General features: G+C 42.4%; 1 protein-coding gene across 2 annotated transcripts; it reads left to right on the top strand.

Annotated features, from left to right (window-relative positions):
- Positions 1-61,158: 61,158 nt before the first annotated feature.
- CYYR1 (cysteine and tyrosine rich 1) lies at positions 61,159-119,703 on the top strand. 2 transcript variants are annotated; one of them, XM_074860889.1, is made up of 4 exons: positions 61,159-61,365; positions 63,547-63,649; positions 115,478-115,635; positions 118,679-119,703. In XM_074860889.1, exons 1-4 carry the CDS (start codon positions 61,290-61,292, stop codon positions 118,810-118,812), a joined length of 471 nt encoding a protein of 156 aa, XP_074716990.1. In that variant the 5' UTR covers positions 61,159-61,289; the 3' UTR covers positions 118,813-119,703. The 2 variants fall into 2 exon arrangements, with proteins under 2 accessions (XP_074716990.1, XP_074716989.1); XM_074860888.1 differs by having other exon boundaries at positions 61,189-61,365; positions 63,544-63,649.
- Positions 119,704-144,179: the final 24,476 nt, after the last annotated feature.

The raw sequence follows: 144,179 nt of genomic DNA, 5'->3' as shown, positions 1-144,179 counted from the left end.
CAGCGTCCCCTGCCGGGCCGGCGGCGCGCTGCGGTGGCGAGCACGCGGGTGGACCGGCGGAGGGCGCGCGGCGGCCGGCGGCCGCGGGGTGGCAGGCAGCGCGCGCCTGCTGCGGCCGCCGCGCGGCCGGCCCTCAGCCCCCGGCCCTCAACCTCCGACCCTCAACCCTCGGCCCTCAGCCCCCGGCCCTCAACCCCCGACCCTCAACCCTCGGCCCTCAGCCCCCGGCCCTCAACCCCCGACCCTCAACCCTCGGCCCTCAGCCCCCGGCCCTCAACCCCCGACCCTCAACCCTCGGCCCTCAGCCCCCGGCCCTCAGCCCCCGGCCCTCAACCCTCAGCCCTCAGCCCCCGGCCCTCAACCCCCGGCCCTCAGCCTCCCGGCCCTGCTGCAGCCGGGGGTGGGGGGGACGACCCCATCCTCATTTCATATCAAAATTCCCGCGTGAAGTGTAAACCGTCTTTAACGTGCCAGACGCGATCTGCATTTCAAAAGCCTTCGGAATAAAGGGCTACAAGAGATTTTCAGTTCAGCTGATGTAGAAAATAGTGATAAACATTCCATACACTGAGCAAATTTAAGTGCACGTTTGCAAAGGGTAAATAAATTAATTTGGGCTTTTGAAACGTTTAATTTACTTGATGGGAAGGCAATCCATTCATATATTTTTCAGCAAATTTTTTCCCACAATGCAAAAATCTCTGATTTAGTGGCTGGTATTGCTACGTCTTTGGGCATGATAACAAAATCCATTTTTATATTACTACATGCCTAAATAGAAATGAGTTAAATCAGTTTTATTGGTAGCTGCCTGATGTGAACGCACCCCCAACATTGCTGGAGCAAATCTGGGGCCGGCACTGGAGGTCCAGGCTGCCTGGTGGGAGATGGGGGTGCGGCCAGCCATACCTGCCGGTGCAGCAGCAGGCGTCCCAGTACAGCCCCGCTCCCAAGCCGGGCGGCTGTCGTGGATCTGCCCACTTTGCGGGGCTCTGTATCCCCCTGGGAGATGTAGGCCCTTTTCTGTCAGAGAAGCAGATCTTGGGCCACCTGGCAGAGGCAGCCCAGCCGCTGCCCCACCGGGTGCGCAGAGGAGGAAGCCCATGGCTACCCGCAGGAAGCTCTGGCCCAAAATCCCTGGGTCTGGAGAGATTTGCCCTTGATCTCTGCAGGGTCCCGATTTCAGCTTGCAGTGCTGTGGAGAAGCTGTACAGAGCAACCCTTTTCCATGTCCATTAGTCCCTCAATCCCTCAGCTTGCTCTTGGCCCTGGGGTTGATGGCTGCCGCTCACAACTGCCTGCCCAGATGGCCAACCCTTTCCCTCCACAGCACACCTGAGCAGGGCGTAAGGGCCAAAGGGATGGGAAGCTCACTTTTTACCCCACCAGGGATACAGGTCAGCGACCTGGCATGTGACAGGGCCAGGCGGCAGCTGACCACCCCGCTGGCTTCTCAGGGACATGTGCCCAGCTCATTGTGCAAGCACTAAACTAAGAGGGATGTGTCTGGTGTCTGGGAGCAGCAGAGTCATGGAGAGATGCCTGGTTTGCTTCCCAGCACCCTCTTTCCCTTTGGCCTTCCTTCTCTAGTGCCACCAAGTGACAAATAGTTGCCCTTTGGGACAGAGGCTGCCTGTCTCTGCAGCAGCCAGGCACGTTCAACACTGCACTTGCATCAACAGGGACCCACCAGGCTACAGCTTCAAAGAACTGGTTCAAGGAAAATGTTTAAAATAGAATAATAAAGCTAAATGTTGAGGTATATTGATTTAAGATAGATTCAGAGATACACATTTTTAATACCAATGAGGACTTCCATGATTAAATAACATGGCCTCCAGTTTAACACGGCCACTGAATTCCCCTAAATTAATTTGTGATTCAAGTTCAAAATGAGGTATAATGAGCTATAAAAGTGCATAATTAGATGGTCCATTTCATCTTAGAGAAGCTGGTCATATCAGCCTCTTTAGCCCAGCTGAGTGAATTGGCTAATTAAGTATAATAGCTGATCAGCAGGCATGGACTTTTGGGGGTTTAGTTTACTTACTCTGTAGGGTCATGCATAGTAAAAACTTAGCTATTCTATACTCTTTTCAGTAATTTTCTCTTAGAAACACTAAATGTACTACTGCTGGGGAAAAGAGAGGTTTTTTAAAAAAAAATAAAACATTTAGCTGCAGCCTTCTGGGAGATCCAGAAGGTGCATGTGAACTTTGAAGAAGCTCCTATCTTAAGTGCTGTGACTGCACTCTGTAATGTGGAGGCTTAGGAAAGCGTTTAGGGAAAAGGCCCTTCAAAGCTGAGACAACTTTTTTCCCTTTCAGTCTTGGGGAAGATTATAGGATTATTTATTTTTTTTGTGCATCTGTGTCATGGTTTGACCCCAGCTGATAACTAAGCCCCACACAGCTGCTCGCTCACTCCCTCCCAGTGGTATGGGGTACTGAATCAGAAGCGTAAAAGTGAGAAAAGTCATAAGTTGAGATAAAGACAGTTTAACAGGTAAAGCAGAAGTTGCACGCACAAGCAAAGCAAAATAAGGAATTCATTCACCACCTCCCATCGGCAGACGTGTTCAGCCGTCTCCAGGAAAGCAGGGCTCCGTCATGTGTAACGGGTACTTGCAAAGACAAAACACTGTAACTCCGAATGTCGTTTCGCCCCCCCCCCCCCCCCGCCTTTCTTCTTCTTCCCCCCAGCTTTACATGCTGAGCATGACACCATATGATATGGGATATCTCTTCGGTCAGTTGGGGTCAGCTGTCCCGGCTGTGCCCCCTCCCAGCTTCTTGTGCACCTCCAGCCTCCTCGCTGGTGGGGTGGGGTGAGAAGCAGAAAAGGCCTTGGCTCTGTGCAAGCGCTGCTCAGCAGTAACTAAAACATCCCTGTGCTACCAATACTGTTCTCAGCACAAATCCAAAACAAATTATGAAGAAAATTATCCCACCTAAGACCAACACAATCTGTACTGCAAAATAATCCATGGGGGCATGGTCTACGGTAGTTATGGTTATGTGAAAAGTTATGCCTTTCTGCCAGTTTGTATACACTTTCCCAAGCTCACAATTCAGGAATAGCATACAGAAAGAGACAGTTCCTTTAAGATTTTCCCATGGGGAAATTAAATCCTAAACCCTTCTGTTCTTTCCTATTCCAATATTTTATCTATATTTTCTGATCTAGTGAAAGATGTCCCTGCCCGTGCAGAGGGTTTGGACTAGATGATCTTCAAAGGTCCCTTCCAACCCAAACTACTCTATGATTCTATGATCTATTTTTTCTTTTTTTTCTTAACTACCACTTTTGAAAATATACTTTTCCTGCTCTTTTAGACTTGATAGCCATTTGTGCTAAGCCCTTACCTTGTGTGAGCATTCTTCATTGTGTATAGGCCAAAGAAGTAACCAGATGTTTGATAGCCATTCTGTGCACTTGTTAGCAGTTCAACATTACCCTTCCAACAGGTGATAGACATCTGTGACATGGTGGTTAGCTTCCAGACATAGTTCTTGGCCATCTTAAGTGCCACTGCATTTTTTTTAACTGAAGTAAACAAGAAATTTTGTATATTGAGACCACTTCTTTATTCTAAAAAGCCTGCAGAACAGCAGTAATGCTTTTTATTCTTCAGTCATCTCATCCTCTGTCTGTCCCTAGCTAACGTACGAGCTGGCTTTTGAACTATCTGTTATTATCGGGAGCAAACTGAGCTGAGTTTAAATATATATATATATATATCATTGTGTACCAAATTTCTTTTGTCCCCATCTCCCAAAAAGTATTTCATGGACACTTCAAATATTTCAGAATACAAAGGTGGAAAGTAATAATTTATAATTTGCTTTGACAAACTGAAAATGAAATATTTTGACTGTTCAGTTGGAAACAATATTTGGTAAACTAACCTCAGAATGTTTTATTTTCACCTTCCCACCCTTGCTCACTGGCTGGTAAGGCTGCCCACCAGTCATTCCCCACCTTTCTTCCCCAGCATCCATTCTTGTCTGAAGTTGTTCCTACAACTTCCCTGGAGTTTTAGGAAATATGACCGAGTGATAGATGAAGCCTCCTCTCCTGCTGGAGTGGTGATTTCTTCCATACAAAGACATTCAGGAGTAATTTAACATCGGACTAAACAACTAATCCATGAAACTCCTATTCATCAATCTACATAAGGGCTGTCAGGACCATCACCATGAAGGTGCTATCAGTGTTGACACAAGGGAAACTGTGAACTCCTTGCTGCAATACTAACTTTGTTGGCAGAGCTGGGTGTCCCTGGTATATACTCAGCAGCGGCAGTGTTCAGAGGACTAATGTATTCTTTCTGCAGTGCTACAGAAATCTTCAGAAAAAAAGTTAGCAATAGGGAGGTTGGCAATGAAACACCTGAAAGAGTTAATGGTCTATTGGGAGGCACCTTTCCCCTGTCTACCTCTCTTCACTGCCAAGAGCTCTAGTGTTGATTGTCAGTTACAAGAAAATGGTGTAATGAATTTAAGTATATTAATAATTTTCTAAATATCCATCTCCAAGCTTACTACATAGGATATGTGCCTACAGAAATAAACTGTGTAATAACTCTCATGGGACTATACTGACAGTCAGATAGTGAAGATTTGGAAGTATGAAGCTACTTCCTTATCATTCAATCAAGAAAGTTTGGTGCTTGTTGTGTACTCTCAAATGCTGGGTCCAGTCTATACTGAGATGACTCTGGTAATGTGCCTGCCTCTTCGTTTTTGGGAAACAACTCTACAGTTCAGTAAGATGTTTTAAGTTTTCTTACAATAATTGCTTTCCTCTTCTTGGCACTCCAGTTGTTTACATCAGCAGAGTTGAGAGAAGTCCTTCCGAATGTTTTTATAACTTGGCAAGTGCAAAGAGGCAGCTTTGCTCCAAATTGTGAGAAGTAAATTCATTGCTTAACTACAATCATTTGCCCAAGGAAGAAATTGGCAGTCTGAAACGATCAGGTCACATCTAGTCCCATTTAATAATTCAGAGGGTTGCTTATATGACTGACTTTTAAACAAGTAGACATATAAGACTTCCAGTATAAAGTTCTGATGGATGAGAACAGGTAATTTTAAACATAATGAGACAGATGCTAAAGATAAAGATACTTTTAAGAGATAATTTAATAGGGCTGTGGAGGAGAGAAAGTTAAAACTAATTAATTAGATTTGACTAATATTGAAAATGAACGTAAGGATATTTTCCACAGCTGTTTGTTAGTAAAATGGCAGATTAACTTGTTCAAAAGGCAAAGTTTAGGGAGAGAAAGAAATTGGAAAAAGCGGCATATACTTCTGGGGGTAAATTTTCAAAGACAGCTGTTTCTCATGGAAAATCCTACAAAACTCCCTTGTTCATTTCTGAAAATCTTCCTTTCTCATGGTTTCAGATGAAAATTGACTTTGCTGTCTTGAAGCTTACACACACAAAATGATCCTTGTGTTACAGGAAGGTTATTTTTATAAGCTGAACTGCTCGCTCATATTCGGCTGATCACAGGAGATGCTGTGCCGAGCCCCGCGGCCTCTCTTGCAGAATGTCTAATACCTACAACTGCTTTCTTCTGACAGAGAAAAGCACAGTGGGAACTGTGGATTTAGTGCTCACTGAGACTAATGAACACCCTCCCACTGATACCTGGATGAGGCCCTAAATTCATTCAATGCAATAAAAATGAACCCACATTAGTAGGTAGATATGGTAAATTTCGTACCATATCAGTGGAGATAAACAACATGAAGTCTCTTTAATTTCATCAGCTTTCCTTCCTGAAGAGTATACATTTTCCAGCTTCATTGCAGCAAGGCAGATCTGGTATATTCAGTGTATTACACACACCAGTGGATCCGTGTATTTGAGCATTAAGGCCACAATATTCAAACTCGGCTGAATGCGGTGAAACAGGATACCATCCCTCTCCTCAGAACGAGACCTGTTGCTGCAGTGATCAATGGAGCATTAAATATCACCTCTTACTACAGTGAATGCCAAATAAATACCATGAGTCCAGTCCAACCTCAAATGGTAAATATTGACCACTGAATGGCTTCAAATGAAATGACTGCTCTGAGAGGCTGTTTTAATTATGGGATCTCTGTCAGTGGTCAGAGGAAACAGTATGATGGGTAAATCGGAGATGAGCAGAGTAGAGAGAAGAGCTTTGCTGAGCACTGAGCCTGGGTACAGCAGTGCATATGTGTGCAGCGTGTGTCTGGGCTGTGTGCCCAGCGTGGGCATGGCTCAGAACAGAGTCAGGGATGTTGCAGGCAGATTTCACACTTGCCTTCCACGCCTAATCTGTGGTTGTGGTGGGGGTGCCCCACATTTCAGTTCATTGAGCCAAGTAGGAAATTACTTGAAGGCTCCAATGTTTGTAAATGTTTGCCTTTCCTTCTGGGGTGGGTTAACTACAGAGACTATAGCCCAATGGTCTTGTGTGAGCAGTGGCAAAGTATGCCTGCCTGCCTCGGCCATGTTAGCATTTCTGTACAGGCAGTCTGCATGACACAGCTTTATCCCATCTCTCTCTCTCCTGCCTTGTGAGCCAAAGAGAGATCTGCATTCAAGCTGGCAGAGCTCTGTTTTCAGGGTTTCTATTGCTACAGTTTCTCTCTTAAAAGGTCTTTCCTGAAATTATTGTCATTTCATTTGGAAATCATTAGACTGATATTATTAACAAGTACTAACTTATGTTTGGATTTGGATATTGACTGCATTAAACGTTAGCATTTAACATTCTGTTGATCATTTCTGAAGATGCAGCTATGCATTACAGCTGTTTCTTTAAAAGAGTGTTTCTTTGTAGTCACCTCATACACAGATTTAATAGTAAATTATACCCTAAAAGTAAGTGCACATGGCAGTTTGCTAATACTAATTATTGGTATATAGCAAAGACTTTTATTACATTACTCATTCAAAAATCTTCTTACAGTTACAAAATGGATCTTTCATAAAATGTGAAGACACTCTTCCCCCCTACTGAAATATTGCTGAATGCTCAGTGTTACCCAGCATCGTACTCCAGTGGGAAGCTACTGGACATTTCAGAGAGATTGGAATTTGTCCAGGCTTTAGTGCTTTTGAAAAGCTTAGTCAGAAAAGACCCATGTGCTACCATTTACAGCTCATACCGTTCTAAAGTTTCGTTTTTGGAGAGGGGATGAGCTAGAATCAAGTTAGATCCACTTGGTTTTGGCACCTGACATTGTACTGAGATATTTATACACACATCATTATGTATGTATTGGTGGAGATATTTAATTTTCCATCTGCTTCACTTTATTTATATTGAATGTCATCTACACTGCTGAATTTTTTTTTTTCAATAATCTATTAATCTTAATATCAGTACAGTTCTCCTGATTGATTGGTGATATTAAACCAGATGGTCAGGGCACTAGAGCATAATCCTGGCAACCAGTGCCAGGTAAGAAGGTAGCCCTGAGCAGAGTATTGCTCCACATGTTCTCCAGAGATCCCTTCCAACCCAAATTAGTCTACATTTTTGTGATCCTCGGTTTATTTGCCCACTGAAAAGTTTTATTCTGACCTCTGATTTAGGATTTTTGTTTGTATTTAGCATTGTGATTATTAGACACTTTTTATTTCTTGCTCAGTATTGCTGATTTTATACAATTTAAGGAGCAGATAAATGACTTCTACATACAGGTAAAACTGACATCTTAAATGTAGATGTTATTAATAAGAAAATATAATTCTTGAAGTAGTTAAACTGTAGCAAAACTACTGTAGCAAAACTACAGCTGAAAAGTTCTTACTTTGGATCTTAAGTCAGAGACTTCTTTGTGTTTTGTTGAATGTTGGAAAATAAAATGTTTTTCAGCCTATAGGGAATGATTTTTACAAATCAGATGGATTATACAAGCACAATGAAAGTTCTTGTTTCTTAACAAAGAAATCTGATGCTGATATTCATTGAGACTAAAAGTATCTGAAAATTTGCCCTGGCAAACACTGGGAACGTTGTGCCAAGTTTTTCCCTCCCTCCTGCTTGGGAAGGTGAAACTACCTCAAAAAAAACCCTGAGGAACTTTTGTGCAGTTTGCTGCTACATCGCCTGAGAAGGCAGACAGCACAGAGCTAGCCTTTCTAGCTAGGAGAGAACAGCTAGAAGAAAGATATCCCAACTATTATTCATTTACTGGATCTCTGGCAGGTTTTTTCAGGGTCCTTTTCTTTCTCTACATGTTCTCCCTTCCCAGGAGTGCTGAAGGGTAGATGCATGAGTCTGAGGACCCATGAACCAGGGCAAATTGCCCAGGGAGATGGTCATTCTGAACCCATACCCATTACTTGGAGTTACCTGCCAAACCTCTGGTGAAAATGCTGACTTTAAGGCCAGGCACGCATCTATGCCTGCAGGGAGAGATGTGGCTTCCTGTCCTTGTGATCTATTTTTCCATAGTTGGTTGGTAAGCTTCAAGTGTAGAAAGGCTGCAGAGCAGAAGGGTATCTATATTGGGTTGCACATCAAGTTCACTGGTTATTTTTAGAAATTATATGGCAATTACATTGTAATTTCACTGGTGCTCCCTAGCTCTTCTTGTGATTTTTTAAATTCCATTTTCACTTTGCCTGTATTACCTGTGAGTTTATAGACTTTTATGGTATCACCCTCCAGCCATCTCTCCTCCAAGCTGCATTTCCTCTCTCCAACAATGTGAACAGTAGCACAGCAATATCCTCTGGTTTTGCTCTCCATTCTTTCCTAAAATTTTCTGACTTCGTGCTCATGTTTTGGTCAACGTGCAGTAATGAGATATACTTAGACAACCATCTGTATCATCTATAATGTCCGCATGAAATGACTCTTTCTTTCTTGAGGACCTATCACTGTATATGTGGTGTTGGAGTTATTTCATTTTACATGTACTTCACTTTATTTATATCTAATTTCATCTTCCATATTTTTAAATCACCATGTTATGAGATTCCTCTGCTGCTCCTTAACTACCTTGAAGTTGATTTTTGTATCATTAGTGAATATTACCACTTCACTATTCAATTTCGTTTGAGGTCACTTATGTCTATGTTGATCTTCACAGAGTCTCTACATTTTGCTTGCTTGCTAGGCTCTGCTGGCTACAGGGTGCCTTGTGGAGGAGACTCCGTTTAGGGTACCTGAAGAGTAAAGAAACATTTTATTAAATCCACATTGAAGAACAACTTTTCTGGCCCTTTCCTCTGTTTTACCTGAGCATCAACAAAATTAGTTTGGCAACCTCATATTTGAAGGGAAGTTAAACATTGTAATCTGCAAAAGTTCTGAGTATTTGGTAAGAGGGGAAGTACAGTGGTTGTTGTATGTTTCTGCTTGAGTGTCATTAAACACATCCCTCCCACACATCACAAGACTGCATCCCTTTATCTTCCCTGGCTGTGGACTTTGAACAGCGTCCCCTGCTACTGTCTGATCCAAGGACCTGCACCTTCCTGCCTCCCCACCTGCAGCTTCAAGCCATGATGAGTTCAACTGGTCCAGTCTCAGCTGCAGGTCCTCCCTTTGGATCTATGACAATTGGCCAGGTGGCGTAGACAGCTTCCTCAAAACAAAGCACAATAAAATCAGCACAAAGTGAAAGACCAAGCTTTTTCCTAAACCGAACTCCATAGCAACAGCTGAGGCAGGTTTGCCTTGTCCCACCTCTGCCTCCACGCTTGCCACTGTCTCCCCTGGCAAAACCTCTGCAAGCCTTCTGGATTATACCTGCAACCTCCTCTTTTCTGCAGAGCCAGTTTTTAACATATCACTTAGATCTTCTTTCTCTCAGGTAAATCAGGACTGTCACAGGGCAAGACCGAGGCCTCCTCTGTGGTTATAAACCTGGGGTGTTAGACGTAAGGGAATGCTCCTTGAGGAGTTCATTGTTTTACCTTCCCTAGGGGTGCACTTAGGAAATCCTGTACAGCCGCCCTTCATTTAACTCTATTCATTTTGGCAGAGGGTTCTGCAACACTTGACAGTGCAGTCAGACCAGACACATTATTCCTAAAAGCACCAGAGATTTATAGCACACTTTTTTAGATCACCTCAGTGCATATGGGAAATCACACTACTTAGTTTTGTAAGCGTATCTGCTGTTTGATTGACAGTACAGTGATTGACTCCACCAATTTTACTGAGTTTTATGGCTTCACTTTTTGCTTTGTTATCATACCTCTTGGATCATGTGGATATGAGAATCTCATTTATAAAAATGAAAATTTCCAAACCTTCTGAGTCTGGAAGGAAACTGGAAAGTAAGAACACATTTCAAAGTGTAAAGGGAAACAGAAAGACCAGAAAGTTACTGATATACCTAAAATAATCCTTTTCTTTTTGAAGGCAATACAGACATGTGGCCATAGGAATGTGCTCATTCATAACTCAGAATTAGGAAGACTGAAATAAGGTGTTTCTTAGAGCTGGGTGTTGGGCTTCATTTGCTTGTTCAGGAGACAAAAAGAAAGTGAGATATTTGGCAGTGCAAATCTCTAATATGGAAGGGGATTTTGTTTTGGTTATTTTTTACAGTGCATGTCAGTCTTATGCAGGCAGCCCAAGATGAATTAAACATAGGATTATTTTTTTTCCTTTAGTGACAGATGTATCTGAGGAGACTGGAAAGAGAAGTACCTCGGGAGGCTACAGAAAGAGGGCATTGCAGTGTCTATTGATTGATAACCAGTCCAGAAAGTAATTGCATTGAATGCTCGTAAACCTCCTCAAAATACCACTTGAACAGAGGAAAGAGACAATAATGATTAATATCTAGTTGTCCAGACTACTATTTCACTGTGGCTTCTTCAGTATTTTCTCGAGAGGTCTTACCTGTATTGGCTTAGGTTAAGGTATTGAAAATGTCTGAAGTAAATTGACTCTATTATTTGAAGGCTCCTTCCTATGACTTTTTTACCAGTCATTAAAGAAAAATACAGACAGAAGAGCATAAAGAAAAATACTTAGAAATACAGTTCCAGAATACAAAACTGAATCTAAATACTTGAATGAACTGAATTAGATGTTATGATCTCATTTTTTAGCCGTATGTGGATTTCTCTATAACAAATAGTCCATCAAACTATATTCAAATCCTATCCTTTTTTACAAGCACTGTAATATGGATTTTTTTCAAGTGATTGTGCTAGCACTGCAATATAATAAACTGCAGAAATATGTGCAGATTACCAAAGACTTTTCGTAACTGGGCATAAATAGAGCTTTTGGAGAAAGTCAATAGTGTCACAGCCATGTCAGAATTCACTGGTCTGTCTCTTAATTTTTATGTAAAAAAATCAGTTTTATAGACAATTAAAAAATCCTTGCAGCATACATTTGTAGTAGTATATGCACAGTGCTAGTGGCAAAAACCAGACTCTAGTCTTGCAGTAGGACAGTATCAGAAGTATTAGTTGATTTTTCAGAAGTGCCTCTGTATATCATCTCTTGATGTCTAACTCTAACATAGCCATTTATGGCATTGTACACTTTTTCCAGGGTATAGTTTTCCTGCGGGGAACTCTCTCTGGCATTATAAAGCAATGATGGATTAACCATCTTCCCTAGTGTTTCTGCAAGTAGCAGTCAATGTGGTTTCAAATACAGAGAACTGATATTATCCAACCTCCCCCTTCTTGTCAGTTCAGTGAAATTTTGTTGTTGCTTTTTTATGACAACTTGCATAATCAGGGTGAAAAGGAAAGGAATAGAGTATCTGTGTGAATGCAAAGCAGGAACATGATGTATTACGTTTTCACTGAACTCCACCTGTGAAATGATGCACAACAAAGGGGTACTCACGTTCTCATACACCATGGCTTTGGCAATTTCTTTAAATAGGGCTGTACAGACATCCTGCATTTCAGATAGCAACCAGTTACTTTCTGAAATTTGGAGGGAAGGAAGAGGCTGTTTCTCTGCCATTTCTTCCTTCTTCTTCTGCCATGTCTCTTTTCTTTTTCTTACTTTGCTATGGAAGTGAAGAGAAAGTGAGGTAGAAAGGAAAAAATAAAAATGGACCTACGCGTAGCTGGTACAAAAAAACTTGGTAATTTGTTCTGCAGGAGTATTTGCCTTCCCAAAATATTTACAACTATTAGATTTAAAAGGATTTATTTACAAAACTGTTAAAAGTTGTCACTCAGTTCTGTCTACTCTAGTATGGAGTAGTGATATGAACTTACTCCAGATGCTGACTTTTCATTCCTGAGTTTTTCTCAACACCGTCTGGGGGGTTTTGACAAACATTCTTTAACAATCCACTGCAATCAAACTCATAGATCTGTTCAGAAGAGAAGGAAGAATGAGGCTTGTATGACATTATGTTCTTACAGTCCCAGTGCCCTCCTCCCTGAGCGATTGACTTCCATTAAACAAAGAAAATAAGATTCGAATGGGTGAGGTGATGCGGAATTTCAAACAAATGATGTCCACATCTTATTACCCATTCCTCAAATTCTAGTGCCGAGACACACTGGAAATCATAAAAAGCTCTGAATGGAACTATGGACCCATTTATCAGCTCCCAGAGCTGTGTAGCAACCTTTGATCTCCATCAGCAGTGTCATTGGTGTCCATGTGGATGAGCACCATGTAATAGCAATGGACAGGCCTCAACAACATCCCAGATCAGAGCCCCCAACAGCAGCAAACCTGCCAAGACAGCAAGCCAGATCAGCAAATGAGTGCCTGTGAGTGCCTAACTAATTTTTTAATTATTACTAATTTACATGAATGAAAATGTAAAGTTTCCAAAGCTTTTAAAAAGCTGTGGAAAGAGAAAGACAGCATTTCTAGACAATTATTTGATAGGAGCCAGGAAGGAAAAGGAATCATAGAATCATAGAATGGTTTGGGTTGGAAGGGACCTTAAAGATCACCTAGTTCCAACCCCCCTGCCATGGGCAGGGACACCTTCCACTAGACCAGGTTGCTCAAAGCCCCGTCCCACCTGGCCTTGAACACTTCCAGGGAGGGGACATCCACAGCTTCTCTGGGCAACCTGTTCCAGTGTCTCACCACCCTCACAGGAAAGAATTTCTTCCTTATCTAATCAAAATCTACCCTTTTTCAGATTAAAGCTGTTACCCCTCATCCTATCACTGCACTCCCTGATAAAGAGTCTCTCCCCATCTTTCCTGTAGGCTCCCTTTAAGTACTGGAAAGTGGCTATAAGGTGTCCCTGGAACCTTCTCTTCTCCAGGCTGAACAACCCTAACTCTCTCATCCTGTCCTTATGAGAGAGGTGCTCCAGCCCCCTGATCATCTTTGTGGCCTCCTCTCGACCCACTCAAGCAGGTCCATGTCCTTCTTATTTTGGGGGCCCCAGAGCTGGACACAGTTCTCCAGGTGGGGTCTCACAAGAGCAGAGTAGAAGAGGATGATCCCCTCCCTCGACCTGCTGGCCACATTTCTCTTGATGCAGCCCAGCACACAGTCGGCTTTCTGGGCTGTGAGCACATGTTGCTGGCTAATAGCCAGTTTTCCATCCACTACTACTCCCAAGTCCTTTTCTGCAGGGCTGCTCACAGTCCACTCTTCACCCAGCCTGTGTTTGTGCATGGAATTGCCCCAACCCATGCGCAGGACCTTGCACTTGGCCTTGTTGAACTTCACCAGGTTTACATGGGCCCACCTCTCAAGCCTGTCCAGGTCCCTCTGGATGGCATCCCTTCCCTCCAGCATGTCAACCACATCACTCAGCTTGGTGTTGTTGGCAAACTTGCTGAGGGTTGACTCGATCCTACTGTCCATGTCTCCAACAAAGATGTTAAACAGCACCAGTCCCAACACCAACCCCTGAGGAACGCCACTCATCACTGTTCTCCACTTGGACATCAGGCCGTTGACCACAACTCTTTGAGTGTGACCATCGAGTCAGTTCCTTACCCACTGAGTGGTCCATCCATCAAATCCATGTCTCTCCAATTTAGAGACAAGGATGTCATGCAGGACAGTGTCAAAAGCTTTGTACAAGCCCAAGTAGATGATGACAGTTGCTCTTCCTTGTCCACCAGTGCTGTAAGCCCATTGTAGAAGGCCACCAAATTTCTGAGGCATTATTTGCCCTTAGTGAAGCTGTGTTGGCTGTCACCAATCAACTCTTTGTTTTCCATGTGCCCTAGCATAGTTTCCAGGAGGATCCACTTCATGATCTTGCCAGACATAGAGGTGAGACTCTGGCCTGTAGTTCCCTGGGTCTTCTTTATTTCTCTTTTTAAAAATGGAGGTTATGTTTCCCCTTTTCAAGTTAGTGGGAACATTGCCAGACTGCCTTGACTTCTAAAATATGATGGATAGTGGCTTAGCCACTTCATCCGCCAGTTCCCTCAGGACCCACAGATGCATCTCATCAGGCCCCATGGACTTGTGCACCTTCAGGTTCCTTAGATGGTCTTGAACCTGATCTTCTCCTGCAGTGGGCAGTTCATTCTCCCAGTCCCTGCTTTTGCCTTCTGTGACTTGGGCGGTGTGGCTGGAGTTTTGCCAGTGAAGACTGAGGCAAAAAAGTCGTTGAGTACCTCAACCTTCTCCATATCCTGGCTAACCAGGTCTCCCTTTTCCTTCCAGAGAGGGCCCACATTTTCCCTAGTCTTCCTTTTATCACAGATGTACTTGTAAAATCTTTTTTTGTTGCCCTTGATGTCCCTGACCAGTCTTAATTCTATCAGGACTTTGGCCTTCCTGACCTGATCCCTGGCTACCCAGACAGTTTCTCTGTATTCCTTCCAGGATACCTGTCCTTGCTTCCACCCTCTGTAGACTTCTTTTTGTGTTTTGAATTTGTCCAGGAGCTCCTTGTTCATCCATGCAGGCCTCCTGGTGTTTTTACCCGACTTCCTCTTTGTCAGGATGCATCACTCCTGAGCTTGGAGGTGATCCTTGAATATCAGCCAGCTTTCTTGGGCCCCTCTTCCCTCCAGGGCTTTATCCCATGTTACTCTGCCAAGCAGATCCCTGAAGAGTCCAAAGTTTGCTCTCCTGAAGTTCAGGGTAGTGAGCTTGCTGTGTGCCCTCCTCACTGCATTGGTTTCCTTATACAACAAGCACTTATTTTATTTCTAATTTTTGCTCACATTATTTTTAAGATAGCCCCAAAACTGGGACAGTTACACAAAGCAAGACTATACAAGGCCACCACAACACAGACAGAAATAGTAAGGCAGTCAGAGAAATTACTTTTTTATCTGATTATTCTTTTTTCCTCAGCTGGGTCAGGTTGTCACTATAATTCTGTTTCTCCCTTTCTCTGTCTCAGAAAGGGCTTTGCTGATCACATGTGATAGGATCATCAAACTTGTGAAACAGAATTGTGTGAACTTATGCTATCTGCTGATAAATTTTACATACACCTGAAATGCTCCTTAAACAATTTCAGAAAGTCAGTAGGCACCGGATACAGATAGGTCAAAAAATCTCTAATAAGAGCTTAATAAATCATTGTTAGCTCATAGATGAGGCTTGATGTGACAAAACTTTTCTTCTGTTCAAGTAGAATATTTCATGCTGGTCCAATAACACTTCAGTGAAAATCAGCTTTTTTGCTCCTTAGGTATTGTTCCATTCCTAAAAGCAAGGCCATGTTGAAAATGTAAATTTTTGTTTCAAGTTCTGCCATTCTGCACTCTCAAGTAGCAGAGTTCCAAGGAAGAACCATCATGTTTTACCTTACAGCCTAACTATGTGGACTTAATCAGTGCTTGAGAAAAGAGAGATTGATTTTAAATGTACAGGTAACAAGTACTTAAAAGCAGAACTGAAATCTGATTTGAAGCTTCCAATTCAGTTTCCTAAGAAAGCCAATTGGCTTGTGGGAGTTGCTGATAAAATCTGATTAGAAATACATAGGTTGGGTTTTTTTGTTCTTTATATCTCCACCTCATACTCAGAAATCTTTGTGTTCTGTCCATCTGGGCAAGATGAAATGTCTTTGTCCCATGTAAAAAATGATTAAGAGATGTTATAGAGCCTAACTTCTGTTCCTCCCACTGCCAGTCCAATAAATAGAGAAACAAAAGAGATAAAATAATCACATCAAATGCCATAAATTATAAAAAAAGGAATTTATGAAGAGAGATTGATGACCGTAATGTGAAACCATGTGCAGCTAAGGCAATTTGAAAACCCAGAACAAGCAAACAGAAAGATCAGTTTAGTGCCATTTAAAGTAAAACAACCTGGTTTCACATTGCTCAGTATGGTGCCATTTGTTTTGGATTTTGTTTTTCCAGCCTTTAAACAGCTCACGTGTTCTGTTAGAATTGTCTAGGATTCTTGTTTTACTTTTTCTTTCATCAAGAGGTTTTAATTTAGGTCATTTAGTATTGTTTGTACAGAAAAAAATACTAGGAAATAAAATGCTATGTTGCTGTAGGCTAGTGCTTGCTGTGTGATCTTTTCTGAAATTAGTACCATAGTTATTATTTGCGGTATCATGCCACATTCAAAAATGAACGTGCTTTAAGGCTTAGTTGTCTGCCTGACAGTGGCATAAGTGAGTACCAGGCACTGTGTTCTTTTATGACTTATGTGAATACAACAGAAGGGTAATGAGTATAAGCAGGGAAGAAAAGACTCAGATCTGAGGCTGCAGCATTATAGTGTTTCTTCTTTTTTCCTTTTTCTTTCAGAATCACTGTGCCAGAAGTTATAGCACCAGCAGATACTCATACAGCTATCTAGCCTATGCAAGGCCAAACTGTAGGGTAGACAAAATTTTGCATATGGTCATAATGAGAAATAAAGATTAGTTGCTTAATGCCAAGTCTGTGCAAATCTTTAACTCTTTGCTAAAGAAATAATTTGGCTCTTTAGAGATTTAGTCTGCTTATCAAGAAAGAGAAACTGATAAATAGGCATGATTATTTCATTCCCTTCACCAAAAATGACACAGAGGAAAAGCAGTGCTAAGCACCCTCCTGCTGTTCCTCTAACGTCTTCTTCGGAAGTAATTTCTTTCACTTTTCTTTCTTTCCCATACTGCCCTTCCTTACCCCTGTGCTATTACTGTTTTCTGTTGTTCTCCCTTTCTCTTACAGCAGCCACCCATGGGCTCCAATTGGTAGTAGGACCTACCGTGCTGGGCACAACACGAATACAGGTGAAGAACACTAGCAAGTTAGTCCTTGCACTGAAAAACTTCCAGTGTGTAGAACTATCTGTTCTCCACTTCTCGTCGGACTTCATTCACTTCTTTAAGAGTAAAAGTGATAGGCTGTTAACAGTGTGTGAGATGAGTTCAGCCCCATATCAGCTACAAGAGACTTTGGAAATTTCTAATATGCTGCTGGAACTTTCCTATGAACACAGGAGTAGAAGTAGGCTTTTAAAGCAGGCTTCATTTTACAGGAAATCACCATAATAATATATCATTTTCGCATCTTCTCTGTCACAACCTGGACTGGAAACCCAGAGAGTCACAATGGTTCTGTGATCCCCTTAGGTTAAATTAAGGTGAAACGACACCAAACGACCGGTTAAAATGTTTTACTTGCAGTAGAAAACAATGTAAACTTGGATAATAAGCAATGTGGTCTCTTATAAATCTATAAGAGGGGCAAGGGCGAGGGCGAGGGCAAGGGCAAGGGCAGGGGAGGAGAGGAGAGGAGAGGAGAGGAGAGGAGAGGAGAGGAGAGGAGAGGAGAGGAGAGGAGAGGAGAGGAGAGGAGAGGAGAGGAGAGGAGAGGAGAGGAGAGGAGAGGAGAGGAGAGGAGAGGAGAGGAGAGGAGAGGAGAGGAGAGGAGAGGAGAGGAGAGAAAAGAAAAGAAAAGAAAAGAAAAGAAAAGAAAAGAAAAGAAAAGAAAAGAAAAGAAAAGAAAAGAAAAGAAAAGAAAAGAAAAGAAAAGAAAAGAAAAGAAAAGAAAAGAAAAGAAAAGAAAAGAAAAGAAAAGAAAAGAAAAGAAAAGAAAAGAAAAGAAAAGAAAAGAAGAAAAGAAAAGAAAAGAAAAGAAAAGAAAAGAAAAGAAAAGAAAAGAAAAGAAAAGAAAAGAAAAGAAAAGAAAAGAAAAGAAAAGAAAAGAAAAGAAAAGAAAAGAAAAGAAAAGAAAAGAAAAGAAAAGAAAAGAAAAGAAAAGAAAAGAAAAGAAAAGAAAAGAAAAGAAAAGAAAAGAAAGAGTCAAAGAAATCCGGATCACCACCCCTGGATCCAGCATTGTCTCAGATGTGATAATCTTGGGTGGTGGGTGCACACACAGCAAAGTTTTCTGTCGCCTTTTAAGTTCATCTTATCAGCTGATTAGCATACTAGACAAAGAGAGGCAGGTATTCGGTGAACTCATTTCCATAAGAGATGGGCAAAAGGTGGAGCATGGGTTCTGCACATGCTTTGGGGGGGGCAATGGCGTACATTAACTCTTTTGTCCAATTGGGTCGGTGGTCGCAATCTCCCCCTACCATCTTTACCTTTTCCTCAGTTTTTGTTTCTTGTGCAATTACCCAGTCATTAGCTTCATCTGGTGTTGGTTGTTTATCTTTCTTACCACTCTTTTAGCTCTTCTTTGAGGCTATAGTCATAAATTAAAGTGTAGGCCTTAACCCGAACATATGGTTTTACTCAGTCTATGTCTCCCTTCAAGGCTTATCTAAGGAATTTGGTTATACAACTGCAAGGGAGCAGAGCCACATACCCTTTGATACACCCTGTGCTTCTCTAGGCAGATAATTCATTCCTTAGACTAATCACAAAGGCCACAAATTGTCCTTGAGGTTTTCTGTGTCGATGAATGTTTGAGGCATTACTTCCTTCAGTTCCTTACATTCTCTCATGCACCTTTCCTTTTCTAGGCTGTCTTCCCCCTTTTTACTTCTGTCTGATATGGCTGTAAACTTTCAAGGTATGGTTAGCATGATTGTGTAGGGGGCTGTGTGAGGTGCTTTGCTTATGTAGCATGGAACAGATACTTGGTAGTAATAAAGTTCTTGGCATCATCCATGGTCAAAAAGAGCTAGCTTGAGAATTTTCACAACCACCAAAGGAAAAAACAGTTAAAAACAGATTTTGCCACAGCATGTTCTTTAAAATTTATATTCAGAAATTGGTAAATATGTGTGGAAGGCAGGCATGACCAAAAGAATAATTTCTTCATTCTCCAACTCCACAGGCTAAAAGTCAGTCAGAGGAGAAAAACAGTCACTTCTCACAAAGGGAAGTCCACACAGGGAAAGTGTCTGTCTGTATCTTTCTGCACTCAGCCTATGATTGTCTCAGACACATAAAGCAGCACAAAGGCCTCATCGAGCCAATAGCTAAGAAAGAAAAAAAAAATCAAATTATTAAAACTACTTCTAGTTGTGCCTGATGCCCCAGCTGACAGAACAGGATTCCTATTGTGGCTGGTTCTGCACCACTATGTGGCAAAGAACCAGGACCCCCACATGTACCCACAATGACACTTTCTGACATTTGTAACGCCATTGACCTGGTGGCTGGCCATGGACAATTTCCTGGAGATGCTCTGGTCAGGTCTCTCACACAACAGGGGTATTTTGGGACCACTTTGTGCTGGCTGTGCTCAGCACAGCTGGGACACACGCCAAAGCTCCTGGATGAGATTGCCATGAGGCAGCCTCACCTTTGGCCAGGAATGGCCGGGACTCCTGTCAGGCAGGGATCACAGAAGAAGCAGATGAAAGTGTGCTTAATTAACACTACCTTTTGGTTCCCTTTTCTTATAATCAGCCCCTTGTACCTGAATGACCTTCTTGCCACAGGAGATCAGACAGACACCTTTATGCTAAGGCATCTGCCCTCCCACACAAATGCCCCCCTTGGACAGGGCTGTTAGCTTCTGCAGAGCTTCTTGCCCTCCCTCCTCAGCTGTGAGTGCATCAGAGATGTTGACTGTTTCAGATTGGCTTTTTTTCCAAATAATCAAACTAACTTTAAAGTAACTTACGCAAGAGGTCGCACAGAACCAAAGAAATTTGACCATCATAAAGATGAGACACAGCAAGTGAACAAAAGTTAAGGGGTAGGGATAGAAGAGATGACATGGTGATAATACAGATGTGTTAATCATCAAGAATAGGTATGGGCAAAAAGTGACACTCCTCCAACCTTGCCCAAGGGAAGATCTCCTTGAAGCCATGCTTTCACACTGCTGCAGGACCAGCTTGTGTCTGCTTTGCTCTAAGGTTAGAGATGTTCTGTTCCAAGCTATTAAGTAGGATCTTTTAAGATATTTTCTTGTGTTTCCTAGATAGTTATTAAAGTTCCTGTAACAGAGTTAATGAGAAAACGAGGTCATCAACTTTAATATTTGGGTACAGAATGCTGACTGTTCTCCCACCTCTCCTAATGCTGCACAGTGCAGTGGCTGGCAGAGTTTACTTTGTAGAGAGGGCTGCTTTCCAGTGATAGGAAGAGATTAGCTGATGGCAATGGTCTGGGCCCTTCTAGGATAAATGGTAGGATTAAAATAAAATATTGTGAGAGATGCATGACACAATTCTTAAAAAGTAGATATGGCCCTTAATGATTTTATCAGATTCATCAGTAATGTCACGGAGGCCAGTGACGTAAATGAAAGAAAAATATATTTGTAAATTTACATTGTAAATATTTTAGAAAAGGTATCAATGCTCAACACTGTTGTGTTACAAGGTCTGTGATAAAGTTCATAACAAACTGGAATTCACCTACAAAGTTGGCAAAGAAAGATGATTAAAAAGAGAAGAAATTTAGTCCACTTTACAACTTTCCTCAGTCCAAAACACCCTAGGATAGATTCAGTTCTTTAATTTTGGGGCAAGGGGTGTGAGAATAGGTTTGAAAACAAAAGTCATCCTAGCAGTGACTGCCTGACTGATATTCAGATTAATTTCAGTAAAGTGAGCCTGTGGGAGAAAAGATGAAGTCAGGTGTGACTGATCTGAATGTTTAGAGATAATAACTTGTCCCTAGTTAGAGGAGTGTGCTTTATCCAGTCCTGCCTACGTGATGTTTCTACATCCACCATTACAATTTATTGTTATTACTATTATGCTTTTATATGTCTGGAAACGTACATGGCACCTTACACTATAAAACCTGTAAGTTGCTGCTTCTTGCCAATTCAACTGTGAAACACAAAGAAATAATACCAGCGATATAATCTATTTATGTGGAAAAGTAAAAATCTTCATATAGAGTATTCTGCTCTGTTCCTTCAAAAGACAATGAGGATTCCTAGCAAGAGTAAGGAATTTACATTAATCAAACAGGAGAAAGAGATAATTCTGAAGATCTACTATTTTAGCAGTCTAGTTGGCTGTTTCTGAAGTGAGAGAAAAGATATTGCAAATGGAAGTAAGAATGGAGTTCATAGCTTCTGAATTGGTTAATATAGCTTTTAGATATTTTTAATGAGGTGGCATCTTTGGAGATATGGCCCCTGTCTCCCTTCCTTACCTCACATCACCCACATCCATAGGAATCGGCTTTTCCCTAACAGCTGAGGCCCTTCCTTGCATAACAGCAGTATATCCATCTGAGCGTGGTGCAGGCCTGGAGTCTTGCCCAGCAGAAGGATGTAAGGAAAAGAAGGGCCAGGAGGCATTCACTCACCACCCTCTGCTGGGAAATTCAAAATCAAATGAGGGATGCAAAACTCCTGTAGATTAACAGCGCAAAGCCAGTTACTGATGGATCACTTCAGTTTTCTTGTCTGTGGGATGCCAAACATTTTAGTGCTTATTCATTGACAAATTACTGAATGGAAGACCTGAGAAAATGCCTTTTAAAAATGGAATGGCTTTACCTGCATTCAGATGTTTGCAGACATGAATATTCTAGCAAATGGGCTTGCAAGTGGGAACAGTCACTGCAACATTACAATTATACGCAGTTATAGAAGATATCCATGAACATGATGTTTGAATTCATAAATATCATTAAAAAGTGAAAGAATTACATGTATCAAACACATAAAGAGCAAAGAGTCCCTGAGGATATGCAGCCAGTCTGGACCAAGAAGTGTATGCCTTGATCCTGCACTCAAGTCTCTGTGGCCACAAGTGTTCACCCAAGCGATTTCAGTAATGAGATCCAGCACAACGGATTGAATTTTGATTGTAAGAGAGTCACAAGAGACTGCTTATAAACTGTCTGAGGGAAAGCTGAATAATGAAGAGATTCAAGCAAATAGCATGCTGCTCTTAAGAAAATGAACCATTGCCTGGAAGGTAAGGTACCCTTGTGGCCAATGTTGCTTTCCATTGGCTCTGAAAAAAAAAAAAAAAAAAGACAGAAGGAGCTGGCCACAGATGTTAATTAGTTAAATTACTCCATGTTATTTTTACAGTACATTATGAATAGCTTTTATTATTTCACATCAGACATCAGTGTTTCTAAAACAATATGAGAGCTCTTTCCTTTATCATGTTCTTGTAAACTTCTCTATTGTCTTCCCTATTGTAACTCCAGCAAAATTGTTGTTGATTGCAGTACGAGTCTCAGTAAGATCCTCCGCATTTGGCTTTTATTACTTAGAGTTTAATCTGTGCTCTTAAAAATAAATGTGTTCGTTTGCCCTTCATGTAATTAGCCTCACAGATTGAAAGTTGTAAGTAATTTTGAACTTACCATAAGTAAATGCATTTAACAGTATGATTACCAAGCTGTTAAATCTGAAATACTAGAACCTGAAACTTTATAACATATGCATGATTCATAGCCTTGTCTACACTAGAAGAAATATGCATGTTATTTCATACCAATATGATGCCCAAAAATGCTGCAGGCTTCTGGTATCATAACTCTGTGAAAGTGTATTATCTGGCTGTCCAGTTGCAAAAATGCAACAAATTAATGCTGCATTTAATCATTTGCCATTTTATTGCTTCCTTCAACAATTAAGATGTGTCAGGGTTGGTTTTTTTTTTCGGTTAGGCATAGCCATGCATGCAAACTGATTAAGAAAACAGGGTATCATAGAAATGTATAACAAGTATATGACCCACTCTGAACTACCAATTTGGAAGTGTTTCTGGCATTCTGATATGATCACACCTGATCCATGTTTTCCAGTCCTACTCAAGAGTTCCATACACTAGGGATACATTCCCAGCCTGAAGGAAGAGAAAAAAGGCCATCTGCTAAATATAGCTGGCCCTGTCTCTCCCGCCAAATGTACTCCAGTCCTAGAGTCTCACCTGACCTGGGATGACTGATACGGCTAAAGAAAGGTCCTCACTTCTGATTCTGATTCTGCAGGAACATTGCAGCTGAACAAAGAAATCAAACTTTTTGAATATAGTTAACTTTAACAAAATGATGATTCTGGCTTCTTTGAAAATCTCCCTGTGATCCTAGGATGAAAACTGTGAAACGGCCTACAAAAAATGGCTAGAGTCCACTAACACTTCTGGCCTGTGCTCTATCCCCATGTTGTTGTTCGTTTTGAGATACTGAAAATCAAATCCTGTATACACACTAGTGTCTGATTCAATGTACAGTAAGGAAAGGATTAGTTTAATTTCTATTCAAAACCTTGACAGTGGCACTATATTTTATATTTCGTATTTCTGTATTTCATATTTCTCAGTGCACCTGATCTGGCTCTGCCCATGGAGCTGGGCATCCAGGGGAGCAAGAGGCCACGATGCCTGAAGTTACTAAATATGACCCAGTTCAAGTCTAAGCAGACATTTTTATTTGCAGCTTGGCTCAGTTAAGGTGCCACATTGTGCCTTAATTATCACTCTTTCACACCATGCTGGTACATCTGTAATATCTTTATAGCTTATATGAGCTGCTAACTGTTCTTAAAAGTAGCTGAGTTTTAAAAGACAGTATTTGCCTATGAGAAGAAATAGCCTGAAAATAATGATGAAGTAGCCTTTCAAAGTAAAGGAAGCAAACATTTTTAAATGTTTATATTATGTTATTTTAGTCACGGAGCATAAACATGCAAGCAACAAGACTGTAATGTCCCCAGTGCCCTGCTGTTTGCCCAGTTATGACAGCCACTCAGTAGGGACTGTGTGGGGTGTGTACAGTGAGGCGATTTCTCAGGAAAGATAGATTATGATGATTTTTAGGTTCATTAGGTGGCATATGCCATTATGTTCATTAGGTGGAGGAAGAAGTTAAATTGAAGAAGTCTCTGCAATGGAAGCAGTAGAACGATTCCCATAGGGTGCATTGCAATAAAGAAATGTGAGAATACTTTATTCCTGTCTGTCCTTATTTGGTTAAACTAGTTGATTTAACAGTTTATAAGTAAAGCTTGTAGGCCTGGTAGAGCTTTATACGGTCCTAATGTAGAAGAGACCATGAAGGACACTCTTTCTGACATGGCTGTTACAAAACCTTCCCAATCCCAGTCACAGAGTCTTAAAATATAACCCAAAGATCACAATAATTTCAGATGAACTGATGCCTGCAAGTGATGTCTGTTCAGTGTCAGCAACTGTCCTCAAAGATGACGCCTAGATCAATATGTCCACTGTCCCACTTGGAGCACCCACAGAAGGAGCAAGTGGCTCCTTCTGCATCAGCCTGAGATCTGCAGCCTCTGCCTTGAGGCCCAGGAAAAATGTGGTGGTGTAGGAGGTGTAGGTGGCCCCTCCTGGGCAAGCAGCACTGCTCCCTGACTACAGCAGAGTGGCATTTCCTTGTCTTTTTGATGTCACCTATTTCCTTTCAACTCCTAAAGGAGAGTTAATGGGGCATGACCACACTGGAAAAAAGTAATTCTCAAAAGTTATGCTGACAGGGGTGTTAAAAATATGATGCAAACAGGCTGAACACAGCAAAGCAAAATGAATGAGGCGGACACCTTAGTATTTTTATTTTTTAATCTAGTCGGTCCTAGATGGCTATGTTATGAACAAGCCCAAGTTTGATCCTAGGATGGGCAGACCCAGGAGCTCAGATTCATTCTCCCAAGGCACTAGTTGAAGATCACTTCCCTTTGAATGCACCCAGAGGCACGTTTTACAGGGACAAACCAGCAGGGCTCTGGCACTCTTCTCTGATGGCTGGGTTCTACATTCTTTACTTATCCCAGTAGTCCCAGTGATGGATCAGGGCTTTAAACATTTTGCTTCAGCTAAAGGTTCATTGGGCACCTAAAAGACACATCAAATGACTAATGTATGCCCTTCTCTTCATGTCTTAAGGGTAGCAGTGCATAATGTTATAAAGGGCCTCTTTGAGTGTATCTTATTAACATGGGTTTTTAATACTAAGTATAGTTTTAACTTTGATGGACTTGCACCATTAACATTTAGTGGAATTTTATAAGCACTTTATCAGCTCATATATAGGAGGGTGACAGGGCCTTTTTACACCCAGGTCGACATTTTTAACTCAGTATTTCCCATGTTTTTGTGTCACTCGCTGACCTTGTAACCACAAGTAATGTACAGAGTTCTCAGCTGTGAACAACAAACGATGTGTCAACAGTTTCAGCAGGAGAATGGCATTTCTGTTGGACAGTTTGTTTCTTTCACTCCATGAAATATAAACTGTTCAGCTTGGCAGATTTGTATTTGCAGTCACAAACAAAGGAGAAGGGAGAAAAAAAGCTCAGGCACAGTAGTAGGCAATGTGTTTGGGTTAAAAAGAAGGTGGGGAATGGCGGGAAGCTTTAGATTTCTTTCATTTTATGGCTTTTTTATTCTTTACTGCAGGGTTCAAGGCAAGCAGGGCCCATCAAAAGATGTATTTTATTTTCTTATAGTAAATTCGAACAATAAGAATCTGGAAAGTGCCACAGAGCAACATGTTACCTCAGAAAATCCTGTATTGGAAGTAGCAGCTGAAAAGAAGACTCACCTGGCAGCTGGAGTTATGAGAAGGGGACTGGGAGGATTAGTTCATTTCTAAGATGAGGCACAAAACAATTCCACCTTTTAACCTTCCTTCCCCTTCTTCTTCTTTCAGTGAAGAACAAGGAAGAAGATAGGAGGAGGCAGAGAAAGGAGATTAATAACTTTTTTTTTATTGCTCTTGGAACTAGATATAAGAGAGTTAGCACTGAAAGTATGTACTTTTTATGCTTTGTTATATTTGCTCCCTGGTTTTCAAGCAGAATGTACTGCACACAATTTCTATTATAATTCATATGACAGGAATAAATGCTGCTGTGACAAGCAATGAGAAGGCCTGTGCTGTACTGCCATTCCTTCTCTGTTCAGCTGACCCTGGCTGGACACCAGGTGCCCACCAAAGCTGCTCTATCACTCCCCTCCTCAGCTGCATAGGGGAGAGAAAATATAACAAAAGGCTCGTGGGTCCAGATAAGGACAGGGAGAGATCAATCAGCAGTTACTGTCATAGGCAAAACAGACTCGACATGGGGAAATCAGCTTAATTTATTAAAAATCAAATCAGAGCAGGGTAATGAGAAATAAAAACTGAATCTTATAAACCCTTCCCCCCACCCCTCCCTTCTTCTCAGGCTCAACTTCACTCTCGATTTCTCTACCTCCTCCCCGCCAGCAGCACAGGGGGACGGGGAATGGGGGTTGCTGTCAGTTCATCACATGTTGCTGCTCCTTCCTCCTCAGGGGAGGACTCCTCACACTCTTCCCCTGCTCCAGTGTGGGGTGCCTCCCACTGGAGACAGTCCTCCATGAACTTCTCCAATGTGAGTCCTTCCCACAGGCTGCAGCTCTTCACGAACTGCTCCAGGTGGGTCCCTGCCACGGGGTGCAGTCCTTCAGGAACAGACTGCTCCAGTGTGGGTCACCGACATGGTCACAAGTCCTGTCAGAAAACCTGCTCCAGTGTGGGCTCCTCTCTTTCCACGGAGCCACAGGTCCTGCCAGGAGCCTGCTCCAGCGTGGGCTTCCCACGGGGTCACAGCCTCTTTCGGATGCATCCACCTGCTCTGACGTGGGGTCCCCCACAGGCTGCAGGTGGGCATCTGCTCCACCGTGGACCTCCACACACAGCTGCCTCACCATGGGCTGCACCATGGGCTGCAGGGCAATCTCTGCTCTGGCACCTGGAGCACCTCCTCCCCTCCTTCCTCACTGACCTTGGTGTCTGTGGAGCTGTTTCTCTCACATATTCTCACTTCTCTTTCTGGCTGAAGTAGTGCAGTTTTCTTTTCCCCCTTCTTAAATATGTTATCCCAGAGGCACTACCACCATTGCTGATGGGCTCGGCCTTGGCCAGCAGTGGGTCCATCTTGGAGCTGGCTGGCATTGGCTCTGTCAGACATAGGGGAAGCTTCTAGCAGCTTCTCACAGAAGCCACCCCTGTAGACCCCTGCTACTAAAACCTTGTCACACAAACCCACTAAACCTTCCCATGTCCATGCTCAGTATTAGCTAGTCTTCTCTTTTCACCAAGGCCATTCTGTTCCTTAATTTGTGTGACTTTGTGAAATGTACAGATTTTTTTTTCTTAATTTTATAAATGAGAGCTTTTTTTCAGATTGATATTTGATGTCTGGACAGTGGAAACAGAAAACGAGAAGGTGAATGAAAATAATGTTATATTTACTTTATTTTTAAACTCTTACATAGTTGTGAAGGTATGTTTATGATGCCTGAATAATTGGGTTGGCAAAAGCAAGAAAACACCAATGATTCTGAATTCCAGTCTCTTGCCTCTAGCCTGACTTTCCAGGTACTCTCTACTTTCCAGGTATAATCTATATGACAAAAGATTGCAGGACTGAATTGTGACCTGACATGTGCAATACGATGTGTTATTTCAAAAAGAAATGTATGCAGGGGAATTGTGTAGGGAGCAGGATTCTCTGGAAGGCTTTTTCTCTGTCAGTCCTATATAGGGTAGTAATTAAAAGCCAGCTTGAACTACGTGGACTCTCCAGGCATGAGCCATCCTCTCCTGGCTGCCACTAAGAAAGGTGCTAGCCTTCATTTCCGGGTTACTGACCTCCTGAGAAGTGGCTAACATTGATCCATATGAATCCTAGTGCCCCATCCAGACACTGAGCCTGTGCTAGTGAATATTACATCCTCCACTTCTGGCCTCATCAGCAAGTTCTTCCTTTCTCCTCTTCTCCCCAGCCCTTCCTCAGTTTTAGTCCCAGGCTCCTTCAGTGCCTGTCCTTCCCCTCCCTTAGTTCTAACCTAGCTCCTTGTGGGTCATTAGGCAGGCAAGTGTTGCTGGGACGAGGGTGGGGATCACTGAGAGCACAGGACAAACATTTGTGTAGCCTCCAAGTTGCAGCGGGGAGTTCTGTGCAGCCCTTGAAGGAACTACACTAGGGCATAATACACTAGGGCAGGTGGAATGAACAAAGATTTCAACTGCCAGATGCTCTGATGAGCAATATGAACTGAAGTTTCCAAATCCACATAATTTCACCAAATTTGGGTAAGACTTTGCAGGGGACAACCCACAGTGTATGAATCCTTCTTGCCACATTTGAGCTTGTAGCTCTAAAAATAATGGAACTGTCAGATGTAGCATTCTATAGGAAATTTTTAGTATAAACCAGGCAACATCTTTGTTCTTATCTCCTTAGAAATAACTAAGTGATTCTAAATGATGAGGTGTAGGGGACAGGTAGACAGCACAGCATGTTTCAGCCCAGGAGGTTTAAATATGCCAATACTGTGATGCAATATTACCTTATACTTAAAAATCTATGTACCTCCAACAGCTGGACCACTGAATTCAAGTTCTTTACTTAATTACAAACTTCATCTACAGAGTCTTTCTGCAGATAAGAAGTATTAATGCTTAGGAAGCTGATCCAATCCCTTGGTGTTCCCTGGGGTGGGATCCATCTGTTCAACTGTCTAGGAGTTAGGCATTGAATCTCAGTTAGTCAAAAGAGAAAAAGGGAGACAGGCATCCTCTAGCAGTATGTTACGTCTCTGCAGCCAGCATCTCAGTCACATGGAGTAAATCATCCTTGATTGCTGCCTGTCTCTATCAACTGACCACAGCAGGAATTTAGGCAGTGGGTACAGTTAGACATCAAATGTGTAAGTATCTGAAGTGAGGTAAGGTAAATCCTGGCAGAGGAAGCTTTTTATTAACAAATGGGAGTTGGAACTGGCACTATAATACATTCTGGCTTTTCATCCAAGCTTATAACACTTCGAATCTCAGTCTCATAACTAACCACAGTAAAACCCAAAGCAGATTTTTAGAGGAGAGTGGAGGAGGCAGCCTTTCTGTACCAGAAGAAGCCTGATAACATCTTTTGTAATGATAAACCCAAGCCAAGATCTGTATCAGTCTTGACGGTTTGGCAGGGGAAAGTGTGGAGAAGATGTAGAGGCCTGTTTTTCACTCTTCCACTGAAGAAGCTAGTGTGGCTGAACCAATAGGAGGTGGTTACAGCTTTCTCCTGGTACAGGGCCAAAGCAAATTACCTTTTCCCAAGCAAGTGAGAAAGCAAGAAAAGAAGTTTAAGATTAGCTCCAAGAAGGTAGTCACCACCCTTCCCACACAATTGTCACTGTGGAAAAAATGCTGGTCTGTAGGACTCCAGGGTTCAGGCACAATCAAGATGCTAAGATGAAAAAGACCCAGTAGGTTGGCACATATTCTGGATGAACAATAATACCCTATTTCTCAAAAGAGTAATTTTTTTATTTTGGGTTTTGATCTATTTTTGAAGTTCAAGGCATTAGGAAAGAACATTAATTGAGTCCAGAATACTTAATCTCTGCAGGAGGGTATATGAGTCATGTTTCTTTCCAGCTAAGAGAAGCCCAGTCTCACTATGACCAAAGATCAAGTAGTCTCAAATGTAGTGCAGGGAATATCATCTTATTCCAAGCTTTTTGAAGAGGTTAGATTAAAATTGTTTTAATATGCAATATTTTTTGAGTATTTGAACACTCCCAAAGACTATGAGGGATATTCTTGCCTTCTAGTTTTCTTTATTCAGATTTCAAAAGAGATTGAACTGTAAGCGTAATGGATCTATCAAGGTTTGTGTTTGACCCTTCAAAAAAATTCAGCCTCGCATTTACCCCTTCTATAGTAATGAGCAGTGAGTGACTCAGCTAACATTTAGCAGAACAATTCTTTCCTTTAGATTTATTATAATTTGAGAATTACAGGTCATCAGCCATTGACTGTTCATGTGCGACAGGCTGAATGTCTTGCTGATGTTTAGTGGCAGACAGTATCTTCAAATAGTAAAACATGATGACATCAACATTACTGTGATACAGTTGACTGAGCTGAGTACTTGAGCATTGCAAGCTAGAATCAAGGACACAGAGTTTTCACTGGAACAAGGTCCATTATCACTAATAATCTTTCCTAGAGGTTTAAGTGTTATAAACTGTTTCATACGGATGTTATAAACTGTTTCCTAGGGTTTAGATCAGAAAGATCCGGTATTACCACCCTGAGATATTTTTTTTTTAAGGTGAGAAGCTAAGATCAGCGCTTTGGATATATTCTCTGCTGTGCCTCATATATACGTGGCTACTAAGCCAGTATAAATGATGACCTTGCTGCAGTAGTGATACTAAAGGTAGAGGGACTGGCTGGATTACAGGAGCTGTACACTATCCTCCACTGCCCCTGGGGATTATCGCTAAAGGAATATAATACTGGCCATGCCCTGGGAGTACAACAGAGAGGAGGCTCCTCATAGCTCTAATGATTTTTCTCCTGTTCTCTTGAGGACCTCTGAGGAATACATTGAAAAGGAGAGGGCTGTTGTCCTTCCCGAGAATCTCCTATGCATTCAAGCAGAGCATTTGAATTCTTGGCTGAGAAGGAAAGAAACGGTATTTAGTAGTAGTTAGTTCTTTTCCTTTGTATGTGCATCACTGACTGGGTATAAGTAGGTTATATTTTATTTGGGTTTTTTTAATATACATATTAAATTCTTCTAAATTCCCAAATTCTACTTTATTTTGTAGGCCAAACTGGTTCATCTTTTCCCTGCTGTGTTATTGCAGACCATGTCTGAATGGATTCTTCTGAATTTTGAACATCATTACATTTAACATGTATGAACTTAACACTTGATCATTTATTTTACCATTTGCAAGGAAATACAGTTTTGAATGCAAGTGGTGTGACTCCCCCTGCATTTTTCAATGGAAGAGTATCCTACATTCACAGCATTAATGCAGTAATATTACAGGTAGTTTCCAGTAACGTAGGTCAGGTTCTGGCAGCAGTCAATCATGGTAGCATAGAGGTCCATGAGTTTCAGTTTGGTTGTTTCTGGTTTAAAAATAGCTAGTGCATCTCAACATTGCGCTGCAACTTGATGTATCGATACTTCCTTTGACATCTGAACTCCTTGCTAGACTTCTGTATCTCAAAATCAGATACAGTAAGTCTATGTTTCTTTATATCTTTCAGAATTTAGTCCTAATCTATAAAATCAAGAAAAGGTTTCCATCTTAATACAAGATATAGGATGTGTTAATAAAGCAGTTAATAGGATTCTTTGTTATACAAGTTGGAATAGAGTTTTGGTTGTTTGGTGGGGGTTTTGCTTCTCAATTGAATTTTAGAAGTTGTGGGGTAAGAAACTGTATTTTTTAATAGGTTGGTTTTAAATGAAGAATTACAGGGAAAAAAAGTGCTAAAAATAATTAATCTAGAATTATATGTTTTACATATAATTCCTGGAGCTTCAGAACTGAAACCAAGAGCAGTGAGTCCAGACAAGACAATTTAATATAATGAATTCAAAATACCGTTATTTTCTCTCCAGATTACAGCTCTATACTTCAGCAGATTAATAGGAAATATATAACTGAAACTAATCTCAAACTATTAAAAATGGATTATGAACTTTTCTATCCATTAAACTGTAAGGTTTCACATTGTAATCTGACTTGCATTTTGGTGAAAGCCTGAAATCTTTTGCAATTTGCTAGACATCAAGGGATTTGTGACAATAAGTATGAAAGTAATCTTTTGGACTCTTCATCTCCCTTCTTATGACAAAAAATTTATTATGTTTTGATTTATAGTCCATGAGAGAACTTGATCATCCAAATGTATAGTCATTTTTTTCTTGTTTTCAACTAGTCAAGGAGCATTAATCAAAACTATTGAGAATCTCTTAACCTGCAGCAGCGACAAGCGCTCTATTCACAGCAGTCAGTGAACATCAGCAGATTTCCCCATGACAGCATACGTATGGGTGTTTTGGTAGGACTGAGGCTTGCATGGTTCTAATTCTGTGAAATCTGCCATTCTAGGTATGGAAAAAATTTGAAACGTATTCTGAACTTTCAACTCAACACATGGAAAAATAATAGGGCAGGAGAGAACATAAGCTTCCCTTCTTTCCTATTGAAATTTTTTTAGCCCCAGTGTTGTGGAGTATGTTTGTGAGGCACTGAGTCTAATTATGAACAGAAAGCCAGAACAGGTGATTTTTGTACAAAACACCTATCAGGACTTAATGTGGGGTGATGTTCACTTAGATTGCTTTTCGCACCAAAGTTTGAAAGAGTGCTGAGCAAACAATTCCATTTTAGAGAGCATGTTGAGAAAACAAGGTTGGAAGTTACAAACCCTGGGTTCTGTTTCTAGATCTGTTATTGATTTTACTTATTATCTCAGTCATGTAATACTTGGTGCTTCCATATACTTACTTGAGATATTAATGCATAACTCAGGTAGTATAATGCATAACTCAGGTTAGAGTACTTTTGAGATCCCTGCCTAGAAGGTGCTGAAAAACTTGTAGCTATTGTTAAGGCCCATTGGCCTACTCCTGCTTGTGGTCTAAAAATCTGTTGTTATGGTGGAGGAACATAATAATTCTTTTGAATCTGTAGGGATGTATTAACCATTGTGTAGCTGCTGTTTCAGTCTCTGAGTAACGAACGAGAAAAAGGAGTAAAAGCATCTATACTATTTTCTACCTGTGGTCCATACACTACTGTCCATGTGCTCAGATTCAAAGGCAAACAAGCCTCTCTGGCCTCCTAGGGAGGAGTTATTTGGATTCAAAATACTAGACTAGTATTTGGTTTCCACCAGCGCAGCCCATCTGGCAGCTTCTCGCATGTGCATTTCAATATTTTCTCCTTGTTTATGTTTCCTGTGAAAAACTCTTTCAGAATTATTGTGTGCCTGCTACGTCACTACCTATGAAGTCTAATGTAAAGTGACAAGAGCCATATAAAAGACAAGTTAACACAGTGACTTCTGATGTTCACTTTCAATACCCAGAATAAAACCTAACTTAAGACTGGAAAAAAACCCCAAAATATTTTAAAATTATTCAAAAAAATCATAATTTAATATTGCAATTCGATATTATGGTGGTGCTTAGGATAAAACATGTTCTGCATGTTGGTCATTTGCAATACATCAGTGGCTCCTGGTACCATGCACTAGCTTGCAAATTGAAAATTCTGTCTAAATAAAGACCATAGCTATATACAGAATAAACGAACAAACAGGTTTACACATTTGTCCACAAAGTTTCTGATAAGATTGTTGTGAGATTTCTTTTGGTTTTCTCTTTTGCTCACAAGGCAGACTGACTGTCCTTACGCCAACTGCCCCAAAGTCAACTTGTGCCTCCATCCCCCTTGTTCAAACATAACTTCTTCCCATTGGCAATTTAACATCAGCTTCCCTTTTGTACCTGAATAGCCCTGCATGCTTGTGTTTCTTCTCTCTTTTCCTTCAGATCTTCTTCCATCCTTGGTCATCCTTGTTGATGTTCTTCCTAACAGCCTTTTGTAGGCATAATAGTCTGATTCCTTATTATAACTATGGGAATTTATTTAATGGCTTCATAATTTTTTCTTTAATCAGTGAGGAATCGATTCCTTGTTTCCTGAAACACAGTGTGTTAGGAAGAGAATAAGAAACTTACCAATGTGGAGTGGAAAAGTTGCTATCTATTTCCTCCCTGGAACCACCCCAAAAGATGGGGGGGTGATGAAGACTGGCAGTATGTGGGTGTTTCTTCTCTAACAGAAGGAATCGACCATGGGGAAAAGAGCACCATGCTGAGCTCTCAAAATAATAGGGCAGCATATGTGTTTGTAATGTGGAAGCTCTGTTAGGTGTTTCCCTCTCTGAAGCAGCATGTTCCATGCCAAGCACACAATGAGTAAACAAACAAAGTGTGAGTGTGATTCCACACTAAAATCATGCAATGTTCCCACAAGTTAATTTCTTTAGGTTGTAGGACAAACCTGTATAGAGAAATGCACTCAGTGTAGCAAATGTTCTCCTTCCATTTACATGTTTAGACTTTGCTTAATGATATTCTTGATTATAACATTTGTGGTTGCTTTTCTCACTCAGACTGTGTTTGTATGCTCCACTGTGTTTTTCATCCAGCTGAAGCTATGCATCATTGACCGCAAGTTTGCTATTAGGTCTTCTACTACATGGATGCTTGTCACTTCATTAACAAACCCACTGTAGTATCAGCTTCCTGACAATACTCTGCCCACACAAAGTCTTTCCTTTAAACCATTATACACTTACTTGATTCATGGAAAGATTAATACATGAAGTAAGAAATTGCTGAGCTATTGAAATGTGCCCTATGAAAACCTTTTCCTTCTCTCCAAGAACTATAAATTTGTGGGGAAAGAAGTTATTCCAAAAAGGGGTTAGACCTCATGAAGATTAATATTCTAATAAGAGGCTGCTGTCTATATAATCACAACTGTTCTGCAGGAGATTTTCCTTTCTTTATGTGTCTCTGCCTTAATGTCAAATAATTTTATTGAGAAATACTTTTCATTGTTGGTTTTGGTTGGGGAAAATGGGATCCCTCTCTCATTGCTGTGCAGCAGCAATTCCAGGCTCCACTCCGCTGTCACCATACATGTGCATGAGCACACACATCTCAATGATGAAGCACAAACATATGTTTACATGTTTCATAGCTGAAACATTAGATTTCTCCTAACATATGTCATGTTTGCATGATCTATCCACGCTTATTCTGGATAGACACTGAAAAGCAGCCTTGTTGGAGTTTCCTTAGACAATTTGAAGACTTAGAGAGATTACTTCTTTTTCCATATTTGTGATTTTAAGAGTTTAGTGGCAATGAAAAATTTTTGCAAATCTTCCTTAACTTTGAAATCTGAGACTCTGACCAAAACTTGCTTTTAATACAGAAGTTTTATTCAGAAAGTTGACCCTGGGCAAGCGTTGGAATAGGCTACCCAGGGAGGTGGTGGAGTCCCCATCCCTGGAGGTATTTAAGAGTCGGGTTGGCATAGTGCTTAGGGATATGGTGTAGTTGGGAACTGTCAGTGTTAGGCTAATGGTTGGACTGGATGATCTTCAAGGTCTTTTCCAACCTAGACGATTCTGTGATTCTGTGATTCTGACTCTGCCTGGGGACCAACATACTGGGAATGGCAGAGGCTCCCCTGGGATGGCAGGACCCATCCCACCACCCCGGCCAGGAGCAGGGCAGACAGGGGTCGTGGAGCAGTCCCAGCCCTGGGCATTGGGCACCTCTCCCTGGCGATGGGATGAGGCTGGGCCAAGGCGTGGACCTGTGGGTGGGCCTGTCTTGGGAGACCCATGGTAGGGCAGAGCAGGGCTGTGGGGAGCTGGAGACCAGCTCTGCTGCCACATCACTGGGGCAGGGACTGACCGCACTTGGAGGGCTGAGATGGGGTCCTGGGCCCTGGGCAAGTGGTGGAGCCACAGGGGGGCCAGGCAGGGACAGTCAAGACCATTAGTGCTGTCAGGGCCCAGACATAAACTTGGTGACCACCAACATGGCTTATCCAATACCTCTTCTGGATTTGAGTTGGAGTGGTTTTAAATGGCAGAATTGTGAGTGGGATGGCTAATGGCTTCTGCCTGCAGCAGTCAAGATTTTGAATCATTAGGTAAACTAGTCCAAAAGACTCTTGTAACCAACCTATTTTAAATGAACAGACATGATCACGGCAATCCCAGTTGCTTCTAAGCTTTCATCAGAAGGAGCAGTCTCTTTCTAATCATTGCAGTATGACTCAGTTTTCTGCATTTCATGTCCTTTGGAATCGTTTCGAAGAGATACTCTCACTAAAAATAGAATTACGGGGCTTTTCAGTGTTGTTATTCTCACGATTCTCCTTTGACACATGCTGATACTGTATTTGATATGACAACAGCTTTGTGATAAAAGAACTTAATATTAGCCCTAAAATTGCATTTCTTCAGCATGTATCACACAGCTCAGGCACCACACTAAAGACGTAGTGGGCAGACCTCTCAGCTGGAGGAAATTGTCATAGCTCCTCTGAATGGCAATTAACTCAAACTGAAAACTCAATTCTCAAGTTTTAGAAAAAGTGGGGAAAAAAAATCCATCAGCTCTCTTCCCCTGTAGGAACACACTAATGTCCTGTTCAAGTCTGCTGGTACCTACTTATGGCCTTTTATGAATACGCTGCCTGTCCATCTTAGTATTAAAGAAAGGTGCTGAAATGTTTTCAGACCTATTTGGAGCCAGATGTTACAAATAAGATATCTTTGATGCATTTCCTTAATTTGGCTGTTGGTACTACAACCAGAGTTCTCTCTGCTTATCACTCTACCAACAAGAGAGAGGCAATATTTGTATCTTACTTGCACAGGTGGGAAACCAAGGTACAGGAAGGTTCAGCAAGGTCTCCAAAGCCTCCGGAACTGGGGAAAACCAGATAGGAGATCCAAATCTGCATCCAAGACTAGTGTTTCAAGCACCCAGAGGCAAGAGAACAGCATGTTGTTACAGTAAGAACTGTGGTTTCTTCTTCCCAACCCCCTTTTTCACTATTATGGGAGAATCAAGTGAGGTAAATGATTAGGATGGCTTCTGAATTATGCCAGGGCACTGAGCAGCTGTAATAAAACAAAACAGAAACTTTGTGGTCAGGTAGCCTAATTTAGATAGATACAGGGATTTGTGTCTGGCTGTCCTGTGCTGTCAGCATGAGGGAAAGCTTTCATATATCCTAGTCTGTGACCCATAAAATACAAAAAGATAATGCGCTAGAAAAGGATAACAGCATGCTGTCAGAATTGAACTGGCTGTTAAAAGTAATTTTGAAATAAGCATTGTACAATCTTTGTGATTAATAGAAATAAGGGGAGAAGAGAGCTTAAAAAAGACTTCTCTGGGAACATTAGAAATCCAACTCTAATCCTTTTGGGCTCTGTGGATGGCTTGAAACAGCCAAAAGTGTACTTAGCAGTGTGTGTTTTCACTGGTTAAGCCAATCAAATAAACGATACTGAAACTCAATTAGCAACATTATTCTGTTATTGCTTTGTCATTGTCAGTGCTTTGCACAACCCAGTGGCTGCACAAAAAAAAATTCTTCCTTGACTCTTGGAATAAGGTCTTCCCATGCCACAGGGACTTGACTCTGCTATTTGTCGGATCCAGCACTCTCCTTCAACCTCAGCATCACAGACTGCACAACTGGATCAAGCAATGGGATCAGTTACACATATTTCTGAAAACCCCTGTAATGAAAACAATCCTGTTTATTTCAGTGAGAGTATTTACCAGAGCAGGGAGCTGAAGAACCCTGTTGGGGCAGACACCTTTCTCAACATACTTCTAAGTCATTTACTCTGTGAACAGTCCATTTTGTTCTATTAAAATGACAACTTACTTCCTAGAAAATAAAAAGATCTGATTGCCACAGAAAGAAGCAGTTAACAGGGAAATTCATGGTGAGAAAAGCAAACATCAGGAGCAAACTAATCTAATTTTTCATTGTGGAAGGTCTTCATTTTAAAACCATAAAACACGGTGCATAGCTTTGGGAAAACATAAGATCCATATTGCATTTGTGTCTGCCTATCAGCATGGTTAGCTATTAGAAACTGATTTCATCATTATATTTTTTTCTCCTAAATGTTTCTGCCACGTTGAGTGCTTTACTCCTGTCTTTTGAAAATATTTCGATGCTGTAAAAGAAATCAAGCAGCATTAGGAAATAAGCACTCTTACTGATTTTAAAGCACATGGTGTATAAGCTTCAGCAGATCATTTCGGAAGTGTTCCTCAGTTATTTAAATTCAGGGCGGGGGCAGGGACAGAAAAAATTAGAGGGAAGCTTGATGGTTTCTTGAGAGTTGACCTATCAAGAAGGAAAAAATGTTATATTATACCTGTGGTAATACTGGTCATTTCTACTTGTTGTTGGACAGGTAATGGATTATTACTGTCATATACTTTCCATATGCATTCATATACTTCTACTATTTAGAACTGGATCCTGACACTTTTTCTTGCACTGAGTGTGCTCTTAATCTGTGAAGTCCCCATGAATTCAAATAAATGCTTGAGGAATAACATCTGAGTGTGACTGAAGGTAGAAGAATTGGGATTATACTTTTTGAAAAGAAAAACCAAAATATGCCAGATATTTCAGATAACTACCCCATGCTTGGGAGCTTGTTACAGGTATATACCAGAAAGTGATACTGGACAAAATATGCATACAAATTCTTCAGTAGGAACACCGTCTTTAACCCATATCAGAAAAATCTGGTATATCTATTGTGTCTCTTTGCAGTTGTGACATAGCACACCAGCCTACACATACCCATTTCTTAAAAAAACTTTTTAGGACATCATAAATATTGTTAATAAACGGAACATATGGAAATAATGTATTTAGGCTTGTGCAGTTTGCCTGAGTGGACACTATTCTGTATTTTGGTCAAAAAATCAGATGATTCAAAATCAACCTGGTATTCACTAAAGGATCTAAACTGATTTAAGGGACATTCTCTCAAAATATAATTGTAAAAAAGGACAAGTCATGGGGTTGCTGGCTCTTTCTGAAGACCTCTCTATAGCTGGTCTTGGTTTTGTGCTAACATTTGAAGTGTGACCTGTGAGGGTCTATAAAATCCTTGCTGACAAAAGTTTGCAGTGAACACGAGTGTTAGGACAGAAGCCAACAGTGGAAAGGATGAAGTCGCTGATTCAGAGTCATCCAGGTAAGCAGGAAGCAAGCTAGAAAACCACCTTCCTCTCAATATGGCATAGTGCAGCCACACATCTGGGAGTGGGGACTGGAGGTCACACTCCAGTAGGAGGCCATGGTGGCAGATGGGCAGCTGAACGTGCAATCACACGCCCTATGTAGCCAATGCAGTCTTTGACTGTATCATTGGGGGTAGAGAGGAGTAGGAGATACACCTGATTTTTGGAGATTTGCTTTAATGCCCAGTTTTGGTATCACTTATATCTGCAATCTGAGGTGCTTCTTCCTGATTAGAAATAAAAAAGCCAGGCTTTACAATCAGAGAGCCAAATACCTTGGGTATTTTTTAGCTTTAAAAAAGAAAAAGCAATGGGTAACTTAAATACCCTCAGTCAATTCCTGCATGGGGAAGGGGGATGCAGGGCTGCCAGGGCAGTGCGGTGCCCTCCTTCTCCAGACAGGTCCTGTCTTAGAGGCTCCACTGCGACAATCCCAGCCCAGCTGGGACACCAGTGTCCCCAAGGACAGAACTGACAAATGTTGACTGCACACAAAGGTGGATATTTTCCACTGTGGGGCATTTGTAATGCCTAGCAACGTTCCCGACTTTCTTTCCCTATGTGCCAACAATAGGGAATTTTGCAGGAGAACCTTGCTCAGGATCAGACTGATAGCAGAGTGGAGTTAGGTGTCACGCATAACATGAATCTCATAAGGAACAAAACTGTGCTTCAGGCAAGCCATGGTCTTCCTGCAGTCCCATCTGATACTGACTTCTCACAGCAGCCTGTATGGCAGTTCTGGTTTCTTGGTCACTGCTCACTAAATAAAATTTGGCTGCTGACATGGACTTCCTTTTAAAGTGCAGTAGTGTTACCTAGGCATTTGTGGTGTAATTGCCAACAGGCTAGTTGGGGCACTGGCACAGTAATATGACTTCTATGCAGCAATGGTAGGCACAAACTCTTGTTTCTCCTTTCCATTCAACTTCTGTGAGCCAGAAATAACACAGAATGAATTATATCACATAATAATCCCTGTGCCCCAAATTGAGCTCACCACCTGCAATATTTGGACAACAAATGCTGTTAATAACCTTTCTGTCTAAACATATGACAAGAAGATCTGCTTCTATTGACAACATTTTTCTGTAAGTGAAAATGAAATCTTAAAACTGTTGTCAGTAAAATACCCTCAGATAGGAAAGTCTGTCCTATCTCTTATTCCATATGGGTCATTGTAACTCGTCTCACTAGAGGTACCAGGCACTCTGTGCCTGGCTCTGGTTGTTTACTGGATCATTTTGTCATCACTTTTAAGAGAATTCTGCATATTAAGACAGATGGACCCTTATAAATTAACCGAAAGGTGAAATGAAAATACAAGATATGTACATTTTCTATGATAGCTGGTTTGCAAGAAGGTGTGGACAGGTTCCAGAAATTTGAATCTGAAGTTTTATGTTTCTTAATGGCTACACCAGAAGAGCATCAAGAGCAGAGACAAGCTGTATGTCTGGTGTCAAATTATGGTTACCTCAACAACATTCCAGTCACAGACACAGTCAAGGATGCAGACACACGCCTCCTCTCCCTCTCTCTCTGTCTTTCTCTTGCTTACGACCAAATGTTTCCACGGAGAATGTAGCTATAAGATCAGGGTCAGACACACTTAATGCAGCCCTGTGTGGAGAGGTCTGACAGCTCCCATCTCCTAGAAAGGTCTGTTGCCAGCCTTTCTGGGCTCTTCCCTTTCCACTGATGCAGCTGACATAGGGTCACACTCAGGTGGCATGAGGCACCCCTCTGGGGCCATCTGGCTCACAAGAACTGCTATGAAGACAAGAAGCAGTGTGCCAGCCACATCATCTGTGGGCACTACTATACTCATAACATCAAAGCAGGTTTTCAGTTAAGTAAGGTGCTCTATAAGGTATGGAACAAAGGATAACTCCTTCCGTCTTAACAGACAGGATGAACAAGAAGTTGAAAGGAGGAGGATGAGAACAGACTCACTGATGGACAGGGAACTCCAGCCCAGCATCCTCAAGGTCTTTGGGCACTTCTGTTCACTGGATGTCAGGTCCTTGAAAACCCTTTGAGTACATGAAGCTTGTGAGGGAGCCAGAAATTAAGACCACATGTGTTTTCCAGTCCAGGCCCTACTCAAATGGCTTCTGGTTAAGGGCCAACTGTTGCAGGGAGCAGAAGCGGTATGTCCTCTGAAAGTATGTTTTTACCAATAGCCTGTTGATTGTGCCCTGCCCACTGCAGTGCTGCGGCTTGGTCTGCCCTCTCTTACCTGTATGCTAGAAGTGATGCTGTTCCTGAAGTCTGTTTTCTTTTAAGTCTCCTTGACAGCTTCATTGTAGATGTAAAACTGGACCATGTGTTGAAGGGAAGGCTGAGGTTTGGTTACCTCAATTAGTCTCACAAAAATAAAGTTACAGAGACGGAGTTGCATGGCTTTTATCAGTAGCTATTTCTCCCATATTTCCACTTCAAAACTAGCAGAGAGGATGGAAGTATACAGGTGAAAAAGAAATCTTGTGACTGCTGGAAGCTCTACTGAATATCAGATGGAAAATCAAAGAGTTTGAAAGGTGATGTTTTCTATGTTTTTTACAGTTGTCCTTAAATTGTCTGATTTGTACCTTAGTTTATGTCTCCATGAGGAAAAAAAGACCATTAAGTAAGTTCAGCACTAGAGATTACCTTTCAGCATCTGAGTTAACATAAATTGAGAACATATATTGCTTTCTACTGACAGCATATCCTGGAATATATAAAACCAGAAATAACATGGGTTTTTTGGTTGGGAGACAGTCTAATGGTTATTTATTTCAAATTCTTAAGTGAAACACTAAGAGTGTAGAAATTTTAACAGAACTTTGCTGATTTATACAGACCATGAGGTGCTGAAATTAAGTAGGTGTTAACAAAAGCAAAACAAAAATTACTTTTAAACAATTGTATTGAAACCCTATTTCATTGTAATAGCTCATTTTCTTGTCTCTTGTGCAGTCATGGTTTCATTAGTTCTGCAGTGAATCATCCAGTACAGGCAGGATCTGAATCCTTTATGATAGACAGGATGGAAGGAAAAAACTAAGTAGCCTTAAGATATAAGGCACCCTAACTTTGGTCCAGCCTTAGAGAGCATCCCAAATATAAATAAAGAATTATACAGAATTCTTTCCTCTGACGTAAAGCAAGAGAATCTTTCCTCTGACTTAAACCCAACACCCTTTTTTTCATCCAATATCTCTTAAATATGCAGCAGTTTGGGGTTTTTTTGGTTTTTTTCCAAAGCATTACATTCTCAATGCAACTTGTTGCTTTTGGTGATAATCTCCAAACACCACCACATTTACTTCTGTCGTGTCAGGTAAAGGAAATTTTCCAGGTCAGATTTTTGTATGTTGGGTGACTACTAAGCCATCAATGAATTAATTGAACAGACATTTCCATATCATATACGACAAGTTATTACTGATATTACAAGGAAGAGAAGTGTTGAAGGGGAGCTGCCATTTTGTGATTCATCATGTTTCCAGCTTTCATCCTGCTTTGTATGCATCCTACTGCAAGTAGCTGCTATTGTGTTGTTACTGATGCATTTTTCACACAGTCTGTAATCTCAGTCTTTGCTTGCAGCAGCGAACATTGTATTTCTATATTTTCTGCATTGTTTCAGAGGTCAGGCAACTGCAGATTTACATGCCTTGCTCTGTTTCACAAAGCATGCATATTCACTAGAAAAAAAAAAGTCGACAAAAAAGAAGAGACTGTCTTGTAACTCTCATGCAGATAAAAGGAGCTGAATTCTTCTACATTAATTACACCAGTATTCAAGGATGAGAAGTCTCCATGGCAACCTTATTGTCATATGGCAAGCACAAAGCTCCAAGTATCCTATGAAACTACTGTTTACCTTTTTAAAATACTGAAGGACAGGGGAAAAGGCATATTAAAGTGTGCTTCAGTAAACATCAATACATAGCTGTGTCCATAAATAACCAGAACAAATCTGAGGTCTTTACTGGTGGGATTTTTTTAATCAGTCTTTGCATGTGCAAAACTTTTATTCATGACAGTGCTGTTTAGGATCTGCATGATGACTCCAAGGTCAGCCATGTCCTTGCATGAGGAGCTTCCCCATTCTTCTCATTAACTGCATCTCAGATTATCATTGTAAGGAGAGAATAGCTGCTGTAGGACCCTATCATACACTATAGCAGGGAGTTTATCCACTGGGAAAGATAACTTACCAGATGTGAGTCAGAGCAGAAAACAAAACATGGCCACTTCCTTTCCCCAACAGCTTTTAGCAGCATCATTTTTGTTGTTTCTTCTTTTCATACAGGCAAATGAAGACCTGTAGGCCTGGTATCAGTGTAGGGCAAACTGACAGAAGCTGCACTAAACAACCAAATACACAAATGCACAGACAAATATGACTTTGGGGAAGATCACATTATTTTTTTGTAGAGACAAGTCATGCCTCACAAATCCAGATGAGTCATTTGAAGATTGAGTGGACTGAGCAAAGACAGGCATCACAGGCTTATGGTCTACTTCATCTCCAGAAGGCTTTCAGCAAGATTTCCTCCTCCTCCCCAAGCAGAAAGCTCTTCAAGAGACTCAGTTGCTACAGACTAAAAAGAGGAAGTCCTCTCATGGATTAGTCCTTTACAAAAAGGCAGGAAACAAAAGGTAGGAACAGATTACATTTTTGCAAAAGGGGAGACATTGCAGAAATTGGTGCCTGGACCTACCTATGCTGTCTAACATATCCCTAAATGATCTTAAAATGAGCTGAGAGTGCAGTGTCAGTTTGCAGATGATACTGAATTTTTTAGGGCAATGGTCAAAAGAAAAGAAAAAAGTCAATTGTGTCAGGCTGCAGAAGGTTCTTAGAAGAATGATGGGTGAATAAAACTGCATATGAATTTCAGTGTTTGTGAGGTGATTCACAAGAGGAAAAACAACCCTTGCTTTGCATATAGAATGATGGGCTCTGAACCTGCAATTACCATTCAGAAAAGAGATCTTGGAATTCTAATAAATAGTTCTGTGAAAATGTCAGCTCAAAGCTTGGCAGCGGTCAAAAAAGCAAACAGAACAGAGAACAAAAGAACAAACATCACTAAGCTTCTGTATAGATCTAGATGGTAGCTGCATCCTCAGTAGGATGCATAACCTTCATCTCCCCCCTCTCAAGAGAATACAGTACTAGTAGAAAAGGTGCAGCAGAAGGTAACACAGATGGTTAAGGTGTGGGGCTTCCATACAAGAAGAGATTAAGCAGACTAGAACCCTTCAGCCTGGAATATAAATGACCTTTATGATATCTATAAAGTTATGATAATGCAGAGGTAAATAAAGGATGATTATTCATTGCTTCTTAGTATAAGGACAAAGGGTCATCAAATGAATCACAAAAGCAACAGGCTCAAAGCAAACAAAAGGAGTCACCTTATACAATCCATAGCTCAGGTGTGGAATCCCTTATTGCTGGAGGCTGTGAGTGCCGTAAGTTTTCTCAGGGGTTCAAAAAGAAATTCAGACACATTCATACAAAAAAGATCCTTCAAGGATTATCAAACAAAACAAGTCTGAGTCTCAGACTGAAGAAGCGTTGCAGTGTGGTTTTGTCTCTTCCTTATGCTCCATCCTATGCATCCCTTCTTAGTCACCATCAGAGACATAGTACTGAACAAAGCACATTGCCACCTTGGCCCAGACCAGGCATTCTCATGTTAAACCATTATTCCACGTCATTAGAAGTGGGATAATACACACATGAAGCAAGTTTTCCTCTGTAGCATAGATCTGCGCTTCCCATACAGACAGTCAGGCAATCTCTGTCTCAGTTTTGTATATGCTTGCTCCTGAAGGATATTAGCCTTCCCTAAAGAGTCTTGATCCTTGAGCTACAAATCTAGCTTATTCTTTTCTGACCACTGAAGGATATTCCTGAGATCTTGGTGCAATTCTTGATCAAAACAAGGGAGGAACTCCTTTCAGCTTCATATTCTGAACAAGTCATTTGCAAGTGGAGAAGTCAATCCTCCATTCATTGCCTCTAACCAGCTACTGCCAGTGTTATGCATGCCATTCCATAGTAAACTCTTGGGAAAAAATAATCAAAAGCCTGCTGCAAGTATAGTCCTTGTATTACCTAAATGTATCTTAGATTTGTCACAATCTAGATTGGACTAAGACTTGGCACAATCTAGGTTGGACTAGAAGACAAATTAAAAAATCTTAACGTATGCCTTCCTGATGATGATGGAGGGCCATTTTCATCTGAGCTTCTGTGCAGGAGCTCACGCTCTTGGTCATGCAGTAGTGTAGTGTTTCATCAGAAAAATGACATCTGTCCAAGGGCATGCACTTAAATAGAGACATGTACCAAAAAGGTAGGGAGGGTGGCAAGCTGCATTCTGCAATTATGCTACAAGGATCATTTCTTCCTCTGTCTTTCCATTCAGCATCTGTATGAAGTCATGGTATGGACTCAGAGTGATAAGGTGCAAAAGACATTTGTTTCTCATCCTCATAGCCAATTTCAAGAGTATGGACTGGGTGGGTGAACTGTAAAATGGGTGAAAAGCTGACAAGAGCATTGGGCTCAAATAATAGTACTCAGCAGTTCAAAATCTAGCTAGCAGCTGATTACTGCTAGTGTTCTTCAGGGTTGAGTACTGAGCCCAACTGTTCAACATCTCCATCTGTGACCTGGGAGATGTGACACAATTCAACTTTGTTGATAAGACCAATCCAAGGGTAAGCAGTTGACAAGGTAGGGGGGAGAGCTGCATGCAGAGAGACCTCAACAGCTGGAGAAACAGGCTGAAAAAGTCCTCCTGAAGTTCAACAAAGACAAATGCAGTCTTTCAGCTGAGATTGAACAATCCTGTGAAGCAGCACAGGCTGAGAACTGACCTGTCAGGAGGCAGCTTTGTAGAGAAGGATCTGGGGGTGCTGGTGGCTGCCAGGTGAAACGTAAGCAGCAGTGCACCCTTGCAGCAATGCAGGCCCATCACATGCTGGGCCAAATTAGAAAGAGTGTAACCAGCAGATTGAAGGAAGTGATGCTTCTTCTATATGTAGCTCTTTAAGACCCCATCTGGAGGACTGGCAAGAGAAACACCAACACACTGGAGCAAGTCTGGGGACAGATCGCTAGAACACTTAAGGTGCTGGTTCACATGATGTGCAAGGAGAGGCTGAGGGAACTCGTTTTTATCAGACTGGAGAAGAGATGGCTTGAGGGTGTCCAGGGGACCAATTGCCTTCTTCAGCTATCTTCTGGGGCTTATAGGAGAGACAGGTTCAGAGTGGTTGGAGGTACACATCAAAGGGACAAGGAGGCAACATTCACAAATCACATCGAGGGAAATTCCAACCGTAAGGTAAAAAGATCACAATTATAGTGTTTACACACTGGCTCAGGTTGCCCAATGAATTGTCAGAACCTCCATCCTCCAAAATATTCAAAATGTGACTGTGTAAAGACTGACAAACCTAATCTGACTTTGAAGTTATCCCTGCTTGGAGCAGGGTGTTGAGTGAGACGTACAGTACCTAGCTGTCCTGGGATGCAGAGGGATGCTGGGCATGCCTCTAGTCTATTCAAAGAGAATTGGGTGCCCCTGTTCATGTGTTGAACACATGAAGCAGCTTATGCAGCTGCTCAGAGCATCTGGAAGAACTGTCTCCTCAAGGTCTCTCTTGATGTCTACCACACCCCACAGAACATAAATACCTCCCAGCTGGCACGCCCATGTATTCTCTGTAGCAGAATTTGTCCTTCAAGGAGGGAAACTACTATATGGCTGGTGACATTTTAAAAACGTAAGGGGAGCTTCCTTCTCCTCTGTGGCTATTTATAGTTGGAACAATATCTGGAGAGAGACTGAAAAAGTGTTACTTTAATGCTTTATTGTCTGTGAAATCTTTTTCATGTATTTATTTTTATGTAGTTATTTTAGTAGGTAAAAATACCTTATTTTGCCCTTTTTCTGGTTTTGGGTTTCTTTAATTATTATTCTTCATGTCTGGGTAGAAACCAACAATTTTTACCATTCATTCAGGAGACTAGGAAGGCTCCACCTTGGGTAAATACATATTTATTCATACTTAATAGAGCAAAATTACTCCCACCAGAGCTATTAATCTATCAGCTAATTATGTAATTAAGCTTTTTTAAAGCATATTATGTACTCAGCAGACCAGAATGACAATAAAGAAGTTACTCTAGTCTATCTGGTAAATAGGCAATTATACCTTTTATTCAAATATTTATTTATCATTTAAGAAAGTCATTCAAGTCCATTAAATTTTCTACAGACAGTACTCTTCTTCATCTTTTTATGTAACAATGCTTCATTTATTCAACTGAATTGAACATACAGTTTGAACTGTTAGTGAGGTGTGCATGAAGAAATATATGTTATCCAACATGTCATGAAAGTCTTAGTCATATAAAAAGTTGCACCTAGGGTGCATCCCATACTCTCTGTCTGTTGCTGCCTCTCTTGGGTCTTTACCAAGCTTCCCAAATCCCTACCATGAAGCATATATCAGCATTTTCAGAGTTATAAAAATCTGCCACAAAATTAATTTTCCTTAGCATGAGAATGAAATATTTTTATATGGTAATCCTGTCCTGACTAATGACAGGCTAAACATGCAATACAGCTAGTAGTAGCTCGATGTGAAAGTCTTACACTATAGGAAAAAGAACATCCCAGCTTTTCCACTGAGTTTTTCTGCTTGGTTTCAGGACCATTTCATGGAAGCTTTTATGAATTAAACTCATCCTTACTTAGCAAATACTTACATACATGTTTTTTTCATTTAAAGTGAACCAACATTAAGGATGGGTTTGAGCAGCCTGTTTAAGCAGGTTCTCAGTTTATATCAATTTTGAAAACATCAACACTGAAGAGTGATTTCTTTTAAATAATTTCTAGAGACTTCTAAAATGTTTTTATTAGACTTTTATGTGTTCTGTATGCAATTTAAAATGCCACTTAAATACTGTAATTTTCTATAAAATATGCAGGACCATCATTATAAATTGATTGGTCAATGAGCAGAGATCTGCAAAGTAAACAATCTGGTAAAAGTTACAACTTTTAGGTGTTGATCCAGCAATGTTTTTAAGTACAAGTTGAAGTTTACCAAACAGGTAGTCCCATACTAGTGGAAGTAATGAGACCATCCCTAGAAATATAAAAAATTAGGCTCTTTCATCTTTTCAGTTTTGTACAGAAGAAGAGTATGCCCAAATTGATGAATGCCCAGATTCATCATATCCTAGATACCTGTAAATGACTTACAACAATTAGACAAGTTGTTTACTGTCAGAAGAAAGAAAAGCAGTTATTTTTGAGAAACAAGGAAAATACCATTTTAGATTTTTAATATTGCCTTCTCTCAGCATAACCAACTGCATTTTTATAGGGATTTTTTAAAGGTTTTTGTGGAACACAGAATTTAGACAAGATCATTTTTGAAACTATGACGATGGTAGTGGTGTAGAATTCGTTGTAGAATTTGAGGAAGGGACTGAGCAGGAATTCCTGGGCTCAAAGTAATGCTTCTTTTTTCTTTACTCAACAGAGAGAATGGCAATAAAAAAGCAGCTCTTGTAGGAAACAGAACTTTAAAATCCAAGCCTATTAAAATCTGTAACATAACCTCTGTTCTGGAAAATGTGGATGATGCTGATTCTCTTTTTTCCTCCAAAAAACAAATGGCCTGGGATATATTCAGCTACATTCCAGCCTTCAGACGTGGATGATACCATGAACTATGCATTCACTTGCACAATATATTAGTAAAGACTTCTTTTATCCTGGTATAATAATGGAACAAACAATAAAAAGAAAAGTTTTAAAAGCTTCATTTTTACATTCTCTGTTGGCAAGCAACCAAGATATTTCTCCTCTCAATTTTGGTTATGATGTTTCTTACTATAGCACAAGTTCATCAGCAATCTCTGTATTATCAAAAAAATCCATCTTTCTTTTACTGTCCTGTTGACAATGCAAAAAGTGTTATACATTTAGATTTATTACTTACTGATTTATTATACCTGTAGAATTTGAACCATAAGACATAACTTACCTTCTATTACAGATTCTGTTGACATTTCTCAGCGTATCTCACAAAACAACAGTGAAGTAAGCACTCTGTGGGTAGCTGCTATTGTCCAATTTAATTTATGGTTTGATAAACAAGGAATACAAAGGTTAGGGAGCTCACAAAGGAATTCCGTACCGCTTCTGAGAATAGTTCTCATTTTTTGCTTTCAGCCCTCTGTTCCTGTTATTCTTTCTATTTCTCATTGTGGCTTCCAAAAAGTAATTGGGATTTGATCCTGTGGTTCAATATCTTCCCAGTTTATGAGTTTGCATTTATGCTTTCCTGAAGTTTGCACCTTCTACAAGCTTTGTGCATAAACATCACGAGCCAGATCCTTATTTGCTGTAGACTGGTGTAACTGTTCAGATTTTAGTGGCTCTATGGCATTTTACAACAGCAGATGCTCTAGTCACGAATTCCAAACATAAATGGCATGTTTCAAATATCTTTCATGAATTTAGTGGGGTTTATCATCTGAATGCTAAAGCAGGATTTACCTAATCCTCAAGAACACTGTTTTTTTATGGGTATTTTCCATTTGTTTTTTATAATCCCAGGTGCCATCATGTCCTGTAAGGATAGCTCTGTCAAACAGGAGTTAGAATATCACTGTTTCCTGAAGGGGTCACTCCTTGACTGCTTGTCATATGGACACAGATATTAATGACCAATAATATTGCCTTGAGGAAGCCAAAACAGTACTCCTTTTGAGAGTTGTGGTTATGAACACATATGTATTATACATGTCGACTGCTTTTTTAATGTTTCAGTAAAACTGCATGTGGGCAGCTGGTGTAATATATAAAATATGATAAAGACATCAGCTTTTTTTATAGGTAGAAATATTTTCTGTTCTGAATAGAGACAATATCAGTCATTGTGTGATAACTGTCTGCAAATCATAATTTTCATTGACAACCACTTTATTGTAACTAATAACATGTAAACTTAGGCACAGGCTGTGAAACATCTTTGAGATTACTTGTATTCATTGCTACTTTTTTTTAACCAGTGTTGTATTACTTGCTGAGTATACAACCAAAAGTAAGAGACCTTCGAAGATTTTCAGGAGAGGAATTAATTAAAAACGACGTTTCATAGCTTCAGTTTTCCAGCTGATTTCCCTGAAGTGACCCTCATTGGTCATCAACCAGTTACACTAATTACCTCTGATCACTGTGAACAGGTGAATTTTAAACTTGTGTTCTGTCACAGGAATGTCTGACAGGAAGAGAAATAATGAATACAGTGTAGAAGGCTGGTATCTTAGACAGACAGGGACTCCATATAGAACAAAGTGGAACAAAGAAAATGGAAAGGATATGCTCATTATATTTGTTGTGCCTTGCATAGACATCTGGCCCAATTTTGCTCTCAGAAAATCACCCAACCAGAAAAGTTTAAAAAAAAAGGAAGCAATGGTTAACTCAGAGCAGTTTCCCAGTCCTCCTCAGCAGTCAATCCTGCTGATTCCCAAGCCAGAACAAGAGAAGGGGATACCAGGAGCCAAGTGGGAGCATGGGTGCATAACAAGGTGCCTTCTTTTGGAGGAAGTTGTGGTGTAAGGTGTTTGCAGGACTGAGCTCAGTTACAGCTGTCTATATTGACATAATGTCAGTGGTTTTCACAGGAATTGCCCCGAGTTGGTAGGAGAGTCTAGACAGCTCTCCTCTAAGCGAATTACATGATTGCATTGCTGTGTTCTTAGTAAAATCTCATACCTGTCAAATTTGGCACATGGACAAGGTAGGTGCTGAAGAACTGTAGAGACACAATTTTCCAACAGAATAAATTTTTAGCCACCCAGCATCAATACATGGATATAGAGTTTCTCTATGTCCCTTCCTCCTCCATCATCCACCTTCCTGGGACCATAAATAAGTCTGCACAGCATGTTGTTTTCATGACATGGTGAGGACAAAGTTGTGCTGGAACAGTTTTCACAAGCTGACCCTTTCTGGTGTCTGAATAGCTTCAGAAAAAATGTCCCGAGGAGGGGGAGCTGAAGTACTTGATAAAACATTGCCACTACTGCATCCTATGTATGTAGATTAAGACAAGAGAGAAGAACTTGCCTTTTCCCTACCCCTTATAAAAAATAGTTACTAATTGTATATTGGGTAATCCATTGTGTGATCCATTACAACAGGATAATTCTGGATAGATGCAATTAAATCTAAATATACATGGAGATGCCTTGTCTTCTGATTAAGTTAGTAATCTCTTGGCTTAATTCCTACAATCCATTTTACCAAGTCTTTCATCATTCTGAAAAGATCATTTTTTCAGTTCCAAAACGGAATGTATATAGCTTGATTATAAGAGCCCCCCCTTATGATTATACGCCTGTGCTGTTCCAGCCCTTTGCTTTTCAGTTCCACATCTTGTGTCACCACATGACGAACTCTGCAGAATACAATTAACAGCTGTTGTGCTGCTGGCAAGGGTGACCTTGCATGCCAGTTGCCTCCAAATTCAAAAGAAAAACCTTAAAAAAATGCTAAGAGATTGAAAACCTTCCACCCCAAAAGTAAAGGCATACCATGAAAAGTGGGCAACTGCTTGGAAATGGATCACCTGAACTGTTATGATAGCTGGCCATGAAATCTCTAGAAATGTTTTCTTCTTCAAAAATTATTCCTTAAACAAAAGCCTCTGAGCCTTGATCTCTGTAGGGAAGAGCAGGACCTCCAAAGACCCGAGTGTCTGGGAAGAATAAGGAAGGTACATTTGTCAGTTCTTAGCCATGTTGCTAATGGTATTTTTTATTTGTGTTAACAGCTCCTTGATTCCAGTAAATCCTTCTTATGGAAAGAAGTCATTGTGAGATGTCTGTGGGACATTTTTCAGAAGGGTGAGCTTTAATCTTCCATTTATTAGCCCTTGGCACTTACTTCTGAATTGCTTTGCTTTTTCTCTGTCTCTAGCCTCGGGACTTGAAGACTGTCAGATCTCAGGGTTTGAGGAGGAAGCCTGTGGCCGCCTCACATAAGGGCTAGAACACAGTGCCACCATGGAAGAGGATGGGGAGAGTCTTTGTCAAACTGCAGTTTCTTCCTCTGAATCCAGTGCCTCCTATAGACATTGCCTCCTAGCCTTAGCCAGAAGCACTGGTTCTCCATGATGAGTATCTTGTGCTGCTCTTGTACTCAAAAGCCAGACAGCCAAGAACCAGACCAAACAGCTCTGGTTTTCCATGCTGTCTGCTGCCGAGGAGACTTACCACTACCCACTCTTCTGAAATCCTGCTGTTAATGTCTTGTAAGGCTTGGAAGTGAGGGTTAAGGCTTGGGATTACCCACCATCCACTCAACAGAATGACAGTAGCTAGCATTAGACTATGTCCCTTGTCCTCTTTCTGCAACATCCAACCACCCTTCAGTTATAATATGGGTGATATGTATGAATTCTGCACTGCAGCTCAGCTTCCTTCCTCCAGCTTCACTAAACTTCCAAATCACTAGGTTTTTCTGTGTGCTTGTTTATCAGAACACAGGCTCGTTTCCTATTTATATATATACATATACAGCTATATATATGTGTGTGTGTATGTATGAATGTAAAAATATTTATATATACGCACACAAATATATATATGCACGTATGTGTGCATTTAGTGTATTACTAGGAAAAAAAGCAACATGTTCATAGCTTTTATATGGGTTTACACAATCTCTGCATTTTGAACCAGAGCAGAGCCATAGTTCTTGAAGCAGCTTTTTTCATTTATATGTGTGGCCAGAGTGTTATAGCAAGATATGGGCAGTTTTGTCTCAATCTTCTCACCAGAACCTGTTGATGAAACCGGTCCATCTAAAATTTCTACTGCTGTGTTTGGGATTTCATTCATGACTTCACTTGAAGGAGCAGCTTAGGATCATTTAGATTCAAATCTTGCTTCTGTCACTGACTTCTCATAGTGGATTAGAATAGCCAGGTAGCCTCTCTTCCTTACAGACCAGGGAGGAGAACACCACTGTAAGAATACTGACAATATTTTTATTCTAATGTCCTCTACTTCATGGAGATCAATACAAAGATGCTTGCACAGAGCATTGAAAACAGGAGACACAAGTTGTTCAGCTGAGCTTTTTTGGGAAGCTGAAAAACATCTAATAATTGTGAGGATGTGTTTTTCCCCTGCCGTTTATTAATACAAATCACTTGTTTCTATTGCCAGTTCTAGTGAACTAGCAAGCTGCCAAGGTGCTAATGAGCGTACAGTCTGAATAGTAATTCCAGTGCCACTGGCCGTGATGATTAGGAACATTGCTGAATATAGATGGTGCTGTCTTGACCCTTCTCTCTCCCTCCAACTTGAATGAGTTCTACCCAGCTCCAAAACATTTGTCATCTTCTTTAATTGAAAAGTTTAGAACATTGTGTTTTGTTTTTCAATGAAAGAACACTGCCACTTCTGAAAGCATCCTTATGTAAGACAGAGTAATAGCCAAAGAGTTGCTTTCACATCCTGAAGTTGTTCAGGGAAGAGCAACTGCATTTTGACTAGAATAATTCAAACACTGAAGCTAATAAAAGTAGCCACTTTCAGACATGTGGCTTTGAGCCCTTTCATAGTTGCAGAACTGTGATTATGGTAGCTGGGTTTCTTTCTCTTTCCCACCTCTCTCACCAACTCCTCATCTACCACTGCTGTCCCTCTATATCAATTTATATATAAGAACTTGAGGTGTAGACATACAGGCCAAAAGAATTTTGAAAGGCAAGGCACTGAGTCCAGCTAACAGGGACAGGGTTCTTTCCTGTATGAGAGTTTAATAAAGTAATGTTACCAAATACCACTCTCCTGTTTCAATCCAAGGAAATAGGATACTGAATGGAATGACCAGGCCCATTCGCACAGGATAGCGATGTTCCACCATCATTTCCATGACCAGCATGTTGGACTGCCGTCCTTTCAGACCACCTATGCCTATATTCCCTTAGGCCTCAAGAGTAAAATTTAAGCTTTCTCCAATGTAATGGTTCCTGTCAAGTCATGCAATGTTCACAAGCACTGGGAGCCACGTATATTTTGTTGTAACCATAAGGATTAGAAGGATGTTCTACAAAAGATGGCCTTTTGAAAATAGCAAATAGCTATCTTTGCCCAGGCAAATATGCAAGAACATAGCACTACAGAAGACTACCTGTTTCAACCCTTATAACTGTAGGCCAGGGACTAAAGGATTGGCAGAATAACTATTTCCTCCCTCCTAAATATAGAATAACTATTTCCTCCCTCCTAAATACAACAAGCCACAATTCCTACCCACTGGCTCCATTTGCCACCAGTCTTAGCTGGCTTCTGCTACTTGCTATTTCATATTTATTCAAGAAAATAAGTGTATTAATTTGTAATCCATTTCACCAGGAGACTGAAATGAATACTCTATAATCTGGTTGTTTCTATAAAATGTTTCCCTGTACAGATCTGTGTAGCAAAGAAGAAAAGTAAATTTAGCGGTATTTTTCACAATGACAAAGTTCTCTGAAGGTCACAAATACCAGCCAAGCATCAGTAATTACAACGGACACTGATACGGGAACTTGAGGCCACTCACCCTATCTGCTGGATGCTGCAGGAAAAGGTGACATTCGGCTGTTTGCACTGTACATTTCTTAGGAAAAATCATTTCAGTAGGTTCATTATATGAGGGGGGAAAAATCCCAAACCCCAAAGACCTTCCTACCACTCCTTCATTCTGCTCTTATCATAGGTGCTAACTAACAAACTGAGATAATACATGATGTCTTGGGAAAACAGAAGATAGAGCAGACTTTGTAAGAGAAAATGTACCATACCAGACAGAGCTGTTCTTTGGACTCTAACGCATCCTTCACCACCAACTGCTGATCCAGTGAAACCTTCATCTACCTAACCCCAACATAAACTTTTAAAATTCCACTCAGCACTGAATGGTGGAGGCGTTGTGACCGTGCTCTGAATGATTCTGTTTGGAGCAGAAACTTGAAGTTCACTAAGATCATTGTTTCTTAAGAGGGTCATTCATCTCCTTCTCGTAAATAGTTCTTTAATGTTAGCCTCTGTCACGTTTACAGAGGTCTTGCTTTGTTTGCATTGAATGTGACAGAGGCCAACACTTCCTATGAAGTTTACGACATAGTAATATATACTAGTAAACAAGCATCTTTATTAAAGAGAAGATAATATTTAGTAATTTCTAAATGTTTTCTACAAGTATTTTACATAATTTTAAAATTCCAGGCCAAATTCTTAGGTGTAGTATCCCTGAATCAATGTGAGAGAGAGCTTTAACTCATATTCATGGTTCCCTGAATCCTGTGCTGCTGGATTTTTCCTAAGGCAGAAAACTAAGTATTAGAATGATGCTAAATCTTGGCTGCTGGTGATAACCCCTGACAAACTATAGGGATTTATTGCTTTCTAGGGTACATCACTTTTCCTGGCACTGAGATAATTTGGTACAGAGCTCTCCATACTATTCCAATGCTTCCCTACGTAATTGAAGGTTTGGCTGATCATTTAAAAGGCTCTATAGAAGGAATGTGAAAAATAACAGTGACCAGGACATTGATACCACATTTTAGCTTGGTAATCTCCAGCTTGTTGCTCATCCCTTTACATACCTTCCTCACTGACTGTCATTCTAAAAAGGGATGCTGTTCACAAAAACTTACCATCGTCCCCTAAAACTATGTGCAGGATAAAATTTTCCAACCAAAATCCCTGAAATTTAAAGAAAAAAAAAAAAAAAGAGGATTATTAGATGATAAACTAGCTCTCTTAGTACCTTTTACTTTGATAGTTAACTCATTTCAATCACGGATTTTATGTCATGACTGTTTAATACCTAATGCTTAGTTTCAAAAGGAAATAAAAATCTACTTTGGATTAAGTTCTTATATTTCTGATTTTGATCCAGTAAAATCATACATTCTCAGAAGCAATATAGATATTTAAGAAAGACTATTTCATTACTCGAGATTCTGAATTCTCATATTGAATTATGAAAAAAATTGATTGATTGGGAGGGAGGGGGTTTGGAGGAGAAAAACCATCAATGCTAACATCTAAACCCAAGACTTCTGTGGTTAGTGACTTTTTCCCAGATGTCGTTACTGTTTGCTAAGCTTCACCAAGCACTACTGATTAGTTTATTAAAGAAATGTTTCATTAAGGAAACCAATAAAGCACACACAAATGCCTGTATTTTTAAATAGTGTTTATCAAGTCTGAATGAAATCCAGCCTTTCAGCAGATGCCTACTGTCGGCATACGTTTGTAAATCACTGGTGCTCTATCAGAAAGGACATGGTGGTTTTGAGACACTCCTTGCTCTTAATAGAAATATTGGGAAAGGTGTTCCACTATTCCCTTCCTGTAGGCAAATGCCTGAAGATAGTATGAATAGGGAAATTTCTGACTTGCAAATAATTAAAAAACATCTACCTATCTTCTTCTCCGTTGCCTTGAGCTTTTCCGTAGGCAAAACGTAGGTAAAGATTTCACTAGCTTTCACACAAGTTTACAAAAATAACGTATTTCTACCTATAGAATTATTATATTCTGTAGAACATAACCACTATACTGCAGAGATTGCATCTACCTTATCATGGTAGATACAACTGAAGGGACCATAAGATATGTTGAAGGGGCCATAAGATATGTTGGTTGCTGCCTAGGAATAATAGCATTCCTGCATTATGCTTTTTATGAGCTTTACACAGCAACAGGCAGGAGTGTTGAGTACATTCCTCATGTGACAGAGACCAGCAGTCTGCGCAGAGAAGAACGAGGCTGTCTCGTAGCCTTCTAGGAGCTCCGTGATAAATTCTCCGGCGTCAAAGATAGTGGCAGAAATCAGAAACCCTGAAGGAGATAATAAAGTGGCTTCTGTGTAGATAAGTAGCAATGTAATCACAGACAACATTTTTGAAAAAAAGAAAGCAAGCATGTATTTTTTTGTGTTATAGTCATTAATAGTGTATGTGTAACTATATGCCAATACTACAATAGACCTGATGCATGCTAATGGAGTGGTCAGGAATAGACATGGCACTCTGTCAAAGGAAGACAGAGTTTGATATTGAAAATCCATTTTAAATATTGCATTTAGTATTCAGGCCATCCTCAGAAAAAAATTTAGCAGAAAGACCATCCCAAAGTGGCAATGAAACTGATTAGAAGTCCAAAAAGATCTCCCTTAAAGGAGAAGAAAAGATTAAGTCTTTTTGACTAGTGGCGAGATAAGTGAAGTGAGACAGAGGGGAATCAGAAATTAAAAGCCTGATCCAGCTAAAAGTGGAGTCATTGGGAAGCCTTTCATTAACCTCAACAGAGGTTGGAGTATGCCCTCCGTCAGCTAATCCTGGTTGTTCTTTCATGGTACAGGAAAAGAGAAAATATTAAATGAAATGCACAATGAAATTACATTTGTCATCGGAAGTACAGTGTATCCGTTGTACTCCCTGCCTCTGGATGCTGACACAAGGAACCTACAGGAAAACAAGGGTGATATTTACACTTCTCCCAGGTACCAGAGCAGATACAGGCACCACTCCTGACTGAGAACCACACACCTGAATCTTGCAGAGCCGAGAGGAGAAGGTGGTGCTCGGAGGTGGCTAACGCTCAGAAGATGAGACTATCCCTCCATGCCATTACAGGATAACATGGGGCAGAGCAGAACAGGCATCCTCCCGGCCACCCCTCTTTCCAGAATTAGTGGTTTGCCCAACTCAGCAGTTCCCCTGCTGCTGCAAAGTGTGTCCAGGCTCTTTTGGAGGTCCTCTGAAGTTAGTCAGCTTCTTACATGCTGGAAAACATGTAGAAGACTTGTCATTCCTCCTGTTGAGCCAGTTAGCTGCTGAGTTCAACAACAGACATCTTTAGTATGTATATAAGGTATCCTGCTAATTATTTTGAAGTGATTTCTCTAGAGGTAGTCTAGAGGTAAAGAAGTTTAAATGCTTGTCCTAAGCATGTGCCTTTCCCCCTATTAAGTTTCCTCTAGTGCTCTACATGTGATAATTACTGTTTCTAAACTGCTAATTAAGCTTCTGGAGACAGAGATGCCTGATTATAGTGAGTTTCAAAACACTAGTGCTCTGGGAGCAGGATTTTCTCCTTGAACTGTGCCTGAAGATTAGCACTTCAGGGCTTGTACACTTAACATAATGTTATCAATCCTGCACACTTTTCAAAACCATCTTTCAAAAAATATTTCTGATAAGAGATGATTTTGCCATCATGTGGTACTGATATGGAGTTTTATAAGGAGTACTGTTGGGGCTGGGATCTTAGCTGTAATCTTTTGCTGGTTTTTTGCTATGAATAAGTCTTCCTTTAAAATCTCTTTCTGAGAAAACAAAAGAGTTTTTGGTCCCAGAAGGCCCTCACCTCACCCCAGCACAACCAGACGATACCACCCTGACGTTGTTCTCCCTCTTCTCAGCCTTCTACAAATGTCCTCCTGTGACGCTGGGAGCAGTGGAAAAAGGGTAGAGTAGGAGACAAGTTGAGCACGCCTTCTTCCAGCAGATTTCTTCATTTTCAGAGCAGACAGTAGAGCTGGAATGACGAGCAGGCCCAGGGCTACACTCCCTCTTCTGGGTACCCTTCTGACCCGTGACAGCCCATAACAGGAGCCACACCACACTGCCCCAGGCTGTCTTACACCAGTTTACTCATGAGGGTGGGTTAGGGGCTGATAACACAATGCCAGAGGATGAATTTTGTGATTTTCCCCACACCCCCTTCTCTGGCAGGTGCACCCCCCCCTCCCCCGCCCCGACAACGCTAGAAACTTCTCAACTGTTGGAAAACTAGCAGTTGGGATTTGGGGATCAGGCTGCCCAGTTAGCGGGGCGAAGTTGCATGGTGACTGTGGTCAGGAGATGGGCGCTCCGCCAGTGAAATACTTCAGTCGAAAGAAACTTTTAGACTGTTAACCATATATGACCACAGATCAGCTTCAACCACATACAAATGGAGCCCTGCAGGAGAGCCATTTTGTGTTCGTCCTCCTCGGAGCAGTGGGGCAGCAGTTGGGGACTCTGCGCTTGTGTTGGGACATCGCCTAAGGAAACCCCTTGAGGTTGAGAGCCCTCATCTTATAGGTGAGCGATTGCGTGCTTTGAGTCATCATTCCAAGCTTAGGATGCTAAATCAGAATGTTGGGTGATTTTGATTGGAACGGACTTCATTTCTAGTTTATCAGCTGTTAATAAATTTTGCTTAAAGTAATTTTCTTTTGTCACCCACCTAAATTGATTTTGTAAGCCTCCACGACACCTCCTCTCTTCCAAGAAAAAGAAAAATCCACTGGAGGAAACAGGTAAAACCTGGGATTGAAAGTTTCTCATGGATTATTTTCAACATTAATTTGAAGATATATTCCCCTTTGTCAGATGGACCTTTCAATCATTTGTCCAAAGGACAGTACTTGGGAAGTAATAATTAGTGCTGGGGAGTGTTAGAGAGGTTCAAAGGACTTGTCCCCTGCTGACAGAAAAAAGTAACAGCTACAGAAGGTCCATAAGGTTGTTATGTGCAAATCAGTACTCAAGTCAAGCATGCTACGCTGGCTTATAACTACTTGGCAATTTTACCCAATATTTTTGGGAAATACTGAAGTGTGACTTGCTGAGAGCTATGAAGGGGAGGGGACTGCAAGGGAAGGAATCAACAACAAAAATGGAAGAACAGAAAATAAATGCCAACAAAAGGCTTTTCTAAGACAGGCTGGCATGGTGATTAAAGATGATTAATTAAAATAAAAAACCTGGAGGTGTCAGAGTTTCTGGGAGTTATCTACCAGATCTGAGTCTCCTCTATCTGATAAATTCTTTTCCTTTACTACCAATGCTATTTATTGGCAAAAGCATACTACTTTTTCAAGCTTTTGTTCAGGGACAAACTGTGGCCTGTGACCAGATGAAGACACAGGGAGCAGATGTAATTTCCTTTGAAAGTAAGTTACCCACCTGGTCTGAGTTTTACTCTCAGCAGCTTACATATAACTGAAATTTCCTTTTATACATTTAATTCAGGCTGCTGCATAAACTAAGGGATACACACGGCAGGGTAGTTAAACACATGAAAAGTTGTTTTCTTTGTTGACGGTCAGGTTCTGGCATACATTTAAAAAAACCACTCAGCTGTGCACTGATAAACAAAACAACCGGCTTTCAAGTGATTTGGCTTGGTGGTTTGGGGTTTTGTTGTCGTTACTGTAGAATAGCTAAACCCTTTAAAAAAATTTCATTATATGTTTCTGTGTCAGCCTTCCCCTCTAAGCTGCCAGCAGCAGGAAGCCCTTTATGAGCAGAAACACCTGTGGATGTTTCTCATTTTTGTGTGCATACTTCAACCTTTCAAAGGGCATTCCTCGACTTGCAGCTCTTCATGCAAAGTCAGAGCTAACCCTTTTGTTTTGTGAGACCACAGGGTGAATATTTTGGCCTCTGGGCCCTGTCTGTGGGAATTCTCGCACAGAGTTAATTATGGCACCATTTAAACAGTTATCAAAAATAACTCTTGAAAAATACTTCAGAGAGAGGATGGTTCTGGCCTGTTCATGGAAAATCTTTAATACTGAACAGCACGGACAAGCACATTTGGGGTTTCTAGCCAGCAGCGCGGTCAGGCCGCGGCTGCCCACAGCAGCGGCCTGTGGAGCCAGCGCGGGCAGAGCGCGGCGGGCCCAGGGCAGCGGCGCCGCAGCAGCCCGCACTGGCTCTCATGGCAGCTGCCATGAGGGCTGGCACCCCACCTTTGCCAGAGCGCGCCCCGTCCCTCGCACTGATTCTGTTCGTGCGCTTGCAAGCAAATCACGATTTTAATTACAAAAAAATCACGATTTTAATCCCGGTTTACAAAATCACGATTGTAATACCAGCGGAGAAGCCCCTCGAATACAGCCTCTGACCGAGGCAGCGGGAGAAGGAGGAGGAGGAGGACGGGCGCAGCCTTTCCCGCCCCTTCGGGGCTCCCCCCCCGGGCCGGAGCCCGGCCGAGCGGGGCCGAGGCGGACAAAGGCGGCGGGAGGCGGGGAAGCGTGAGGGGCCGCGCCGCGACGGGGCGGCCCCGCCGCCACCACCCACGGCGCCGCCGGGCCGGCCCGGGGGCGGCCCCGGCGCGGCGGGGGGCAGCGGGCCCGGCCCGGCCCCGACGGCGCCTCCCGCCACCGCCACCCTCCCCACCCCACCCCGGCCCGGCCCGGCCCGGCCCGGCCCGCCGCCTCCCCGGCCCGCCTCCGCGCTGCGACGGGGCGGTCGGCGGCTCCGCGCCCGCCGCCGGCATGGAGGCAGCGGGGCGCCCCGCCTGGGGGGTGCTGCTCCCCCCTTTCCTCCTCCTCCTCCTCCTCCTCCTGGCAGGTCAGCGGGGCCGAGCGGGTGCGTGGGGCAGGGGGGAGGCGCGAAGCCGCAGGCAGCGGGTGCGAGCGGGGCCGGGAGGACGGCGAGGGCCGGGGCCGGCGGCGGCCCCCGCGCTGCCCCCCGCGGGCGGCGGGGCCCGGCGGTTTAAGGCAGACGGAGGGGCTTCTCCGTGTTGTCGGTGGGTGAGCGGGCAGCCGGAGCTGGAAGAGGGTCTCCGGGGTGTCCCGGCTGACCTCCCTCGGGCAGGGTGTGCGGCGTGAAGGTCCCTCGCGGGCTGCAGGAGGTTTCACCCGTGCCCCTCGGGAGGGACCCCCGGAGGTGCCCTGGCCCCGAGGCCCCGGGCAGGGCGAGGGCCCCACTCGATACCGGCGGGTTTGGTGGGTAAGTGGGAGTGGGAGCCACGCTCGGTGCTAGTGGAGCAGGTAGCTGTGCTTGCCGGGCCCGTTGGGGGCAGAAGGGGAGACACAAGCGCTCCTGCCAAAAACGGGTAACGGTGCAAAAGCCCGAAGCTGCTGGCGTGGGGATTCCTGCAAGGGTGACAGGGCAAAAGCCTTGGCATGGGGAGTCCCAGACGTGGGCACGGTCGTCGCCCCCTGTTGCTGCACCTTCACAGCCGGGCCCATGCCAGTCACTGGCGTCCCCTCTCTGTCTGGAGATCGCCATTGGGGAGGCTTGTCTGTAGACTGGTGGGTCAGGTGTTCTGCTTTTTTGTGCGTGTGTTTCATTAATACAGGGGTAATTGCACAGGTTTAGGACTCAGTGGCATGAGCTGACCCGTGTGCTGCCCTGCACGGCCCTCTCTGGCCCTCACCCTCACTTGGTGCTTGTGTTCAAGCAGAGACCAAGCACGGGCAGATTCAGAGAGCTGACCTAAAATCTAATGAGCAAGATTAAGGTTTTAGGATGGAAGCAGCATGATCCTCTCACTACGCAGTCAATGTGTGAAGGAGCCTAGGTGTGAGGTGGGAACTTGCAGCCAGAGGTGCGGTGGGAATGGGAACCCAGCAGCAGCTGAGATGAGGGTAGGGTCACCCGGATCCCGGCACGCCAGAAGTTGGGCAGTAACAGGAACAGGAGAGTGGGAACCCCTTAGCATGATCTGCTGCCTGGGGAACAGGAGCTGCAGAGTATTGGGAATGCAGAAGCATAGTTTGCTATCTTTGTTTTCAGGTCTCCGCTGTGGCAGCATGTGTGTGACCAAAGAGGTCACCAAGGGCAATGCTGTGTGGGGTAGGGAGTCCATTTGGATTCATCCAGGCTGCAGCTGATGTCCTGGCAATGGGAAGGGAGAGCCGGGATGAGATTCAGGAAGCATGGGATCCCCAAGGATGTTTTCACGGTGCAGTGGCAGTACCCGGAAACTGTACACTGTTATTTACTTGGGGGGACCTGACTTAGGGCTTTGAAAACACTGAGTCACGACAGCACAAGAGGTCAATACCTTTAAAATAGCTTCTCACAGCAATAAAAGGATAGGTATTCTTCCGTGCTTCTTAACTGTGAATAGCTCTCTTACTGTTGTTTCACTATTTGCGTTGTTCCTCAGTCCAGCAGACCATTGGTGCTGGAAACGTTTGTGGCCCCAGCTGGGCAGGGCCGTCTTTGGCAGCGGGGAAGAGGGCACCACTGGTCCCGTGCTGGGCACCGCCATGCCACGCTGGCCGCGGCCCTGGAGCTGAAGCAAAGCAAGGGGAGCTGCTGCCAGCTGGCAGGGGATGAGGGAGCCCCAGGCAGCTCTAATTTACACCCAGGGCTGGGGCTAGGCAGGGACTGGGGCAGGTAGCCAGTTCCCAGACAGCTTTCTTCTCTCCTGCAGCTCAGCAGGACAGGCAGCCCGGCCTCAGGTTTCCCTCTGGACTCCTTGCTGGAATGGAAAAAGGTGATCCGTGGTGTCTTGATGTTTCAGAATGCTCTTTTTTATTTTAAATGATTAAATACAAGAAGGAACTGATATGGCCAGGTACAAAATACCCATACACAAAGCACCTAACTCTGAACTTTCTACAGAAATGCAAAGTGAGTGGGAATGGGCTGCCATTAGGATTAAAGGGTCAGGTCACGCCTTGAGTGAAGTCTTGTGATTGTATAAAGCTGTTAGATTGCATTTTGTTTAAAGCTGTGCTGTACAGCATTTTGTTGTTGCTGCTGTTTGACCGCATGAATGTTATTTTTATTCAGCAGAAGATTGTCTGGCTCAGTGTGATAATGACTGCAAAGCTTACTGCTGTGATGGGACTACACCCTACTGCTGTTCATATTATGCCTACATTGGGAATGTCCTTTCGTAAGTATATTTGCGCTTTAGAAAAAAACCTGATGTGGTGTGTTCATGGACTTGATGTAAACTTGGGTTGTGGGAAACTGTGTTTTGGCGATAAACAGTGGCAGGGTTTGGGGTTTTCTGGGTTTGGTTTGGTTTGTTTTTTTCCTTGCTGGTAACAAACATTGGTATTCCTCTAAAGTCTCATGTTGCGTATATTTTTGAAGCATACCAGAAAGCTTGCTAAAATTGAGGGTTATGTCCTTAGCTTGTGTACGATAATATAACTTGTGGAACTAAGCTTTAGAGGTAGTGAGAACTTTGTTTCAAGCTCTTCAGATGAAAAGGACTGAATAGAAATCTTGTAGTTTTTGTTGAAATTATTTGTTATAATACCTGAGTAAAACCACTCAAATGACTTGGATTTGAGATTCTTTTTGCTTTGAGTACTTTTTTTTTTCTCCTTTTCTTTTTATTGACTTGTTCGTTTTTGTTAAATGGTGTTTTGGCTTTTGGTGGAATTTATTGGATAGATTCTAGGTGAGGGTAATCTGACTCCTTAATACTGTGATATGAATAGCACGTTTCACAGTTCTTAAAAAAACCACGCAGCAGGTGAAATGGGGTGGTTATGAATATTTCCTATCTAGAGAAAAATATAAGAGTAAACTTGATGAAAAACATAGGCTCCAATGCATCTTAAACAGATGCTCTGCATCAGTGAGGGAGAAGCTTGCGTGCTAGTGGACCTGAGTAGGCTCTGGGCTTAATTTAAGTGACAGCCCTCAAGTATTACATTCACATGGGAGGACAAACCTAAATAAGACATAAAATGTTGTTCTTCAAGATAGGGCATCTTACCTTCCGTTTTGTCAACACCACCAGTAATTTACTTAACCTTTAGCATGCAGTCTATGACGTATTTTTGGTTTATATTCTTGACTAAAACCAGAAAAGGAAAAAGGTATGTCATATGGACTGCTCAGTGCTTGGGGAGGAGTGAGTGGGAAGGTGGTAGTTGGTTTTTCTAAAAAGACTCCTCTGTTGCAGGTTTTGTTTGAGCCATGGTACCTGGGGAACATGCCAGTGTTCTCTTCAGCATATTTTATAGCACTTTGAAGGAGTAGGCAGAGTGATGGTATTTTAATACAGAATTGATCCACAGTTTTTAAAGCAGATAGACGCTTCCTGGGCTAAAGTAAATAAAATGATGATAGAACACCAGAATCCTTCATTCCTCTGGAAGAAAAAAAAAGCATGTACTTAAGATTGATTACTGTTGGAGAATGACAAGCGATTTTTTTTTTCCCACTCACCTAGGGAATGTCTGCTTTGATTTTTTTTTTTTTTTTCTTATTCCAAAATTGTTTTTCCATTTACATGCATGGAAGGAAGTGCTGTTTCTGAATACCTTATTCCAGCTAACATGTGGTTAGGAACGATGGACACAATAGCATAGGTTATCACATTATAAGAAGGAGGCTTCCCATAAAGCAAGTGGATTTCATCTCCCACTTCTACGTGAACATCATTGGCATTTGTCTAGCCTAATGTCAGAGCTGTGCTTTGGGAAGGATGGACCAGGGGATTCGTTAGAGTGACTGCTGAAATGTTCAAACCATGCATTCAGCGTCAGGTTGACATCTAGTCTTTTGTATGTTTATTTAACAAATGTAAACAGCTACTGAATTAGAGCTGAGTGCGAGTGGCTCAGACACATTGGAAGAGTTTGGGTGTATCTGGATGGTTTTGAATACTGGAGGGGTTTTCCAAGTGCCATTTGCCACAACATGTCTCGAAGGAGACGTTAGATTCTTCTAATTTTTTATGGTTAAGCACTCCAATTCACAGACTCGAAGACCGGTCATTATACTCCTCTGACCTGACATTTTGCATAATTGAGTCATAGATACTTTTTTTTTCCCCCTAAAAGCTGTTTACAGTGTGTCTTCTTTAAACATGTGTAATCTCATTTTGAAAACTTCAGGCAGTAATGAGTTGACCATCTGTCTTGGTAAACTGTTCTATAGTTCATTTACTAACATTGCTAGGAAATTTTGCTGGGAAGGGAAGGTTGAACATCCTACTGTCAGCTCTTAACTTATCTGCAAGTTTGAAATGTGGCCCTAAATAGTCATCATGACAACTCTCAACCTTATTCCTTGCTGGGTGAACTCTGTCAGCCTCACATGTAAGATTTGCTTTGTTTTGCTTTGCCCTGCTCAGGGGTCAATTCTTTGGCCTTCCTTTGAGCTCCCTCTAGTATTTTCACTTCCTTCTTGAAGTGTAGCTAGCAGGGCTGAGCACACGGTTTTGACAGAAGCCTTGCTAGGATTATTTTTTCCTGTATCTTTCTTTTGAGTACCTATTTTGAAGCAGCTATCTGTGATGATCACAGAAGACATAAATGGATTTAGCAATTTGTTCCCTCTCTTAAGTCCTTAAGTCATGGTCTTCAAAGCATGTCTACTGCTTTAAGCCTGCAAACTGTTCTTTGCTAGGGTTACTATCTTGTATTTAGTTGCATTGCAAAAGATGTTACTGTGACTTTAACTATGGTCCACAAGAATAACCTCTTTTCATTATTTGGCACTATATTGGTCTGTTTTTTATGTGCAAGCTTTTCCCAGAGAAGTTTCATTTTGCCTCACCCCCAAATGACAAACCGATGAAATTGCATTAGAAGACACAATCCCTGAAATTGGGAAGTGGCCACTAGCAATTTACCTGCTTATGTCTGTTAACAACTGTGTATTGAAACCTTTGAAAGAACCATTTTTAATCCAACAAACTATGTGTCCACATAGTGCTGTTCCTTAAATATCCTTCTTTTTCCATGTCACCATTTTTGATCTTACTGTCTGCACCAGACAATGGACTGGATCTGCGAGGGTGCTTTCAGAAGTGCCTTTTTTACTGTCTTAAACGTTGTTAGTAGTCCTCAGTGTTGTATTGTCTCCTCTGCGTCTTTAGAGGTTGCCTATGCTTCTTCATTTGTTTACCACTAATTTCTCTGCTCTCTCCATTATTTATAAATCTGTATGTTTTTCTGAAGTTTCTGTTCTTTATCTTCTCTGGGATGGGTATTTTCACAATCATTACTCTCTCTTTCAGTTTTGGAAAAGCCTTTTTGGCATGCAATAGGTTCTTTTTAAACAATTCTCTGTTTTGTTTCACCCTCTCACTCTTATCTTTCTAGACCGGTATGCCAGCAATTGTGCAAACAGACTATAAACACCAGGCAATAATGTATATACTGATTTTAAAACAGTGTTACTAGATCATGATCACTGATACTTAAGTTGCTTGTAGCTTTTAGGTGATTAATTAACTCTCTTCACTCATTAAAATGAGATTCAACATTGAGATATTCCATGTAGGGTTTTAGAATTTTCTGTTTTAAGAAATTGTCATCTTTTTAGGACACCAGGGAATTTTTTTTCTTTAGTCAGATGAGGTTTTCAGCAAACATCCTCCAGGCTGTGTGCATCTGTGATTAGCCTGTTTTTCTTTGCCCACATGAAGAACAGATGCAGCGTTACCGGCTCACTCTAGTATCAGGATTTCAGGAACTGTAAGAGATATTCCAGTAACTCCATCTTTAGTTGGACTACAGGTATAATCTGTAACCATTCAAGGTCTGTGGCTGAGTGATCTGTAATCCCATGAGCAACTCTAATGTAAAATAACACATCCTTCCATCCCCACCCCCCCATGATAGCCTTTCAGAGCCAGTTGTTACAGCATTAATGTTCCATATATTTCCCTTGCTACTAGTTTTCAATAGCTACAGCCTGTCGTTATTTCCTCTGATGCATATGCATTTCCTCCTGTTTATTTGCTCAGCATCTAGTGCTTAATAGTTAGCCCTTCTAAAAATTTTTTTTTCTTGGACAAATTACAGATTTATGTTTGGACTTGTGCAACCTAAGAGCTGTATCTGTGGGATGAAGGAAAAGGTGCAGGGATGCTTGAGTGCTCAGACTCTTCTTCCTGCCCACCTTTTCACTCCCCACCAGAAGAAAGCTTGGAGGCACCCTTCCCAGTCTTCAGCATCATCCTAGCCCTTTGACTCAAGAAACTCAAACTGCCTTCTTCCTCAGAAGCTAGTTTCTAAGCTATTGAATCATTTGTGACTGACCTTTTATCAGTTTCCCCGTGCTGCGTCTGCTTCTGCAGCTTGCTACCAGGCTAGGGACTGCGAGGACCGCAGCGTGTTGTCTCCGTGACAGATGCTCCAGGGTTGCCCACAAACGTATCTCCCTAACTAACCAACAGGCAGCATTTTGCCTTCTGTCACTCAAAGGAGTTGGAGACATCTGGTTATTACCTTCAGCTCCAGCCTCAAGCCTCAGAGCTCCTCAGAGGTGGGAGGTACGGAAGGTGTTTCTTCTGCAGAATCCAAATTTGACTGTGTGTTTCTGACAGTACTCTTTGTATTTGCTTCTGAGGGGCCCCAGATTGTCTGGCTCTCGTGCTTATCCTGGTGGCTGTTGGAATTTCTGTGGGCTAATTTCCAGTTTAGTCTTTTCCACCATGTTGTGCCTTGTGTTTAGCATCACACACAGGTGACTTCTGAGCTGCGGGGAGCTCTCTGGGCAGAGATATCTGTAGTTGTGTGCTGTCAGGGATGGTTCTGGATGCTGCCTTTGCTCATTCATGTCGCTTCATGGCCAGCAGCTGTGAGTTGATGTGAAATAATCCCAGATTCTAGGTAAATAATGAAGCAAAGAGGACAAATAGTCCAGCTGTTCTTTCAAATGAATACTGTTGGACCAGTGGGGTTCAGTGGAAATGAAGGAACTGACACACAGATTTGGCCCACAGTATTTAAGAAAACTCATTGATAAAATATTCAGCCCTGGTGATCGGTCCACATTTTCCTGGGTAAGTCTTTAAGGGTAGGAAGCTGCAATACTGACTTAAGAAGCAGAAGAAAGCTAAGATGCAGTGATGCTACATTACATTGCAAAGTGTATGAAGTTTCTTGGTAAATGTCTTCAGAATGACTTACTCTAAGGTAACTTTTATTTAGAAAGACAAAACAACATGTGATTCCAAGGACTTCAAAAGTAACTGGAGAAAAAAGTAAATAAAAACTTTAGAGAACGGTGATCTCATTACAGGTAGTGGATGGTGATTTGCAAGAGAGTAGGCAGAAATACCAGAGATAATGAGGAAGCAACACAGCCTGTTCAGTGACTGCTGAAGTATCAGGAGTTATTTACATGAACTTAATGTATGTTGGAGGGGGTGAGTTTTTTGAGTGTTTTTTGTTTTGTTTTGTTTTAAGTCTAGAGGTTGCACAATGTGGCCAGGAAGGAAGGAAGGCAGGCAGAGAGAATGGGAGGAAAAGAGGCAGAGAATACATTTAGCATAAAAATCCTGTGCGTGCCTCAGCCTGCAAAACTGAAGAAAAAGCCATGTGTAGTGTATCTTAACTGTGGCATTTGACGTGAAATACTTCATATCCAGTAGTACTTTTGAGAAAAGCAGCTGACCTCAGAGAATGCCATTTTTGTTCGTGAAAGGAAGAATGTCCCTTAAGCTGATTGACTTGATATAAGAATATGAGATGGAGGGTGGGTATGGAGGAGGAGTGCACCAAAGGACAGGATTAACATTTTAAGAGTTAGGAATATAGAGACGTAGCCTCTGGAGTTCATAGTGAATTAAAAAAAAAAAAAAAAAAAAAAAACAGGAAGCTTGGCATTCGCTGTACGTTCCAAATAATTAAAATTAGATGCTTTCAGGCATCCCACAGTAAATATGTGAAGCAGCATATGGGTTGGGGATGGTTCTATGTCTGCTACACTTGTACGGTACTCTGCTTAAAATAAAATTGTGTTCCTCTTCACCAACATAATGTTCAAAATTTCCCATGATTGAAGCACTTTGGGACAATATGTAAAACTGCAATTTACCTGGCAGTTGCCATTTCATGCTTCTGGGTCTGTGACTTCTGATACGATGCCAGACATGTGCCAAAAGGCTGGTTCAATAATTATTTTTTACATTTGGCTTGAACTGTGGCTTCTAATCAGGAGAGTCTTCCTGAATGAGCATGTGGAGCAGAGCCTGAGGATGCTTGTGCTGAGTGCTGGGGGCTGGCTATAAACCTGACATCGGTAAGGGCAAGACTGATAATTAGACTAAAACCATTTCCCTTTCATTCTGTCTAAGAGGTGAATAGCAGTTCAGCCTTTAATCCTTGGTCTTCAACATCTGGAGTACCTGTGGAAGCATGCTATTTGTGCTTCAGCCTGGGAAAACCTCTGCAAGAGAGGCATCCAACTCTCTCTGTGCAGGGGGTTGATTAACTGCAGTTTAGAGAAAGATCTAGGACCATGTTTTCATTGTAACATCTACTGGAGAGAGAACTGGTACTCGAAATGTGACCTTTGCAAAGTGTTTGAACTTCCAGTTGTTTTTTGTTCCATGCCTATTGTCCCAGTTCATATCCTTTAGCAGAGAATGTGTGATCAGATTTATGACCAGAGCAGTATCTGTTCTTGACGACGGCTGCAGAGGAAACCCTTGTCAGCACCAGAATTAAAACACGGGGCGCCTCTTCTTTAGCCCTTTGTGTTTTCATTTCTCACCCTGTGTTGTGACAAGCAGCTCAAAGTGGGGAAAAAACTGTTTTACTTGCCAAACAGTGGCTCTCACAAGATAGCTCCTGCTTCAAGTCTCCCACCTCATGTTTTTTTGGGTGTTTGACTAACAGTTTTGAAATGTTTGGGACTAATGGGATCAGATTCATTTGTTTGATCGTTTTTGGAAGTTTAGGGGTTTTATTATAGTAGGTAGCCACTTTAGTGAAAACTGGGTCTTTGTAAACATGTTCAATTGTTCATAAGAAAAAAGGCTAGCACAGTTTTGTGCTAAAACTTGAGTTGTTGACATCCCTGTGGATCATCTGTTTTTCATCATTTGGAAGATTGTTAGAATTTGGCCTGAAAATGGAAGCATTAAGGTATAAATCACTGAAATGCTCTCTGTGGCTTACAGAAAGCTCTAAGGGGGGAGAGAAATAAACATTCATAAGGAATTCAGTGGAATTAGCTTGCTTATACTGCACTGTTTATTTTGAAAAGATTTTTCAGTGAAAAGGAGAGATTATTTTGTGTTTATCACTTGCAGTGGTCTGTTTTGGAAGCCTGTATGATTTTCCCATAAGGTTCGGTCATGTGAAAGATAAATGTTTTCTTAACACTTAGTAAGACTGATGTAAAGGCTGAGCCTGGGGATTATGTTGATCACAAGAGGACTGTCCTTTCTTCATAAGAATTTTACCTTCTGTCTGTTATACCCCCTCATGCACTTTTCCCCTTTTCAAGTGGGGGAGAGGTCCACCTCTGAATTTGATAAGAACCTGTAACTTTGTTCAGTCATCTATACATCCAAAGCTTTTGAGATAATTCGGGTAGTCTGCTAGGCACCAGTTCAGCAAAGTAGTTAAATGCATTTGTAACTTCAAGACAGTGAGTAGATGCAATGGATAGAGTCCTTGTCTTGTTGAAATCAATAAGCTAATTGCTTCAGTGGGGGTTTCATGCACTTGGCTCTAATGGGACAAGTTGTAAGCTGAAGTACCTTGTTGAATCCAAGTGTTAGAAAAAACCATTTTTTTCTTCTTTTTTTTTTTAATCACCATGGTACCTTCCACATTCACTGCCACTTCATTCTCCTTTGCTCGCAGTTCAAGCGCTGCTTAATAAGGTATATTGCTCCTGGAGTGTCAGGAGATACACAGGACAAATCCCACCTCATCTGACTCATCCACTCCCTGCACATCCAATGCATATGTGCCTCCCCTACCCCCAGCTGGAGAATGTCTATTTTATTGGCTAATTCTGAGATTTCACTGAGCTCCTGGGATTCTCAGAGGATTAGTCTGTTGCATTTTGTAACTGGTTGCTCTGTAGTAAGTAATATCACACCAACTCAGAGCAGGGTTATTAATGAAGATACTTCTAGGTGAGAAGCTGTGCAAGAGGGCCATTTGATGCTGCACACAGTGTAATTGCAGCCAATCCAAATAAAACCTTAGCACTAATTCAATATTTGAATAATATTGTCCTGGAAAGGTAAACTCTCATTCTAATCTTAATGCGCCTCTTTAAGGGACAGAAACAAAGTTTGACGTATATGAGTGAGCTATTAAAAATTAAAGGAAATGAACTATTAATTCACAGGGCAGCCACAAGTTCCTTCGAAATTTATAACCACAACTAGATAGAAATTCCACAGTTAATATAAACTTTAGAAATTCAGTGAAGTTTTCTCAATGATTTTTCCCTGTTTAAAAAAGAAAAAAAGTTGTGACGTTTACTTTCAGAATCACTTCCGCTATCATAAAAACCATTTTTTTTCCTGTAATGAATTATTTTTGTAAAGTACAAGATTTCTCCTGGGACTTACTCCATACATAAGTATTTAGTATGGGATGGAGAGGCGCTAATACCACAAACTGGGCAGGCATGTTTCATCATTGTGTCTCCCTCTGTTGGCTCATCCACACAGATAAGAGATTTTTACTGCTGTCATTAAACGGAGTTATTCCTTTTGCTCACAAGGGAGGCTTGGTTTACTGCTGAATGTTCCAGCTTCTCTCTCTTTATTGAGGCCCATGGTACAGTTTGGCACAAGCACAAGAGGTACTAAGGACCTACAGCTATTGTCGAAACATCTGTTCATCAGCCAACACGCAGCAAACCTTATTTTTAGGTGCCTTGTGGACTTGCTGTGCTGCAATTGAAGGGTAAAGGGACTGTGCAGACTGTCTCTACTCCAGTCCTTCATACAGTCTGTGGTCAAGATGACCTAATAAAGGTATAATTAGGGTACTGCTGCCCTGTAGCTATTTCCAGCTGCTGAGCAGCCCATAAGGCAACAGTGTTAGTGAACTAGGAATAACATGTAAAATGCAGTCCCAAATATGTGTGTTTATCCTATCACATTAACTGCAGTTTTGGTCTCTGATACTATGTACTGATTATTCCTGTTGTGCCTGTGCATTTGATTTTTTTCCTTCCAACATCAGGGTAAGAGAGGGCCTGGATGTAAGCAGTGCCCCTTTCTTTCCTTCCCTTCCCTCCCCTCACCACTGGTGCTCCCTCCTCATCCCTAGTAAAAGGGACAGGATAGAAATCATCATTTGGGACAGGAGGGAAGCAGTTAGCCTTGGAGAGTGGCATGTCTCTCCATGGAAGGGGAGGCACCAGCTACGAGCAGATGCCTTGCACTTCAGAGGTCAGAGCCCCCCAGGAGCAGTTTGCAACCCTCTGGGAAGGTAACTTAAACTGGAGAGAACAGGATTGCACCTGCTGCCTATTACCTTCCCTACATGATGCATGTATGTATGTACACGTGTATATATACGTGTGTGCATGTATACACACAATTTTTATCTTATAATGTATTTTCTCCTGGAATTCTACTTTGCCATTTTCCTACACCACTAAAACCATCTAGAGAGCGTCTGGTGTTACAATCCTCTTTGGTATCTGTGTTGTTGAAGCACCACACCGGCGGTGCCTGTCGGCAGCACTTGGCCTTTGGAGTTCAAGGCGCTGTGAGCCTGTGAGACCCCCGTGCCAGAAGCGCGCCAGGTTGGCCGGCCTCTGAGACTTCAGCTGCGGAGGTGAACAGGGAGGAGGGAGAAGCGCTGCAGAGCATTTGTTCCTCTGTCGCGGTGCCTCTGCAGTAGATCTGCGAAGAAAAAGAGAAGCATATTCTGATAGTAGACTGAGGAGAATTCAGAAATGGAAGACAAGCAGTGGAGAGACCCCAAATTAATTACTTAGGTATAAGTAGCACTTGTAATATGATGGTGTTTAAACAGTACATGACAGCGGCTCTTCATTCTTTTGTTTGGATCAAATCCTTCAAGTCCCTGAGCTTTTGGACCTCTCCTCATCTGCTGCTTTGGAAATGTAAACCAAGAGGAGAGAAAATAAGCAGCCAGCATAAATTTAACACTTCATTTTTCATTGTCGGGACTAAAGCAACTCTTAAGAGTATTTTGTATAAGACCTTGTTGAAGTATATCTCTTGGAATCTTTGAGATTTTCCTGGAATAGTAACAAGAATTTTGTTAGCTCAATATTTTGTATAAAGAATACAGCTTCTTTGTAAACATCTTTGCTTTCCACTTGTGTAGGCTATTATCTTCTGAGGGTTTCAAAATACTTATGATTGTCAGTTGTTTCAGTCATGCTCACAATATCCTGTCAGGCAAGGCAACAGTGTCTGGGCATTGCCTGTCTGGCATCCGTGTAGAGTGTGCTCCTGCTGGTGGTGAGTTCCTCAGTTCTAAAAGCGGTATAAACTACCACAAATAAAGATTAATTATGTGGGTTATGGACAGAATTTTAATTACTTGGAGCCAAGGTTTGATGTCTGAATATAGACATTGAATATGCCATGGATAAGCATATTCAGATGAAAACCTCCTGGGATGGAGAATGGCCTTGCATGTGAGGAGTCCTTGTGTGCCATGTCTAGCACGAAAGTGCTCAGCTGTGAGTGACAAGCCTCAGTGTTAATTAATCTTAGTAATATTCCCACAAACTTATTTTGCCATGTGCAAACGTTGCATTCTTTTAAGAGGAGTTATTTTTGTCTGACTTTCTGTTTGCTGACATCTCTGCTCTGGGGCATAGCTTCTCCCACACTGCAGCGTGCCAACCACTTGCTATGCTGCGTGGTCCTAGTCCCCAAAGACCTTGGTGCGGCTGTGTCCGATGATAGCTAATATATTTACATGGCTGAAAGCTAATATTGTTTGTTCAGTCCACGGCGGTAACCCTGTGTTTGGCTTGGAAATAGATGGCCTATTTACATAAACTGAAATTATGAAAATGGATGACAGGATCGCCAATCTGCTTACCTCGCATTGCTTTCCTCCAGTGGCTCCTTGCAGGGATAATTTGATACTAAATTCCAGTGGAGAGGGAAAGAATAGAGCTTCAAGGGGATGGGGGATGGATGAAAAGTTATGGCCCTCATTCTCCATTTTCAACAACATTTAAAATTGAAGTAAAGCACAATGCATCTTTGTTCCTGAGCCTTCACGATTGTTGAACGAAACTTAATGATTGAATTAGCATATTTCCAGAAATGTAACAAAATACCAGCTTGACAGTAATATTTTCAAAAGACTTACATGACAGGGGTGCTGTAAACATAGTGACATGTCTGCTGTATGTTTCGAATAATATGCTACATTAAGGTAACGTGCTGAGGAGGGAAGCTATGGTATTTAACGTCTGTATTTGGTAAGCTTACGTTACCGTTGTCTGCTAGCATAATTTCTTTTGCATTAAAATTCCATATCAAGAGAGGAAATTTTTCCTGCTTGCTCCTCACACCCCTCCCCAGGCATCCTTTCTTCTGAAGTAGGTGAGAATGAAATGGCCTCTATGGCGTGGGTGCCTGTGCTAGCAGGGAATGGATTTGATGAAGGAAGGTCTTTTCACATTAGCCACAGAAGTAAGAATTTGTTCTGTTTTGGGCCTGGGCTGATCAGACATTTTGAAGCTGTCGGCAAGCTGATAGGTACAGGGTCTCTCTCCTGTATTCCTCTGCAGTCACAGGCTGAGAGCAGCTGGTTACAAGCTGACCTCCAGGCTGGCGTTTGCACAGCAGACGGTGATCAGTATTGTTTATCCAGCGGGGACAGTCACCTCTGCATGTGAACTGTCCCGTGCACTGCTAGGGAAATAGCTCTGGTTTACGTCACTCCAATTTAGCAAGTTACAAAGCAACTTTGTTTTGGTTTTTGGGCCGTGGATCCTTGTTTAAAGGAGGGAAGGTCTTTTTTTACCTCCTACAAGGGAGGTTTTATTCTGTGTATCTATGAGTAGCTACCCAGAAGGATGCCCCAGTAGCCGTCTGAAGAGCCCTGCGATCCCCTCAGAAGGGCTGGGAAGCATTGCTGGGGCATCCCACTTGGGCAGGTGGGCGGTGAGTGGCTGCAGGGAGGCTGTTGTGATTGCCAGCCCAGGACTTCTCCCTGGGCTCTCTTCTGAGTGCCCACTAGACCATCAGATATTTTCAGGAGTCCAGAAGAATAACGCTTATAGCTTATCTCTATGTCATTTGAAATCTGTCAGGTACAGGTACAGTCAGGTACCTTTGAGACAGCATCAGTTAAGTTTCTGTATACTTCTGGCTTATTTTCCTTCCAGAGATTTGTTGTCATCACAGAGGTACTTACAATCCCCAATAACCCTGGGAACTTGCAACAACTAGGTTAGATTCTCATTAAAGGTTGACTCATCTCTTCCGTGAAGAAGTTGCATTACTTGGAAGTTCTTGTTGCTTAAAGTGTGGGGAGGTTGCTCACCAGGGAGGAGGCTTGCTGGCTCACCCAGAAAGTCACGGGGACTCTTTCTGAGGAGCTTCTAGCTGCCCGGCCTGCATGGGGAAGAGCAGAGCTGTGTCAAAGATGGAAAACTGCTGCTTGGTACTCTCTTGCTATGCCTTGTTGTATACTGGGGTTTAAAGAATTTTTGATGGCATTTGTGCTCCATAATTGAAGGAAAAGGTCAGACTGTACCTTGGTAGCTAGGTCTTCCCCTGAGTGTGTGTGCTTGGTGGAGGCTTGACCCCCCTGCCTGTCCCAGGTGGATACCTGCATTTTGTCCTCCCTGTCCTGCCCATGGTCTGTCCATGGTGCCGTGCTGCGGGGAGGGCACAGTTGCAGGTGCATTGGTCCAGCCTGGTGCTCAGCCTTTGCCTGGCAAGTAGGGGGTGGCCAGAGGGACCCCCGAGGAGAGGCTGGGACCCCGATGGGGAGGGCGTGGAGGCCTTGTGGGTGGTGAGAATGTGCTCCTGCTGCACAGGTGCCCTCTTGCACCTTCCCAGTGGGGTCCCAAGGCCACCCCATCAGGTTACAACCCTTGCATTGAGGGAAAACGCAGTACCTCTTTTAGCTAATATGAAAGCAATTGCTTCTTTGTGAGACTGGTAACTGGAAAGTTACCAGTTAGCAGCCGTTGTTTAAATCTGATGGAGCTACAACTCAAGTCAGGGCTTGCACTTTGGCTTCGTTATGTGTCAATAATTTAATGTATGTTGCAGTTGCTGATAGAGCTTTGTAATGAGATGCTGTTGTTTTTCCAGGCTGAATACTTGCTGTGCTCACAAAAAGCACTGGATGTGTGGATATGTGAAGCAAGTCAGCTGATTTATTACTGTTACCTGTCACTTGCGTTGAATGGTTTTAATAAGTGCTGGAACTAACAGCTCCTTCATAGCCACCAGTAGTATTGCTACAGCTGTTGCTATATTTTTATCACTCTCATTTTTTCCTCAACTTGTGTCAGGAGATACAAACTGTCAATTAACTGGGCAAAATCATAGAATTATAAAATGGTTTGGATTGGAAGGGACCTTAAAGATCATCTAGTCCCACCCCCCCTGCCATGGGCAGGGACACCTTCCACTAGACCACGTTGCTCAAAGCCCCGTCCCACCTGGCCTTGAACACTTCCAGGGAGGGGACATCCACAGCTTCTCTGGGCAACCTGTTCCAGTGTCTCACCACCCTCACAGTAAAGATTTTCTTCCTTATATCTAATCTAAATCTACCCTCTCTCAGTTTAAAACCGTTACCCCTCGTCCTATCTCTAAACTCCCTGTTCAAGAGTCCCTCCCCATCTTTCCTGTAGGCCCTCTTTAAGTACTGGAAGGCTGCTATAAGGTCTTTCCAGAGCTTTCTTTTCTCCAGGCTGAACAACCCCAACTCTCTCAGCCTGTCCTCATAAGGGAGGTGCTCCAGCCCCCCGTCATCCTTGTGGCCTCCTCTGGACCCACTCGAACAGGACCATGTCTTTCTTATGTTGGGGGCCCCAGAGCTGGGCACAGCACTGCAGGTGGGGGTCTCATGAAAGCAGAGTAGAGGGGGAGAATCCCCTCCCTCGACCTGCTGGCCACACTTCTCTTGTTGCAGCCCAAGATATGGTTGGCTTTCTGGGCTGTGAGTGCACATTGCTGGCTCATAGTCAGTTTTCCATCCACTAAAACCCCCAAGTCCTTCACTGCAGGTCTGATCTTAATCCACTCTTCGGTCAGTCTGTATTTGTGCTTGGGATTGCCCCAACCCGTGTACAGGACCTTGCGCTTGGCTTTGTTGAACTTCATGAGGTTTGCAGGGTCCCACCTCTCAAGGCTGTCCAGGTCCCTCTGGATGGCATCCTTTCCCTCCAGTGTGTCAACCACATCACTCAGCTTGGTGTCGTTGGCAAACTTGCTGAAGGTGCACTCAGTCCCACTGTCCATGTCGCCAACAAAGGTGTTAAACACCTCTGGTCCCAAGGAACACCACTCGTTACTGCTCTCCACTTGGACATCAAGCCATTGACCACAACTCTTTGAGTGCAACCATTGAGCCAATTTTTTATCCACCAAGTGGTCCATCCATCAAATCCGTGTCTCTCCAGTTCTGGGACAAGGATGTTGTGTGGGACAGTGTCATATGATTGGCACAAGTCTAGGTAGATGACATCAGTTGCTTTACCCTTATCCACCAATGCTGTAACCCTGACGTAGAAGGCCACCAAATTGTCAGGCATGATTTGCCCTTAGTGAAGCCATGTTGGCTGTCACCAATCAGCTCCTTATTTTCCATGCACCCTAGCATAGTTTCCAGGAGGATCTGCTTCATGATCTTGCTGGGAACAGAGGTGAGACTGAAAATCCCTCAAGTCACTTGATTTATACTGACATACACTGGCTGAAAATATGGTCCATCATGAGAAGAGCTATGAGATTTTCCTCCAAAACTGGCAAGCAAAATCTTTTGGTCTGTCTCTGGTCCATTCAGACGAGTGTTGCAGCAGCTCTGCCGCTGTAAGGGTACCGTGTGCGCCACTGGCCACACTCAGGTGTGAGAAGTACCTTCTCCCTTGGTTTTGTCAACAAAATCCTCATATTGGCTTTGCAAGAGCAACACAAACCTTTCTGTCCAGGTGCCTGTGCCATAAAACAGGGATTGGAGGTTTCTGCCCCTGTGAATTTAGATCTTCAGCTCTGGATTTTGTGTTCTGACCTGTTTAAGAAGTTGCTTGAGGCTGAACTTTGAACTGGCCCCTGTTTCGTAGCCAAGTGTTTCCAGTCCTGTTCTAGTCTTGTGTTTTTAGCTACTGCTTCCCCAGAAAGTAGCTGATTTTACTTATGTCTCTGTCCCACCTGCCTGGCCTGCCGGTGAACTTGGAAAGCCCTCATGTTGACTGCAGCAACACAAAAGCCTCAGCTGTGAGCACGTCACTTGGAAGAGCTACCCTCACCAGGCTCTTCTGCTGTGGCAGCTCCAAACAGGCCCAGGAGCCAAAATAAAACCAGTTTGGGCTAGAAAGTGCAGCTTGTCAACTACAGGACCGTAGTGGTTCAGAGGAAAAAAACTCTCCTTTCTGTTCTTCGCATAGGCTCAGCATCATTGCTGCTGTTCCCCGGGGCGGGTGGTGCTGTGCTTCTCATGCTGTAGGGATGCGTGGAGGCATGGATCAGCCATCCTGGGGCAAGTTGGGCTGTAGCCTCCAGGTGGGAGCTGTCGCTGCCCAGAGAGCTGAGCTGCAAGTAGGACATCTCTTCAGAGGAGATTGCGCACTGCAGTGGTGTTACTCCTCAGCCCTAAATGCCTGCTGCTGCTTCTCCCAGGCTGGGAGCCCCATCCTCCCAGAAGATGTTTGCCCCAGAGCTGTCCGTCCCTGTGAGCAGGATCTCAGCCCTTTTCTCTCTGCCACATGCCAGGGAAGCGCTCTCAAGGGACAGATTGGTGACCTTCCACGGGATGATGCCATTGTGTAACTACTCCTTCATTAAGAAGTTAAAAGGATTAAGAAGTGGCTGACATGTCAAAAAGTGGAGGCAGCGAAGAATTATCGTGTAATGAGGGTTGTTTGCAGTGAGGTTCTTCAGGGATTAGTACTAGCACTGAAAAATTTTCCAATGCCAATCAGGATCTAGGATTTAAATGCAAAATCCCTGGTCCTAAATGTGTGTGTGTGAGAAAGATACATTTTAAATGAATGCACTTTGGAAGTTCTCAGATGACAGATTTAAGGGGGTTTCTGTGAGCTTAATTTATTCCTCTTTTGTATACTTCATGGTGCAGCTTTCAATTATATGGTTTTCATGGAGCAGTAGGTTTATAACATTTATATATGTCTTCCATGGAAATGTTTTCAATGTGTAAGGGCATGTTCATCTCTGTACAGATTGCAACTTGGCCCCTTAATGCATCTTGCGTGTAGTAGTGTAAAAGCCCCTCTCTGGTCTTGATATTTCAGACCTGTAAGTGGCTCGGGCCTTTGATGACCAAAAATCTTTATTTAGCAGCTCACATGAAATATGTTGCTGGTCTCATTCCAGCTGTTACTGATTACAACCAAAATTCATCACAGCTGGTGCCAGGCAAAATACTAGTTGGATAGCTCAAACCAGAGGCACAAGGGCCAGAGAATTGTGTGTGCTCTCTCCTTGCAGAGGCAGTACCTCCTGGCCAGGACAAACAACTAGCAAGGTAGTGCAGGGATGCTTTTTTTCTTTTCTGTGGCATAACTTATCTGAACACAAACAAGATGTGTTCTCCTGTGATGTTAGCACATTAAAAAAGACAATAAAAATTTCAGCTTACTAATTAAGTGTTGTTTCAGGAATTCAGTGACCATACAATGAGAAATGATCTATGCAACCTAATTAAAAACATAATAAAGTGCTTTCCAGCCCCTATGATCAAAAGTGTTTAGGGATCCCAGATCCCATTTTCATGTATCCAGCCAGAAGTTTACTTCCAGAGGAAAGGTTCTGGGAGGCTTCAGAAGACTCAAGACTTTCTGCAGGTAGTTTCCTGTGGAGTCATCCCTGGCTTTTGGAACACTTGCTTTCCATGACCAAGATTTTACCCCCTGTATTGGAAAACTGCATGTCTTTGTGTATGCTGGCTTCAGTGCACTGACTTCCTGACTTTTTAGTCTCGACACCATGGCTCTTTCCTGTTCCTTTTTTGAAAAAAAAAGAGAACACACATGCACACCTCAAAAAGCCCTTGCATTCTCTTCTTGCTCAATTACTCTGATTTATGATCCATCTATACTTTCACTAACATCTCTACATTATTTCTGCTAAACCATGAAATACAGCAAATAAACTCTTAAGCAAATGTGACTGCATTCCTATTTTTGAAAGCTGTCCAAGATGGTGAATTAAATGGGGGAAGGAGGAGGGGTTTGGATTGCACTGTGGTTTCTGATAGTTGAATATAGGTTGAAAACTCCTTTGAATTAGTACTGTCAGATGTTATAGAAAATACCTAGAGTTTCAGGGCATCTTCTCAAATAAGGGTCAAGAATAGAGTGAAAATAAGCTCTATCCTGTTTTAAATAGATTTCAGTAACAATATATTCATTCTCTTAAGCTACTTAGCATATTTTTCATAGCGGTGTTATACTTAATCTATGAAATGGGATTTTTTTAGTTGTATTTTTAGCAAGATATTTTCGAGACTGTCTTTAAAAAAAAACATAAAAATCTGCCTTTATATGTCTGTCTCAGGCTTAATTTCTACAGTCTGAAAACAGATTTCTAGTGGTCATGAAGATGCCAAGTTGATTTATCTTGAAGTGAACAGGAATCTTGTTGAGGCTGTAGAACTGGACTGGTAATAAATGCCTCTGGTCCATGTGCACAGCGATGGTTGATGCATGGTTCACGTGTGCCATTTTAATCTCTGAAATAAAAGAGGTGGAAATGATGGTTGGAGCCCAGTTGTCATAGCAGTGCATTATCATTGTAGAGTCTTCGTGGCATTCTTCCATCTCTTTGTGAACCAGGATGCCATACCATCCAACTTTGTACAGTGAGTGGGCTCTAGAAATTTGTCCAGAGACTGTCTGCTGAAGGGGACTACCTTCACCATGGTTTACTGCACACATCTAGCAACTTTAAGAAGACATTGGCTTGATTTAAAGCCTCTCCCACCCAAAGACAGGGTCAATTTACTGGTTTGCTTCTTTCTAAGTTCTCAAAGTGTTTGATAATTTCCTGGCAGGTCAGTTGTTGCCCGCATCTTGCCATTTAATAGCTCTGTCGAGTAATCAGTTTGATTTACTTTACATAACTGTATTAGTTCCTGGTAAGCTGTCTGTCTGGAGGAGCTCACAGAGGTGGTGGCAGGGATCAGCAGGCAGGTAGGAGAAATGAGGGGTGACGGTGGAGTGTGTCTGCTGCCTCCAGGGGTGCTTCATGCTCAAGGAGAGCCTGGAAAGGGGTAGCAGAGGTTGTCATTCTCTAGATATAAGCACCAGTTCCCAGGGATGTTTCTTCTGTCTGGCAGAGTGACCTGCAGAGTGTGGGAGCTGAAAGGGGTTGTGGAGGAACATCATCCACCTAATCCCTCTCCTTCTGGAAGCCTGGCCTGTTTTGAGGATGTGAGAAACTGGCCAAATCCATTTCATGAATCACCTCCTCTTTCTGCCAGGTTGTTGGCACTCTGACTGCATGCGCGGCATGTGGAAAGGCAGCTCGCTCCTCCGCTTGCTCAGCTCATCCATGCCCACCTGGAGGTGACCACACATCCCCAAGGTCTCCCACCCCACCTTACCAGGGCAGTGAGGAAGAAGGGGAGGAGAAGGCGTCATTTTACTCTAGTGGGGTCAGCAAGGCAGGAGGGGATGTGCTTTCAGGTAGCCCATTGGGTGGGTGCTCGCAAGGAACAGGGCATAAGAAAGAAGCACCTACTGCAAAATACAGTGATGCCTGAACCTAAGTAACATTTACAAGTTTCTGAAAGCCTTCGTGTTTAGTGGGAACCAGAGTATTTTTACGCTAAGGCGTGTGTGACATTTCTTGAATCATTTTACAAGGGCCAAAGTGTTGTTTAAAATACTGTTTATTTTGTAAGTAGAAGTGATTGTGCTGAGAGTGTATGGATTTGCTGTAACCCATGTAGATGGTTTCTTCTCGTTTGTTTCATTTGTTATGAACATCTTTTAAAATCTGCATGGTTTGTAACCTGGGTCCCAGTTCAGCTCCCAGGGAATCAGCAGAAAGTTTCACACTATTTCATGGGCTATGATGGAGGAGATTGGAGGACTGTCACCTTCCTAGTGGTAATACTGTCCTCTCCTCCTCCATCTGAGCAGAAATGGCATTTGCTTTTCAGTCCTACTGCTGACTCGACCAGTCAGCATCACAACTGGCATCGGTTATGGTGGCTTAATAGCCAGTTATGGTTATTGGGAGCTGGATCCCTTTCAGTTCAAAAAGTGGACTGAAGCTATCAAATCATTTTGCTGCTGATCTTACAGCAGTATTTCTGAACTGATCACATGGAAGTGTATTTTATTACAGCTCCCCTGGATGTCTCAAGCTCACAAGCAGCACATTTAAAAATCAGTGTAATCTCCATTTAGAACCTGAAGCAAAGTCATATACTAAACACAAGGCTACAGAGTTTGGCTCCAAGAGAGGTGCTTTGATGTAAAGCTGATACATTTTGAATCTATTCACTTAATGCCAGGAAGCAGGACAGTGGATACTGCAATGCATAGTCCACATCTGACAGTTTCCAGTGAGTTAGTTACATTGCCACGAAGAAGGCCGTGTGTAACAGAGACAACGCCTGCAAAAATAGCTAATGTGCTGTTGGCTTTACGGCTCAGTTTAAAAGGCAGGGTGATAATGGAAGCACATAATGTTGCTCAGACATGAATATCTACTGCTGTGGTCTGCAGGTCACGCTGTAACTGCTCTCTAAATTTAAATAGGTACTTACTGTGTGCGTCTGCACCAGATGGCATAGGTTTAGCACAGCCTGTGCTGCACTGAGTGAAATGGAACCTTTTTTGTTGGTGGTGGGAAGGATATGTCCAGCAAGACAGAAATAGATTAAGTATAGAGTTTTGTTCCCCACATAGTACCTTTCACTGCAGTATCTGCCAGTGAAGCAGATGATGCTCTGTAGGAATGAATGAACAATGGAGAGTGATGACTCCAGGTGGGAGAAGAGTTATCAACTTGAGCAAATGGTTGATTTCCTGGAAGATTCTTTGTACTGAGATAAGTGGTTAAAACCAGACCAGCTACCCTTAATAAAGTTAAAGCATAATCCTTTTAGCAACTCACTTTAGTACTGTCCTATTATCACTTTAGTAAAGGGATGCAAATGCCTTGTTTCAGAGGATTTGCATCTGCTGACTTAACTGTGGTACATCTGTCCTGATGTTTAAACAGTGCAGTTTCCAAACTAGGAATTCAAAATTCCACAGATAATCCAAGTTATTACCAATTTTTAGTGTTCTATCACTGGGCTTAAGCTTTTTTTGTGATCTGTTTAAACCAGGACACTTAGGAATTTCCCATTCCCTCTGAAAGCTGTACTCCCCTTAGCTGGCAGAGGCTGCGTGGCGTGCTCGGTTGCTCAGCTCCATGCACGTCTCTTGGCTCCCTGGGCTGGATTCACAGTGGTCCTGGCATTTACAAGCATCTCTGCAAATGCAGTACTTCCGTAGAAGTCTATTTATAGTGCAGGCTTGAAGGAAATATAAATTAAGGCGTACACTATCAGGTGACAAAGATAGGGCATATTTTAGGGCTGAGTGGAAGGCAGGTCAGTTAACCTTTGTTTTGCCAAATAGGAAATACAAAAAATATATATGAAGTCACTCCATGTTTCATGAAAAATAAAAGTAATTCATTATTCTGTAATCACATTAGTGCAGAAATGCTAGGTAGTAACAACTGCTGTATTCCTGCTTGTGAGGTGCTAGGCATCTGGAATTATTTTCCTGATGTTTCAAAGGAAGTAAAATTGGGTTTGTTCTCCTGAGAGTCAATTAGTTATCTGCTGGTAAATATTTCTAAATCTGTACATAAAAAAAGAGTAAAGCTTCATCAGTATTATAGAGAACAGGTCAATTGTGTAACTGCTGCTGCAGAATTCATTAGCAGGGTAAAACGTCAAAGCGGAAGGTTAAATTGCAGAGCTTTGTGCTCTTCAACCCCAAGTCCTCCAAGCTGTAAGACTGCTACACTCACTGAGGACCCTGGTGCCCACAGGAGACCAATTTACCTGCAACTTTTTTGAAGTCCCACTTCTGGTTTCAAACTAAAACAGGAGTTACATTTTACAGGTGTAATCTGGTAGACTGAGAATCTACCTGTCAGTGGCTTATTCCACTGACTGCTTTGTATTATGGGAGTACTGGTTTGGCCCTTAAATTGTCAGATTTGCCACCACCGGTCCCTTATGGCTTTCCAAGCATCAGTTTTGTGACAGTGTGTCACTGTAGACTGTGACCACCATTTTAGTTTCAGAATATAAACTGTTGCCAGGGGAAAGATAATTATGATACAAATTCTGTTATTTTTTCTTTTCAACAAAAAGATGTACAGGTGTGGTGTTGAGCTAATGTAAAGAAAAGCAGAATTAGCCCTAAGATATAAAAATACCTGCTTAGTCCAAGTTCAATTTTTAAAGAGAAATCAGTTACAAGGTGAAATCCTTTTGTATGGATGAGGAGTAGGGACTGGGCTATTAAATCCAGGATGTCAAACAACTTGAAGATTCTTACAAGTTGCTCTCATACATTTAAAAAAAATTCATTACACTTTTTAAAGAAGGAGTCTGCCCCTGTTCTCCAATTTATAAATATTTCATGCTGAAATAATGCATGAGGTAGCAAAGCTCACACCACGCTGCAGGGCTGGAATCGCTCTTTTCGGATTCTGATTGAAGTGGATCACTGGGGAACTGCACGTGTGCTGAAGCCAGCGTACCCAAATCTGCCACTGCAGGGTTTGCTTCTCAGCAGAAGCGTATGAGGGAAACCATTTGGCTAGCAGGGACTGAGTGCGGTCTCTAGGTTGGTACAGAGGTTGAGCTTTAAGAAAACAGGAAAAAAAAGTAATGTTGTGTCTAATGTTATTCTGTAGAGCAATTAACAAATGAATTGCCCTTTTCACCAGGTAGTGGGTAAGTGAAATCAGTGCATGACGCATTAAGAAAAAAGCTGCCTTTCTTTTCCCTTCTTTTTTCTTATTTTTACGTTTTCTGGCCCAGAGGTTCAGATTTTGGACTGCTGGTGGTTAAGTAGGGTAATTAAAGAGTTAGTCTCAGGAGACCATTATGGGAAAGAAGGAGAAAACCTCCTTTCCTGTTTGTGGCTTTGGGGTGGAAAGGTAGATTCCCTGAGCATCGGGTTGGGAGCGCTTCATGGAAATGGGGTTTGGCTGCAGCAGCGTGTGGCGGTGGAAAGCGCGGGTAGGTGAGCTGCCCCCACCCCAAGCAACAAGGTGGTGGCGAGCCCGATGGCTCCCTTCACAGAGCTGCCCCGGACCCCTGGGAAGCGACGGCTGCCGGCCTCTCCGCAGGACCCGGGGAGAGGAGAAATGAAGGGGGATGCCGTGCAAGGAATGCATGAATGCCCACTACAGCTCGTCATTTATCACAGAAATTAGGTGTACAGGGCAGACTATATACTGTAATTTAGTACTATTTGTATTCCCCAAGTCAGCTCATTTTATCTACATAAAACACTTAATTTCCTGTGCTCCATCTCTCCTAATACTCGATTTTGTCATGAGCCCCACAGAATATGGGGATTCCTGGAGGTCATGTGTTTCTAGTTATCTGAGAGGGAAGATGTAAAAGAACTGGAGCCGAAATAAACACTCTGTCAATTAAAATATTATATGCTTCCTTTTCTGAATCACTAGTAATTTGCATGATCTGGTGAGAACTACTGGGACAAAGCCCTTGGAGAAATATTACAAAATGCCCAGATGATTTACATATTTAAACAATTTATTCAGCAATCTGTTAAATCTTAAACGATCTGTTGAAACAGAAATATAAATCACCCAATATTTTAGTACAAATGAGATTTCTTCGTCGAAAAATAAAACTTAATTGTACATTGTGCTGTTTGGTTAGGGGGATTTTTTATCCTGTTAAACCTTTATAAGGTCAGTAATTAATTGTTTTACCAAGCCAGTGGTTTGTTGGGGATTGTCTGCATCGTCCCTGTTTCTGATGCGTGGGAGAGAAACACATGTTCCAGCCAGACTATAGTTTTTGTGATTCATCAGAATTATCTCAGCTAATACTGGGATTTCTTCCCTCTTGGTTCATTTTGTGAAAGTATCAAGGAGGGAATTCAGGTTGAAGTGCTGGGTTAGTGAAAGTCACAGGTTAATTCTTGGTTCTGGCACTGACATCCCGGGCAGCTTTGGGCTACCTGTCATCAGCTCGGCCTATAAATGCATTGAAGGAGTCAAGTGTTCCCAAATCTGTGAGCATGTGTCTGTAGTCTTTTTTATTATCTGTTTTTTCCTGGATGAGTAGGTTCGTAGTCTTGGTTGAAACCCTGTGGTACTGTTAGTCATAATAAAGAATATTCCTTGTTTACTGGATGCACTTTGACAGAATTTAAGAGTGAAATTAAATCAGAATTACCTCCACATTTTATATTGCCTGCAATCCCAAAGCTGCTAGGAACCAGATACTGCTTTACAGTTCCTTTTGGAAGTAGCAGAAAATCATTTCTCCCCCCTCCCTGGGTTTGCAGTGAGGCACCATGAGATGAAGTGAGTTGTCTACACATTTTAAATGAGCAAGGGATGGAATTATATTACCACTCGCAACCCATTTCTCCTGATATCTGGTCCCTTGCTCTGTGCAAGTCTTTACCAGATACAGATTGGCAGGATCTGGCATAGCAAATGGACTTGGTCCCTGATCTTACCCCGCAGAAAGTTGGCCCTAACGTTGGAATTTGTTTCTTTAAAAGTGATTTTCATTGTTTGGAAAGAAATAGTCCATTCTAGCTGCTGACATGAGAGACTTCAAAACTGATTGGCAAATTTGAATGCAGAAAACAGACTGGTTAAAAACCAAATGCATATGTGATACCAGTTGTTTTTAAGGTTACTGTAATCAGCTCATTTCTGGTGGATAATTAAGTACTTGGAATTCTTTTGTTTTGCATTAGCTGTTTCAAACATCAGGAACAGGGTGGTTGTTTTTCTCTAAAATGTTTTTTCACTAAAAGCTCATAATTAGGTTAACAAGTAAAAATACGGACAGAGTGGCAAGGAAGAACTACGAAATGTGAAACTTTAGTCATGGAAAAAGGACAGCACAGGTGCTGCTACCTCAGCAGCCTGAGTTGTGCCAACATCTCCTGTGTTTCTGTGGTGGATTGACCTTGTCTGGCTGCCAAATGCCCACCCAGCCGCGCTCTCGCTCCCTCTCTTCAACAGGTGAACAGGTAGAAGAAAAGATGAAAAAAGCTTGTGGGTTGACATGAGGACAGGGAGATCACTTACCAATTACCATCATGGGCAAAACAGACTTGACCTGGGAAAAATTAATTTCTTGCCATTTAGAATAGAGTTGATGGTGACAAACAAGGACAAAAGCTAAAACACCTTACCCCCACCACCCCCCCTTTTCCCAGACTCCACTTCACTTCTTCATCCCCAACTCCTCTGCCTCCCCCCTCCTCCAAGTAGCGCAGGAGGATTTTGGGGAATGAGGAGTCGCAGTTGGACCATAACAGCTCCTCTCTGACGCTTATTCTCCGCACACTTTTTCCTGCTGCAGTGTGGACTCTTGGATGTGGTCCTTCAGGATGAACCTGCTCCAGCATGGGTCCCTTGCATGGACTAGAGCTTGCTTCAGGGCATATTTTGCTTCAGCATGGGGTCCTCCTTGGCTGCAGTGTGGATACCTGCTCCACTGTGGTCTCTCCAGGGGCTGCAGGGGATCCCTGCTGGGGCACCTGGATCACCTCCTCCCCTCTCCCCTCGGGGCTCTCAGGGCTGTTTCTCACACTTCTCCCCTCACCCCTGGCTGCCGGGCAGCATTTTGCCCTTCCTTACTCAGGCTTTCCCTGAGGCGCCACCATCGTCTCTGCAGGGCTCAGCCGTGCCCTGCGGTGGGTCGGTTGGAGCCAGCTGGAACTGGCTGTGTCCGGCACAGGGCAGCCCCGGCCTCCCCTCACAGCCGCCCAACTGCAGCCCCCGGCCAGCCTCGGGGCACCTGAGTCCAATAGAGTCTCAAAACCTAAATCTATTTAGCATCTAAATTAGTTTAGGTCCTCAGAATAAACCCTGCAGGGATAATGCAGCATACCTTCTCCAGCTTGGGAAGGCTGGATTTCAAGGATTAGCAGTGTCCAGATCTTGGTCTCTCAGATAGCAATAAACTTGATGGTAGCCTCCTTACTGAAGCACAGGCATCTCTAGTGTGAAGATGTGCTGGTGGGAAGCAGTGCTATGAACACTGTGAACTGAGCTGCCACTCTGTGGGTGGGTTTGGGGGTAGCCTGACCCAGACAGGGATAGACACAGAAGTCCACCATAGTCAAAGCGTCAGGAGGTGTCATCAGCCTTGGGTTCATCAGCCTGGAGACTGCCGTGGTCTGGAGGCAGGTGTCCCAAACTGTGCGTTGATCACCCACCAGATCGTTTCCTTCCCTTATACCTGCTGCCCTGGTAGCAGGGAGGGGGGACACAGCTGGATCCAAAGAAGGAGGTGGTCTCCCATCAGCCTCTCTAGGGCTAAGATCTCTGACTATTTCCCTGCTGTGGCTCAGGAGAGGTGGTGATGAGCAAGCAAAGAAGGTACTGAGAAAAGAAATTGAAGACCTTTGTGTCATCAATGTTTCTTCTGTTCCAGCACCCACCTGGTTGGAAGCTGTGCTCCTTGTCTCCCCTGCCTCCGTGGTAGGCAGCTGAGGCTTTTCCAGACAACCTTGCTCAATGGCAAGGCACCCTTACTATTCCAGGGGCTCTCACTGATGAGGATGTGACGTGGTTCGAAATTTGGGAGGCAGGGTTGCCTGATTTTTAATCATGACATTAAAATTACATTAATTGGATTTACCACAGAAAAATCCTCAAAAGCTTTTAGAAGTGAGAAATTAGCTTTACAAATCCTTCCATGCCTTTACAGTACAAATCCTGCCAATAAATCCTAAATACGCTTTCAAATATAAATCCTTTCTTTACCCTTGGGATGGAAATCACTGATTTATGAATCAGAACGGTAAAAATCCTGAGGTTGTATCAGGTTTACAAATCCTGGCATAATTTTTACATGGAAAATTCTGGTCTTGAATTTCTGGGGTTTGTGTCACTTTATTCTTGGAAGAACAGTGCATGGTTTACATCTGCTTCTACTTCTGCATGCTCTGGCATAGGTCCTGGGTTTTTATTTCAGCCTGGGTTGTCAGTAAGAAACGTCTTACTGGACATAGTAGGAAGGAGAGGTTTTTTTCTTTCTCTGGAGTCTTTAAATGGTTACACGTGAGAGGCAATGGAGTCTGATTTGTTTGCTGACCCTTCTTGGCGGTGGCATGGCTCCCTTTGGCTGGTGCATTTAGAGGTCGGCTTCTCCCAGGGCTGATGGTCCAGGCCACCCCTCTTGCTCCTGGTCCTGAGATGAGAGGAAAGAGTGGTAGAGGTCCTGTGAGGATCAGAGCGGTGGGGAGCTCAGCAGCAGCCCTTGGCAGGAGATCAGCCTGGCCAAATGCAGAAACCAGCATAACAAATAATCCTGAATGGCAGCTCAGAAAGAAAAGTCACTTCTGCCGAAACAGTAGGGGAGACTGTCACGTCTTTAAAGCGATTTCTGATACAAGACCAAATTTACTTGTGAATAGAATGGAAAATAATTTCTGCACGTAAAGAAAGTTCTTTTCTCCTCTTCTGGCAATCATGTTTGTGTCTTCCTGCAGACTGCTCTGGTCTCCATCTTCTCCACTGTTTTCCTTCATGCTTGCTCCTGAAGGCAGGTTGTTTAGGTCCTGACAAAGAGAGAAGAAAACATAACTATGCCGGATAGCTACAACTGTGTGCTCACTCTGCACCGATGCAAGCTGTTGCTCGGGGTTGTATGGCTGGCTTTCTCCACAAATCCATTGCACTTGACTGTTTTCCTTTGAAAAGTTTTCTCCCCACAGCCGAGGGCACAGCCACAGCTCAGGTAACATACCTGGGGGGTACTGGCTCAGCAGTGGCAGTGCTCACTTTGCTGCTTTTGCACTTTGAAAAACTGAGTAGCTTTCTGGAACAGCTCCAGAGGCTCTCTTGCCTGAAACTGCGTTTTCAGAGGTGTTTGCAGAGGTGGCAGGTGCCTCAGTCAGCAGTGGCTGTTATTGCAGTCCATCCCTATAAGGGAACAGATGCTTTCAGATGCTGACTGCCTTCCTGTCCTGTTTAACCCCATTACCCCAGGACCCTCACAAAACTGAGCACAGGAGCTTCCAGAGCGTGCAGCACTGTTGCAGCCTGCAAACTCGCCTTACATGCTGCTGCTCTGGTGCAGATACAGCCCTCCACAGCTGTGATATGCAGACCCAAGATTGCCCTCACTGAGTAGCTCCCATGAAATAGCCATATCATCTTTCTGTCATAGGCTTTAACTGAGCAAACACCTACGCACAGGGATATAACCCAGGAGAAAGGAGGTGTAGTGAAAGAAAGGAGAACTTAAAGCAACAAGGAAGTCTTTGAGCCCTGTCATTTGAGATTCTGAAGTTAAAGCAGACTGGACTTGGACAGGTACTCTGTTTAAAAAAATCACAGTGGTGAGATGGGAAAACCAAATACTTCCCTCCATCAGTGGACATATTATCACTAATGGAAAGCTACTCTAAAGACCTCTTAGCTCTATTTCCTTATTTTGAAACTGCCAAGAAATTGTCACATGATATTTTGCATAATTTGCTAGTACAAATGTTGTCATTGTACTCCTTGTACTATCATTGTACTCCATATAATCCTTGAAAGAAATATTGACTTGGATGTGATTAACAGTAGGGGGAGAATCTGATATACCTGGGTCAGAGGCTTGAATGCTTGGTAGGGCCATGCCAGCAGCCGTTGCCAGCTTGATTTCTGCTCCACAATTTAGTTCTGCATATATCATGCTCACTGTACTATTATCTAGTACAAAGCCAAGAGTTTAAATCATATTGACTTCCTCAAAAACACCTTTTTGGAAGCACCTTAAAAATAACTTTGATCAGGTGAATAGTCACACTCCCAAGTGGCCAGTGGGACAGCTTAGAAGAACATGGTTACTGGTTGTCTTTATCTCGAAGGCTGAGTTTCTTCTACTGCTAGCCCCTAGAAATTACCTGAATAATTTTAAACTAAAAGAGGGTAGATTCAGACTGGGTATAAGGAAGACATTTTTCATGATGAAGGTGGTGAAACATGGGAACAGGTTGTGCAGAGAGGTGGTAGATGCCCCATCCCTGGAAACATTCAAGATCAGGCTGGACTGGGGGCTCTGAGCAACCTGATCTTGTTGAAGATGTCCCTGCCCATGGCAGGGGGGTTGGACTAGATGACCTTTAAAGATCCCTTCCAACCCAAACCATTCTCTGGTTCTGTGATCTGTCAAAGCCATCTTTAGCCATTCTTCCGTCATGCTCATGGAGTTGAGGGGTAGGGACAGGCAGACGTGCAGACGTGATGCAGTGTCCTAGGACTTCCCATAACCACGAGGATTTCCACTGCAAACACCCCAGGGGATCATCTGCGCCCAGACGGAAGAACTGTACGCAGTAAGGCCAAAATCTCCATAGTCTGCAAACCTCATGAGCAGGCACAGAGACAGCCTGGCATGGTTTGAAATTGTTTTTCCTGAATATCTGCAGCACTGTTGTGTCCAGGATGCACTGTCCTTACCACATGCATGCAAAACGCTATGTATGCCCATATTTCTTTGTGGGAACAAATATTTGTTTTCAAGGTGGTTAATGAGAAGCTTAGGTTCAAAAAGATGACAAAGCAAAGCTCAAATGTGACACTGTCTTGCCTTACGAAAGTGTGAAGAATATTAACAGAATGTAGACTTAGGCTTTCAGAGGAAAATTACAGGCTTACGTCAGAGTTGCTTCATTTTTTATTTTGTTAGAGCTAGAATTACCCCAAGAATGACTGATACATACCTTCTTTATAACACATGCTGTTACTTGTACTGTGGTTGTGCTTGTTGTAAAGCATGCTCTCTCTTAATGTCATTTTGAAGATAGTTTATGAACAATGCAAACAAATTCAAAACTTTATGAAAAGGAAGAACAGGAGTAACTCTTATACTGATGCCAAACTTTGAGTCAGTGCTCAGAAATGGTAAATAAAAACATAGTCGAGAGGTCTTTCTTTACGAGAGATGCAAGATATTTTTTTTTTTCTGTTTGCCAGGAATGCAGAGCTTCCACGACAAAGGAAATAGGGAGTAATACAACGTAATCTTGTGTCCAATTCCAAGATATGTATTATGCATGAATAGTTTTGCCTGGCAGGCAGTGAATTTCAAAAAGGGTTGGATTTACACCACATAGATAACATTGAAAGAATTATTGTTGCCAATGCCATCGTGGCTTCCAAAGCTTTTTATGTTCTTGCAGACTCAATGCTGAGGCAAAATAGCTGTTTCCAATCACCAAGTCCTGAGCCAAGAACCTGCCTGATTCCTGAAATGAAAGAAAATGCATTAATAGTTCCTGGTTTATTTGAAACATGGGGAAGTTGACACAAAGATTAAAAGCACTGAAACGCTGCAGTGGGGAAACACATTGGCGGGGATTTTGATCAGACTTGTTCTACAAAAGCTCACTTATATTTTATTACATACCTTCTTGCCTTTTCTGCCCAGTTCAAAAGCGCACAGCAGTGCCATTAGATTCCCAGAGGAGCGGGTACTGTCTTCTTGTATTACATTTCTGCCACCATTTCACTACTGGTTTTTAAGGTCTGAGCATGTAATCAATGATCTCAGAAGTGCGTGTTGCTTGTCAAATCACTCAACCTCTGCTACAACACCAGTTATGTGAAAGAAGGAGCATCACAGAGACTGACAGGGGTTTAAGGCCATGCATAGACCACAAGGGATGACAGGGTCCCAGCATAGCAAGGTCTCAGTGTTGTGCTTAAAAGGCTCTTGTACAGTCTGCCATGAGGATTTCCTGGAAGCATTACAATCTCCTTTTCCCTACCACTTCTACCATGAATGCCGGATTTACTTTTTTTTCCCCCCCTCCACTGCTTTTTATCTTGCACATTTATACAGGAGCAAAGTGAGTGTAAACTCCTACCCTTCTAATTTACAGACTTTTTACTGTCATTTCGCATGAACGTAAATGGCCATGTTAAAGTTCAAAACCCTATGGAGAATGGCATGTGCTACTAGGTTTTTCTGTTTATTAACAGATAGTTGAGAAGACCTATGTCTTTTCTCCTGGGGAGTGACTTCATTCCAGCCAGCTTCTTGCCCATGACTTAGTGCCAAGTAAAAGAAGTATTCTGTAATTACGTGGACCTCAGGAAAGCTGGAGGTCTTTTGCCCCCTTCTACACAGCAAGCAAACCGTCAGAATAACTCTTTGCCTTGGATTCACTTGTTCCATTCATTCTCCAGTCAAAGGGGAAGAAAAATTCTAAGGGTTAACTGTACAGAAGAGGGGAAATGCCTGAAGTTTACTACTACTAGCAGCTACGCTCAGCTTATCTGCAGCCCTCAATGCTTATATACTGAGCACATCAAGAGTTAGTGTTTCAGTGAGCATCCTGTTTGCCACGGTGCCTGAGGAGGAGAAGCACCCGATAAACCCAAAGTCTAGTTTTGAATAGAGATGCCTGGATCAGATTGAAACTACTGCACTTTCACATTTATTGCCAGCCTTGCTCATGTATCAGTGCCCTGGCCCATAACTTCTTCAGTTTCTGTTAATATTTAGCCCAGATCCAAACTAACGGATCGTGGACATTTGCTGGTAGCCACAAACTGCTGTACATCTATTTATGACTGCCAGCCTCTTTGGGTGAGAACTTCTGTCAAATGGTGAATGAAATTCAAGCCTGGAGTCAGACTGAATCACTGGAGGGCTCTTCAGCTCAGCATCAATTTCTGGAGCATGTGTTAGACCCTTTGAATGCATATGCTAAGGGAAAGGATAGGATCCTATAGCTTGCATCAAACTCTGCATTTCTGTACAGATCTTTGTGCTCTGACTGTTGAGGAAGCCTCTAGCACTGCTTTTCAGTATCTCCACATGAATCCAGTAAAAACACTTGGAAATTATAAAGCTTTATTTTGCAACAGGGAGATGGATGCCTGTGGGAAATAGCTAATATATATGAGGATTGGAAATCCTGGGTTCTTTTTCAGGAACTGCTGCAGTTCAACCTCCTGTGCCTCCTCTTCTTTCGTGAAACAGGGTAGTTGTTTACTTACCTTACAGGAGCGCTTTTATAAAGCTAATTTGCTGTCCTAAACAAGATTTGTAAAACCCAGTTAGGGACACCAGCATCAACTTCTCTAACTTAAAAAATGTGATTTGTAGTGTTTATCTTGGCAAAGCAAACCAACTACATAGGAGTGTATGTATAAAAAATCCATTTGTCTTTTCAGATAGCGAAGAGAAGACAGGCACTGGAGGCAAAATCCAGCCTGTGACCTCTAGTTTGTTCAGCTATGCTATCCCTTCCAGCATGACATCTCCATTTTATTTGATTGCTTCAGTCAAACTTACTCAAATCCTGTCCCCAGGAGTGGAGACTGGTAGGGCAGGAAAGGACTAAATATCACCCACTTCTCCCTATTAGATCCAGGACAGCAACAAATTTTCTTTCTCCCACCACTGTAACTTCTAGGCTGTGATTTTCTTGGCTGCATTTCCAGCTTTGCCCTTCTAGCACTGACTAATTTCTTTACAGCTCCACATAATAGGATGCTGCACACATACTAAAAAAAGCACCCAAGGTTTCCCTGTGGAAGTAGGGTGAGCACTGGTATTTGTGAGAGTAAAAATAAAGATAAACCTTTATCTTCATAAATTTAGATGATAGACAGGTGTTTGCTGAGTTTAGCCTTAAAGACAGAGCTTCCCTTTCTTTTGTAGTGTTGGGGTTGTTATTATTTTTCTCTTTCCACATCAAGTCATGGAGATCTTTGTTTTTTCCTGAAATGATGCTTAACCAGCTACTATCAAGTCTTCTTGAATGTTACTGGACTGCTTAAATAGAGGGAGTTTTTCTCCCTTATTCTATTTTTGCTTTCTATTTAAACTGTTGTCACTTATCTCCAGTGTTTCAGTATGACATTTTAATGAATGGCCTGTTCCCTCAGCTTGGTGCACAAAAGCTATTCTACCTCTGATTTTATGTCATGTCAGCTTGAGACCAGAATAGGTGAGTTTAACCTCTGAGCACCTGTGTGTTACATTTTTAAATATAATGTATTCTTTGCTGGTCTGTGCCAGTTCTGATATCTCTATAGTGAATTGCTTTGTATGGGCTCTCACCAAGCAGAAAATTTTGGAAGAGACAGAACCTTCTACTGCCTTGATTCGGAGGTCACATTAATATGACCAAAACAGAAAAAAGCCCAGATATTCAACGAAAAACAACCCCCCCCCCCACCCTAAAATGGCAGTCAAGCTTCATGAAGGTAAACTTGCTTCAGTTTTGTGTTTTCTTACTACATCAGGCTGTAATTTGTGGCAGTTGAATAAGTAATTAGCAGACACCTTGAACAGTCCATGCAGTGTGGATGGGAATGTCAGGAGAGGAGGTGGAGTGGGCAGCTAACTGCCAGTCCTGGGGCTTTCTAAGATAGATCCTCCTTTCTAATCGTCTAAAAATCTGATTCCTCCTGGCATAGGTGCTGTGTACTTGGATATCTTGGAACATCTCTCTCTGAGAGCCTGAATCATTGAAGAATATTAGATTTAGGGATCTAGATTATTTATCTGCTTGTGGTGGTTTGACCTTAGATGGCTGCCAGATGCCTACCCAGCCACTCTCTCACTCCTCCTCCTGAACATGACAGGGAAAGAAAATAAGATAGCAAACCCTGTGGGTTGAGATGAGGACAGGGAGATCACTTCCCAGTTACCATCATGGGCAAAACAGACTTGACCAGGGGAAAACTAATTCAGTTTATTGCCAATTCAATATTGAGTTGTATGGTGACAAACCAGGACAAAAACTGAAACACCTTCTCCTTACCTCCTCTCCCGGGCTTTATCCCAGGCTCAACTTCACTCCTTCATCCCCAACTACTCTGCCTCCCCACCCTGAGCAGCACAGCAGGGATGGAGAATGGGAGGTGTGGTGTGTCCATAACAGCTCGTCTCTGCTGCTCCTCCCTCCTCTCACTTTTCCCCTTCTCCAGCGTGCACTCCTTATAATGGGCTGCAGTGTGGGTACCTGCTCAGTACAGTGCTGTAGGAATTGGAGAAACCGTTTCTTCTCTTGTTGACCATAGTTTTACACAGAGGAAGTACAGTAAGGGTCATCTGAATGCTACTGAGGAGAAATTTTCTGAAACCCTCTGAGCTAAGTCCTTGACTGGTGAAGGTATTTGTCAACTTTCATAGACCTACATTCTCTCAAGCCAGCTGGGGATCTGAAACAACTTTTTTGTCTTCTGGAAAGAAAAGAGAAGATATTTTCCATATTGTGAATATTGTCACACATGCATGGTGTTGATTAATTAAAAAGAGTTGAGGCTCTTTAGGAAGCTGGGAAAGACATTTTCTCTCTCCCTGCCTCCTGCTTTCCCTCACCCTGAGGTGTCTTGTTAACGTGAGGCTGAAGGTTCAGTAGTGGGACCAGAAGCGCAAAGGCAGTCAAAACCCCTATCTTGGTGTGCATCTCTGAAAATCCAGCACAGTTGTAAGGCTAGGAAAAGCAGAGTATTTGATCATGACTTCTGTATTGGATATGCATTTAAACTCTCTCTCACTTCAAATCAGACCTAACTGCCAATAGTCTAAACTGTCAATGATTGAGCATGATTTAAATTTTGGTTTTGTAGAGTTTAATTCTGTAAGGAACTAAATAAGCTAAATGAAACAGCTTTCTGTGCAATTAGTAAATAAGGAAAAGGCAAAATTAAAACATAGCTGTTCCTTTTGACAATTAAATAAGAAGAAAGGAACACCATGGTTTAAATAGTATGAGCTTTCAGCTAAGCCTCTCATTAGTAGTGAAAACCTTTTTCTCTGAAATCTCCTGAACCCTGTTTTTGAAGGGGGAAAAAATAGGAAAGAGCACTTTGTCAAATTGCTGTTTTGAAATGGAAGGATTTAATTTATCTCTTTCTCTGTTTCCCAAAAGTTAGTGTTTACAACAGGGTCTCCGGACCACCAGTAATCTGGTAATGGGTCTAGCACATCCTTCAGTCTCTAAACAGATGCTTATCTGAGCATTATCCGATTCCCTTGTGGTGGGAGGGTCTGTTCATAATCCCCGAGCCCATTAAAGAAATGAGGGGGTTATAAAAACATTTTGAAATAGATTAAACACTTTTTGAGATAAGTTGCTGATAAAGGAAAGCAAAAGCACAGTGGGACTGAAATGATTCCTTGGATACTTCATGCTACTTCTTTGGCAGCTTCAATATTTATATCTTACTGTGGTGACTGTACTATGAGGCACGTACTGTACAGTAGTTCTGAAATAAATATCTTAGAAGTTAGAAATAGAGAGACTACTTTTTATTCTACTTTCTTATAGTCACTTTTTAAAAATGCAAATTGCTTCTTAAAAGTAATGATGGTTTGCCATTGACACAGTCCTGTTAGAAGCTTTGTCATCTTTGGTGAGTACAGGAGATAAAGGCTGAAATATCCCAATGTTTGAAATTAAGGTCTTATAAAACATGTGAGCATGTATGTTACTTCGTCCACATGAGTTCTCTGATCACAAAAAAGCTGCAAATCTCTCTTTCTAACTATCTATGTGATAAAGCAGGGTAGAAACACAATGTGGAAAAAAGGGTTATTAAATAATCCCTAAGCAAAACCAAACTACAGAAACATTACAATAATCAAATAGCTAGAAGATCACACACTTCATTACTTACAAGCTGGCAGGTCATAAGGAAGGCACAAGTGCATTTTTATGGCAGGAAATACATCCTTTAAATTACACCATTAAGTCATATACACTGGTCATTGTATTCTCTTGCTTTATGGCTTTCGTATCGACTTTACCTTCTATTCAGTGCTGTAGACAAGAGGGTAGTGTTAAAGACAGGCAGATAAAAATGCATTTACCTGATTGTTAAGTCATGTTTTTTGTCAGGCAGACATACATAGCTAAAGTATGAAATAGTGAAATTGAAAAAAAGTGTAAGCTGTCTATTGCAAAAGCCTGAAAATGCAAACTGTATGATAAAAGACCTTTGTATTTTTCCCTGTTTTCTCTAGTTTCTTCATTATACAGTCATGTTTTGCTTTCGTCCTTTTTTTGAAGGCTTAAAATTTTTCTTTAGTGCTTCTGGTGGTGCTTTGCTTTTGTGCAGTGATTAAATTTCCTCAAATACAAGAGTGGCTGGTTTGATAATTAATGCAGCTGACACCTTACACAACTGCTGTTCTTGTTCTCCATTGCCCTTTTTGCAGTTTGTGCTTGGATGAATCTTCATCGTGTGGCCAGAACGTAGTGGCTTCCCACAACAGGATCTCATTCTGTGATGGGAGTATGTGTGTTCCAGGTGATACAGCTGTGGGCTTCTGCTGCATTTCTCATAGTTCTGGATGCCCTTGTGTCAGGCAACTGGAATTTGGACACTCTCTTCGCCCCCACCCTCACCCACTCCCACAACGCATGTGCCATTGCTGTCCTGTTCCTAAAGTGTGCCTGTCCCAAACTTTCAGTCTGGTTGAAATGTTCGCTATTGACATAAAGGGTGAGAAGCAGCAAGGCCACTGTCTGAAAAGCGAGGGGCAATCCAAAGGTAGAGCACCGCCGCTCATAAAACTCCAATCCATTTTAGAGAAATCAGTGTGCCTCATTAGCTTCATTTAACTTCAGGATTAGACCACCTCAGCCATTATGTCAACTAGGCTGTTGGTACTTAAAACCCTGTTAATTCTTAACTCTGTTCCCAGCCTCCTTCCTTTTCAGCTCATGTCACGTATTAGACGCAGTGCGTTCTGCTGCTTCTGCCAAGTCCAACATACTGCCACTTATTTTCCTGTTCCTGCTTTCCTCGTTCCCCTTAAGCACTGAAGTCCCAGTGCCGCAAAGCATTTAAACATATGTTCTACTCTAAGTGATGAAGTGTTTTGTTGAGTCAGGACCTTTGCATTCAGCTCAGCCTGTTTGAGTGCGAGTAGCCTTTGAAGTTTGAAAGGCACAAGGAGAGATGCTCAGTGGCACAGAGAGAACCAATTAATTCTTTCTTTTATTAGTCTCTTTGGTCCTTCGTGTAGTTGCTCTTAGATTCCCATTTTTTACTTTCTTTGCTGTATTGTACCATCTGCCTTTTTGCTTCATATCACTCTGTTCTTCTTTCAGTTACCACTTGTCTTCCCCAGAGTTGGGGAAGCATAATTCTACTTTGTACCTCAGAAAATTCGCTTTACATTACAATTAGTTTAATTGAGTGGGCAGTTCAGATTGGCTGGTCTGTGACATGCTTCTGGTACCATCAGGCAGGGAACCAAGAATGCCACTCCCATACCACGAGACCTGTCCGGGGGTCCTATCTCACCTCCGTTTGTCCTGACGGGATAAAAATATCTGTGCTGGAGTAAATGTTTGGTTAATACAAGAGTGTTCCTGTGTTTTGTATGGGAACAGTTGATGCATGCAGCTGCTTCAGAAAGAAAAGAATTGATAATTTAGAGAAGTTTGGAATGGAGGCTGCTAATTAGATCCCTCTCTCAATCTCTGAGCCCAGAGCTTGCCCAGAGCTTTGGTGACTTAGCACGGACTCAGAGAGACGTGAGTCCTTTTGATGTCTTTGCGTATTTTTTTTTCATACCTACTGCAGCTTAGCTCTGAATTCAGAACTTTTGCTTGCGTGGCACTCCCGGGTCACTGTGACCAGGCTCCCCGCTATCACAGGCAACCCACCAACATGATTGCTTTCCTAAATGCGCCAAACTCAATATTCACACCTCTCAAGTAGCTAACCCCTGCTGCATCTACTGGAAGGCTGTTCCAGATCATACTCTCCTGATCATTGAAAATCTTATCTTTTGCAAGCTTCCCCTACAAGTGTGTTAATTCTAGTAATGTATCTCTACATTGACCCTGCATATGCCATTTTGATATAGAACTGTCAAATAGCTTTTTTGATCCCTTCTTAAGTGATGGTGTTTCCAGACTGGAGCCGTTTCGGGAAGCTGCTCTGTGGCAGAGTATATGTCCTTGCACATATCACAGTGTTCCTGTTCAGTATATTAGTTAACTGTGTAGGCTAAAGTACATTTCTTCATTCAAGAGAGTAATTCTTGTTTAATCAGTGGAGTACATGGTTCACTTACTCCAAGGGACAGAATTCAGTCCATTTCCTCGGGAAACATTTTTCTGTGTCATGGTGCTGTTGACTGACCTGCTCTTTCTAACAGTTGCATGTATGTCTGAAATGACTGTAATGGACTGTGACACTTGGGAAAAAAAAAGACTCCATGAGCATATATCTTAATGTAAACAGTTATTAATATGTGGTTTAGTGGTCGTGGATGCTTTTGATGTTGAATATTTTGCAAGCCATATAACCGCATTCAGTCACTTTCTTCACACTGTTGCAAAACGGTGTAAAGTTTAGATTAGTAACAGGTCATGACATAACAGCAGTACTTAAAGCCTCAAGGAAAACTTTGCAAAACGTTATGTTTACAGATTGTTCTGTCAAAATAACTCAGATTGTCGCTATATCTCTATTTTTGCTGCCAAGGATATTTGCATGGATATGAGCCCTTCTGGCTTGTGGATGCCGTTGTTTCACAGAGCCATGACGAACACTCAGCCCTGTGAAAGAGCATGAACTTACTAGAGCGTGCAGTATGGCAAAGGACACCTGAAGGTTGGCTGCGCTTTGGTGTTCCCGGTTGTGTTTCACTACTGTCAAATGTGATAATCACAGCATGGGAGAGCCTTCTGCCAGGCTTCCTCGCGTTTCCGAGAGGAGGGAGCTGAGCGTTTCTTTTCAAATAGTCAAGCGAGTGTCAAAGCTGTTACCTTAGGCAAAACTAAAATGGAAGGATAACATTTTAATTGTCTGACAGACAGTGGATTTAGGCTTTTATTCAGCAAAGCACATGAAGTCTGTTGACTTCATTGGGAGTGTGATATTTAAACCTAAGCATATGTTTAAGTTCATTCCTGAGGTTTCCAAGTGAGGCCCTTGGGGAAAGCGCTTCTCACCTTCCCTGCATGAGAGGGGAAAAGACATTGGGCTCTGTGCCTAAAGAAATCAGGGCACTTTATTTGCTACATCTCATTAGTGTAAAAAGCAAGGTAAAGTGACACTGAAACTATGAGAAAGGGACCAGGGCGAAGGGGTGTCTCTTCTGCACAGCTCTACAGGAATAAGCGACATCCCATCTCCTGGGAAAGGCGAGGAAGGGAGTAGGTCCTCAGTCTGCTCTCCCTCATTGCTCAGTGGGGCTTCCCTGTCCTTTGTCCAGGCCACGCAGGCAGATGAGCAAGGATTTTGTGCACTTGCAAGGGAAGTTATTGCTGATTCATCAGTAACTGGCTCTTCTCCAGCCCCCAAACAGCTCCTGAGGTGGAAGCGGTCAAATCTAGCTCAACATTACTTAATGTAGCGTGTGCACACATTTTTATCGTGCGGTGACTTCTGCATCCTCAGCATAGCTGCCTTCAGATAAAGCGACTTTCATCATTTTATGGAATCTGTAAGAGCCACAGAATGTTTTTGTAACTACAGTTTAATTTTCAGGTTTTTTTAGTTTTCTGACTCATAGTCCTTTTCTCCAGAAACATAAAATGATTCATATACCCAAGCGCTTAACTCCTTTTACATTTGTAAATGGCACTTCATGCATGCTTAATGAGGGTATTCCAAACCACTAAAACCATAATTTGCTTATGCTACATAATAAGGTTTGAGTCCTGCAAAGACTTCTGTAAATACTTTCAAGTTCATTGTAGGTTTTTGAAAATGGTAACTTAGAGCCAGAATGTCCACTGGCTTAGACTCAGTGGGTCTTTGTGGTCCTCATAAGTTCTGACACAGCACCTGGGAAGAGAGAATGAGAAAGAAAAATGGAATTGATGCTATAAATCTGATGCAGAAAAGAATACAGAAGAGGCTCTTTTATTGCTTTCACAGGGGTAAGAGTTGAATATTAAAGTACATTAGAAAAAGGAGATGGAAAGAGAAGATGAAAAACATTCTTTTTTTCTTTCACTCTGCTCCAGAATTTCTAAAATTAAACTCTCAGTGTCTTATTTTTGTTGGAAGATATGAGGGAAAAATCCCTATGCTGGATAATTCAAAGCCCAGATAGATTTATTTAGACTCAAAAAGTACAGTACTAGCTAGGACTGCCTTTTTAAAAAGCTATTGCACTGTTACTCAGGCAGTGCACATAATTTATGGTTTTCTTTTTAAAATGGAATCAAATAATTTATGATGCTGGGTTTTTAGTCTTTTAATCCAGGGTTTTTCTCCCAGATCTTCCAGGAACCACTTCAGATTATTCAATATCGAAAAAAATCCTACATCTTTTTAATTTGTCTGTCAAACAGATAGAATTCTAAATGCAGTGAAATCTTCCAATTTGAGTTGGAATTTAATAAATCAGAAATGCATTTTGGGGCCACAGTTTATGTTCTGAGAATCAGATTTCTGAAAAGGTCAAAACCCTTTTTTTCAGGTCCATAAAGTAGTGTTGTTTGCAGGCATCTGTTCATTTTCAGATATTTTGTTGCTTTGTCTTATTCTATGTTATTTTCACTTTGTTGTTGTTGTCAAAAAGGATTTTTGGTTACAATCTTCCTCCTCTTTGTTGCATAAAATGGCAAAAATCTCTCCTTCCTCCTCCCTCAATCTCCAAGAATTTAAAAAAAAGAAAAAAAAAGAGTTAATAAGCTTCCGCTCCAGGAGTAATTTATAGCTCACTAATGTCAGTGAAAGAGTACAACTGAAACAATGCTATTAGCTAGGAAAATACCATGAATTGCATGTCACGTGCACTGAGCTTTGCAGGAACTGGAAGGAGCTTGGCTTTTCGCCATCAAAGCTGTTTTCTAGTTGCAGATGTAGTAACTAGGTAACTGGCACCAGCCCTGACACTGTGCTCCCTCCCTCATGGTGCTGGTGTCCACATTAAAAGTCATTCCATTAAAAGGAGCAGGAGCATTGCTGATCTTTCCAGAAGGTGCAGGAGGGAGCCAAAGCCTCCCAACTGTTTCTTTACTCTTCAGATGCTTTTCCAGTGATGATGTGGATAAATACAGTTTGCACTCCTGGTGTTGCTGCGTTCAGGTGTCTGCTGAGCTCTCCCAAGACAGTATTTATTTCAGAGAGAGGCAATTTATGAAGAAACAGTGTGTTCCTGAAAAGAAGTTACTCTGGATAATCTGAGGTCCCATGCAATTTTTAAATAGGTGATGAGGATATATCCTAGGATGGACTCCTGAAAAATGGGCAGAATGAGCAGGGAGCATTTCAGGGATGAGGGTCTCTATGAGGCTCTTCCAGTTCAGCTCGCACAAGGAAGAGCTGCAGTCGGTTTTGTAGTATCTGATTTGTGGCACTTGCTTGGTGGCTTCTCCCTCTGCACTCTGTGGTCTTCATTCCTCTGAAAGCTCGTATTGGCTTCTGCTGCCTCTGACAGGAGCTGATAGTGCACTTCTTTGCAATGATTCACCAAGTGTTTATTTAGGGGCTACATTGCATCTAGGCAGAAATCTTTCAATATTAAAAATATGTCTTACTTAGTAATTTACATAAGCTATTAGACTGGCATCTTTTGTCTTCAGAGCTGACCACCAAGAAGGAAAAAAATGTTTCTGTTGGTCTCAACTTTTCCATAATTGGGAAGGAGATCTTAAGTCAGCAGCATGCAATTTTCTATGAAGCGTGGACTGAATGCAAGATACCAAGTTTGGGCTTTTGCATCCATTAGAGTATTTTGAGACTGAAGGCTTGCACCATGGCCTTCTTTGGGAGCTCCTGAGGGGAACCTAGAAAGTCCAGGGTTGCAGTCTAAAAGAGCCACATTTACATAATACAAATAGGTTTTTCATTAGTAAACCAAATATTAATATTGTTTTAGACTTATATTCAGTGGCGTTTTACTTCTCAAAGACAACTCTGTCATGGAAAGGATTTAACTGGAAGGAAAATAACGTGGTTTTACCTTGATTCACTCACTCACGGAGTTTCAGGCAGAGATACCTGGCCAGCTGAGATTGGTATGAGTTTGTGCTGCCACCAGGAACAAGCTGAGGAAGTCTTTTCCAGCACTGACCTCCTGAGCCACCTGGCCCTGGTCTCTGCTGTGCCAGTGCGAGCATTTCTGTGAAATGCCTGGAGGATGCCTTGTCCAGGAATCACGTCCCAGCTCTTAACAGCTGAGGAAAGTCACCCTGATCCTGTCCTCTTTCACCCTGCCACCCAAATGAAACACAGAGAGGAGAGTGCTACTACTATTTTTGTTGTTGTTTTTGTTGTTATTTTTCAGAAACGGCAGTAAAAAGGTGTGGTTCTCATGTTAAGAAGTAGGGAGTTTTCTGCCAAGAACCAGTTCATCCACTTTCATTGGTTTCCTTGTTCCAGCTAAAGGAAATGTGGCAGCAGAGGATGGTTAGCTCACAGCTCTGCCAGCAACTACAGCTCGTGCTGCAGTGCTTGGGCTCGTGGCTAGATGTCACACACAAGGCTGTTGAAAAGGAGACAGTCTTATGTGGAGAAAATTAAATACAGTAAGGACCAGCCTTCACTGTGTAAAACTTGTTGTGCAAGTGAATTTGATCAGAATGGGCAGGGTGGTGTGAAACTGTGAAGACAGACCTCAAGGCCAACAGCAAGAAAATGAAGGGAGGACACAGAAGATGTCCTGGAGCATGGCAGAGCTCTCCTTTGGTTTCCATATCTAGCATTTACTTCTCTGTTTGGCCCATGGCCTTGGAAATCATGAGGAACTGCTCTTTTTAATTACAGCCATCACGGTTCTTTCTCTTTTAAAATTAATTAATCTGTGGGTCACTTTCATCCTACTTGGTGCTCCTCTGCCTCACAGAGCAGGAGTTAAGAGCCCGGTCTTTTGGCCCTTTTCCTTAGTGTCTGCTCACTTGTTTCACTGGCCAAAAACCAGCCCTGTGCAGGATGTTCCCGGCACATCAAAATTACATCACACGTGGCTGGCTTCAGGGTTTGTTACAGGCACAAAACAGGCAGCAGGCATGCTAAAAGGTGCCGAACTATCATGGCAACCATGACTTGACAGCTTGGCTTCAAGCTGGGTAAAAATACACTCTAGATGCATGCCTCAGTAAAACTAGACAGGTTTGACTGTAGCTCAGAGATTTCAGGATCTGACAGGCAAGAGGTCCAGAAGTCACAATGGTAAATCAGGCTCCTACGGCAAGAGCTTCCCGGGGCGGAGCTGCAGGATTCTCCTGTGCTGAGCTCATGCAGTGTGCAAAGTCAAGCGTTTGCAGAAGCTTGTATAAATAAAATCACTGTCAGAAAGAATATGTTAAGAATTACCAGAAAGATAATATTCCAGTAATTCTCCTCTAAGTGTTTATACCCAGTAACCCAGCTGCCAAAAGTGAGCTATTAGTGGGGGTTACTAACTTTGTGGTCTTCTTGGAAGCTCACCGTATCATCCTGACCTCTTGTGCTTTGATGCTCAAAGGGCTGGAAGGTGGGCAGCAATTTCAGCCTCTCCCGTTGCTGTTGATTTAGAAATTGTTTTAAATGGCAGGCTCAGCCATCAATGCAAACTGCAGGCATAAAAAGAATAAAAATCCCCAAATTAAAGCAAAGGCTACATTAGGTACAGTTATGCCATAATTTTCTATTTAAGTCAACATCAGGTTGGGCCTTGGGTTCATGAGCATATTGAGGAGCATTTTGGAAAGTGGAAATTGCATTATGGCTTCTGTTTCCTTTCCAGGCAAGCATGTGAAGCACATTACAGAGTGAGGGAAGGTCATGACTGCAGGGAGCAGCACAGGATGTCTGAGAGGGAAAGGTGGGGCGAGAAAAGCTGCTGCAAAACAAGGACAGAGAAGCAGCAGGAGAGCATGAGGGTGAAAAGTGGTAACTGGAAACCTTATAATATCTTAATCAGAATTCTTTCATGTAAAAGGTCAAAAAAAAGTTTCCCTCCTCCACCAATTACTTCTGTATTTCTGACTTTTTTTAATCTCTTTTTGTAATTTAAATATGCGTTGTTGGGTTTTTTTTTCACATTCTGGCAACGTTGTGGAATTTTTGAACTGCCAGACAGTGTTTCAAAACCAGCATCTGCATGTATGCACGCACGTATTAGTCTGATGAAAATGCTGGACAGGCTGGGACTGTTCAAAATGCATTTGCTTAGCCATGATCAGTTAATAACACAACGGTATATTAAGTATTGTGCTTGCTATATTGTGGCGTGCACCTCCCAGCTATACTTCATGCATCATTCCCTCTGTCCATAAAATTATTTCTGAGCCAGCCCTGCACTGAGTCTTAAGCAGAGTGGAAGGGATGCCATCCCTCCCTCCGCCCCCAATGTCTAGGGCAGCAGGAGGGTCTCAGGCCTGTCGTACACAGACAGGGGAAGCAGTTTGGGAGCCAGCTAGAGGAAGAGCTTGCTTTTTCTACTCTCCTTTTACTGTAGCAGCTATGTTGGCCTTTCCAGGATCTCTTATTTGAAGCACTTTACAGCACTACTGGCCAAGCAGTACCTCTGGCGATGTGGTGGGGAGAAAAGCACATAAAGAAAGTAAGCATAAAATGTCTACATATTTCTCAAAAAGCAAATTGTCTGAAAGGTCTGTTCGATGATAGCCCAAACCAGAACAAGCTGTAATTACATATCCTTTTCATTTGCAGTTTATATGATTTTCTCTCTGGTTTTGCAAGTGTGCCACAGTTACACTTCAGTGGCTCAGCAGCCTTTTAACAAGCTGCAGAAGGTACCCCATTGCTCAGGCACTGGCAATACTAAAAGACAGAATGTAATATCCTTTAACCCTTTGCAAGATTATGTAGCTTAATGATGCAGCTGCTACTCAGGATATTTTGGTGCTTGAGTTAATAACCTTGAAAATATAACAAGGTAGAGAGGGAATGGCCCTGAGTAAACTATTTAGAAGGAATCAATCATTAACAACACACCTTAAATGCAACCGAGTAGGAGCAGAAGAAAGGAAGTACTGTCCAAGTACAGTCTGTACCCAGTTTTAACAGGCAGGCGGGATTTGTTTACGGAAGCAGACAATCATCTCCTTCCTCCCTGTGGTAAAACATGTATTTAAAGGAAGTACTAGTCAGAATTTTGTCTTAAGTACAACTTGGAAAGTAAAGCCCCAAAGGCAAGCCTGTTCCATTTTAGTTGCTACTCTGTAAACTATTTAATTTAAAAGAGGAGGCAGCAGCTAGCTGACTGTTTAATTGATTCCCAAGCTGGATGGCTTTTCAGTCCATTCTACCCTGGTGTCTGTGTTCCAGGGCTGTAAAATTCTGTGGTGAGAAGCCTGCTGGGTCAGCCATGGGATACGCTGGCTGATTCAGTTGCTCCTCCATCAGCTTTGCCATGGGGTTCTCAGGGTACCCCGTCCGTAAAGCCAAAATGCCCTGTACAGCAAAGCTAGTCTTGCAGAGGATCACTCGCTAAGTGGTTTTGTCCTTAAGAAGATAAAAGGGCAAACCCCGTAGAAGAGGTTTGCCTGCTCCAGCGGAGGCAGGAGAAAGCAGCGCGCAACCCCACTGCACTTTTGCTGTCGGTTTGAGTAAACCAGGGTTTGCCAACCAAGTTAAATAAATAACCCAACACCTCCTCCCCTCAAGTACCATGAAGTCTGATGAAGAGTCCAGAGAGTACTTTTTTCAAAACATCCGTGGCTGGATCAGAAGATCAAAGATCATTGATTTTTTTTTTTTATTTATTTTATCTCAGAGAATGAGTTTTTAAAAATCCCTTATCAGCTTCTTTTTGAATGCCTGAAAGGGGAAAAATATAAAGGCTATTTATTAGTATTATCAGTAGTATTCTAAAATGTATTGCATGCATTATTATTAATATTATTCTGGAGATGCAGTGCCAGCAAATCATAGATACAGAGAGTTAGCAATAAATTAATTGGAGAACTAAAAAAGTACTGGAAATTAGGAAAGATGATGAGATGGAAGAGATCAGCTGAGCAAAGTGAAGATTGAGAATGGCACGTCTTTCTTGCACTAATATGGTAATGAAATACAGCAAAGGCAGAGTGGGAATACTGATCTTCACATGCTTCTAACAACTTCTTGCCATACTCAGTCAAATTGCTGCAAAATTGCTAACATGAGCTATTACAGGATGAAAAGACCTTTATGCCAATATAAATGCATTTCTGGTGTGGAGCTCTGTTGCTTCTGCAATGATAGTTTCTAAATTGATACAGTATTACAGAGTGAGCTGGGCTTTGGAAAAACTGGTGGTTTAAGTTCATCTGTGCTAGCTTTAGCCTGTGTCCTCCAGTAGAGGACATGAGTCCAGGCACCATGGCAGGGAATCCAGGGCCTACAAACACTACGTGATGCATACAGGGAAAAACAACTGAAACTCCCACATGAATTGATGGGCTCTGGGCTGACATTACCTCTCAGAAATGACACTTGGTGTTACGGTAAATAGTGCCATAAAACCTTAGTTCCCGACTATTTGACAGTCAAGAAAAAACAGATCTAACACTGTGGATGATTTAAGAAGAAAATAGAGAAGAAACCAGCAGATGTTATTGTGCCTCTGTGTTGTACAGGCTTCTGTTGCAGCTCTCAGAAAACAACGGAAGAGAATGAGAAAAAGTGCAAGGAGGGGTGACCGGGGTGATCAGAGACATGAAGCAGTCCCTGTATGCAGAACAGCCAAGTAGGATGGGGCTCCTGCGGGATGGGGAAGAGTTGGCTGCCCAGCGTGATGCTAACGGTCTGTAAAATCATGGGCAGTGCAGGAAGGGTAGCTGGCAGCTGACGAGCTGAGAGCTGGGAGCCATGGGTGAAATTACTGGGCATTCAGTTCCGAATAGACCAGAGGAGACAGTTCTTCAGATACATAATTAAGCTGGGGAGCTAATTTCCACATGAGACTGTGGATGCTAAAATTTACAGAAGCTCAAGATGAGGCTGGGCAGGTTTTCAGGGGAGAAATCCACTGAGCGATACAGTTAAAAAACAAACCAACCTGTCTGGGTCAGAAAGTTGCTGAGCTGCAAATCATTGAAGAAGGACAGGAGAGAAAGTTTTCTCCCTTTCCTTATGACCTCCCCAAGGTATCTTTTTGGCTACTTGCCCCTAGTGGCTTCTCCAGTTTAAGAAAGCCTTTAAAGGTGTTCCAGGGAGGGGAAGGACTGAAGGAGAACAGGAATCCAGAGGAATCATCTGCTCGTGAAGGGCAACAAATGCAAAAAGGGCAGGGGTGTGAGGGTCGCACAACCTAAAGCTGAAGAGTTGGGGGCACGGGGTCAGCCAGCAGAGTGTTGGGCAGCACCCGCTCCCCCCAAGGCACCCAGGGGGAAAGGGGCGCCGCCGGGTGGGGGCGCGGGAGGACATACAAATGAAAACTGTACCCACGGCATCCTTGGAGGAGAATGGTGCCAGCAGCTGGGGCTGTCCTGGCACACTGAGGATGTGCAGGTGTGGAGGCATGAGTACAAACATAAGGGGAGGAAGGGCAACCCAATCCTCAGCAGGAGGCTTTTGGGGGAGAGGCTGAAACAGCGCTGAGATGCAAGGACATAGCTGGACGTCTCTGGTGCGGTGAGGCCAGGCTGGCAGACATCTGTCCCCCTGTGCCTCGCCTGCTTTGCCCTGATCCATAACTGGCGCCAGACCTGTGCGTGCCCTTGTGCTGAGGACACCTCAGAGTCAGGAGGAGGCCAGGGGGACATGCTGTGCAGCATCCCTCAGCTGCAGTGATGTGGGGAGTTTTTGGGACATGCACTTTGCTGGGGATCCCTTGGTGGCAGGCTCATGAGGGACTGTCTTGGTGGCAGTGGGATTAAAACATTTTGCATTACAGTCTGTGGGCTTTCTGGAAGAGCTGACTGAAAGGTTTTCTCTTTGCAGTTTTGTACTAATAAACACCGGGCCCCCTCCCCAGCAAAGTTTAATGCTCCACACCATACCGCCTGTGAAATTAGGGCAGAACCCAAGAAGGAAGAGCAGAGGCCAACAGACTACAAAGTCCCTGCTGTACAGCAGTGCAGGCCATGTATACCTGGCTCCCAAACTTTGGCAATGCATTTAAAAATTGATGCCTATTCAGTAATCATTTTTCATTCAGGAAACACTAGCCTATTGAGCCATAAGATTTTTCGGCCTCCAAGATCCAATGTCCCCAAAGTGGATATGACCACGGAGGGGGTATTCATCCTGAGCAAGCTTACATCCACTTTGCTTGCCTAATTCCCGAAGTAGTAGCCTTCTGGAGCGTTAAGGGGCACTAAATGAACTCCATTCCCACTCTTTAAGACTGAAGGAGCAGGGCTGCTCTTCAGTGTCTCTCCTTTTCTCCAGTCATCTCCACCCTAGCTGTCGCAGGCTGGAGCAACCACTGGTGATGCCTCTTGCCGCTGGTGTAAAACACCCAACTTACCGGTTCCCCGAGGGACAGGTTCTCTGATGCCGGGCACCTCAGCTGCACCAACTGCAAGTGTGGTGAGAGCCCTGCCTGGCTCCGGCGTTGCCATGGCCTTGGTGCAGCCCAGCAGAAGGCCTGATCCCCTGTGAATGAGATTTGTATTCTTTTCAGCACAATGCTGTTAAAAGAAGGTGGAAAGCTGCTTCTTTGAATAACTGATTTTTACCCCGACAATGTCGCTTGACATTTCTACAGCTTTAAAATTACTTATCCCCCTTTCCATCTTTACTTTTCTGTGTATTATTTTTCTGTGGCAGTGTGTAAAGGACTTTGCATGTTTTCCTTCAAATTGTTCCATTTCAAAGTTTTCCCTTTATTTCAAACTTCCTAGTTGCTATGTGACTCTGCTGTGCGACTTCTAGATCTTCTTTTGCTTTACAGTGTCCTTTTTCTCTTAGGCACTTTCCCTTGAACAGCTTTACAGTGGTGATAGCATGAAAAATCACTGTATCCCTCTGTGTCTCTATACAGAAGTCTAACATATCAGTGAGAGAAAGAGAGACAAAGCAGGCATGTTAAATATAAAATGAGGGTTATTTATTATAGAATATTTATGTTCAGAAATTCCCTGAAAGCACAAGGAGAAACTTCACCATTTAATAAAAAATAGATGCTTATTTTTCTTCATACGTTCTAGTCATACCATAAGCTTTCCACAAAAAGAACAAGCATTTATTTTTGTGCTGTGTGCCCAGAACAGCTACTGCACAACTGTCGTCCTGCCAGGATTTGGTGTTCAGAAGGTGCAGCCTGATGTTTAGAGACAGAGTGCTCCTAGTTTTACTGGGGGCCATTTTGAGTGGCCGGGACTGCATGTGTCTGAATCAGGATGGGTTTACACTTTGATTCACCATCAGTGAGGGATACAGCGTTATATATATTCTCTTATATATATTTGGGAGAGTACAGATCCTTTTCAACTCAAACACTTGATTCCTGGAACAGTTTCATGTGCGTGGCACTGAGTCTGATCTGAAGCCCACTAAGGCCAGTAATCACCTTTCTGCTGGTACTCAGGCTGTAACCAGATGTAAAAAGTGACCTACATCTTTTGCTCCATATCTCAGGCTCTCTTTGGGTAACCATCCATAGGTGGTCTAAATTTACCACTGCAGTGTGAAAACCTGAATCCACAAGCAGTGGTGGGTCTAGCTATTTAAACCGCAAAGACTTGGATGTAGTAGTTTTGTCAGCAAAGCTAAACTGGTGAATATTTTCTTTGGTGACCGTTTTTGTTTCTGCTTCACGGCTATACCAGCAGGAGCTACAGTGGGGACCAGCAGAAGAATGCTTTAGTGGATATTCTGTATTTTGCTTACTGACCTGGGTTTGCTAGGCTGGCAGAAGTGGTTTTTGCATTCCATCTTTTCCGACTTGGAAGTTTTGCTGGTGGACTTCAGCCCTTTTTGAATTTCAGATGGAGGGAGATACAGAGGGGCTTTCTACAGCTATGTCTTGCCCTGCTGCTGTTTCTTTGCAGTGTCAAGATAGTCCCAGGCAGCCAACACCACCAAAGGGTCACTAGGAAAAGCTATAGGACTGCAAGTGGGTCCTCGGGTCACCCGAAGCAAGCTGGCAGGTGTATTCCTTAATATCTCAGGAAAGGTGGAAGCTCCTTTTGAAGATGTTATCAGACCTTTTGTCATCTTTTTTCCTTTCCTTATGAATACTTCTTATGTAAAGTATCATAGAATCATCATTTAAATTAGTGGAGTGATACTGCTTTGGAGCAGTTGCTGTTCATGCAGAAGAGGAGAGTGGGCTTTGGGTGTGAGGCTGGGGTGTCCGGTAGGCACTGGTTACTGAAGAATGCAACCCATCACTCATGGCAGATGACCGAACGGCATCTGGCTGACCACTTCTGGAACAAATGGGACACCTTTGCCTTTGGAGACAGCTGAGACAAACTATTTAAACTGTGTTTCAAATGGGCTTTATTAATATAGAACTTTTAATTTGGTAGTGGGAAGGTAATGTGTGCTGTGTGTTACCCACTTCTGTCAGCCTTTAGGGTGGAGGTTGGCTTTTCCTCAGGGTGCAGCTGGTTAGGAGTGCAAGAAACTGTTGTGGTTTCTGGGATTTGAGCCAATTAGACAGGCAGAGCCTACCTGGGATGCAGGAGCTGGGCAGCAGTGGACCGTGTACAAAGCGGAAATGCAATGCGTAGGACCTGAGGCCAGTGGTCAGCAGTGGCTGGTTCTGTTTCATCCAGCTGGGAGAGGGATTATTTCAGCATAACTGAGTTCCCTGCAACTCTGTGGTGCAGTGCTCCCAGCAAAGGGCACAGCGGTTCATCCACTAAGAGGATGTAACTAAAGCAGTAGCAATTCAGTGTTGTTTGTAATAGGGGTACCATGCATTATGCCTGATTTTTTAATTGTGATATTATAAGAAAACTTTCTGGAATGAAGAGAGTATTGTGTTAAAAGTGTCTCCTGAATCAAGCTGTGTTCTCATACAGCAGTTTCTCTCAAGGTAGTGGTAAAGTTCCCAGAGAGAGCAGGACAGGAAAACTGGAGGTCTCTTAGTCACATCTTCCAAGAGCATTGGACTTTCTTTTTGTTAGATGCAAACTATAGAGAATGTGGAGGGGGTGGGGAGGTGTTTCTCAGTTAGTCATCATGGTTAATACCAAAGCGCTTGATCACATCAGTGTTTTGAGCTACTGGTTTTACTGCCAGGTGCTTGCTGCCATGAGTTAGGGTTTTATAAATTAGGCCTTTGTATATTCTGCAAAATATTAACAGGTTTACTCTCCCTGCACACTCTTCATTCATTGCTACATAACAGCAGAGAGCAATTTAGCTCTCTGGCAGTGTATTTTAGTAAGACAGCAAATTGTCTGTGTTTACTTATGCTATATGGTTCCATAATTGTGCTGCAGATCTTGGCCAAGTTTCTGAATAGTTGGGGCCTAAAAACAAGCTCTTAAACTCATATTTAGGTTCCTAAATAGAAGGTCTGATTTTACAAATATTGAGTTCATCCTGACTCTTGCTGACTCTTTGGAAGCCAGTAGGCTATCAGCATTTTGAAAATCAGGCCTGCTATGTGTTCCCACACTTGTATGGGGAAGCTAAACTATGATTTAGACTCCTTTTGATACTTGTCTTTGTAGTATTGCAGTGCCTGTTTTATTCTCTACATTGCAATAATTCCTAGTGGAGTTTATTCACGTTGACAAACTGTCAGTCTGGATTGATTAAAATGTGCAGTAAAAAAGTTGCCAGCAAGGTTGCTCTTTGAAATCTTTGCTGGAAGATGAAGAGATGCACAGAGTAAGAATATTTCTGCAAGTCACTGGGCTTTTTTCATGAAAGGATAGGCTATAAATACCATCTTTCATATAACATATGTTTCACTGCCTGTGCCTGACAACAAACCTCAGTGAGCTAGGGTTCATCAGAAAGGCTGATTTTGCCCTCAATATTATTGGGAGCTCTTCATTGCCTCTTGGTGAGGTTTTTGTCCCATGTGTCAGTGCAATAAGGCTTCCTTTCCTTTTTCTATATAGTTTCAGGGAAAGTCTGATTCATTACTTCAGGGGCTGAGCTGAATTTTTTCCTCTGGACCGTTTTAAAAGAAATCGTTTAAGCCTCAAATACTTGTGCTGGCTGCAGCAGCAGATGTGTGAAAGAGTGGGCTTTCGCTTTGCTTATTGCTGCTCATCCTCAAGAAGAGGAGGTTCTCCTTAATCTGTGGGCTCAGAAGCACAGCAGAAGGACTTTTTGACCTAAGATAAAACAATGACAAAATCATTCCTGTGGAAGTAGAGCATGCAGGCATTTCGGGACACTTCTGGAATATATTACTGGGGATAACTTACTCTTTCTTTTCAAAAGAAAATAATACCAATGCCTTTAGGAAAAAAAAAAAAAAAAGTCTTGTGTGATGAGAAAGGGAAGAAATTATTCTTGGTAATATTTAGAAGTTGTTAAATTCAGATGGCCCTGGAATAGGAGGACTTAATATATGGTAAATCAGCAGAGTGATCTGGCATGATTGTAAAGACGACTTTGAGAGAGTTTCTTATTTTGGTCTTGGAGATCTTTCATTTCTTCCATTCAGATGCCCTGATGGATCAAAAGTTGCAGCATTTTCAGTAATCAATATGCACTTTTCTTCTCAAATGGGGGCCACTCCTGAGAAAATAATTTTTGTTTTCTAAACATTATTTGGCTGAGACTGACTGCATGTTTCCATTCCCCTCACAGAGGCACGGCGATAGCTGGAATTGTTTTTGGTATAGTTTTTATAATGGGAGTGATTGCTGGGATTGCCATCTGTATCTGCATGTGCATGAAGAACAACCGTGGGACTCGAGTAGGGGTCATCCGAACTACGCACATCAACACTATCAGCACGTACCCAGGTAAGGAAGCGAAATGACACCCCTGCAAGAGTGCCTGTGTTCATGGTAGGAGCGTATCTTTGGATAGTTACGGCTCCGCAGTAAATGGGGAATGTGAATACAGCAGGAGGCTCTTCTCAGTCCGGAGAGGAACAGCACAACTCCCTGCTGAGAAACGCAAGGCAGCTCAGTGTGCGCAGTGTTCGTCAGTGCAGCACTCTGCCTCTGCCTGGGCTAATTTATTCAGCTACTCAGTGGGCTAATGAGATCTGGCCAGGTGCCACATTCACGCAGCTGTATGGCTTGCGGTGCCTGCAGTAGCATGTTGAGACCTCGCTCAGGGCGGTGCTGCATTGTGCAGGATAGACCTTCTCCCTGTGCCAGAGGCTGTCTGGCGACAAGATCAGTTGTGCTTCTTTTGTGTTCAGGTTCTTCTATTTGCTCTTGTTCACATGCAGTCAGCTCTCTTTCATTGTCCAGTATAATGGGGGCCCGGCATACCGCAGAGAGGGGAAAACCTGGACAATAAAGTCTGTGGATCATAGCGCAAAGGCTTCGAGTGGTGCCATGTAGAGTCTAATGCAGCCCGAGCTGGCTGGTACTCAGCCAGAGCTCACAAGCCCTGCTGGGTGCTGCAGAATCCCAGATGACTTCTACAGAGGCACATGGGCGTCTTTGCAGGGTGTTCTCTGCTCTGTGTCCCAGGCAGGACTGCTGGCTGCCAGGCGGTGCTGGATCTGAGCTAGCTCTCTGCATCCACCTGGCACCATGCCTGAATTGATAAGAACTTGGAGCACGGTGCAGAGATGCCCGTTGTGCCTTGGTCAAAGTTAGCTGAGTGTTGAACGTGCTCAGTGCAGGCTTCTCTGTGGATTAACATTGTTTTGGTGTAATGGTTTTTCTAGGTGCAGGGCAGCACCAGGGGAGGCACAGAGCCTGAGTCGGATCTGGCACAGGTTCTGGGGCACCCCAGGGTACAGTAGGGACAACTGCTTCAGTTGCAGTTGTGCCCACAGTGATTGGGAACTGGTACATGAGGCTATATCCAAGGTAGCTCTGTGCAGAGACACTCACTGCACCGCACTCATCAATTCACGCCAGTCTAGGATTGGGGTACAGGAGCACCAGAGGTGGATCTGCACCGAGCCAGCTAGTCTGCAAGGCTCATTTGTCTGGACTCCACGCCACGTGAAAGTGGCCACACTGTTGAAAAGCAAAGCTGACCCTGGAAGCAGCATAACTGTGTTTATGCAATGCAGCTATGTCTTTCCTTCAGTTGCACTGTTAATTGCAAATCCAGGAGTGATTGCCTTGGGATGACTTGGGAGTGCACTATAATAAAAGGCAGTGGTGTTTCATGGATGAACTCCTTTCATCCCACTCTTAAGAGATCCTCTGCCTTTATATTCCCTCCTGCTGCAAAGGTTGCAGCAAACCCTAGGTGCATTATGTATACTTGCAGGCAAGCTATGCAATATTTATTATGTGTTCCTTTACACATTCACTGCTCTCGGTGTCTGTTTTCTCCCTCATGCTCTTACTTTCCAGTTAAACTAAAACCATCTGTAATCATCCTTATCATTGCAACATTGTTTTGCATAGAGAGATGAGTAATGAAAGAAAACTGCAATATTCTCAACCATGAATTGCTGAGGAGCTACTTCAGAATCTAATAGTCAGACGCTGCAAGCTGTAAAAACAAGAGCAAAATGAAGACTCCGGGGCTGTAGCCTTTTCCTCCCCAAGTCTGCTCCTGGAATGACTCACCCCTGTCTCTCCACCTCCAGGCAGTTTGACTCTGCACGCTCCTGGTTCCTGGTGCAAACATTAGTTTGAGCAGTTCTGCCTCTCAGCAGCAGCAGTTTTTGGAGGAGGGGGAAGCTCTCAAATGATTTCTGTGTTTCCCACTGTCATGAACACTTCTGGAGTAATGACTGACCTGACTTTGGCTGTGGGGTTTGTGACCAACCCTCCTCCCTGCCATTACCTGTTTTGGACAGGAGCCGCAAGCAAGAGGATGCCCCTCCTTTGGCCTCAGCCACAGCAACAGCCAGGTTTTCGGAGAGCAGGGAGCGCCTTTCATGGCATACTGGGATTTGAGTCTCTTCCCCCCATCACAAACATCCTAGGTTTCTGTTTCCTTTCTATTCAAGTGCTATTTCACTGCCAGTCTGCTTGAGACATCTAGGGAGGGGATAGGAAAGCATCCATGGTGACATAAACAGAGACATGAGCAGACTAGACCTTAACAGTGACATGGTGACATGAACAGCTCTTGACCTTAAAATTTGTAGAGACTACTCTTATAAGGTCTTGATATGGAGCCTTCAGTTCCTACCATGCTATCATTCTGCAGCATTTACTGTCTTTTTGATCACTGAATTAATCTTTCTTCTCTAAGGTTAGTAGAAGTAGTTGAGAAAATGTTTTCAGCTGTTTGTGAATATTTTTATTGTTTCCTAAATGCCTGACCCAGTTTACAAATGATGGGCTCTCCTCAGATGTCTCTGTTGGGGTGAACAAGGTGAAAGCTTTGTTCTTCCTCAACCTCAGCCCTGGGAAGATGGCTGACGTTCGCCCTGGGAGGTGTGATGCTGCCGTGTGTGGCATGGTGTGTCACACATCTTCTGGTGATCCAGAGGGTGTTTGAGAGGTCTGTGGAGATCAGTGAAAGCCCTGGCTACCCCATCATTTTGAGACAACATAAATCCATGTTGCTGCTGAAGGGGGTGGAAGGGAATCGATCTGATAACCCAACCTTCCTCCCCTGAAAAAGTTCAGCTCTGCCACATCACCGTGGTATCATCTGCTATCATATGGCCACTCAAACACTGTTACCAGCACAACATGTCGGTGGGCACACAGCTAAGCAGTGGAGGAAAGGGCAATAAGCAAGGATGTGCATTGACATAAAGTGACTGTATAATGACAGCCTGAAAAAAAAGTGAGTGCATTGCCATTTACGTCTGTTGTATGGAAGTCTGATTGTCAACTAGAAAATACTTGGGGGCCTGCATCTGAAAAAAAGATTTTTTACTATGTCTTCTGTTTTCTCCCATTGCAGTGGCTCCACCACCATACAGTTATGAATACGAAATGGAGTACCCAGCTGACCTACCTCCACCTTATACTCCAACTCCACAGACTTCAATACAGTATCCCCCACCCCCTCCATACCCTGGATATTCAGGGAAATAATTACATGGCTTCACATGGATATTAACTGCCTGTTGAAACAGCCAGCACCGTTGGGACAAATATTACCAGCTCAGGGACAAGTAGGATGGGGTCTGTATCAACACATATGGCCAGGTGTTGAAATAACCTGGGAGGGTTGTCACGGCCCAGGATGAAGAAAAATACTGTCCACTCTGGACCATCATGTTTCACGATTAAACAATGTGTGACCAAAGAAACGGTTCCTGTAACTTAGTGCCTCATGAGTAGCACATAGCATCAGTGCCTAGCTTCAGCTGCAGCCCATTACAGCACGTGGGAGTAGGGGTCTTCCCATGTAAGAACATGCAAGTGGTGCAAATGGTTCAACAAGCTGTTTCCAAAGCACAAGAGTCAGCTGCTGGGGCTTATTCTGGGGGAAGAATCCAACTGTTATCTTGAAGTATGTGTTACACCTTTTCTTGAAACAAGGGGAATAAGGAAGAACAAGGAAGACTGAAGCTATTTTCCATTTCTACTTCAGGCTGATAATGCTCCATACCAGCTGTGCATGTTGGTCTGATATGCATATTGCAGAGAGAAGTGCTGTTGGGAGTTACTCAGTAACCAAAAAATGATGGATATTATTTTTGGCCAAGTGCAGGTTGTTTTAAGTGCCTGCTTTTGAACAGTTTGTGAATATAGTTTGTGGCCTAAAATGTAGACATAAAGAGCATTTTTATATGTGAAATACAGTAATTTATAGCTGATTTACCTGGACTTAAATACAGTATACATTGGAAATATGCTACAATGCCTTTTTTATCAGCAAATGATACTTTGATTTTTTTAAAAAAATACTGAATCAGGAAAACTCACAAGTGGGAGAGGAAATACAAACCAAATATTAAAACATCATAGATTTGTCTTCAATTGAATTGCGTAAAGACTATTTTTTAAAATAAAAATCGTATTCTTTACCAGTAATAGTGATATTCAGCCTAACCAAAGAGATGAGCATAAAGACTGTGAGCATCAGGTTACTTTTGAATGTTGTCTTGGACATTTTAAAACTGTAAGTCACCAAGTAATACTTACTGGATTTGTCACACATATTGTTTAGAATTACTTAATCTCTACTCTATAAAGTACAGACCTTTATGATTTAAAATGTTACATATACTTATGGGGCTAACTGTAATTCAGCAGCAGCTATTTGACTTCAGAACAGAGTATCCCATTACCTAAAGCATCATCTTTCAGTGGTAAGACTCGTGTTTTTCTCAGTTTTATATGTGAACCACAAAGACAGTGATTCTCGTCCAGGGATTTAAAAGTGCTGAATGCCCTTAGTTTAAGTTGGGTGGCTGGGCTATTTGAGAATGCTACAGCCAAAATAGTGGAAGGTGACAAAAATACAGCACCTGGAGTTCAGGAAGAGCTGTGGCATTGGGCCCATTTCAGAGGGAGAGGCTGCACATTACCGCTAATTCCCAGAGATCAGAACACATTTAAACATTTTCCAGTGTAACCCTCATCTTCTTTTCAGGTGTATCAATGTATTAATGTATAAAAAACCAGTTTGCAAAAGGTGATACCATATCTCAATGAAGTCAACTGACAAATTCTTACCACCCCCTAAGTCTGATACTTTTGGCATTCAGTCTTGATTGAGGGAAGAACTCAAGCAATCTTTTGACTTCGAGCACAAAAGTTATTCAGAGGCTTTCTTGTAAACAAGACCTTATTGACTGTTCTTGCTCAGATTTTGTAGTTGTATTTGTCCTTTCCAGGCTGGCTAAACTTCTCTTGAAACTCCACTTGAAAGCACAGATGGCCTCAGTCCTCACCAGTGTAAGTTCAGAAGATCTGTGTTGTGGCCCTTGGCCAAACTGAGTCTTGAGTCACAGGCCCATTAGCTGCCTAGGCATTTGTAACCCACTCAGAGGAAAACCGAGCTGCGTCACAGGTTTTGGTTGCTGCTGTTTCCTTGTAGTCTTCTCCAAGGAAGGAGAGTTACATTCTCAGTTCTGTTTTGCTGCTCAGAGGTGACAAGTCCTGAACTAGGTTATCCTTACAATTACTTCTGCCCTGCGACATTTCAGCTGATACCCTGACCTCTCAAGAGGTGGATGTTCCTCAGTTGAAACCCTCCCATGAAGGGCAACCTTCTGCACGTGGTGTTTTGGCAGTCCCTTCTCAAAACCATCTGCTGGGGTATTGATGTGCCTGCCAACATGGTGGCCAGTGTGAAGAACAGAATAAGCATAGTTTTCTCTGCGGGAAGTCCTGTTCCTACCACATCATTCTATGCTAATACCTCAGCACTTTCCAGTTGATCACACCGGATGATATTTGTGTGCCAAAAAGTTACCTATAGATAAAGAGTATTGTCATTTTTCCCGTTCTTGTATTTCATTTCTTTGTGCTGAACATGCAGACACACAAATCAAAGAGCAGTTTGTATTTGATGAATCCAGTCTCCTGAAAAATACAGAGAAAGAAAACTATCCTATAGATCATAAATCTTCCCTTAGAGGAAGAATTTCTCCAGCAGTGACATTTGTCAGAACAAGATATAAAGCAGATTTCTGAAATAAAAAGGCATTTCTGGAAAATAACAAAAAGCCTTTGATCACAGAGTACTCTGCTTTTCAGCTTTGTGATTGTATGTTGCCTCTGATAATACTGCATGAAGGTCATAGTAACCAAAGTACCTACAATGTATACATGACTTATTCCAGGGAAAAATTATGGAAATGGGAAATTGAGAATTTCATAGTGATAGGGAGCTATTTGTTTGCTATGAAAACACTAGTGAAGATGGTGATTTTAGTATATTAATTAATGTTCTGCAGATCCACATATATTGGGCCATATCAGACAATGATTTTATTCTCAAAGGACACCACATGTCTTGTCCTTGCTAAGGGCATAAAACATAAAGCTGTTGCCCTTTTAGCAAACCACAGAAAACTAGTACAGAGTAGCCTATTTCAGAAAGAGGTGATGATTGCATTGAAAATACTAAAACAGAGAGAGCCAGAGAGGAGGGAGGAGTCTGAGAGATTTATAAAAGTAGAAGAATAGAACAAAGAAGTTGCTGCATAAACAAATGGAAGCATTTGCTAATCCTAAAGTTATATTAGTTGAGTTTAGTTCAAAAAGTTGAAATGTTCTTATATCTTAAGTATTACTTTCTTTGTGTGGAAACATGTAATTTGTTCAACACCTCCATATTCAAAGTTCCTGCAGTGCACATATTGCTGACCAGTAGTCATTTATTCTATTTCACAAGAATAGCTTACAGATGAGTGGGTTAGTACAAAGAGTTTTTACTTAGTCACACTGACTTATTTCAGTCTCACGCCGTACATTATTTTGTAAAGAAACAAAATAGGAAAATGCAGTCTATGTCTGAGAAAGACTAAATGATCTTTTGCTTTTCTCACTTGGCAGTGGACATTATCACTAATTTGGTCGGTGAATGTAGCGTTGCCCTGGGCAGTTCATATACTTGGACCAAATGCTACTGATTTTCTTGTGCTCTCAGGTAGCTCTGCCCTTGGTTCATGATTTCTAGAGTCAATTGGGGAGGCAGAGAGGGAAGGTCACCATGTCAGGAGTACAGGACCTGGTCCCATGAGCCTTTTTCCTTGGTTTCCTAGTTTAGCACATTAGATGACTGCCTGGTTGCACGATTGCCATTACGGATTGGAAGCAGCAGGAGTTGCAGGTGCTTACAAGGACACATATGCTTGCATACGCTCTGATGCCAGTCCTCTTTTGTGGAAAGAAAATAATTCTGTGTGATGTCTTAGTTAATCATGTATCAGGGATATTTCAAGCCATGATTCATTTCACAAACTTAATTTAATCTGGCATTTCCTTAACTTTTTTTTTCCCCAGAAAGAGCTACTTCGAAACCAGTTATCTCTCTGACAGCCCACTGTTTCTAGGGTATATACCAAACAGCAGGAGAAGTCTATTTAAGAGCTAATGACCCATTTGGGAGACTTTACAAATTAGGTAATAATCAGTTGGAGGAGTTAAAAGGCCAAGGCAAAGCCAAAGGAAGTTAATGTGCTAGGCTGCCATTACCTAAATGACTCACTCTGATGAAAGGATCATTAATGGTATTATAAGCCTTTTTTAATTAATGAAAAATGTAACGATTTGCTTCTTTAATGTTGGTAACTTTGAAAGACGCAGTTTTGCCAGTGTATGAACCAGATTTTCAGTAGTGCCACAATGAAAAAATGAGATTGCTCCATAGAGCACCTGGATCGATATTAACAGTGTTCTTGGTATAGTATAAATAGAGTCTTTCAATTTAAAGCAAATGTTCTCAAGACCCTTCGTGAAATCACAATGATATTTTTTGGATGTAATGGGATAGTTCATAAATGTTCACTGATGGCTATCTGTTAGAATAGTAAATGTTTAGCATTTCTGTATTCACTTTCATCCTGGAAGCTCTCCAGATGCTTTAGTAACTAGAAAAATAATTATTTTAGTTACTTTGTAATAAAACACAACAGGTATTTAACAGCACAAAATAATAGTATGGAACACCAAGGCAGAAATTGCACAAAAGAATTAAGGGAAATTGAATCTATTTCTTCAGTTTCACTAAAAAGTCAGTGCTTGGACAAAGCACCTTGAGAAAATAACGACCAGGACCTTTTATCAAGTGGTCCCTATTAGTACTTTCTAATGGGTACACCCAGTCTAGTGGTGGTTTTTATATTGCAGCCATGTCTGAGGTCCAAAAAGCAGAGCCCGGATCCAAGCTGGGGTTGTAGTGCACCCCCAGTAAAAACACCCCTCCAGTTCTGTCTTGATTTTGGTGTGCCGCCGAAAGAGATGAACAAGCAGAGGACTAAAGAAAGGAGAGGTGGTGGTCCCACACTTTACAAAAGGGAAAGAGGATCGAGACTTTTCTGGTGCTGTTGCTGGTGACTGTCACTATAGGAAGAGCAAAAGCAATGAGCATGGAGCGTGCTGAAGAGCTGCCACGCAGTCAGGAGAACAGCCCAGAGAAGGATCCAGGGGCTCCGGCTCAGGGATCATGTAACTCAAGGTGCTGGAGGCAATAACTAGAGCAGAAACATTTGTCTGTCCAGTTTGCTGTGAAGATTAGATGGTGAATATTTACACAGCACTGGAAATGGAAAATGTTCATTATTTTTGTTATGCTATGCACCATTAGTATTTTACATCCTTCGTGGAGAGTAGGAAAGGGCAGGCTTTGGATGCCATTGCTATCACAATGATGACTAAGAATGGACTAAAACTAACAGAAACAAAAGGAAAGCCAAAGACTTAGGTGTTTCTGAAGAAAGTAGATTTTTTTTGTCAGCCTAGCATATGGAGCTGGTTCCTCCATGGAGGCGAGCTGGCCTGCTGCCAGCAAAGGCAGCTGATTTTAAACAGCTGAAGCCTGCAGGAGAGGGGCTGGTTTTCCCCAGGCCTGAGACTTCGCCTGACCCCACTGCTCACTTGCAGGAAACCTGCTGGGGGGAGACTTCAAGGCAATCCTCCTTTTCTACTTTAATGCCAAGCTGGCCATCTTAGCCCATTGCAACACATCTAGGATATGTTCATTTTCAGGAACACGAGCGAAACCATTTTTTCATGGCCAGTAAGCAATCCCCAGATTTCTCTCAATAGATCCCATGTTGTATTGATGGGAAGTCCTCCATTACAGGAACTAATCTAGAGACCAGTACCACCTTTCGCCAGTTTATCCAAATTGCCCTGTCTTTTTTATATTCTAGCATATTTACCAGTGACTCATCCCATTGCTCTTATTGTATATGCTCCCTCAAGATCGCTCAGGTCTGTGTCCTTATTTTACTGCTGCTTGCCAAAGAGCTTTTCCAAAGAGCGCTGATCACAGGGAAACATTTCCAAGCAGACCCCTTCCCCTGCCCCCTGCATCACCGTGGCTAGGAGCTGCCTGGGGAGGTTGGGCTCTGCAAGAGTCATCTGTACCCTGGTTTTAAACATCACCTTCTCTGCAGGGGAGGAAGGCCAGCTGTTCAGCAGCTATCCTGAGATCACCCTCAGCCCAAGCTTTGCTTGTGATGAAACACCACTCTCTGTCGCTGTTTCCAAAAATCCAAATGTGATCAGTATGTTTAGAAAGAGGAAAGGGAAATGGAAAAAGAAGTCATGCCCACATCTGCTTTCTGGTTTAGCTCAGCTCTGAGGGTTGTCTTGCTCCCTGTGTATTGCCAGCTATCAAGTTGATAGCATGTCTCCTCTTTTCTGAATGTTTCTGTTCTCCTTTGCCATAGAGCATCTTTAACAGGAGGGGAGGGTGTGTTACGAGCATCTGTGCAACTGTAAAGCCCAAATATTCCCTGGGGCTGCTTTGTGATTTCAGTACCTATAGCCCCCTGCTTTGCATCTGGACCTTTATGAACAATTGCTGAACTGGGAAATTGTTTTTACCCTTTTTGTTGAAGTATGATACACTTCCTGGCTTAATTTTTAGGTGTGTCCCTTGGTCTTATACAGACAGTAACTTGTTGGTGACTAGACTGTGCTTAATTAACAAAATGTTAGTCTATGGCTGGGAATCCAGTGAACCCATGTAGTGGGACTCAAAACTCTTTCATTATACCCTGAAACTTGAACAATAACTCAACAGCTACAGATTATATAGATTGTATGGTGGGATATGCGGAACATACACGTGGAATAAATCTGTATACTGGCGACTGGCCCTTGTTAGAGGCTGAGTATCATAGCAGTGAGCTGCTTTGTTATGGGAATGGGCTTGGGGTAGTTGATTACTTGCCAAGGCAAAAAGGGATACCAGGGTAGCTAAGAGACAAGGTTGTTTCTGAACCTGCTACCTCACATAACAAGAATTTATGAAATCATCTGAGGCTGCATTTGTCTATTATCATCATCATCATTATTTCTGTGTTTAAAAAACAAGGCAGAGTTCTTGTGGGCATTCATCAAAGAAGTGCTGTGGTAGCACAGTCTCCACTACTGTGCCTCAGCTGAGACCTCATCAGCAAATTCTTGAGATTAGGAAAGAAAATAAATGCATACGTGCTGCATTGATGTTCCTCATGTGGTGGTGCTCTTTCTCTGAGGTGGAAGGTGTGGAATCAGCCATCTGATACAGGATTGGGAATGTGAGCACATAGTGATAAACTTGGAGACAAACTATCCCAGTTAGGTGATAGATTGGGGCTCCTTAGCGACAAACTGTGAACCTGTATTTAAGAGGTCTGCCACAGCTATGCCCATCTTCATAATCTGCAAGAGACTATAGTGAGGTATAAATGGTCCCTGACACATCTGAGCAACTGGTAGAGTCGCTTAGATGTGACATTTCCACGAACTCTCACTACGATCAGACTAGGGCAATTTAGTGAGCCTTCCCTAATGGGGAGGACTCCTTCTACCCAGCCATGAGTCCTCACACCCCACTGTACCAGCGGCTGCTCCCTGGTGCTGCAGGGTGGCAAAACCAATGGGGGAGATGGCAGTAAGTCAGCTGGGCAAGAGCCAATACTTGCTTTCATTGGAAAATCTATCACTAAAATCCACATTTCCTTTTGGTTGCTGTGTTTATTGCTGATGATAATTTCTGGTCAGCTTCTGTTAGTGAATTTGAGGACAAGCTGTGACTAATGGTGTGGTGTAGAGAGGGGATGCTCTATATCTTAAGGATTGGAGTTCTCTGGAAAGGTAAGGTTGACCTGATAATCAAGAAGCCTGGGAAAAGCCACAATGTAAACATGTAGGTTTATTGATGCTTCTCTTCAAAGCCAGAAGAGTAGCATCCTGATGTTCCTTCCTATCCCTTCCACACCTGTCATATTAATTTTAAAAAAGATCAAGAGCCCAACATATGTTCTTTCTCTAGCTGCTGAGTGCAGAGAAGTTCCTTTTAAAGCCTAATCTGCTCAGTGGTAAGCTTGGACAGTGATCCTTCTGACATGAATAAGGATAACAAAAGGGAACGATGCAGATCTTAGATCTTGGGTTATGAGAAGTGAGGGAAAACAGAGCATCCCACTAGTTGGAGCTCAAGATTCACTGAAGTTTTAAAGCACTTCTCCATCCATGGATAGTAGACTTACTCTGATCATGATAGTCAAGGTACCTGAGAGTTTTCATAAATGAAGTACAACAACAGTGATTGGTTCTGTCTGCGACAGAAGAATAATTCTGGTCTAGGCAGACCAAAGTGTCTGGTTTCCCGGTGCCCTGTTCACCATGATCCTCACATAAGACTTTCATGCATGATGAAGTTGGATTAAGCAAAGTGGGATCTACATCCAGAAATACACTTACTCATTTTATATCGATTGATGAGCTGGTATTTTCAACCTTTGCAATTGAAAAGGGCAATTAAGTCTCTGCCATTCACTTCTTCCATGCCTCAGGAACAAGAAAGCGGAGTAGAGGCTGACCTCTGGCAGTAGCTCTGCCTACCCTTGCCCTCCTGCAGAGCCTGGTGACAGTGCAGACAGAGGGAATGGACACGGCTCTGAGCATCTCCATCCAGCCTTGGGAACTGTTAGGCAATTATCTGGCCAACTCTGCGATCTCTAGACCATAATTTTTGAGACAATATAGTCACTTTGTGTAAGCTGTCCGTATCTGGGTGCCTACCCCAGAGTTGAGAATATTTTGTTTGACTTCCCAGCTTCTGAAAAAAAAAAATCTTCCTTCCTGTATGAATGATATATTGCTATGAAAGGCCAATTCCAGCGGATCTAAGGGCTAAACAAACAAAGTGATAAATCTTCCCTGGGCTTCACCTGAAGACTTCCTCACTTTAGATAATTAGCTCCAGTCCACCCTGGGTACAAGGGCTGGAAAATGACAGCCAAGGATTTCTGCTAAGGGGAATTTCTCATGCTGGGCAGTGGAAGTGACTTTGGAGCTGCTTCTTTAAAATATGCATAATGCAATCTGTTAATTAGAAATTTTTCATTTATCCTGGTTATGAAAAGGAAACAGAACAACAGGAGGTAAGGGAAATTTTCAAGTGCACATAAATCTTTCTGTTCTTCATATCTTGGAGGTCAGTGTTTAAAAGTAAGAAGCTGTGGATAAAGATCTTCAGCAATTTTCAGTCTTTTCTTGCCTATATATTTCCCAAGTGGCTGTCAAGTGTTATTTCTTCCTGGTGTTGTCAGCTTCTATTGCCTGGTAAATGATATATATTTTAATTGACAGCCAGTAACAGCCATTCCAGTCATAGTGAAAATGGTATTTTATAGCCAGTGTGGATGGAAGTTGTAACTTGAGGATGTGTCAGTTACTTGTTGGAAATATAAATAATTGATACTGAACATAATACCTTTTCACAGTCTCTATTTATTAGAGACAACACAATCACAAAATAGTGGGGTTTTTTAATGGTTTCCGTTAGGTATGGTTTGCTAGTCTATGTAATTCAGGAATAAAATTACTCAACATCTAGTTAGGGTCTGAGTGAAGACTTGAACTTAGAAATGTAATCGGGCATGACAGAATATTTGGTTTTGCCCACAGAAATATTGAATACCAGGTCGACAGTTAAAGTGTCTTGCTAGCATCGTTCATTGAAATGTGCCAACAAGACTTCAGGTTAGGTGTGTGTGTCAATGTGGAAGTGTGATTTTCACACATTGTACACCTGGGAGGGCAGCAGAGAGAACACGACAGTTGGACCTGCACTGGGCAGATACACAGAGGCTCTGGAGAGACTGCACCGCACTCCAAGACACCTGCTGTAAGCCCCTTGCCCCCGTGTCTTTGCTGCTGCTGTTACTCATGTTGTGACTGGTAAATTTGAGTTGGGTGTATTGAGTTTAGTGAGGTTTGCTATCCCACCAAAGGCAGCATGAGAACAGAGTATGGTAGGAGAGATAATGCCTTTTAAAGAAACCTTTTGGTTTGGGCATCCATTCACATGGAAGATGAAGCTCCTGTGGTGTATTGGGCTTCACTGGCAATTAGCATGTTACCTGTTTACCTGTGTGATATTTCTGATCTTGGCTAAGGCTCACCATTGACTCTGTCATTGATCTTGAAATTTAATTTTTCCTGGGCTGGAGTGTGTTACAGAGACTTAACTATCTAAACCTTTTGCTGAGACCATGCCACTGACATCAGTTCTTGTGATGACTGCAGGCCACCAAACCTGCCCTAAGCCCCATTGTGGAAGAAAGCATCATTACCCTCGTACACACTGCAGGGGTGTCATCAAGACCAGAAGGAGTTTAAAACCATCTAAGTGGGGTGGAGGCATCCCTTTTTTAAACTTTGTGCCTGATGTTGTAGGTTATACAACAGAGAGCCTACGAGAAGGTTGTCTTTTGATAAACGAAGGGTGAATACCAGTTGGATAGGACAGTTTAATTTGGTTTGTTTACTAAATTAATGAGCAGATGGCCTGTGGTTTTGGGGAGTGTTATTCCCCCACTTTGTTTTCCATCATTGTTGAATGCTGAATAAACTTTCAAGGCCTGGAGACAAAAACAATGAAATCAGTGAAATAGAGGAAAGCTTTCCACCTGCTTTGGGTTTGTAACCTGCTTGGGCCAAGATGACCCCGCCTCCAAGTTTTCATGGGTTTTTTCTGTCTTCCTTATCCACCCAGAGGGTTTTTCTTGGCAGATTTTGAGGACTTTCTGGGGTTTTGCTGGGAATACACAGCAGACCCATTGAGGCTACCACGCAAGAGTCACAGGCAGGAAGGCTGCCACCTGTCACATGGCTGCCTACACACCCCACAGGCCTGATGGGTCTGAGGAGAGGCAGAGAGGTCTTCAGCAAAAATGATGATGATTGCCTGCTCCTTGTGGTAAATTAATTTTATCTTTGAAAAAGATTTACTGCATATTTTCAGAGCTTTCCAGAAAAATCAGATTTATTGTGCATGCACTCATATTTCTGTCCAGGAAATCTCCAGACTTAAATAAAGGTTGCTGAAAAGAAGGAAGAAAGAAAAGATGTTTTACCACAGGATAAGCTAATAACGAGTCCTAGTTATCCTATTGCAAAATCAAGTGGAAATAAAAGTTGGGGTTGTTTGTTTTAATATTGACAGCAATTTTCCTCAACCACACTCTGCAAACAACAGGAGTCACTCCACCACCCCCCACCACCCCCCAGTTATTCAGTAAGATAATTAGCTAGCTCACAGCTTCAAAAAATAGGCAAATACCCATCTTTCACATAGCGAAGATACAGTCTTTTAAAAATCTCAGCTGAGCTGAAAAAAGGAAGAGATCCCTTCCCATTTAAACCTGAACCGAAGCTGTTAAGTTCAATTTTTATGCACCAAACGGGATGGATCCTGATGGCTGCCCTGTTGCAACAAGGCACAGCACCACAGTGCCTCACGCTCTGTGATGGTGCCGTTGGCATCTGCGTTTGGTGGGGACCCCATGTAGTGGGGCAGGAGGAGATAGTGGAGCTGGTCTTCACTGCCGTCGCACAGCCATGGGGCAGGCTGGGTGGCCCCACCAGCCCCTCTCCTTGGACTGCCTCCATCCCTGGCGGCTGGCATCTCCTATCCAGCTGGGATATGCCAGCTTCTTCAGGAAACATTGCCGGAAATGTGAGTTTAATGAGACTGAAGACAGCAGGTAGTTTGGCAAATTATCTTTTTATGTCTGTAGTTGATTTTCACACATCAGTTCCCTCTCCCTTTCCTCTGAAAAGCTGCCTGTTGAGCAAAAGGATGAGTACATGAGTAAAAGTCCTTGGCCCCAACTCTTCTGGTATGAGTTTAATTCTTCCTCTCGGTAGGGTGAGCGGCTTTGAGGCCTTTGTTTCTCTTTTTGAGAGAGGATGGTGAATGCACTGGCAGGTGAAATCCCCACACAAGATGACTGGATCATCCACAGATACGGTCCTTCATTGTGTCACATCAAAGCAAGCACAAGTACCGAAAAAACCCCTTGCTGTTGGAAATATTATACAGTAAAACTTGTGCTCATTTGTTCTTACTGGGCAGTCGGCTCATGAGTGCCCAAGCCTAAATCATGGCAATCCCCAGAAGAAATGACAGCCAACACATTTGCTCTGGCAAAGAGCTCTCCTCTCCAACAGAGCAGGGACCACTGGTCTATGATTTGGGGGCTACCCATCACCCAGCATTCAGTTCTCCATGCCATCAAATATCTTCTTTCTGACTCCATGCTTACCTTGAGCTGAAACATTCCTATTTTATTTTAGTAACTGGGATTTTTTTTCCTGTTTTCTCCACTTCCCAACATATAGTTAGAGTTTCTGTTGGCATGAGGATGCCTCATTTGGCTACATCGCACTCTTCTTCCTAGGTGGGAGTAACTGTATGGGAATTAAGTACCTTATACCATAGTTATAACAAAGGAAAGTTGTACTGCTTCACATGTACTGTCAACCATTTAGTTGTAAATGCTTCTCAGAAAGGCAAGGAAACTCTGTACATCCCTCCTATGTTACTCTCCAAGGCAGAGCCCTTTCCCCTTTTGGGGACCTTGCAGACACAAACCTAAAAAACCCCAAGCTACCACAAAAGCCGTCTCATTGCCTTAAAGGTTGTTTGATTCTTCTAGTGAAAACAGTGAATAAATAACTAGGAATGATCACAGAATTTCATAAATAAAGGACCTTATTTGTTATCACTAATAGCAATTTATTGTGGGGATTTTTCTGTAAGCTCCCCATTCCCAGAGAGTGCTGTGAGAGGAGTTTGTTGAGGAACAGTGGTGCTGGGGGACAAGGTGAGTAGTGGAGTAGGCAGAATCCCTCTGTTCCTCCAGAGAGGTGCTTGCCTTGTTTGGAGTGCAAATTCACATGGTTATCTCTTCTTCCAGAGCCAGATCAGTCTCTAGTGGCTTTGGGTTGTATGTGCCAGATGAGAACTTGCCCGTGAATACAAGGTAGGGCACCACTACAAGTACAATATACGCCAGTTGCTTCCTTAATGAGAATTTAAACATAAATATTTTTTTAAGAAAAAAGAAAAATATTTTACACATTTAAAAAAAAAACTTGTTACCCATATTTTAAATATCTTACCCATTTTTCAAAGGGTGGGTAAATTCTTATTAGGTGGTATTTCCCCAAGGACAAGATGTTATGTCATTATCTCCTGGCAGCTGCTGTTTCGCTGTTGTATGAAACTTCAGAGAAACACCTAGGCTAAGTAGGAGTTCTTAACAGAAACAGTGTGTCATGAATGACCATGGGCAAGCCTTGCCCACTGTAAGGGCAAAGAATGGGTGCCTTTTGCAGACAGTGTACGGCATAGTCTACCCACCAGCTCTGAATAAAAACCTAGTACGTTTATTTTAGTCATCTTTCTAGGAAGGACAGTTAACTCCATGACTTTAAAAAAACACCTGTAAAGGTTAGAGGATAAAGAGTTTCTCTGATGCTTGACCCCATTCTTGTCACCAAATAACAACGGTGCATTTCAGGATCTCTGCAGAGCTTGGCAAAGGAAGGAATTTTTCAGCTGACGAAAAGAAGAGACGTTTCCATGAATGCCACATAGGCATGAGGTGGTGTAACCTCCCTGCATTTTAAGGAGAAAGTATTTAAGAATCTTATTTTTTCTTTTTCTTTTTTTCATATAGATTCCCCACAGGGTTTCTAGGATAGGAGAGAATTCTTACAAATGACCTGCTAATGACAGCTTTCCTTGAGTAGGTACACCTGGGCAAGAGTTTTTGGCATCCAGGGTAGGCTGGGGGTGTGGTACTCATCTCCCCGACTCTGATACACGATAGCTCTGGGGCCAACCTTTCTGCTCCCTGACACAGAGCTGGCATTACAACTGGGGCTGCCTGCCTGCTCATGCTTCTGCTGGTGCCCCTGCTCCCCATGCAGCACCCCATCTTCCGAGAGCAGCCTGCAGAGGGGTCCTTCATCTCTCCTGCATCCCACCACCCCAGCACTGGACTATTGCCCCAACACCAGCAGTCCTTCAGGTGCTCCAGCCTACGCAGGATGTGTCTGAAGCGACATGTACTCCTCTGAGGATTTCTGAGCTGTACCTTGCTCTCCTCAGCAGGCTGGAGAAGACTATTACATCAAGGTTGAGGCATTCAAAGGCATGAAGCTGGAGCAACTACTGGGTTGCTGGTGACTTCAGGAGGCGCTTGGGAAGACATGTGCAGTCTGGCAGGCTCCCGCACCATGGACATTATTAAATAGTTTTCTTGCCACCTCAGAAGAAAATGGAGCTTTCTTCAGAGGCAGCCTGCAACAAATTCCTCCAGAGCCCAGGGCCTTCACAAACCTTGTTTCCATCAGGGATGAAATGTGTATATGTTAATTAAAGAACCAGCTCCTAAAAGGCAGTGTTAGCTGAAAAGCAGGAGAAGAGCCCAGCCCTGGTAACACTGGCTTGTGTTGCCCTGGAGGGGCTGCGCTATCAAGGGCTCTGTCCTGGTCTGCACGGGAGAATGGCTGAGTCCCCCAAAATCAGTGGAAATACTCTCACTGCAACATCTAAAGCATGTACCTTGGTTTTTCATGTATGAGAACCTGTGGTTATTACATTGCTTTCTTGATGGCAATCTTATTTTATATCAATTATTTGAAATGTATCATTCCTCCAGCAGTAATACACGAAGTCCTTTCTCTTCTGCATGCCATTTCTCATAGTTTCAGATCAAAAAGCTTTTGCGATAAGCAATTATTTGTTACATGTACATTACATGCTGATGTGAAGTCTAATTTCCCCGCAGCACAGAGAAGAGGTGGAATAGTTAATATCCCCTCGCTCTGAGAAAGGCTGCAGAATAATAACACGGAAAGCTGAAATAATCATTCTGCCATCAGTTGTTCTCCCCTGGGCCTGCCCACAAGAAGTCATATGGAGAACTGTTAGAGGCAGGCATCGCTGAAGATTGCCTGCTAATTTTACTCCCTGTAACATAATCTGTTTATTCAGAAGATGCACTCTATCTTCGCTGCTGTGATTCAGAAGAATCTTAATCTGATGTGATTTCTTTCATTCTGTCTCCTAAGTAATTAATATTGCTGCACGAAATCCGAGGCTTACTCTTTATTGCAAGCAATATATTATGAAGTGATTCTTTTTGCTCAAGAAAACATAATCTATACTTTATTATTAACTCTCTAAATCTGCTTTTCTTTTATAATAATAGTGTTGTCTTGGGAGATGGTAGTTAAATGTCTAGATTTTTGGGTTTATTGCAAAAGAAAACTTGATTAAAATGGGAGCAGAAATAATCTAGAAAAGTATAGTTGATATAATTATTTAAATACCGCCTTTGTTTGAGTTCCAAACAGCTTCCCAAAGGGGCGTATCTGTTGATAAGCCTATTTGTGAGATACCCAGGGGACAGTGGCTCTAGCTCACTTTGCACAATGGCTGGTTTTCCTTTTCTTATTTTGCTGGGTTGTTTTTTGTTTTTTATGTTCAAATTGGGTTTGGCCTGAGTTTCTGAAACTCGAGTGCCTGAAGCTCTGAGCCGTTTCCTCAGAACAAAGATCTGACTCCAAGTGCCTCAGTTTGAGTAAGCAGTACCCGGAGCTGCATATGCTTGCAGTATTTAGAAGCAGCTGGCCAGTGATTGGCATTTAACCTATTTAGAGGATGTGTTCTCAAACCACTAACCAGACATTTTCTTCTCACTGTCCTGCTTTTCTCTTTTCTGCTTTCCCCTGGGGTCCTGGGTCAAAGCAGATATTGCTCTCTCATCCAGTGTCCCTTCTTGTTCCCATACATCCCACACTCGCAGCAGCAGTTAATGATATATGAAATTTTGCCCCAAATGCCATTTTAGTTATGCAACAGGGGACATTCTCAGGCAGTCAAAATGGAGAGCAATTGCCCAATTACCCTGTAAAATCAGTTCATGATAAATCTTTCTTTCCCATGGCTCCTTTCTTTCGATTAATGTCTCCTTCCCTCATTATTTTACCCTCATTTTCCTCTCCAAATATATAACTGTTAATAGGCTAGTTGAATGAATAGGACACTCACCTAGGATGTACTTTGCTTTTGCTCGTAACTCTGCTGCAGCTGTGATTTTCAACATCTGATATTTGCTGTGCTTCAGTTCCCTGTCTGTAAGGTAGGGATGGCATTTCGCTATAACACAGGGGCATTGTAAAACAGAACCAGTTAAAGTCGGCAAGTGGTTCAGGTATGGTTCTGGTGAGACCCTTAAAGAACTCGAATAGATCAATGTAGTGGTGTGCCCCTGTCTGCTAGCCAGAAAGCTTTTAGGAAACTGCCACTTGCATCATCTGTACTACCTGTAACAATGAGGAAAAAGGGACTGTGGAGGTATATGTGTGTGTGTGCTCGTGAAAGACAGACCATACAGAGGTCTTTGCAAAGTATGAAAGACCTGTGTCTTTAACCACAACAGTGGATAGCCCTCTGTGGAAATCTGCCAGATGAAGACAGAATGATTCTGACAATTTTTAAAAATTGCTTTTGACAAAAAATAATTGTGAATTCCCCAGCCCTGGCTTATGAATGGTGGGAGTTTTGCAGAGGAAATCATGTTCCCCAGCAAAAACTGAATGATGCTCTGCAAGCTCCCTTAAAGCTCCCTCGAAGCCCTGTCTTGCCTCAAGACACTCCCTCTAGGATGGACATTTCTCACCCAAAGGAGTGTTAGAAGGCCAAGGAGGGCCTGAGTTTGCCTAGGCTGCCCCTGTTGAGTGTAAAATGAAAGACTTGAGTATCAGCATTGGAAAAAAATAACTGAGACTCCCCCAGTGAAAAACTGAGTTGAGCTCGTAGCCTGAGGAAACCCATCATCAGCAAGGCCGATTCATGGGTCAGTTCCCTTGGCCAGGTAAGTCCCTGTCACAGTGAGTTGTCCCCTGCTTCGGTTGAGATTGATACAGTTGTGTGGCTCCTCAAAAAATGCTTCTCTCCTTCTCAACACTTCTGACACACATAATTGCTCACACAGGCAGTTTTTCTTCTACATTTGCAGTATGATCTGCCTAAGCATCATAGTGACAACACCAGGGACTTAATATTTCAGCCAATCCAGAAACAAATTACTGTTCAGGACTATAAAAAGAGCAAAGATAGGTGGTTTAACAAAAGATGGTACAGCTCTGTGGGCCTTTTGGGAGAATCGCTTGGAGGGTAACCACAGATATCCTTGTTTTGCTTGACCTTAAGAATCCTACGGGGGTAAATTTTTTCTTCCTGTCTTTAGCTCTATGTCATTATTTTAATTACCTTATTGTCCCTAATTTGCCTTCAAAACCAAAGCATTCTGCTATGTGATGGCAGGGCAAATAATAATAATACTGCATTTTGTGGGACGTACACCCTAGTGAGCTGGGGATTGCTCTGTAACTGTGTATTAGCACTGTAAAATGGTTTGCCATGTGACTGTGTTGGCTTAAATCATCCAGAGAGTCTGAGGAAACAGGCATAAAGGAGGGGAAAAGGCCTCCAGATTCGGGTTCCTTTGAACCTGCAGGAACTCATTCTTTGATGGCCCAGAGAATAGAAACAGGGAAGAATTATGAGGGCTCTGTCAGATGCTAAAAATTCATCTTCCCTTAAGGAAGGTGATCAGCTAAGGGACCAGACTAGCGCGTCACCTGATGATGAGCTTCTAAATGTAAGAGAGCAATCCATGAGGGTGGTTTGTTCTCAATTCCTTTCTCTGTATATCAAAATGAGTTGATCCTGCTTTTCAAAAGAGTTCTTTGAGTTACACCACACCATACAGGGACTATTGCAGGGAAGACCAGGACATGCCTGAATTCGTGCAGGTCTGTTGGATCAGCACATTGAATACGCACCACACTTGTGTCAAGAGCACAGCCGAAGTGGTAACAAGTGTGAGATTGCTCCAGGAGCAGATCTCAGCAGTTTGGTGGAGAGGGGAGATCAGAGGTGAGGTAACACTGTGGAGGTGGAGTTACACCCGCAGCCATGCCACATGGGTCACTCGGCTGTGGAGGCTGGCATAACTCCTATGGGACCTCATTTCCAAGATGAATGTTCTCGACAATCTGAAATTCGTGGAAGGCAGACAGAACCAATGTAACCAGCTGAAGTCTTAGAAAATATGAATGAATATTCATGCAAAAATGTGTTCATTGTTCGACTCGGCCAAAAACCTTGCTCTGACTTTGTTGTTCTCCTTGTTGAAAAAAATGGGTTGCAGTAAGCACAGCTTTTCAGATTACAGTTTCCTACATTTGTGTCATTCTTAGGACTTGTAATTAAATATTGAAGAGACAAAGGAGACTTGGCAGGCAGTCATGCTCACAGCAGTCTAATGTCATACAGTTTCTCTGAAAGAAAAAACAGATGAGATAATGTACTTAACTTTGGAAAAAAAGCCACTAAGCACTCACTGGACAAATACTCTCATAACATTTTATCATCGGTACAAGAAAATCAATACTTCTAAACATCTGACTGTGGCAGTGGCAGCTGAAGGTCCATGTCAACATTAAACCAGATTTTTGCAGTGCAATTTTGAGTTTTCAAGGGCCACTATTTTTCTGTTTCCCTCCAACCAAATTAGGCTCAAAGCAGTGGGAGGCCAGCTTGCAGACATCTCTTGAAGAGTGTATTACTTTTATGCAGTGATAAGTAAGTTTTTTCAGGTTCTCCTAGCTTTTGGTGAAAGGGCATCTTTTCTTCTCCCTCCTATTATGATTTTCAAAAGAATCTCCAATAAAACTGTACAAACAGAACTGCAATAATTATATCTGTCTTGGCAAAAATAAAGGGTTGCTGTCTTCTTTTCCCAGAAGAAGGGATAAACTCGGTGCTTTCCTAGAAGCTTTTGATTATTATGCATCCATGTATCCCTGACCTCCCATTTGCCTTCAGCTGAAATTGTTGAGACTGAAAGAATGAATAAATAAACACAATTTTTTAAAAAGTTTGCAGCTACTTGAAATGGTCCTGCCACAAGCAGCCCCCAGATAAAACACTCTGACGGGAGAGTTCTCTCTTACAGTCTATTCCATTTAATTGGCGTAATTCTTCACACAGATTAATCAGGGAGTGAATAATTCCAGAAGCTTAATTCTAAGTAAAACATGACATATTTGCATAACACTTTCTTCCCTAGGATTCAACAAGTTTGTGTTTCTGCTAGTTTTGTGCCTTTTCTCAGAATTGGTTTCCTTCAAAAGAAAAAATGTGCTTCCTGACTGCAGGAACCAGTGTCTGACCTGCACAACACGCACAGCTCAGCTGATGTCACTACAGCTAAATGCCTTCCCAATCCAGATCTGCCTCATCCTTTCCAGGCTACAGGCCACCTTCCAGGTAACACTAGGGAAGAAGCCAACTTCTTCCTTCTCTTTTAGATCCTCACTAACCTGAACATCACTTAATGACTTACGCTGCATCCAAGTTAAACCACTAAAAACTCAGCTGGATAGGACATTGCTTACACTGAAGCTACTTTTGCAACTTTTTAATGACTGTAAGATCAATTTCTTGTTTTGGCAACATTAATTAATACCACTGCTGCCAGTGGAAGTGGCTGTAGTTAATAATGTTCCTCCTGTTTTTTTCTGATTATCAAACATGAAAGTCTTTTTCTTTACATTACAAAAATTTAATGTCTGGACTCTCTGATATTGCATCAAACTGAATGCTGCACTTTTCAGTCCTTTTACAAAGAGAAGGTTGCTTCTTTGAGCAAACAGGGACAGACATGGCTCTTGACCTCTCTACAGAAAGGCAGGCAGACAACAAGATTGTAGTTCATACTAAACTAGAGACAAAGGGCAGGTCTCAGATTTACCTCTGTGGATCCAGAGGACATGGACCGTGTTAGAACAGCTCAGCAACCTTGACTCTGACAGTCTTTGATCTCTGTACAATGCCTCTGGTAGAGCTGATGTACTCTGTGAATTATTTTCTCATAAACCAAATCTAAATTTGAGCTTCTTATACCCGATCACTTAAACTGTCATCTGAAGAGAAGACAGTGTTTGTGTGACTTCTGTTTTGTGCCATAAATTAAAACAAGACAGAACTCAGATTCCCATATCCAAAATGATACACACTATTTGTAGTACTCAGCAGTAAGGAAAACTTCTATTTCCTCATTTTCTCCCATCTTCTCTGATTCAGTAATTTCATAATTCCATTTTGGAAGCTTATCATATTAAGTAGCTTAATTTATTATAGGCATGATGGTGGGCAAGCACAAGTAAGTCTAATACCCAAATTATTCTCAGGGAGACAATCCATTGTGTCAACTAGTGATCAAAATGTCCTTTTATATTCACAATGCTATATACAAAATGATTTAATTTCAACATCTATTTTTTAGCCATAAATGATTATGTGATAAAGAGATCATTTGGAACCTAAAAGAGTGGTATCATTGTAAATATATTTCCATGTCTCAACTTACTTAATAAGGGATGTCTAAAACCTGAGAAGCTATGACCCAAAATGGATCCCTCAGCTGCTCGAGAAAGAGAGAGGATATAGGATATCTTTACTACATTTTCAAAGGCACATATAAAGAGGGAACACTGTTAGAAGTGATCCTGCTGTTCTCTGTCCTCCCTGGAGTTGTACTCCAAACATAGGTATTTTTATATTTTTGCTTTATACTGTAAGCCTTGTTTTAAATAAGCAGCCCAAGGAACCAAAAGCTCTTACATTGAGCTTTTGCTTTGTATTTTCTCTCTAAAATAAATAACTGGGCTTCTTTTCTGAATAAGATTTCACATTTATAGTAGAAGGAGGCATCCTCTTCACAGGACACTGCAGAATTGATTGATATTTTGGAAGTAAAGAAGACAAAGTTTCTGTGAATTCTGGGACAAAGTATTGTAAAATAACACTGGCTCTTTCTTAGCCGTTTCTTGGTTAAATAAAACATCATCTCTGCTAAACACTTACAGCACTTCTTTAGTCTAATAGTCAACATTTGCCTCCAAATCCCAGTCTCAGTGAGGAAAAGATCAGTCAGTACAGCTCACATGTATGAAAATCTTTTGTGGGTGTTGGTTAATATCCTTGTGTTCACATATAGCAAGAGTTGAACATCCTTGGGATTATTAATGTTGAACAGGAGAAGCAGCTATAGAAGGGCCATGAAAAGGCTTAAAACAACGCAAGGTGTTCTTGAGATACTAGCACTTCTAGAAAATACTGAAGAGAAACATGTGGGTCTTTCTTCAACACAGTCACAGATTTCATTCAAAACTTCATTTACTTTATCTCATTTGTCATCTCTGAGCACAGACAGTATCTGTGGTCTTTTTTGCTGGCTCCCTTTCTGTGTAGCCAATTCTGAATGTCTAAATACTGATGCAGATTTTGAGTAGCACCCCACTGAGTTTCAGGGTGTGAAGAACGTCCTGTTTCCCCAGCATACAGCTCTCTGCCATTTGCACATCTGGATCTTCATCTTACTCAGGCAAATCTCACTGTTGTATTTCCAGATGCTCCTGTTGCAGATGCCTGGCTCTCAGGGGGAGCAGCTCTGCCAGCACCAGGGCTCAACACTTGCAGTTTGGGTCGTCTACGCCTCTGCAGCCTTTCTTTCAGTGTGGTGGCCAGAGGGGCACCGAGCCTTGCACCAGCCCTTGTGAACAGTTCCTGGCTATGGGACTATAGGAGTTAGCGTAGAGCAGGGAGCTCATCGTCAGCCTGCCCACGGCCAGGCGATGCGGGGGAGTCGGGGCTCAGGGTGCTCTGTGGCTCCTGGCCTCAGAGCCAGGGGACAGTCATGGGTAGGTCTGATTTACTACTACACCTCCAATCTATGCATATTGGCTTTGATTTCAAAAATTGCCATAGATTTTGGGTCTGTGGCAGGTCCTCTCTCTGGTGTATTTATATATATATATGCACTGAGCAAACAGGGATTTTTGTTTCTTTTCTTAGTTTGAAATTCTCCACAGAAATTGAAGTTTATGTACCCAGGGAAGCATGATAGCAAAAATATAATTTGATATTTGGTAGCAGAATAATTGGTTCCTGTCTTTTGTTCAGGCCACTGTCAATTTGCCACCTTGTTTTTTTTTTAAAAGCCCAATGAATGGCCTTCATGCAGGCAGCAACTCACCCTGATGCCATTAAAGTAACCAAAAAAATAATAAAAGCTACATCTGTCATGTTGCCTAAACGATATTGATGAGAAGGGAAACCAGACCACAGAAGTGATTATGTATATCAGATATCTCATGGCCTATGCTGTCATTGTTCTCTTGACTTAAATACTTTGCTAGAAAGAGGAAATAAAAAGAAGCTATAAAAAAGAAGATTATCAGAAACGGAAATATGCCCTGCATCTTAGGGGTTTTTTTCTGGGCTTTTTTTAGTTAGGCCTTTTTCTTTTTTTTTTCCCTTGCTACTAGCTTTAAGGTAGATAAATATGAAATCTACTGACCTTCATAGCAATAGCAAGTATTGGCACATCTCTTTTAACATATGTCTTGATTAGGCTATCTGAGACTCTGAGCTCCTGAAGAAGAAACTACCCGGTACAGGATAGCTGTTAGAAGTTAGGTAGCTGTTAAGTTAGATAGATCACCTGCTGAAGACACCTCATTTTCTTCATTGCCTGCACATGGATCCTAGATAAAATGTGTAGTCTAAACACCTGGGGTGGGATTCAGTTGCTTAAATATCAGTCCTCATATTATTTCAGGTTCTTTGGGGCTGGCAGAGATGACCTGGAACTGCTGGATGCATACATCTTCTGAAATAGCAGGTAGGTTAGGCTGAGGGTACCCAAATAACACTGGATTTTTGTGGCTTTTTAATTGATTGATACCTAGAATGCCATAGTTGGCACAGGAGAGCATTCCTCTGGTTTCCCCCTGCATGTTGTTGGGCAATATGCCTTGATAAGAGATCTGCAGCTCTTGAAATTTCAAGTGAAAGACAAGAAAAGCAATGTAAATCTCTTTTAGCTGTCTCAATGCAGAGAAAAGGCTCTTATTATGTGAGTGATAAAAAATAAACTTTAAGCCACAAGGAATTATGGCAACTTCAGGAATTGTTCTTAACATGCCCTGTAGCTCTGGGTAACATCCATTGAGCTCTACTGTTGTGACAGCAGTGAAATCAGCTCAAGGTGGGAGGGGTGTATGTATCTATAAATTGTTCTCGTTCTCTGGCACCATTGTAACTATGAGAACTCAAGACTGGTGAAGTTCTTGAGTTTCCAGTTCCTGTTTCAAGAAAGCAGGAACTTGTTTTTAAATCTAATCTTTTGCTGGAGCTGTGACACTAGTAGTATCCTCCTGATCAACACTTGTTTCTAGAGATCCTCACCCATGTGCACTTTGTCTGTGGTATCCATTAAGACTTCTTATTTACACACTAATATCACAAGTCATTCATTTAGCTTTAGACCTGTAATTGCTTGTTGGGTTTTGTTTTCTGATATATAAGAGAATCTCTTTAGTGCTGTGGAAACAAGACCTGCTTTGTGTGTAAGCGTGTGTTTAGACATACATATGTGTATGTGAGCAAGCACATACCTTTGTGCATGAGTATGCAAAAATCCTGGAGGGGGAAGGGGAAGGCGCAGAAATACATGATTCCCTGTTGCAGCAGCACAGTAATTTGAATGGACAGAAAAATCTCTACAGCTGGGCGGTGAATCCCTTGCCAGCACACTCCTCAGCCTGTAAGATCCTGAAAGTAATATGAAGTCTACTACCTCCCCAGCATGCATGGGGAAGAAGAAGTTCAAGGAATAGGAAGATTAGAGTTTTTTTGTTGTCGGTACCATTTTCCGTAACTTCTTTTTCATGCTTCTGCATTTCTGATGTAAACAATGCTAGTGACATAAATGAGAGCAAACAAAATCAGAGGGAGGGAGGACTGTGGGACAAGTCCAGTAGTATCTCAGAAAACATGTGAAAGGAAGATGTTTGCTGTGAAAGTCTTCCTCCCCTCCTTTCTTGACTCCTCAACTGCCTAGTATTGCCCCTGAATATCCTTAATATACTCATAGCTCATTTTCTGTAAGTAGGTGGCAAAACTCTGACAACCTCCACAGAGCTTTAGTGCTGCACCCTATTGCAGACCGCTTCATGGGCTGCAGCAGGGAGCTGTGCGCCTCAACAGGGGTAAAGTCCTCAGCCACTGCCAGCTTCTGCCTTATGGAGCTCTGAAGTGCTGGGTAACTCAGCTCCCTGTCTGATAATCACATTTTGTTTGATATAACTTCTTAATTATACTGTGAATATGTGAGGAAACTGCTCATCTGTTTAGAGTGTGGAGATTAAAACCGTCTCAGTTTTCCCTGTTATTGTGTGGCTGTCAATTCAACAAACTAGTATGGAGCAGACAACTATCAACTGAGATGTCAAAAAAGGCAGTCATTACAGCAGCTGGAAAGGCTGCTATTGACTTTATTGCTGAAGGAAATGTTTGCTTAGTCTGTGTCTGCAGGTAACAATGAATCTATTAAAATAAACTTTGGATTCATTTCCTGGCACTTCACATTTCTTGAATGCCTCATCTCTCTGTAGTAAATGGAATTCTTCGGGTTTCAAGGATGAAACGTGAACAGGTCTCCAAAGATATGTATTTTTAAACATTATGTTTATTCACAGTAGCAATGAGGGAACCCTTGCCTCTTCCACTTATTATTCTTCTGATCAGCCAGGAGCTGGTGTAAAGATTTCAGATCTGCCATGTTTCAGGAAGCCAGTTATTGTGTGATGACTGCTGTTTTGGTGTTTCTGGTATGTATTAGACTAAGAGGAACAACCTCTTCTTGGGTTTAATCCTTCAACCTTTTATAATTCTGGAGGCAATAGCATGTCAATTCAAGTAGAAAAGGTGTGGATAATAACTTTATTCACTTGCTCCATGGAGGAAAAACTGCTGTTCCACAGTGAGGCTTACCCATGAATAAGGAAGAAAAGGTCAATACAAGAACTGTCAGTATATTTTGGGGTGTCACCTGGAAGGCAAATAGGACATATCCTTGTGTCAGCTGGTATTCAACAGGATTGATTTCATTTATGCTTACTGGTTAGTGGTCTGAATTTTATTTTATGTAAGAATGAGATCTAGTTATAAGATCAGTTAGGAGAAATACCAAGTATTTCAGTGGGATGCCAGGTGTTCTCAATATAACTTGTCTTGTAACTAGCCAAACTTCTTACTGCTAAAACACCTCAAAAGTACCAAACTGTGCCTGCTACAGTGTACTTTAAGACCGTATCTTTCCTATCATTCTTGACAAACAGCTGTTTGTCCAGAGAGTTCTTCTAAATGACTACTGGAATATGTGAGTTTGGGATGTAGCTTGTATTAATAGAAGGTAAATCTTCCAGAGACATGAAATTCATACTTATTGAGTTTTCTGTATTGGTCGGGAATGAGTGGCTATTCCGGAAAATGTGCGAGCAGCCAAGAGTATCCATCTTATTACTGTCAAAGTGCTGCCAGCACCTTTGAGGGCAAAGGTGTAAGG

Source organism: Strix uralensis, chromosome 2 (assembly GCF_047716275.1).
Source record: "Strix uralensis isolate ZFMK-TIS-50842 chromosome 2, bStrUra1, whole genome shotgun sequence".
NCBI classification, from domain to species: domain Eukaryota; kingdom Metazoa; phylum Chordata; class Aves; order Strigiformes; family Strigidae; genus Strix; species Strix uralensis.
This window is presented reverse-complemented; position numbering and strand designations above follow the sequence as displayed.

Coding starts and splice junctions, on each gene's coding strand:
- CYYR1 (XM_074860888.1), top strand. CDS start 61,290: ATGGAGGCAGCGGGGCGCCCCGCCTGGGGGGTGCTGCTCCCCCCTTTC. Junction 61,366..63,543: donor CCTCCTCCTCCTCCTGGCAG/GTCAGCGGGGCC, acceptor ATTTTTATTCAG/CAGAAGATTGTCTGGCTCAG. Junction 115,636..118,678: donor CACTATCAGCACGTACCCAG/GTAAGGAAGCGA, acceptor CTCCCATTGCAG/TGGCTCCACCACCATACAGT.